Source organism: Podarcis raffonei, chromosome 18, assembly GCF_027172205.1.
Source record: "Podarcis raffonei isolate rPodRaf1 chromosome 18, rPodRaf1.pri, whole genome shotgun sequence".
In the NCBI taxonomy this organism is placed as follows: domain Eukaryota; kingdom Metazoa; phylum Chordata; class Lepidosauria; order Squamata; family Lacertidae; genus Podarcis; species Podarcis raffonei.
In genome coordinates this window covers 5639582-5763957 of record NC_070619.1, presented here as the reverse complement: position 1 = coordinate 5763957, position 124376 = coordinate 5639582, and the positions used below count along the sequence as shown (strand labels likewise).

Here is a 124376-nt window from a genome sequence, read left to right as displayed (position 1 = left end):
CAATTGGCTGTTGCAGTCCTTAAACACAGCACTGTGCCTATTGCATATTGCATATTTAAGGGCATATTGTAACTAGACCTTACGTTTTGCAGGCAGGAAGTTGCCCCGCACGGTCCGACTTTCTAAAAATTCCCCCCTCCCCTTTGTGCTGACCAGGTTCCAGCCTTGATCATAAATCACCCTTTGCGGGAAACCTGAGTTCCAGTAACGCAAGGATTTTGGCTCGGCCGTCGTGGGAAATGCTCTGTTTTGAGTGCAGAAAACCTGGAGCTATTGCACCTTGACTTAAAAGCTTCCCGGCTAAAAAGAACAGGACTCTTTTAAAAGGGTTGCGGGAGCTTGCGGTGCCTTTAGTCTCTCTGCAGGGATTGCATTTTCGACCTCCTTGAGCACCTCAGGCTGGGGGGGTGATTTTCAAGGAGCAGCCATGAAACTGAGTTGGGGATGATGCTATAGACCCGGGCTGCCTCGGTGTCCACAGTCCCCTTCCCATTTTTTTATCCGGTGGGGTGCAGTTCCCTGTGCCCCCTCCTACCCTCCACTCCCCAGTCCTTCTACCCCTTTTGGTACTATAGAAATATATATGCCTAGCACAAAAAAACCAAGCCAGGACCAGCCAACGCACTGAAATGAAATTGGGGGTTATTCAAATTGGGTCCCATTTTCCAGTTTACGCCCCCCGAGTTACTTAGATTTTACGGAGACTCATTTAAAAAAATTGGAAAAGGGGGTATTGGTTTGGACCAAGGCAAGGTTTGTGGTCCAAGCTGTTTTCTGCGGTGACCCACCGAATCCTGTTTCCCCGACCAACCATCTGATGTAGAAGAAAATAGCATTCTTGATAACGCAGTGGCTGTTCTATCAGGTTTATCAGAAAAAGCGTTAGGACCCTCTTAAGCTAAGAAACCAAGGACACCTTTTTATCCATTTCAGAATTTTCTAAATGCACAGTTTTAAAAAAAAAAAGATTCTAAAAGAGAGAAAGAGAGATTTAAGTCGTCTTTTTTTTTTTTTTTTTTTTGCAAGCACTTTTAAAGATTTTTCGTTTAATTTAAATATGAGAGAAAAGGTGAACCGTTTTGTCGAATGTAACCGAACAGGGGAGTGTGTGTGTTTGTTTGTTTGTGACGGGAAAGTGTGAGGGGGAGAAACAAAGAAAAATAAAATGGGTTGGGTGGGAAGACGTGGATGTTTTATTTAATATAGAAAAAAAAGCAATAAAAAAAACCCCACACACACACAAAAAAAGATTAGAAACTTAAGAAGTCTTAGCACTTTGAAATGGAACGGGTACTTTGAAATCACTTTATCTTAATTTAAAAGAAATATATATATCTATATATATATATAAAAGAAAGAAACGAATATGTTTACACGTCGAAACCATCTTCTACAGAAAGAAATTTATTGTTGTTTGTTGTTTTTATTAAAATAATTCCTAAAATTGAATTTATTTTTGTAAGAGAAAAAAAACAAAACAAATGTATATATCTATCTATCTTATCTATATATTTGAGAGAAAGAAAGAGAGAGAGAGAGAGTTAAAATGAAATCCACCGTTTTGGTTCGTGGATTGAGACCAGGAGCAAAGCGAAACGTAGAAAAATAAAATCGGGAGGACTGGAGTTAATTAGATTCTGTGACACAGCAAAATTTAGAGAAATAAAGTAGCCCTCGGAAGTGATTTGCACTTCGGAAAAAAATACAAAATACAAAAATGGAAGCTTGAATTTTTAGGCAGGAATCATTGGGTTATTTTGTGTATGGTTTCTCCACCGCAGCCCTCTTTTATTTTTTATTTTTTCCTTTTTATGTCTTACTGCCAGTGCTGGCCTGTCCGTTTTCTAATTGGTTTCCCCCTCATCCGGCCACAACCATCATTTCCAGGACCACCTCCCTTAGGAAAGGAGATTTCGAGACCTTAGTTCCCAACGACCTCCCGCCCCAAAATCTGTTTTCAATAGGGTTTCGAGGGCTCCATTCGATGGGGTACATCGCAGCTTGGCTCGTATTTGTGCTGGCTTTCCTTCCAAATTCTTTGCCCCCGTCTCTTGCACAAACACCCCAAAAAACACCCCTCCAAATTGAAAATATTCTGTATTGTTTTTAACACTCGATTGGGAGCCGCCTAGAGTGGCTGGGGAAACCCAGCCAGATGGGCAGGGTATAAATAATAATTTTTATTATTTTAACAACAACGAGCTTTTAAGGGCAGTTTGGATTCCAAATTCGATGTCCGGTTTCATTTGCCGTTCCTCAACTCTCGCCCCCCAAGTGATTTGGGTCAGCGTTGCTCATCCCTTCTTGGGAAAACAGGGTTCAGAGTTTAACGCTTCAAAGTTGATCAAGACCCAAGCGAATTGAGGGATGCAGAATGGGGAGGAAAAGCCCATTTTCCCACGCAATATGTGTGGAGGTGAGCCTGGTTTTCGGGACCCAGAGAACAGATCTCCACTTCCCCAGTCCAGGCGGGAAAAAGCCAATTTGGGAGCCGGCAGGAAAAGTCTGGTTGGGAAACCGTGGCGAAAGATACCCAAAAGCTGGTTATCGGAAGGCAATCTGTGCAGAACGGCTTCCATCTTGGTTTCATAGTTTGGGACCGGATTTTTATTTCATTTTTGCAAAGTCTCCAAAAAATAAAAAATTGAATTGGGAGCAGATTCGCCTTCCGTAACAACTCTTGCAAACGGGGAGGGAAAAAACTTCTCAAGGGTCTGTTTCTATTTTAAAACAAAAAACAAAACCCTGCAAATCAAATGGCTTTAAAATCAATCGGCAAATTTGGTGGACAAACGCCGGTTTGGGATCTTTCCATCGTTTTTATGGATCCGGCCCATTCGAAGCAAATTGGAGGAGGTCCTGGCACTTGGATGGTTGTGGCCCCCATCACCGACACACACCCCCAAAAAAATATTTCTCTTCCATAGAGAACCTCGGCTTAGCACTGACTTAAAAAACGATTGCATATGCAAAAATTAGCGTGGACTTTGTAAATAGATAGATACATGAGATTCTTTATTGTAATCAAAAGTTGTGGTATCTCTACCAGTTTGTTTTACACCTTCTTGTTTCCATGACTGTTTATGTTTTGTGTGTATTTCCCCCCCCAACCCGTCTCTCCCCCTCCCCGTCCAAAATCTCTCCCCGCACTTCAACCAAGCCACCTAACAACCAATCAATATCCAATATTCCAGAGCTCCATCAGTCAGTTTCTTTATTTTTTTCTCTCTCTCTCTTCAAAGTCAGGGTGTTTTCAAACCGTAGGAACAGGGTGGGTTTTGTTCTTTGGGGTTTAAATTTTTATTTTGGGACACCTAAGAGATAGCAGCCAAATCCCTCTCTCTCTCCCCCCCCCCGACGGGTCCTGTTCTGCCCAGAAAATGGCAGAAGACCAGGTGGAATTCCAAAATCTGTGTCCAGCCCCCGTGAGCATTTGAGGCTGAGGCTCCGTGCAGAACCGGGGGCCCCTTTGCTGTGCGCTCCCCCCAAGTTAGCCTTTGCACAAGCCGCTATTGCAAGCTTGGGCCCGAGGAGACGCCACAATATTTTATTTTTGCTTTCCCAGCATCCCTGTGCATGACCCTCTTCGTATCCCTCTCACCTCCTCCATCTCAAGAATTCCCTCCCCTAGTCCATTTCGGTCTCTGCAGAGCTTCGGCCAGGAGGGGGCCACCACACCTAAGGCCACGTCCTTGATGCTTGACCAGCGGCCGCCACCCCCTCTTTCCCAAGGAGTCCTGCAAACTGTACGTAGTTCTGCGTTAGGGGAAGGGCTAAGAAGGGGGAGGGTTGGGGATATCTCTCGAGGGAGAGTTCTCTGCGCCCTCGCCCAAACTACAGTTCCCAGGACCCTTTGGAAAGAAAGCGTGGCTGTCGCGGCTGGTTTCGCCGCGTATATACTTGTGTCCTGATCCCATTTATTTTATTTTTATTTTTCGTTTTCCTGAGCAGAGATACCGCACCTTGTTTGTTAGATGAACTTCCGCGCCGCGCGGCCCTCGGAAGGGTAAGGGGCGCGGGACGGGGTCCGATGTTCGTTGCTTGGTGTGGGGGCTAAGCTTCGAGCAGGAGTGCTGGCAACACTTTAACACAAGCCTTTGAAGCGTTTGCACTAAAAATAAAAATAAGAGAGAGAAAAAAAACGAGAGAAAATTATGTACCTTCTCTGTGTAGAGAGGCCTGGACCTCTGAATACATTTTGCCTTAACCTTCTTATTCCTTCTTTGTACAAGTGATCACAAACACACACACACACAAACACACACACAAAAAGGACATCTCTTCGCATGCAAGGTTCCTCTTCCTTGAATCACATACTGTATATAAGGTGTTCGATTTTTTTTTTAAAAGAAAGAAAATATTATTATTTTTATTATTATTATTTTATTTTTTAAAAATAAGATCCAGGTTGTGGTAAAGTGTTGCCAAAGAAACTATTGGTTATATTACCGTATTTCAGGAAAAAAAAGAAGGAAAAAATGCTTCTAAAATGACAAAAATAATAATAACGTTAATACACATAACAGACAATGTTTCCCTACTTGGCTGGGCTGTTTTCGTGTTTTTTCTTTCTTGAATTTCACGATCCAAAAAAAAAAAAAAAGCAAAAACTTAATTTATCAAATGTTAATTTCAAGTGGTTGAAGCTGTATTTTTTTCAGGGTACGTGTGTGTCTTCTACGTCGGCACCTTCCGATCTGTTTTCCCCCATTGCTGTGCTACTGACTTCCAGCCATTGGAGTTTTAGGAAAAGTTGAGTTGCTTGCAAAATGTCTGTGGGGGAGCCTGCATGCAAAGACATCTCTGAAAATGATTGGATTCCATTGCAAATAATAATAAAAAGGGGGGGATAGTTCTATTGAAAGTCTATTTGGCCCGATAACGACCGAAAGGGTTTCAGTCTAAGAAGCGAGAGCTTTTTGCAACTCTCTGCGGGGTGCAATGTGTGCAGGGCTTGGGGGCCACAGTTTTCCCACTGACCTGGAAGGGACACACAGACCCTCCCGTTGCCATTGATCCTGTGACAGCCGTCAATCTTCCTGTTTGCACCTTCCCGCCCTGCTGTATAAGCTGCTTTCTTGACAATTCTTCCGCTGGCCAGCTGGCATTGGCTGTTCCTGGCAAACCCGTGTCATTTGCGTGAATGTAAAGGGGTGAGTTCGTGGACGGTGGGGAAGGGGCAACTGATTTGCCAAGAGGCGTTGCAACCCCCCCAGCTAAGATCAGAAGGGGCAGATCTCTAGGGCTTTCTGATCTAATTTCCGAAATAAATTCTTGCCCTCTTTGGCTCAGGCCGTGAGGTTCTTCGTACAGGGACACACCTGGAAAGGAACCTCTACAACCGGGTTGACGTACTAAAATTTATTGCACCCCAGGGTCAGGAGTTGGTGGGAACCTACCATCGTGAAGTTGGAGGTTGTTGCTGTTCCCTGGGTGTTATGCTCTTGACCACGAACTCTTCCTCGCCAACGCTTGAGTTGCCCATGAGCTAGGTCCACCATCTAGCAAACGCCCTTGGTTCTTAAGTGTTCCTCGTCTCCAAAAAGGAGACCCTCAGTTGGCGAGACCTTTTGAGAACTTCCTGGTCCAGGTGGAGGAGATAGATGGAGAGAAGGACCTGGGCCCAGTTGACATTTTGCCCCTCTGCTTTGTGATTTTCTCCCATGTGGAGGGAAATCAGGTTCTCAAACTGCGGCAGAGACGGATCTGCCTGTGGTCCTGAATTTTAGGAGAGGACATTGGTTTGGCTAAGCTGTGCCCACCCCGCTTCCCGCTCGCCTCAGCCCAAACCCACAAAAAAATTAAGAAGCCTTAAGCAGAAAAGAAGGATACAGCGTCTTGAAAAATGTCTTAAGGACTTTCCTTCTTTTGCACTAGCCTGTTGGATTCAATGGGGGAATATTGTTCTGTTGCACTTTAAAAAAAGAGGATATGTTGGAGACTGTTTGCAAAAAAGAAAAGGGCAGGGACTTCAGATATGTGTGGTTTTTTTAATTGGGGGTGTGTGTGTGAGTTGATGTACGGAAAGGGATTATCCTCTGCTTTAAGGGGGGGGGCTTACTTCTTTATTCACTTTAGACCTGATTCTTCTTTCAAGTTTTTGCTTTCCACCCGAGACATTTCATAAAGAGCTGTATGGAATAGCTGCTTAGGTTTACTGAGGAAATGGAGGGTGGGTTTTTTTCACCTCGCCGTCAGTGGCTAAGTTTGGGGAGGTGGGTTAGAGAATCTTCCATTCTTCCAAAAATTTATTTGGCCTTAATTCATCTCTTCTTCTTCTCCCGTGGCTTCGGTCGAAGTCGTCAGGAAAGGCCCGTCGCGATTCTTCCGCGTCGGCGATGCGAGACTATATATCGGAAACCTCTTGCTTCCCCCCAAGTTCTAAGTGCTACCCTATAATCGCGCTGCTTTCCCTCCTCCTCTCCAGGTCAGGCTATTTAAAAATGAAATCTATAGATCTATTTATATTTAATGTCTATAATTTTTTAAGTTAAGAAGAGCGCCCCGGAATGTTCTTGTTGACGCTGGGTGTTTTTTTCGCGGGGGGCGGGAGAGAGATGCTGTTCATTTTTTAAAATGTTCTTTGCATTTTGCAAGCTTGTTCGCATTTAGTTCCATAACCCCCCCTTGAAAGCTCCCTTTTCTCATCCTTCGGAAAGCACCAGCGAGATTCTTCCCTGAAGCTTCTCAGAAGCGACGGCAACTGGAGTCATTCCGCAAGCGGGAACAGCTTCCGCTCGGTAAGCAGAACTTGCCCCCCCCTCTCTACTCCCCCCCAAATCCCACCACCAATCCGCTCCAGATAACTGGAGGAACCCCCAGAGCAAATCTGGGGGTATACCGGGTGGAGGGAAGGAGAGAGAGGGGGACCTTTAATTGCAGAAGCGGAAGCTGTTCCGCTTGTGGAATGACTTAAGAGTGACCCAACGAAGGGACAGTTCAGACGTCATTCTGGGAGCGGGTTCCTAAGTTTATTGTTCATTCTTCTAGACACCCAATTTTTCAGGTGCACCCAGAGATGGGGGGCCCAGCAGCTTCAGCAAATGTTCAGGGAAGAGATGGGGAGCTGCGTGGTCTAGCATCCTCCGAGAAGGGCTGCAAGGTTCTCCATCTCTTGGGATATGCAAAAGGTAAAAGCAGAGCTTAACGTCAGTCGTGTTGGGCCCCCACCTTGCTTAATAATTTCTTCCTGCTGCTGTTGCCGTCGCTGTTAGCTATACAGAGAACGATCTCGCCAGAGCACTCTCTCTCTATATATAAAATCCATATTTTAAAAACACCGCCACGAACCCTTAAATGACTAATTTACTGTTGTCGAATGAGGCAAAGCTAAGCACAGAATAAAAAAGACATTCCAGAGATTGTATGTTTGATAAGGGGGTTTGCTAGGTGGGGGTGGGGGAGACGGAAAATGAGTACGGAAAAAAATATCTATATATAGATATATAGATAGACATAAATATATATAATATATATAAAATGCACTTTTTTGCGGGGAGGGGGCTTAAAAATAAATATATAATTAGAACAACGCGACTGTTTTTCCCCCCTTCCATTCTTGTATATATATATATATTTTTTAAAAAAACACAACCCAGTTTGGAGGCGTGTAATAATAACCCCAATGTTGATTAAGGACATATATTTTTTCTTCTGTCGTTATTTTTTTAAGCTCTGGGAGTTTAAAGTGGTTCTGAAGGTGCAAAGAATTATGAGAAGCCAATTTGCTGGTAACAGAGAGCTACTGGCCATTCCCAGTGGGGCTTGGCTTGTCTGGATAGTTTTCTTTGAATGGCTAACCCTCAGCACTTTTTCAGTAACCTTGGAACTTGGGGGTTCGGCTTGCATATGTATTGCTCAGAGTAAGCCCATTGAAATGAATGGACTCAAGGTAGTCACGTCCATAAATTTCAGGGGGTTTCCTCTGAGGAGGGCTAACGTTTGATACAGCCCCGAGAGCCAATGGCGCAACCGTTGGATCTTGTCCGAAGGATAATAGACGCAGCTCGCCGGATTCTTTTGTGGAGACCCAACTTTTGACCCTGGCCTGACACCCAGGAAATGGTTGTCGTTCCAAACCGGTGATCGTCCTCCTGCCAAAACGTTTGCAACTGAGAAGCCTGCCTTGGAAACCAAAATCAGTTTGCAAGAATCCCAATTCTCGCCAGTCCCATGGTGGCAGATGGAAGTTTCGGCAACACCTGGAAAGGGAAGGTTGCATTCATTTCCCCCCAGGGCACCCTGCTTTGTCGCCAGCAAGCTCCTGCTCAGAGTAGACTCGTTGAAATGAATGGACCGAAAGCTATCCATGTTTATTAATTTCAGTGGTATCAAAGTAAGATACTTTTGAGTAGGACTAACATTGAACACAACCCCCGCATACAGCAGTACCTCGGAAGTCGAACGGAATCCGTTCCGGAAGTCTGTTCGACTTCCAAAACTTTCGGGAACCAAGGCGCGGCTTCCGATTGGCTGCAGGAAGCTCCTGCAGCCAATCAGAAGCCCCGCCAGACGTTTGGGTTCCAAAGAACGTTTGCAAACCGGAACACTCACTTCCGGGGTTTGCAGCCAAAGCGTTCGACTCGCAAGGTGTCCGGGAGCCAAGGTGCGACTGTATATGTCAGAGGTGAGGAATCTTTGGCCTCGCACATCTTGCCGAAATGCAACTCGTTTCATCTCCAATGGCCAGAGTTTCCCCACGCCTTCCCATGTTGCCAGAGTTGTGACACTTTTGCGGGGGAAGGGTTTAAACACACAAACCATTCTCAGGATCAGATCTGTGTGCATTGGGACTTTGGCTTTTTTTGGTACATGGTTGTGCTTGTAGGCAGGAGGTCTGGGTAGTTCAGAAGTAAAGATTAAAACTTTAGGCGTGACCCTTAAAGCACATTTCCAAATTATATGTTTAAGGCTTGTTTCTTTTTTTAAAAAGCCTTCTCCTCTGCACTGTTTTCTGGTCATATCCACACCCTGCGTTGAAAGCACAAGAATTCTGGGAACTGTAGTTCATCGCTCGCAGGGCTGTCATTCCTTAACGAACTGCAACTCCCAGGATTCCCAGGGAGAAGCCACATGCTATAAATGTCTACCCATGCGGACGCGATCAGAGTTTAAGGACAGCTGCGCACCGTACATCCTCCTTTTCAAAATCCGGACAAATATCAGCTGCTGGTGTGTCTCCTACCTGCTTTTTTGACCAGAAGAAAGACCTCACCAGTCTTGAGCATGCATGCTGTTTAAAAAAATCCCTAAGGCCAATAGCTGTATACTTCAATGATTTCCAAAACAATTTTTTAAAAGCATGGATTTTGGCAGGGTGATTGGTCTATGCAACGCCTGCGAAGCTAGTGGCTCACTGCGTCAAAGTCAACTTGTAATGACTCTGTGCCATCTGAAAAATCCGGCTATCTCAATCGGCTTGGCTTCCATTGATGTGGAGCAGAGTGAATGTTTGCGTAGACAGGTTTATTAAACTCTTCCAGTTGAGGTTACTACCGATGTTCCACAACTCCCATTGCCACCCAAGGCCCAATGGGTTGCGTCCCATGTTAGTCCGACTCAGAGCAGACTCGTTGATGAACTGGAGGCTCAATTTATTCCATTGGGTCTACTCTGAACTGGCTACAGCCCAATATCTCCAGGCGCGGCACCTGTGCTTCATGGATCGGATGAGAGAACAGGGCGTCTGTTTCTCCCGCGGTCGTCTTCCATGGGTGGGGTTGAGGAACGACTTCCCTTCCTTGACCCGATCCGAGCTAACTGCAAACCACCGCTGCTTGTCGAGTTGTCCTCCCGTTTCCCAGTGGGCAAGAATTCTTGCATCAGCAACAGCGGCCTGCTCTCAACCCAGCCCAAGCCACAACGGCCAGCCGACCCCCTAAATCAGGGAGGAGAGAGACAGAGGCCAGTTGTCGCTGGACTACAACCCCCATGGTCTCTGGCCATCGGCCAATTTCTTTTCGACTATCCTCGGCACCCCTCTCCTGGTCAAACTCCATAGGAGATAGGTTAGGAAGGAAAACTTGATGGGCGTGCAGAAGGAGGGATGGGTGATTGGGACTGAAGACATTTGATCAACCTGTACTTGACCCCTTTCGTCTCTGGGAAAAACAACTTCTGAGCTTGGGAAAAGTCTCTTTTCTTCTTCTAGCGCGTTACCAAGCCATTTGATTCTTCCTGATGTGCTCCGATGAGCTCAGGGAAGAAGAAAGCCATTTTTCTTCTTTGGTGCCTCCTGTCTTCGTTCCAACCAGTCCTCGCTGGTCTTGCACCAGTTTGCAGACCAAGCGGTCCTGACCCATCGTGGTAGTGCTATTGTCCCCCTCCGTTCCTTTTCCTGGTAAAACTCCGGGCGTTTTGGGGGCGACCGCGGCCTAACGAGCGCCATGTTCTTCACCAAAACTCCACCCGTGGCGAATTCCTGCGGAAGAAAGATGGAGCGAAATCTCCCGTCGCGGTTTGCAGTTAAGGAACTTAAGCCAAAGCGAGAAGGGGTGGGATAGGTGTATGTTTTCTTGGCTTCGCTGAGAAAAACAACGGATAAAAAGGTGCCTTCACGTATTAAAGGTTTTGGGGGGGGTTGATGGGAGGGCTCGCAAATGGACTGCAGCTCTATATTATAAAAAGGGTTTCTGTCATGCCAATATGGGGTGGCCCATTCTTCCTCATGGCTCCACCGCCTTGAAACGTTATTTTGGGGGGCTCTTAACCCCCATATTCACCTGTTGTGGAATCTCATCCTCCTCAGGATTTGTGGGAGTCACAAAACGGCTCGGGGAAAATCACCACATCCTCCATGTGAGATGAAGTCCAGTTGGCCTAACTCCTGGATTCTCCTTAAAAGAATGCAGAGGCGCAAAGATGCTGTCTAGGATTTTTGCTTCCTTTTTTGCAAAAAAAAAAAAAAATACTTAAAAAAGGCTGCTCTCAGGGTCTCTTGGTTTGTGAGCTGCTGAAACCAGCTTGAAACTGGTTTTGGATGCTGCCCCTCGCCCCGGCCCAAAGGACCCCTTCACCCCACCCCAAATCCCATGTGTATCTCAGTTATGCATCAATTCCCCCAGCAATGCATCTTGTTCATTAAGACACGCTTTTATAGTTGGCCTTTTCTTTCCAGAAATGCCTGAAACGAAAGATTTCTCTTCTTCCCTGCAAAAAAACGACATATAACACCTTTCCCATCTCTCAGAAACTTGTTCATATATTTGCGCGCTTGCTTCCTTTTCTACGGTCGTTTCGGAGATAAATTTACCCCTCTCAGTTCTTGAATTCGCTTTTCCCTGCAATGATTTCGCAGGCTTCCCCCAACCCCTCCTGCTCCAAATCATCTTTTTTTTCTAAGTTGGCATTGAGAATCCTGTGGATACAGGACCCTGGGTCAAATTCTGCTTCGCTGTGAAGTTTCTCCTCTTAATGCTCCTTTTCGTCTCTTCTGCTTTTTGCACTCTCTCTCTCTCTCTCCCCCATCGCTTTATTCTTCCTCCTCTTCCTCCTCCTCCTCCTCCTCTTCTTCTTCTTCACATCTTTCTCAGCTGCTGTTCGAGCCCTTGCTACGAGGGTAGATAAATTCAGGAAGGGTTGAGGATTACGTAGGGAGATTTTAGCATTTTCTCATATTAATATATATATTTTTAAAGAATTAATAGGCACCCAGGTTTCGTATCCGACACTAATTTTGGGGGAGGGGGAGAGAGAGAGAGAGAGATTCTCTTTCCCTGGATGTTTTCGTTTTTTTGTTTTAAATAGAATTTACACACACAGAAAACAACAAAAAAAGTTCCATTTGAATTTCTTCTATTCTTCAGGATTGGTTGTTGACTAAAAATTGAATCAATTGTATGTTCTTTTTCCATATATTGTACTGTAATAGAGAACTGTTAATTTTTTGCACTAATAGATTTCTTTTCTCTCGAATCCTGGCTTCCGTCTCCTTTTACTTGTCTGGGTTTCTTTTGCCTGAGCAGGGACGGGTATGGCGGTCTCTCTAACCATTGGGCCGTATTGCCCGCTGGCTGCACACTTGCAAACACCCACCCATAGCCTGGAACTGGAATGCACAATGAATTGCAGCAGCTGTTGAGAACAGAAGCCTCTTGGCTTACGTATTACAGAATTATAGAATCGGAGAGTTTGGAAGGGACCTGAGGGTCATCTAGTCCAACCCGCTTCAAACCCTCCATCTCATTCATTCATTCATTCATTCATACGTCTCCCATCTGGCTGGGTTTCCCCAGCCACTCTGGCCGGCTCCCAATGAAATATTAAAACACACTAAAACATCAAACATTAAACATTAAAAACTTCCCTAAACAGAGCTGCCTTCAGATGTCTTGTAAAAGTCAAGTACAGTGGTACCTCAGGTTACAGATGCTTCAGGTTACAGACGCTTCAGGTTACAGACTCCGCTAACCCAGAAATAGAACTTTGCTTTAGGATGAGAACACAAATCGTGCTCTCCTGGCGCAGCGGGAGGCCCCATTACCTAAAGTGGTACCTCAGGTTAAGAACAGTTTCAGGTTAAGAATGGACCTCCGGAACGAATTAAGTTCTTAACCCGAGGTACCACTGTAGTAGTTTTTATTCCCTTGACATTTGCTGGGAGGGCGTTCCACAGGGCGGGTGCCACTGCCGAGAAGGCCCTCTGCCAGGTTCCCTGTAACCTCACTTCTCACAGGGAGGGAACCGCCAGAAGGCCCTCAGAGCTGGACCTCAGTGTCCGGGCTGAACGATGGGGGTGGAGACGCTCCTTCAGGTATACTGGGCTGAGGCCATTTAGGGCTTGAAAGGTCAGCACCAACACTTTGAATTGTGCTCGGAAACGTCCTGGGAGCCAATGTAGGTCTTTCAGGACCAGTGTTATATGGACAGTCTGCAGGCAGGGAGGGTCTCATCCTGCGTACCAGATGGAGCTGATAGACAGCTGCCCTGGACACAGAATTGACCTGTGCCTCCATGGACAACTGAGAGTCCAAAATGACTCCTAGGCTACACACCTGGTCCTTCAGGGGCACAGTTGCCCAATTCAGGACCAGGGAGTCCTCCACACCTGCCCGCCCCTTGTCCCCCATAAACAGATTATTATTATTGCCAGTGGGAGATGACTGGAGGGCCAGATTTGGACATCTGAGTTGGAGGTCCAGTGGTTATCGAAGCTTTTTTTCTCTTGGCCACACTTTCAGAATGAAACTTTTCCTGCGCTTCACCAGTTAGGAATGTGCCTTTTTCCATCGGTTGGAGGGTTCCAGTTCATGGGCAATGCCAGGTCCCCCTTGGCAAATTGTGGAGGTGCTTCTAAGTGGGTCATTCTCCTGCCTGTCATGGTCTTTGTCATGAGCCATGCTGGGAATGAACTAGTTCAGTGTATTCACGGAATTAAAAAATAGTACTTCTTCACACGGAGGGACGCGGGTGGCGCTGTGGGTAAAACCTCAGTGCCTAGGACCTGCTGATCGTAAGGTCGGCGGTTCGAATCCCCGCGGCGGGGTGAGCTCCTGTTGCTCGGTCCCAGCTCCTGCCCACCTAGCAGTTCGAAAGCACCCCTAAGTGCAAGTAGATAAATAGGGACCGCTTTCTAGCGGGAAGGTAAACGGCGTTTCCGTGTGCTGCGCTGGTGCCGGCTTCCCAGAGCAGCTTTGTCACGCTGGCCACGTGACCCGGAAGTGTCTCCGGACAGCGCTGGCCCCCGGCCTCTTAAGTGAGAAGGGCGCACAACCCTAGAGTCGGACATGACTGGCCCGTACGGGCAGGGGTACCTTTACCTTTTACTTCTTCACACAGGGACGCGGGTGGCGCTGTGGGTTAAACCACAGAGCCTAGGACTTGCCAATCAGAAGGTTGGCGGTTCGAATCCCTGCGACAGGGTGAGCTCCCGTTGCTCGGTCCCTGCTCCTGCCCACCTAGCAGTTTGAAAACACGTCAAAGTGCAAGTAGATAAATAGGTACCGCTCCGGCGGGAAGGTAAACGGCGTTTCCGTGCGCTGCTCTCGTTCGCCAGAAGCGGCTTAGTCCTGCTGGCCACATGAGCCAGAAGCTGTACGCTGGCTCCCTCGGCCAATAAAGCGAGATGAGCGCCGCAACCCCAGAGTCGGCCACGACTGGACCTAATGGTCAGGGGTCCCTTTACCTTACTTCTTCACACAGCACATATGAGCCAGAAGTTTTACTTTTGGGAATTATAGGGACAGAAGTACCTAAATTGTACGGAAATTTATTTATGTATGCTACTACAGCAGCAAGAATGTCACTTGCCCCAAAATGGAAAGAAGCAGAAGTCGCAGCAAAGGAAGAATAGATACAAAAACTTACGGAATATGCAGAAATGGCAAAACTGACCGGAAGAATAAGAAATCCAGATAAGAAACTTTTTTTATAAAAGAATGGAAATGGTTTATTGAATATTTACAGATAAATTGCAAACATAAAAACATTGGCAGGATTAGTGTAATAACCTGCAGTTTTGTAAGAGTATTTAAAGTAGATAATTAAACAAGCAAATTAAATTAATTTGGATATGCAGAAGATATTTTTAAAATTTAAGGAACCGCAGAAAGAGGGGGAAGGAAACCAAACTTTGAAATGTTAAAATGATTGTAAAGCTAATGAAATGTATAAACCTGAAAAGTGTAAATAAAAACTTTATATTAAAAAAAATGTGGAGGACTCCCCCTTCACTGCAGGTTTCAAAGCAGAGGTTGGACGGCCATCTTTCAAAGAATGTTTCAGCTGAGATTCCTGCATTGCTGGGGTCAGGCCGGATGACCCCTGGGGGTCCCTGTCATTCTGCGAACTATGGAACTCGCTCCCACAGGAATGGCCACCAGTTTGAATGGTCTCCAAAGAGGGTTGGACAAATTAAATGCAGGAGAAGCCTATCTACGGCTACAAGCCACAACGGCTACGCTCTTCCCTTCGCAGAAACTTTCCTGAATATCCGTTGCTGTAATCCGCAGGAGGTAAACTGTAAAACTGCGTACAGTGGTACCTCAGGTTAAGTACTTAATTTGTTCTGGAGGTCCGTACTTAACCTGAAACTGTTCTTAACCTGAGGTGCCACTTTAGCTAATGAAGCCTCCTGCTGCTGCGCCGCCGGAGCACGATTTCTGTTCTCATCCTGAAGCAAAGTTCTTAACCTGAAGCACTATTTCTGGGTTAGCGGAGTCTGTAACCTGAAGCGTATGTAACCTGAAGCATATGTAACCTGAGGTAGCACTGTAATAAAAAAATAAATTAAAGAAAAGACCAGAAAAAAAAGAAAAAACCAGAAGCGTTTTTTATTGGGAATTTTAGGTGCAGAAATACCAAAGGAGCAGAAAATACTCTTTATGTACGAGACGACAGCAGCACAGATACTTTTGGCCCAGAAGTGGAAAGAAGATAAAGTCCTGACCCGAGAAGAATAGCTGATGAAGATGATGGACTGTGCTGAAATGGCAGAAATGACCGGGAAGATTAGAAACCAAGGAGACAGAAACTTTAATAAGGAACGGAGGGAAATTATAAGTTACCTTGGAGAAGACCGTAAGAAGAACTATGGTAAAAATGGAATTCTAAGAAGAAATGGAGACTGTTATAAGATGCAGTTGAAAATGACAGTGGAACCCGTGGAGGGAGGTCTGAGGATTCGTGGAATCCTATATGTTTATGATTACTGTTTGAATATAAATGTAAACTAAAACTGAGTAATTTAAAAAATAAAATAAAAAGGAAAGAAAAGATTGGGAGGGGACGTCAACAGAGCAGCATCGCTCAAGCCACCCTAACCTCAGCGTTGGAAATGAGGCACGTTTCTTTAAAATCTAAAATGTACAATCTGTTATTATATTGGGAAACAAAAGAGGAGCTTGTCGAAGCTTCTATGACACCTTGGGCAATAGATATAGGACATAATATAGATTTTGATCTCTGGGGAAACTTTGGAAGAGCCATCTGAAGTTTGCAGCACGTTATTCTCTGAAGGAGAAGGACTTGAAAATTATTCACAGATGGTATTTAACTCTCGAGTAGGCCTGCTAAGATGTATAAGACTGAATCAGGTAAGTGCCGGAGATGGGAACAATTTGTTTCATATGTGAACGTTGTTTCATATGTGGTGGGCCTGTAAAAGGGTAAAAGAGTATTGGGAAATGATATATAATGAATTGAAAAAAATGTTCAAAAGTGCTTTTTAAAAAAACACACCAGACTCCTTTTGGTTGGGGATAATTCAGATGGAAATTCCCAGGTGTCAAAAAGGGTTATTTATGTATGCCATTACTGCGGCCTGTGTTTTGTTAGTCCCAACCAAAGAAGAATGGCAACTTAAACTGACGGAATATGCGCAGCTTGCAGACTTAACATACAGAATAAGAGAACAAGAAGAACATACGTTTAGAGAAGGTTGGAAAACGTTTATTGAATATATTGGGGCGGGGGGGGGGACTGCGTACACCTGAAAAGGTGGGCAGCATTAAGATAAATTCAACAGTGTAAATAAGTTTTGATGGATGCAATGATGGAATACGGGATGGTTTATTTAGTTTTTGGAAAATACACAAGGATTCATGCAAAATGAATCGGAAAGAGAAGAAGGGAAGTCGTTGATATTCTAAGGATGTTTAAACAAGTACAGTGGTACCTCTGGTTGTGAACAGGATCCGTTCCGGAGGCCCGTTCGCAACATGAAAAGCCCGTAACCTGAAGCGCCGTATCTGCGTAGGTGCACGGCAAGACCTGGCGCTTATGCGCAAAGCGCGATTTAGCGCTTCTGTGCATGCACGAGCGGCGAAACCCGGAACTAACCTTTTCCAGTACTTCTGGGTCGCCGTGGTACGCAACCTGAAAAAACATAACACGAAGCAAACGTAACATGAGGTATGACTGTATTTTGAATTGTAAAATAGAAAATTTAATAAAAATTATATATATAAATAATGGGACGCGGGTGGCGCTGTGGATTAAACCACAGAGCCTAGAACTTGCCAATCAGAAGGTCGGCGGTTCGAATCCCTGCGATGGGGTGAGCTCCCGTTGCTCAGTCCCTGCTCCTGCCAACCTAGCAGTTCGAAAGCACGTCAAAGTGCAAGTAGATAAATAGGTACCACTCCAGTGGGAAGGTAAACGGCGTTTCCGTATGCTGCTCTGGTTCGCCAGAAGCAGCTTAGTCATGCTGGCCACATGACCCGGAAGCTGTACGCCGGCTCCCTCGGCCAGTAAAGCGAGATGAGCGCCGCAACCCCAGAGTCGGCCACGACTGGACCCAATGGTCAAGGGTCCCTTTACCTTTATGTATATAAATAAACCGGAGGAGGAGAGAATTGCTGGACTAGATGGGTCCTTCGCCTCATCCTGCAAGCATCTTCCTGCGTTTCCATATGCATCTTATATATAGATCAGAACTTGCAAAACCTGCGTTTTCCTTTTATTATTGGGCCGGGCGTCATGCCAGGGCCAATATCTTTGCGCTCGCGGGGGCGCACACCCACCCCAGGTCTTAAAGGAGCTTTCCTGGCGCTCGTCACCCTAAGCCGCTTGGCCACGGTGGCGCGAAGTTAGCGCAACTTGATGCTGGATTGGAGACACACGGGCTGGCTTCTAATCTGTCTTTTGCGCGGATTATAACCTGCGAGACTCTGCTAATGCCGGCGCTCGCAGCAGGCTAAGGAGCCCGGATAGGGACGCCTCCGGGAGGGAGATGCAAGCTGTCGCCCAGGAAGGCTTGCCAAAGCAGATGGTGACAAATTGGAGGAGGAGGGGGCGAGGGCCCTGGCCCCATTTGTGTGCGCAAAAGACGCCAAGGCAATTGGCACCGAAAGGACAGGCATCCCAGACAGTTCAAAGCGCTACTTGAAATAGCCTTCAAAATCCTGGGAATGGTAGGTTTCCTTAAGGGCGCAGAGAGTTGTTAGGGAATCGTGCCCGACCCCCCAATTCCTCTCCCGGAGCTACAATTCCCCAGTGTTTCCCTGGGAAAGATGGATTTGTTGTTAAACCACTCTGGGAAGGGAAGTTCTGTGTCTCTTAGAAACATTTTGTGGTTCCCCCCTCCCTCGCCCAGTTTTAATCTTTATTGGTTTTTAAAACGCATCACGGTTCTCTTTCTCCATCAGAAAGGTACGCAAAAGAAATACTGGATTGTTGGGAATAAAGTAATGTTGCATAATGAAGTATGGAGACTTCCCTCCTAAAAAAAAAAGGGCTCCTTTGGGAAGGGAGGGAGGGCAGGATATAAATTTAACAATCTTTATTTATTTTATTCTGGTAATTGTTTGTTTGTTTTTTGTAAATATATGCTTCTGTTCATAAAAACCCCCAGAGTGGTTTACAACAATTGTGCATTAAATCATACAATAAAAACTATAGATAGATATAGATAGATAGATGATAGATAGATAGATAGATAGATAGATAGATAGATGATAGATAGATAGATAGATAGATAGATAGATAGATAGATAGATGATAGATAGATATAGATCTATACATGCACACACACTTAAAATCATAAATCAGTTAACATTTGGGGAAGGGTGTGCAGTATTTTTCACTTGCCTGCATAGTTTTCAGCAGGCATATAAAAGTTGGCACAGAAGGCTAAATCTCTAGTGGCAGAGCATTCCACAGGCCTGTGCCAACGATTAAAAGGTTTCTTGTTGTCAGATCCTACCGCTGTTAACAGTGCCATAGTGTGATGCTGAGCTTAGGTTATGCCTTCTTGGTTTCATCTGCACGCAGAATAAATGAGTCAAGTCAGAAGATAAGGGGCTCTTTCCCCTCTTGGCTTGGTGTCCCCTCATCCTCGGTCAAAATGCACATTGCACCCAGGGACTGCAAGATGTTCCAGCGTTCCAGGCCACCCAAAATGTTTTGGTGGCAAGCGGTAGCGCTGTGGGTTAAACCACAGAGCCTAGGACTTGCCGATCAGAAGGTCGGCGGTTCGAATCCCAGCAACGGGGTGAGCTCCCGTTGCTCAGTCCCTGCTCCTGCCAACCTAGCAGTTCGAAAGCACATCAAGTGCAAGTAGATAAATAGGTACCACTCCGGTGGGAAGGTAAACGGTGTTTCCGTGCGCTGCTCTGGTTCGCCAGAAGCGGCTTAGTCCTGCTGGCCACATGACCCGGAAGCTGTACGCCGGCTCCCTCGGCCAATAAAGCGAGATGAGCGCCACAACCCCAGAGTCGGCCACGACTGGACCTAATGGTCAGGGGTCCCTTTACCTTTATTCCTAGCAAGGCTGCACAAGGCCAGGCTGTGCAAAATTTAGATTGCGCCCAATGCTGGGAGGCCTGCAGCCGATGCTTTTGTGCTTATAATGACAGCAGGGCTGAGCAATCTTTTTAAAGAGAATCATAGGGGCATCTGAGGTACACTGAGGTCCAGCTCCAAGGGCCTTCTGGCGGTTCCCTCACTGCAAGAAGCCAAGTTACAGGGAACCAGGCAGAGGGCCTTCTCGGTAGTGGCGCCCACCCTGTGGAACGCCCTCCCATCAGATGTCAAAGCGATCAACAATTACCTGACATTCAGAAGACATCTTAAGGCAGCCCTGTTCAGGGAAGTTTTTAATGTGTGATTTTAGTGTATTTTTGGTTTCTGTGGAAGCCGCCCAGAGTCAGAGTGGCTGGGGAAACCCAGCCAGATGGGCGGGGTACAAATAAATTATTATTATTATTATTATTATTATTATTATTATTATTATTATTATGGCAGGCTCTTTCTAGGACCTGAGTGTGCTTAACTGCTAAGGCAAACTGTCCAACCTGTGGGTTCTGTGGGTCCACAAGCAGCGCATCTGTGCATCCAGCTCCCTGACATTACAAGTAGCCATAACACTTTCACGCATGGAACAGATACTCGAGAGTGGCTTGGTCAGGCTTGAACTTCAGTACCCTGGAGAGCTCCAGCAGACCACTTTGCTCTGACTCCATCTAGCGCAGGTGTGTGGGGACCTTTAGCCCTTTGCAGGTTGAACTACAACTCCCATGATTCCTGGCCATTGGTTGTGCTTCCTGGAGCTGCTGAGCATTGTAGTTCAGCAGCCTATGGAGGGACAATGGCTCTCCACCCCTGGTCTACTCAGTGTTTCCCAAACTTGGGTCTCCAGTTGTTTTTGAACTCCAGTTCCCATCATCCCTAACCACTGGTCCTGCTAGCTAGGGACGATGGGAGTTGTAGTCCAGCAATAGCTGGAGACCCAAGTTTGGGAAGCACTGGTCTAAAGGAATTAGTTCAAGCTTGCTCCATCTTCCATGTGACAGCCTTTGAGATATTAGAAGATAGCTATTGCACCACCTCTGAGTCTCCTCTTTTCCAGGCTAAACATACCCAACTCCTTCGACCATTCCTCATCAGGCTTGGTTTCCAGACCCTTGATCATCTTGATCGCCCTCTTCTGCACACCTTCCAGCTTGTCAACATCCTTCTTGAATTGTGGTGTCCAGAATTGGACACAGGACTCCATGTGTGGTCCGGCCAAGGCAGAATAAAGTTGACCTGTTCCTTCCTCAAACTATATTTTGTTGGTGGGCGAATCTGTCATTTTTTTTATTTCTTTCTCTCTGACATTTTCAATATCAGTTTGTGAATTATTATTTTTCAAGTCTTCATGAACATTCATCAGCATTGTAGTCTGAATCCGCTTTTGTTTGTAGGCAGATGTGCCTAACAGGCACATTTTTTGGCACAGCAATTTCCCAGAATTACGATGCGTTTTTTAAAATGTTGTTTGCAGTGAAACTTGCACAGTTTTTTGCGCGCCCTTTTAGCACATGCTTTCCCCCCTGCTTGCCACTTGGCAGGTTTGCAAAACTCAGAGAAGTGTGAATTTTGAAGGGTGTCTGTTTTTCTGTTGCCGTCTTGTTCTGGAAGGTGAGTTTCCTGTACGTTCCCCTTTAAATGTGACCCGAATAAAATTTCTTCTCAGTCCCTGGTTCGGATCGCAGTTAAGAGATGGAAGTGAATTCTTGAAGTAAGAAATTTTATTAGTTTTCACAATTTCAAAACACACACATACATACATACATACATACATACATCCTATTTAGATCTTGGTAACATTATTAAGTGACTTCCTCAAATCCCCTTGGTGGAATTTCATTGTATCTCATTTTTAACAGTTTTCCAAAATCAATTTTCTCAAAAAATTAACTTGGTCACTTAACTTCTTTCATTCTTTCTAGTTTGACATTAAACATCTTAAATCTTATTCTTACATATTTAACTCCTAAGCCTATCTATTTATTTGCAAGCTCTTCCAGTTAAGTTATCTTAAAATATTTAACTAAGTAGTCTTTAAATTTCATCCATTCTTCCTGATACTCCTCCTCTTCCTGTTCGTAGACTCTTCCGGTCAGGTTGGCTAGCTCCGAAAAATCCATCATCTTCATCTGCCATTCTTCTATTGTTGGTAATTCTTGGGTTTTCCACTTTTTAGCTAATACGAGCAGCAGTTGTGGCATACAAAAATAATTTAACATCTTTCTTGTGCATTTCCAAACCTATTATTCCAAGAAGAAAGGCCTCTGGTTTCTTAGTAAATGTATATTTCAACATGTTTTTCAGTTCATTGTAAATCTTTTCCCAGAAGTCTTTCACCTTGGGACAAGTCCACCACATATGATAAAAGGTACCCTCTTTTTCTTTACATTTCCAGCATAGATTTTCACTGTTGTGGTAAATCTTTGCTAACTTTACAGGGGTCAAGTACCATCTATACATCATTTTCATTATATTTTCCTTTAACATTGTACATGCAGTAAACTTGATCCCTTTCCTCCACAACCTTTCCCAATCTTCAAACATTATACAGTGGTACCACGGGTTAAGTACTTAATTCGTTCCGGAGGTCCGTTCTTAACCTGAAACTGTTCTTAACCTGAAGCACCACTTTAGCTAATGGGGCCTCCTGCTGCCGCCGCACCACTGGAGCACGATTTCTGTTCTCATCCTGAAGCAAAGTTCTTAACCTGAAACACTATTTCTGGGTTAGCGGAGTCTGTAACCTGAAGCGTATGTAACCTGAAGCATCTGTAACCCGAGGTACCACTGTATTATGTCCCACATAAGAGATGGAAGTGAATTTTTGGGTCTGTCTGAACGCCTCTTGTGGGAGAATCCCATCCAGCGACTTCCTTTTCTGCCTTCTACCTGACATGTTTCTGCTTCAACCCTGACCCCCCCCAGCACCTTCGGCTGTGTTGTTATATTAGCTTTACACCTTTTTCGGTGCAAAGGGCAAATGACAACGTTAAAAGATTAGTTTGTGTCATAAGCTTCCTATTTTTCGAGGCCGCTACAAGATTTAGGGGGGCTTATCTGGTGGGATTAAAAGCCAATGTTATCTTCCTTAATGCCACTTAGTGGCCTAGATCCGAGATTTTCATTAAACAGCATCAGGAACAATTAGCAGGCAAGCAATTAAGGCCAGGCCTTGCGGGTGTATGTGTTTTTAAATAAAAACGAAGGCTTAGGCAATCAAGCAAATCGGTTTCTGCATTAGGTCTCCAACAACGTCGTCCCCCCTGCCGCCCCCCAACGTAAATTGGGAGACTGAAACTAAGTCCCATATGTATTTGCACCTTGTGGGTCCAATGCATGCAAAATGAAACTGAAGGTTCAGAAACACAGTTAAATGATATACAGTGGTACCTCTGGTTACGAAGGGGATCTGTTCCGGAGCCCCGTTCGCAGCCTGAGAGGAACGCAACCCGTGTCTGCGCATGCGCGGGTTGTGATTCACCGCTTCTGTGCATGCATGTGATGTCACTTTGCACGTCTGCGCATGCACGAGCAGCAAAACCCGGAAGTAACCCTTTTCGGTACTTCTGGGTTGCCGCAGGACGCAACCTGAAAAAAAGGTAACCTGAACCGAACGTTAGGTAAAGGTAAAGGGACACCTGACCATTAGGTCCAGTCGTGGCCGACTCTGGGGTTGCAGCGCTCATCTCGCTTTACTGGCCGAGAGAGCTGATGTACAGCTTCCAGGTCATGTGGCCAGCATGACTAAGCCGCTTCTGGCGAACCAGAGCAGCACATGGAAACGCCATTTACCTTCCCGCCGGAGCGGTACCTATTTATCTACTTGCACTCTGAAGTGCTTTCGAACTGCTAGGTTGATAGGAGCTGGGACCGAGCAACGGGAGCTCACCCCGTCGCGGGGATTCGAACCGCCGACCTGCTGATCGGGAAGTCCTAGGCTCTGTGGTTTAACCCACAGCGCCACCCGCGTCCCGTGAACCGAACGTTGCAAGACTGTATACAACAACAACCCAACAACTGTTACTTTGGACACGGTTTATTGTAACAGAATCACAGAATTAGAGCTGTAAGGGACTCCAAAGGTCATCCAGTCTAACCCCCTCCCCCTGCAATGTAGGAATCTGTTTGTCCAACATGGGGCTCAAACCAATGGCCCCAAGATTAAGAATCTCATGATGCTTTGAGGAAAGGTTGAAGGGACTGGATGTACTCTTTCTGGAGGTGAGAAGACTCCAAGGGTAAGGATGACAACACAATTCAGAACCCCCTTCCCATTTACCGTATTTTTCGCCCTATAGGACGCACTTTTCCCCCTCCAAAAATGAAGGGGAAATGTGTGTGCGTCCTATGGGGCGAATGCAGGCTTTCGCTGAAGCCTGGAGAGCGAGAGGGGTCGGTGCGCACTGACCCCTCTCGCTCTCCAGGCTTCAGGAAGCTATCCGCAAGCCTTGGGAGCCTGCGCGACTTCCCGCCGGGCTCCCAAGGCTTGCGGACAGCAGCCTGCATCCCGAAGCCTGGGGAGCGCTGAGCAGCCTGTTCTGGGGGCTGGGGCCGGGGGAAGCTCAGGCTTCCCCCGCCCCAGCCCCGCGCCTGGGGGAAAAATAATTTCCACCCCTTTATTCCCCCCCCAAAAAAACCTAGGTGCGCCCTATGGGCCAGTGCACCCTATAGGGCAAAAAATACGGTATTTATTTTTAATGCAATACTTGGGGTTGTACCTGACTTAAGCCATATTCAGAGCAGAGCAAATGAAATCAGTGGGTTTGATTGACGAGCATGAATTGAAAAATCAATGGATGCCAGTCACACCCATTGATTTGACTGGACCAGTTTGAGGAAGGTAGTGGACGGGGAGCTATGTTGTGGCTCATAATTAGAGGGAATGAATTCCTCCGGCAAGCAAATAACTTTTAATTCTCCCACCCCCACCCCAACTTTCATGGTATCTAGAAGCACAAAAGCCCCCAAACTTATTTATTTCTCTTCAGTTCCTTACCTCTCTCTCGTTTGCAATTCCCAAACCAATTGCTGAGAAAACATTGCCTTCGGAAGGGTTAACTTCGCCTGCAAATTTCATCCACTTCTGATCAAACGTTTAGGTGTTTTTGTTTTAAGGCTCTCAGCACAAAAGCCCCTGAGCCTTGTCTACCTGCAATTTGCTCTATCCATTCTGGAGGCTTGGGAATTGCTTCTGTCAAAATGTGGGGGGAGTTATAGCCTCTCCCACCCAAACATTGCCCAATAGTGATTTGTGGGAGAACAAAGCAGACCGGGATAGAGTCTGAATGAGTCTCGCACGGAAGCAGCCTGTTTTCTGAAGCGGTCAGGGCACACCACTAGTTTATGCATGCACACCTCACAAACCCCTTTCCATCCTTTCTCTAGGCAAGGAAGAAGCATAATCCTAGTTCAATGACATATTCCAGCCAGGTAAAGGGACCTGAGGGAGCTGGAGAGCACGGCCAGTGTGAGGTGTGGCCATGTCAGGGGTGTGTGGCCTGCAGCGGGGATGTGCATGTTGCAATTTACAGTTCCTGACTTGCATGTATGAAAGGGTTAACTGGAGCCCTGCGCTCAAGTTACCCAAGTGGGAGTGGCTTAGGCTCTCAGCAGCCTCTGGCTTCTCTTTCTCAGTCTTTTACAAGCAAAGTGAACTGAAACTCTCAACAAATGAGATTTTACAGCCTGCATCTTTGCTAACCAAAAGTTTGCGCGATCCTTTTTTGTAAGAAAACTATGTGCTTTTCCCATTTAATTCATTTGAAAACATTATTATTATTATTCATTTCACTGCCAGCAGATAGAGATATGTTTGGTGCTACATCTGGGGACTCTGTGAGTAAAACATCCCATTTTGTTGTTGTTGTTGCAAAGTTAAGTGTCTGTGATTTATTCTAGCCTAAGCCTTTTTTTGTGAGGATTTTTTGTTTAAAGATGGGCAAGGGCAGATGCAAATCTAACCAAGTTTCAATGTGCTGGGAGCAATTGCCATTATGCTTAACTCTGGAGAGTAGGAATATCTCCTCCAAACCTCTCTCTCCAACAGTGTGGCCTGAGGAGAATCCCGAGGGCTGAATAGATAGGAGAAGCTTTCAGCCCAGGCCTCTTCTAGAGAAGCAGCACCTAAAAAGATTGTCTTTTCCATGAACCATCTCTGATGCAGCGGCTACTGGTGGACCCAAGCTGGAGAAGGCGTCATGGATTAGCGTGGGCCAGGACGGGCCCAATCTGCAGCTGCGGTCTGCTCCAGGCCGCCCAGTTCAGCCTCTTTTCAGCCTGGGATTTCTCCTTCCCTCCTCCGGAGAAGAAAGGGTGAGGCCAGGAGACAGCCGAGGGCAGCAGGAGAGGAGGCAGCGCTGGCGGACAAGGTGGAGCCATGCCAGGGAGGCCGGCGTGGGCATATGGAGGGCAGCAGAGGCAGTAGCGGCCCGGGGAACAGCAGCTGAGTCCATAGAAAGCATATGGGTGGTAGTAGCCGAAGTTCACCGCCATCCTGGAAGGAAGAAGAGGACCAAATTTCACATTCACAGGAAACAGGCCATTGGTGGGACAGCTTTGTGTTTATATCTACAGTGGTCCCTTGGTTCTCAAACTCCTTGGTACTCAAACAACTTGGAACCCAAACACTGCAAACCCGGAATTGGGAGTTCCGGTTTGCGAACATTTTTCGGAAGCCGAACAAGCTCTGTTTTGAGTGTTACGCTTCCGATTTGAGTGCGACGCTGAGGTCTGTCTGCTTTTGCTATTTATTTTGAGTTTTTGCGGCTATTATTTTTTGCGTGGAACCCAGTTCAGCTACTGATTGATTTGACTGTGTGACTGCAGTACATTGTTTATTGCTTTCATTTGATGGATCAATGGTCTCGTCAGATAGTAAACTTAATGTCAAGTTGCTGTTTTAGGGGTTGTTTTTAAAAGTCTGAAGGCAGCCCTGTTTAGGGAAGCTTTTAGTGTTTAATAGGTTATTGTATTTTAGTGTTTTGTTGGAAGTCGCCCAGAGTGGCTGGGGAAACCCAGCCAGATGGGCGGGGTATAAATAATAAATTATTATTATTATTATTTAAATGTCCTGTAAATGCCGGGCAGTGGGCGGACACGACTCGGCCTCTGCTGGGCCACAAGCCCGTGTGATAACAGACCTTGGCGCCACGACTGAATGGCCCTCGCCTTTTCCTTACCCAACCCCGAAGGGAGAAAGCAGAGCAGGATAGCAGGTCTTTCCTTTGGTTCGGAAGAGGTCAAGCTGAGGTCAGCCGGAGGGCTAAAGGTCTTATCCTTTCCATGAGTATTGGAGGGTTAACAGAGCCCATTAAAGGATAGGATGAGTAGGGCTCATTCTGCATATGGCGCATGGAGAACCAAGGGAGGGGGAGGGATAAATGGGGGATTTGTTTGGCGCAAGAGCATAGCTGTCAACTTACAGATTTGAAAATAAAGGACCAGCAGCCTCAAAAATAAGGGATCAACAGCCAAAATAAGGGATTTTCAGAGCACAGGTATGTTCAGCTTCTGAGCCCCTCCGAGCCAAAGGCAGAAAGCCCAGCCAGCAGCCAAACGAAGCCTCAAGCGGTGGTTCCCACAGTGCGGCAACCCGGCAAAGGGGATGCAGCAAGGAAAACCACCGTCACCTCTCCGCTGGGAAGCGCTGAGCAAAGGCGAGTCCCCAGGCAACGCAGCCGATTTGATCGGCACAAGGCATGCAAGCTCCACCCCCCAGTCGTTCTTAGACTCCTTATTGGGTGAGCAACGCAGCCAAGCAACACAGTTGGAGCCTCCCTCCTCCCTGGCCGGCAGGGAGGGAGGGAGAGGAGCTGCTTCCTCTGAAACCCAGGAAATTTAAGGGACATCATCAATAAGGGACAGCAGGGGGGCACAGCGCTGGGATAAGGGACTTTCCTGCCAAATAAGGGACGCTTGACAGCTATGCGCAAGAGCAGCGTCAAAGCCGCGAGGATGCCTCTCACCTGCGGATCCTTCGTCGTGCTCTCCGCCGGTGGTAATCTCCCTTGGAGAAGTCTTCCAGGTTGGCCGGGTGGATGGCCCAGTAATGGCCTTTCCCATTGTCGCTGCGGCCCGCTTTGATGAAGCACTCGTTCAAGGACAGGTTGTGCCTCACGCTGTTGCGCCAACTCTTCTCCTGCACGTAAAAAAATGGGAAAAAGAGGGGTGTTGGGAGATCATTCAGTTTGCCACCAAAGGGTTAACTCCGCCGCCGGTAAAAACGGGGGTTGCTGGGGGGCGGAGGTTTTGCTTAGCAACCAGGCAAAATGGCAGGAGGCAGTTCCGAGGGAGTTTCGCCTCTGTATGTTTGGCTGGACGTCTGCCTGCTATGAACAAGGCTTGGAACATGTAAAGGTAAAGGGACCCTGACCGTTAGGTCCAGTCGCAAACGACTCTGGGGTTGCGGCGCTCATCTCGCTTTACTGGCCGAGGGAGCCGGTGTACAGCTTCCGGGTTATGTGGCCAGCAAGACTAAGCCGCTTCTGGCGAACCAGAGCAGCGCTGGAGCGGTACCTATTTACAGTCATACCTCGGGTTGAATACACTTCGAGTTGAGCGCGTTCGAGTTGCGCTCCGTGGCAACCCAGAAGTAACGGAGCTCGTTACTTCCAGGTTTCGCCACTTGCGCATGTGCAGACGCTCAAAATGATGTCACGCGTATGAAAAGCGACGCACACGTGCGCAGACGTGCTGTCGATAGTTACATTTACCTCTAGATGCGAACGGGGCTCCGGAACGGATCCCGTTCGTATCTAGAGGTACCACTGTATCTACTTGCACTGGTGTGCTTTCGAACTGCTAGGTTGGCAGGAGCTGGGACAGAGCAACGGGAGCTCACCCCATCGCGGGGATTCAAACCACCAACCTTCTGATCGGCAAGCCCTAGGCTCTGTGGTTTAACCCACAGCGCCACCCGCGTTCCTTTTAAGGCTTGGAATAAAAAGGACAAAAACCCCTTTGCTTATTTCTCCTCGGATGATGACACTGCTTTTGTTCAGCTGTCCTCAGTGAAGAGTTATAAGGATTTGTTTTTCTCTCTGGGTGCCATCGGTGTTATTTAAGTTACCGTATTTTTTGCACCATAACACTCACTTTTTTCCTCCTAGAAAGTAAGGGGAAATGTCTGTGCGTGTTATGGAGCGAATGCCTACGGATTGCGGGGGGATCTGCTGCAGTCGTGAGCAGAGGATCCATGGTTCCCCTTCCTTCCCTCCTCCGTGGTTCGCTTTGAAGCAGCAAAGCGGGAGAAGAGCCGCTGAGTGGGGAGGAGAGAGGGACAGAGAGCCTGCTTGCTTTAAAGGAGCAAAGCGGGAGAGGAGAGGAGCCTTCTCCCCTTATACCCCTCTTCTTCATTATTAGCAGCATCCTTCTCCACACACCCCACGCGTGCTCCTTGTCCCTTGAGTGCTTTTCCTTCCCTCCCCACTTAAAACGTGGTTACAAAGCACGGATCCACATGGATCCTCAGGATTTTTGCACTGGGTCACCCCAAATTCACCATCAGATCACATTACATGTCCATGGCTACAGCTTGCACCAAAAAAATCACGCACCCACTGTTGCCTGGGTGCAAAAACGTGGTTACAAAGCATGGATCCACATGGATCCTCAGGATTTTTGCATCGGGCTACCCCAAACTCACCGTCAGATCACATGTCTGTGGCCACAGCATGAACCACAAAAATCATACATCCGCTGTTTCGTTTAGAATATATATATTTTTTCCTCCTCTAAAAACTATGTGTGTGTTATGGTCGGGTGTGTGTTATAGGTACTTAGGCGGCTGGAGATGGCCGAGGAATAATTTCCGTTTGTGCAAGGCGTGACAGGGCCAAAGGCTTGCGGAAATGGCAGGATCGGGGCTATAGCTCTGGAACAGGTGCAGCAATATTTAAAATGAGCCTAACCTCTGAGTATGTGCAGAGTGCTTCCCCTTTAAATTCATTTTGGGGTAGGACCTTCAACAAATTCTAGTTCATCTTCAATCCCATTTTAGACCCTTTGGATCTTTGAGTTTAAAGATCGTAACTGTTTTTTGGGGGGGGATAAATTAAACCATTTGCATTCCGCGGTGTGCGTCTTCTGATTCCCCCCCATGCCTTTATAATAATATTTTTTTTTATTTATACCCCACCCTCCCCAGCCAAGGCCGGGCTCAGGGCGGCTTACAAACAATAATAATAACAAGTTGAATGATTACAACTTAAAAACAACATTAAAATAATGAAACATTAAAATGTAGCCTCATTGCAGGAGGAGAAGGAAAAGAAAAAAGAAAGAGAGGGAGGGAATCAAATTGGCTCCAAGCCAAAGGCCAGGCGGAACAACTCTGTCTTACAGGCCCTGCGGAAAGAAATCAGATCCTGCAGGGCCCTGGTCTCATGAGGCAGAGCGTTCCACCAGGCCGGGGCCAGTGCTGAAAAGGCCCTGCCTCTGGTTGAAGCTAATCTAACTTCCTTAGGGCCCGGGACCACTAGGGTGTTGCTATTTATGGACCTTGAGGCTCTCCGTAGGGCACACCGGGAGAGGCGGTCCTTTAGTCTTCTTTAGTATATTTTATTCTTTAGCACAACAGCTTATAACATTCTGAAAGCTGGGGGGGAACTCGGCTGAGGATCATTTGGATGAACTTGAATTGAACTGGCTGGGAATCGAACTAGTTAATTTTGTAAAGGGACCAGCATGAACTGGAATTAGTTCCTGTGGGGACCTGTTAAACCCAAACTTGAACTAGTTCCTTTGCGGATCTGTTAAACTTGAACTAGTGGTTCCTTTTTTATTTTTGAAAGTGAACTTTGTATGTCTTCAATGCACAAAACAATCATGCAATATCCAGGGCATTTTAGCAGATAAGACATATCTAATCTATTTTTTTATTATTAACATTTTTAATCTATGTATCATAATTGTTACAAAATATAAGCAAAATATTGCAAATATAGCGGTACCTCGGGTTAAGTACTTAATTCGTTCCGGAGGTCCGTTCTTAACCTGAAACTGTTCTTAACCTGAAGCACCACTTTAGCTAATGGGGCCTCCTGTTGCCGCCGCGCCGCCGGAGCACGATTTCTGTTCTCATCCTGAAGCAAAGTTCTTAACCCGAGGTACTATTTCTGGGTTAGCAGAGTATCTAAGCTGAAGCATATGTAACCTGAAGCGTATGTAACCTGAGGTACCACTGAACATACATATATATTTCAAATAAGCACATATATATGAAAAAAGGAGCAAGAGAGAAAAAAAGAAGAAAAGAAGAAAAAATAAAGAGAAAAGAAGAAGATATTCTACAAATATCTCAATACGAAAATAATAATATAGTATCTAATCTAAATGCTTTCTGGTCTTGGGTATCACGTCTTTATGAAATATTTATTGAAGTTTTACAAAAACATAAATACAAGAACACATACTAAAAGAAAAAAGAAAAGTAAAGATACAACATATAAAAGCACAAAAAAATAAGAAAAAATTAAAAACAATTCCATTTTTCATAACTTAAGACTCATTTGCTTGTTTCTTTGACCTCCTCACACCTCCCCTTCTTGTATTCCCATTTAAATAATCAAATCAGCAAATCCTTACCCTCTTTCATTTATCTTAACTCTATATCTTAACGTTTTATAACTCTGTATTTTCATCCATTATCAATTCATTTTTGCATATTCTTATTAACTTTGTTGCTAATGCCACTTATTTCCAATCCAACATCATTTTAACATTCATTAATTTTACAATGTTTCTGCAAATAATCTTTAAATTTCTTCCAATCTTCTTCCACCAACTCTTCTCCCAGGTCTCGGATTCTGCCAGTCATTTCTGCCAGTTCCATAAAGTCCATCACTTTCATCTGCCACTCTTCCAGGGTGGGTAGATCTTGGGGTATCACGTCTTTATGGTGTCTATTGAAGGCATCTGTGTTTCATTTGCATTTTGGGGACTGGTTGGCCACTTTGCTCTGACTTGGGTCACAAAGCTCACTGTGTGACCTTGTCAATCACTCTCAGGCTAACCTACCTCACAGGGTTGTTGTGGGCGGTAAATGAGGAGGGAGAGAATCATGATTCTCTTTTTTTGGAAAATAATATTTATTAAAGTTTCAAGGAAGTTACAAAAATGAAAAGAAGAAATGGAAAAAAAATACAAAATACAGAAAAATAAAAACAATTAAAAAACAAACCAGTCTTTCCATATCTTATCTTTCGTTTGCTTCTTTCCCTGACCTCCTCACACCTCCCTTTTTTGTATTCTAGTTCAATAGTTGTTTCAGCAAGTCCTTACCATTTTTTATTTTATCTTGATATTTTATCTTGATATATTGTAGCTTTACATTTTTACCTGTTAACAATCCATTTTTACATACCACTTTATAACATTATTGCTAAAACCACATAACTTCATTCCAGCATCCTTCTAACATTCCTTAATTTTACAATGTTTCTGTAGATAATCTTTAAATTTCTTCCAATCTTCTTCTACTGACTCTTCTCCCTGGTCTCGGATTCTGCCAGTCATTTCCGCCAGTTCCATATAGTCCATCACCTTCATCTGCCACTCTTCCAGGGTGGGTAAATCTTGTGTCTTCCAATACTTTGCAATAAGTATTCTTGCTGCTGTTGTAGCGTACATAAAGAAAGTTCTATCCTTCTTTGGCACCAATTGGCAGACCATGCCCAGGAGAAAGGCTTCTGGTTTCTTCAGGAAGGTATATTTAAATACCTTTTTCATTTCATTATAGATCATCTCCCAGAAAGCCTTAATCTTTGGGCACGTCCACCAAAGGTGAAGGAATGTACCTTCATTTTCTTTACATTTCCAACATTTATTATCGGGCAAATGATAGATTTTTGCAAGCTTGACTGGGGTCATGTACCACCTGTATATCATTTTCATAATATTTTCTCTTAAGGCATTACATGCCGTAAATTTCAGGAGGGGTGGGCGGTGGGAATGGAGAGTCCAGAATAGGGCACGGCTGGCTGGCTGGCACCCTAAACAGGAGAACTCCAGACTGCAACATTTTGTTGCAGATCCCACTATTCACTGTAATGATTTAACAGATTTAATAAATAAACCATTCAATAACAATGTAATAAATAAAATAAACAAACGTTTCTCTTCAGCCAGGCCTTCAGCTGATTAACATGCTACGGCTTTTTAAATGTTCTTTGTGGGATTGGTTTGTTTTTGTTTTATTATGTATTTAGTATTCTCGTTTTGTATTTTTGTCTGTTGTGAACCGTCCTGGGATATTCGGATGAAGGGCGGTATACAAATTTAATAAAACAAGCAAACAAACAACGAACAATAACAACCTAACTCCAAACCTTGCTTGCACAATCAGCCAATGTCTTTATTATCAATCAAAAACCTTGTTTATTTACTTTAATCTGATTTTTACTTATTGGAAGTAGCATGCATGTATTAGTCCCCTATTTACCCTCAAAACATCCCGCAGGCAACTGTCTGGGGGCAACTGAGATAAGCTTTTGGTTTACCGGCCACTTGAAGCTTCATTGCCAACTCTCAAAATATTACTAGTGATACCCTGCTCCCCAAGGTCAACTTGTTGCGGTCCTTGGTTCATTAGAGTGGCCCCAGAACTTGCCATGGTTAAAGCCATGGTTTTCCCAGTCGTGGTGTATGGAAGTGAGAGCTGGACCATCAAGAAGGCTGACTGCAGAAGAATGGATGCTTTTGAATTCTGGTGCTGCAGGAGACTCTTGAGAGTCCCATGGACTGCAAGAAGATCAAACCTCTTCATTCTGAAGGAAATCAGCCCTGAGTGCTCACTGGAAGGACAGATCCTGAAGCTGAGGCTCCAAGACTTTGGCCACCTCATGAGAAGAGAAGACTCCCTGGAAAAGACCCTGATGTTGGGAAAGATGGAGGGCACAAGGAGAAGGGGACGACAGAGGATGAGATGGCTGGACAGTGTTCTCGAAGCTACAAACATGAGTCTGACCAAACTGCAGGAGGCAGTGGAAGACAGGAGTGCCTGGCGTGCTCTGGTCCAGGGGGTCACGAAGAGTCGGACACGACTAAACGACTAAACAGTAACAACAGAACTTGCCGCGGTCTGGCGAGACTTAATGGAGGCAGACATATCTGTCAGTTTTTGTTTCTTTCAGCTTCTAATCCCCTCCTACTCTTGAATTCTGCAGCAATTTCCAAGAATAAAGTCCTCAGGAAAATCCGTTAACATTTCAGTGCAAATTTCTCCAAACGAACAACATTCTTGGATGCTGTTTAGCCTGCTGTACAAACATTTGCCAGCAGCTGCCCCTAATATAATGCATCTTTGAGTGTTATTTTCATGAATTTACGCACCCATTCCTCTAAGGCATGTCTCTTTGCACCACGGAATATGGAGAAACACGGATTTCGAAGGATAACCCTGTTTCGGCTCAAAAAGGTGGGAGTTTTGTAGTTGTTTGTTAAATTGCAGGCGGAATCTACTTTCTCCCCGCAAGCCTACCAAAGGAATGCTCTCTAGACTTAATGTTTGCAAGTCAGAAGCTCAAAAAAGTGAGTAGATAGGAAAGTAAATTCGTACCCTCTGCAGGAGCACTGCTTGAGAGTTACCACTGTTTGCCAGGAATCTCCTATAATGTTCTGAGCTTCTGTCCCGAGCCCTAGGGATTTCTGCTGAGATATCCCTGGACAGAGAAGAGAACTGGGTGTTAAAAAGGCCAAGAAACTGTATCACTGGCGTCCGATGTTCCAGTCTCGTGAAAAGGACGGCCACTTACGTATCGCCAAAAGGGAGGGGGAAAGAGGGTGCTGATTTGCATATATTTTGCATGCTATATGCATGGGGCACATTTGGAAATAAGAACTCGAAATGGAAAAGGGTGAATTGGGTGGAATCCAATGTTAGTAGGTCCGTTGAAATCAATGAACATGGCTAATCTAGATTAATTTCAGCAGGACTAGTGTTGCATACAGTGCTGGATTTAAGTGTAAGCTAAACAAGCTATAGTTTAGGACCCCACTCTCTTGCCCCCCCCAATATACTTCTTCTTAATTATAGTTCACTATTAATATACTTCTTAATTGTATTTTAGTTCAACAATTACTTTGATAAAATACATATTTCGTTACGTGCAAATGGCTTGAGATGCCTATGAGGTCCATAAATTACCATGTAGCATATATTCAACACAAAAAACCCAGCGGCAATTTGTTGTTGACAAAGGACAGCTGGACATATAAAGGGCCCCATTACCTTCAGTAGCTTAGGGCCTCATCAAACTGAAATCCAGCCCCGGTTGGATACAACACATTAAACCTCGTCATAATTCAGGAGATGGTGACTTGATCATTTGTATGCTTCCTCAGCCTTCTGTGGGGCTAACTGTCGATGGACCACTTCATGAACCTTAGACGTTTTTTATCTCTTAACTGGACCGGAACGGGACAGCCCTTCCTCTTCAGACAGAGGACTGTTCTCAGAGACCTGCCAACTAGCAGGACAGTAGAAGGCAAGGGCCGCAATTCAGTGGTAGAACATCTACTTTGTATGCAGAAGGTCCCACCTTCAGTCCTTAGCAGGTAGGGCTCTGGCCCGAAAACCTGGAGAGATGGACAATACTGAGCTTAGATGGACCGGGAAAAGGCAGCTTCTTCTGGGATCCTATGACTCTTGGCCACTGTACCCTGGAAGAAACCAGCCATGTCCTCGCCCACCAAGTTGGCTTGCTCAATGGACAAGGGCTCTAGGTTGGGCGACTCTAGAAGGTAGTTCAAGGCCCCAAGGTGACGACCCATGTTCTCCAGGGTACCTGTTGGCAGAACTCACCTTGTTTTTGAAGTATGGGTATTTATCCATAATCCACTGGTAGATGTCGGACAGCAAAAGCTTCTTCTCCGGCGAGGAGAGGATGGCGGTCGAAATGAGGGCGATGTAAGACTGGTTGGGTTTGTCCAGGAGATCTGGAGGTGCGTGAGGTCCAGGTTGCTCTGTCTCTGCGACGCCTCTCCCTTCTGCCCTCGCTTGTTCGCCCCTCGGTTCTGGATCCCTGCGGGGTGGTTTCGTGTTCTCAAAAAGGAGGTAATCAATGGTGAAAGAGACGCTAGGCTTCCTCTGGACCTCTGCCTCTGGTCTTTCCATGGCGGACGCAACTTGGGGTGCCCTTGATCTCAGCTCATCTTCGCCGGTCCTGGAAGTCCAGCAAGGTCCAGGAGCTGCGTTGGGGCAGCGGCGGAAACAGAAGCGTCTCCCGAGGGCTGGGCTTGTAATTAGTGCAGATTACAGGGTTTGCTAATTGTGTTTTCACAAACGGGCTGCCTCCGCAAAGCAGCCTGTTTATCTGGCAAAGACTTAGCTTTAGCAGGATTTGGCATCTAAGCCTAATAAATACATTGATTAATCCGCTCGGGATACAGGAATTCTGAGCTGGGTTTACCAACAGGTTGGCGGCAGCTGGAGGAGACGGGGGGGGTCAGGGAGGGGGTCACAGGAGGGTCTAGGAAAACAAAAGAGGAACCGTTTTTATTTCATTTCATTAGGATTTTTGCTTTCGCTTTAATCCTGCCCTTGTGCGTCCGGCCCAGTATACCTGAAGGAGCGTCTCCACCCACATCGTTCTGCCCGGACGCTGAGGTCCAGTGCCAGCGCCTTCTGGGTGTTCCCTCATTGCGAGAAGCTAAGCTACAGGGAACCAGGCAGAGGGCCTTCTCGGTAGTGGCCCTGTGGAACGCCGTCCCATCAGATGTCAAGGAAATAAGCAGCTATCCTATTTTTAAAAGACATCTGAAGGCAGCCCTGTTCAAGGAAGTTTTTAATGTGTGACATTTTGGTGTATTTTTGGTCTTTGTTGGACGCTGCCCAGAGTGGCTGGGGAAACCCAGCCAGATGGGCGGGGTACAAATAATAAATTATTAGTATAGCTAAGGAATAATTCCTAAAAATTCCAAATTCAGGAAAATAAGAGGCTGCCGCAGAAACTGAAGCTGCACAGAACAGGAATGCAGAAAGCTGTCCTCCATCACGTTCCTCTAGCTCGGCTACGCCTTGTCTCCAGTTGTTTTTGAACTACAGTTCCCATCATCCCTGACCACTGGTCCTGCTCGCTAGGGATGATGGGAGTTGTAGTCCAATAACAGCTGGAGGGCCTAGTTTGGGAGTGGCTGGTCCAAAGGCTATTCATCAGGAAATAAGGATTTGTTTTAAGTTTTTCATGTGGGCTAAAACTCAGTTAACAAAGACGGATACATATGCTATAATGTTGTGTTGTTTTTTTAGTTAAATAAATAGTTTAAATTGTTATTAAGGAAAAAACTTTCTCCTTCCAATAAAGTACAGCAGAAAAGTTGCCCAAATATTAACAGTCAAGTTTGGGGAACCCTGCCCTAGGGTCTCAGGCTTGGGGATTTCCCCAGGCCCAGGGGTGTTCCGAGGTGGGGGCGAGGGGGCGGTCCGACCTAGGTGCCATTCCAAAGGGGGGTGACAAAATGCCGACCCCCCGATCAGCGGCGCACCCCCTGGGACACACGCCACACCTCCTGCGATGAGTGCCACGCCCCTGGGACGAGTGCCACGCCCTTGGGATGCACGCCACGCCACCTGCGATGAGCGCCATGTCCCCTGGGACAAGCGGCGGTCCAGGTTGCTTCGCCTCTGCCCAGGTCTACCTGGAGATGCTGGGAATTTTACTGGGGGGGGTCTCCTGTATGTAGAACAGATGTTCCGCCACTGCTTTCTGCTCCCTCCCCGAACAAAAAGGTAAGTTTCCAGTCCTCTTAGACCTGAATAAAGGTCTCGGTTAGAAAAAAGGAACTTGGGAAGCTGCCTTATACCAAAACTGACCCCTGTGCCCTTGGGATCACGTCCTACTTGTGGGTTTTCCATAAGGGGCATTTGTTTGGTCACGGTAAGAACAGCTTGCTGGACTAGATGGGCTCTTGTGTTCTTTATTTTAACATGGGTAACCCGGTCTTTTGGGATGCAGGTGGCGCTGTGGGTTAAACCACAGAGCCTAGGGCTTGCCGATCAGAAGGTCGACGGTTCGAATCTCCGCGATGGGGTGAGCTCCTGTTGCTCGGTCCCTGCTCCTGCCAACCTAGCAGGAGGCACAAAGTGCAAGTAGATAAATAGGTACCACTCTGGCGGGAAGGTAAATGGTGTTTCCGTGCACTGCTCTGGTTCGCCAGAAGCGGCTTAGTCATGCTGGCCACATGTTCTGGAAAAACTGTCTGCAGACAAATGCCGGCTCCCTCGGCCAATAAAGTGAGATGAGCACCGCAACCCCAGAGTCGTCCACGACTGGACCTAATGGTCAGCGGTCCCTTTACCTTTACTAACCCCATCTTTTGGCCTCAAAGTCTCCCAGAGCTGTGTGTGGCGACATCAGTAAAAACTGCTACAACCCCACAAAAACAGGACGCCCAAATAATCCCTCGATAAAAACAATATCTAAAGAATTGTTGTTAAGTTGAGGTCCCACCTTGTCTGCGTGGGGCACGAATTCAGTTCGCATTTAAAGGCAAATCTACATAATTCACACTTTCTGAAACTATATGCGAACTGAAACCCAGCCGTATAATAATAATAATAATAATAATAATAATAATAATAATAATAATAATAATATTTTTAAAAGACATCTGAAGGCAACCTTGTTTAGGGAAGTTTTTAAGGTTTAATGCTGTATTTTTGTGTTTTTAATATTCAATTGGGAGCTGCCCAGAGTGGCTGGGGAAACCGAGCCAGATGGGCGGGGTATAAATACCGTATTTTTTGCTCTATAAGACTCACTTTTCCCCTCCTAAAAAGTAAGGGGAAATGTGTGTGCGTCTTATGGAGCGAATGCAGGCTGCGCAGCTATCCCAGAAGCCAGAACAGCAAGAGGGATTGCTGCTTTCACTGCGCAGCGATCCCTCTTGCTGTTCTGGCTTCTGAGATTCAGAATATCTTTTTTCTTGTTTTCCTCCTCCAAAAACTAGGTGCGTCTTGTGGTCTGGTGCGTCTTATAGAGCGGAAAATACAGTAAATTATTATTATTATTATTATTATTATTATTATTATTATTATTATCAATAATAATTTGGGGCTTTCCAAATACTGTAATGCAGTTCTCCAGTCACAAAAATGCCCATATTAAAGAGTGCTTTTTATGCATATATTACTAAAGGAATTAAATGCATTATTTTAGGGGGAAAGTTGGCTTTGCAAATAGGTGTACATTAGGTAACTTAGAATTATTTCTAGAACTTCTATAACAATTTCTACTTCATCTTCAAGTTCATTCTTTTATGTGTGGAGGTTTTCTTTCTTTACCTTGGTTCTCAATCTGTTCTGGAAGTCCATTCCAAAACCAAAGCGTTCCAAAACCAAAGCAAGCTTTCCCATAGAAAGTAATGCATAATGGATTAATCTGTTCTGGACTTTTAAAAACGACCCCTAAAACAGCAGTTTAACATGAATTTTACCATCTAACAAGACCATTGGTCCATAAAAAGAAAGCAATAAACAATGTACTGAAGTCACACAATCAGTCCATCAGTAGCTGGACTGGGTTCCACACAGTCACAAAAACAAAATGAAAAAGAGCCACAAAAACAGAAACGCAAAATAAATAGCAAAAACAGACAAACCTCAGCGTAACACTCAAAACAGAGCATGTTCAGCTTCTGGAAAAAATTGGCAAACCAGAACACTTACTTGTGGGTTTGCAGTTTTTGTCAGTCTCAGTCTCAGTCAGTTTTATTGCACATAGCCAAAGGCTGCCGCAATGTACACAGAATTATTTGACAATTAAAAGAAAATATACTGAATTGGTAAAAAAAGACTTAAAACATTTATATTATTAAAACATTACGTACTCTAAACAAAGCTATAAAAGTACCCCAATGTACAAATAAAAAACTTGGGTTCCAAGTTGTTTGAGTATCAAGGCATTTGAGAACCAAGGTACCACTGTATAGACTCTTTTAAGCTTAAATCACAATTGTTGGGGGAAGTAAATCAAACAATGTGTGAGTGTGTTTTGGTGTTTTCTAAACCTATGTAAGTACCGTATTTTTCGCCCTATAGGACACACTTTTCCCCCTCCAAAAATGAAGGGGAAATCTGTGTGCGTCCTATGGGGCGAATACAGGCTTTCACTGAAGCTTGGAGAGCGAGAGGGGTCGGTGCGCACCGACCCCTCTCACTCTCCAGGCTTCAGGAAGCTATCCGCAAGCCTGGGGAGCCCGCGGGAGGTTCCCGCAGGGCTCCCTAGGCTGCGGATAGCAGCCTGCCGCCCGGCGCGCGGGGCAGACATCGGCCAGCCCCACAAGCTCGGGGAACAGCGGGGAGGCGCAGCACCGCCATTCCTCGACCTGGTTTTGGGGGGAAAATAAAGGAATTTTTTCCCCTTTATTTCCCCCCAAAAAACTAGGTGCGTCCTATGGGACGGAGCGTCCTATGGGACGAAAAATACGGTATATTTTATAATTCAGCACAGCGGCTGATAATCGTTTGGATGAACTAGTTCATTTGTAAAGGGATGAACGTGACCGACACTTAGTTCTTTATTGGAAACTTTGAATGTGCAGCTAGGGTTGCCATACGTCTGGGGAAATCCGGACATATCGGCATATCGGCATAAGTGGCAATTTTGGCGATTTATATGAATAAAAAGCTCTAAAAGCTCAACAACTTTTTGGTCTGGATTTTCACTTTCTGATATATGGCAACCCTATGTCCAACTCATTTCCTTTTTTCGAACGAGCTTCCCAGGCTCTGGGCTTCCAATAAGCTCAAGGCAGCGTCCTTCAAGCCAAAATCTGAAATATTTGCATCCATCAATTACTGCTGATTTATTCAGCATGGCAGCAGAAGAAAAGCTATGCTAGATTGTTATGAGGGGCAGGCAAACTGTCTATGCAGTGTGGCATATATTTTTAAAAATACAGAAATACAACGCCCACCGCTGTAGCAAATATCTGAAATCTATAGAAAACTGAAATGCTGTCTTTATAGTAAACACGTGGGGTTATCTGTTAATTCTTTCCTGTTATTTCTTTCCAGCTATGATATATATTTTTTGCCTCTTTTGCCACTTCTTCCGATTTTCCAGAATTCTGAAAACTGTGGCATTATTAGACCCCTTGACCCTGGTAATGTAAGGCAGGGGGGAAATGTGGCAAATAAATAAATTGACAAAACATTGATGCATTGTACAGTTTTCCCTTCCCATAGCGTATGATGTGTGTATAAAATATATATTGCTGTAAGTTGCTTGGATACCTTTGGGTCACAAGCGACGGGCAAATTTAATATATGATTATGGTGATGATAATGATCAGTCCACGTGGGATTTTGGACAGAGCGGAATGAAGGTGAATGACAGAATCGTAGAGTTGGAAGAGACCCCGTGGGGTCATCCAGCCCAACCCCATGCAATGAAGGAATCTGGAACCCACAACCCTGAGATTAAGACTCTCATGTTCTATCGATTCAGCTTATCCCCCCCAAAAAAGTGGGGTGTGTGGTGTTGCTTTATCCATTAGATTCACATCCTGCCTTTCCTCTCAAATTATTTTTAAATTGTGGCTACTTGGTGGGCCTCTTAAATACACTCTGTGCATGCCCAGAGGGCCTCCCTGACCATATTGCTGTTCGTCCACTGAAACCGAGCCTAGCCACTACAAAACCCTCTCCTAAGGCTAGTAGTTGTTTAGTCGTTTAGTCATTTTGACTCTTCGTGACCCCCTGGACCAGAGCACGCCAGGCACTTCTCTAGGTGATGGTCAACAATTTGGCTGCAAAAGGCAAGTCAAATGACACACAAAAAATTGTTGTTATTTAGTCGTTTAGTCGTGTCTGACTCTTGGTGATCCCATGGACCAGAGCACGCCAGGCACTTCTGTCTTCCACTGCCTCCCGTGGTTTGGTCAAACTCATGCTGGTAGCTTCGAGAACACTGTCCCACCATCTCGTCCTCTGTCGTCCCCTTCTCCTTGTGCCCTCCATCTTTCCCAACATCAGGGTCTTTTCCAGGGAGTCTTCTCTTCTCATGAGGTGGCCAAAGTCTAGGAGCCTCAGCTTCAGGATCTGTCCTTCCAGTGAGCACTCAGGGCTGATTTCCTTCAGAATGGAGAGGTTTGATCTTCTTGCAGTCCATGGGACTCTCCAGAGTCTCCTCCAGCACCAGAATTCAAAAGCATCCATTCTTCTGCAGTCAGCCTTCTTGATGGTCCAGCTCTCACTTCCATACACCACGACTGGGAAAACCATAGCTTTAACTATACGGACCTTTGTTGGCAAGGTGATGTCTCTGCTTTTTAAGATGCTGTCTAGGTTTGTCATAGCTTTTCTCCCAAGGAGCAGGCGTCTTTTAATTTCGTAACTGCTGTCACCATCTGCAATGATCATAGAGCCCAAGAAAGTAAAATCTCTCACTGCCTCCATTTCTTCCCCTTCTATTTTCCAGGAGGTGATGGGACCAGTGGCCATGATCTTCGTTTTTTTGATGTTGAGCTTCAGACCATATTTTGAGCTCTCCTCTTTCACCCTCATTAAAAGGTTCTTTAATTCCTCCTCCTTTTCTGCCATCCAGGTTGTGTCATCTGCATATCTGAGGTTGTTGATATTTCTTCCGGCAATCTTAATTCCGGCTAGGGATTCATCCAGCCCAGCCTTTCGCATGTATGTATAAAATACATATTGCTGTTAGTTGCTTGGATCCCTTCGGGTCACAAGCGACCGGTAAATTTAATAAATGATTATGGTGACGATAATGATCAGTCCACATGGGATTTTCGACAGAGCGGAACGAAGATTAATGACAGAATGATAGAGTTGGAAGAGACCCCGTGGGGTCATCCAGTCCAACCCCATGCAATGAAGGAATCTTTTGCACACCGTGGGGCCGGAACCCACGACCCTGAGATTAAGACTCTCATGTTCTACCGATTCAGCTTATCCCCCTTCCCAAAGTGGGGTGTGTGGTGTTGCTTTATCCATTAGGTTCACATCCTGCCTTTCCTCTCAAATTATTTTTAAATTGTGGCTACTTGGTGGGCCTCTTAAATGCACTCTGCACATGCCCAGAGGACCTCCCTGACCATATTGCTGTTCGTCCACTAAACCCGAGCCTGGCCACTACAAAACCCTCTCCTAAGGTTAAATCGAACCTAAATATGACCACAGATTAAATCCTGCCCGCAAATTATTTCCCCTTTTTTGGGGGGTGAGTGTCTCTTTAAGAGCCGGCTGGGCGTGGCCACGCCTCGTCCTCGCTCTTTCTCGGGAAGAGGAAGCGGGCAAGGCGGGTTGGCTTGCCGCCGCTGCGCGCATGCGCCGCCTCTCCCCTCTTCTGGCGGAGGAGAAGCGAGAGGCCGGCCCGAGAAAGCTTCGCCGGGTCGCTTGGCGCGCATGCGCTCCTCGTCTCCGGCGTCGCACGTCAGGAGAGGTTTTTTTCGTACGGAGCGTCGACGCTGATTGGAGAAAAGAGGGCGGGGGCGGGGAAAGAAACCACAAGACGCGCGCTCCGGATTGGCCGAGCCGGGGCGCTTAGCCGTTGACGTCCCCCCCGTCACGTGACGCGGGCGGCTCTTCTCTTTCTTCTTCCCTCCCCCCGCCCCTCCCTCCACCTGTTCCCGGCGCGTTGGATGCTGGAAGCCAAGATGGCGGCGGAGCTGGTGGAGGCGAAAGTGAGTGAGTGAAAGAGGAGAGGGAGGGAGGGGAGGGAGGGAGAGGAGAAGCGGGGGTCCGAAGGGGCGCCCCGTCCCCCCCCACTGAGGTATGTTTTTTTGGGGGGGGGAACCCTATGAATCTGTGCCACAGGGAGGGGCACCTGAGGAGGAAGGGGCGTGGCTAAAGGGGAGGGGCGGCCAGAAGCCCCGCCCCCGTCCCGAGGGACGACCCCCTCCAGGGACGACCCCCCCTCACCAATCCCCCCCACTCTCACATCTCCCCTCTCCCTACCTCCTGCTGCTTTCCCACCCCCCTTCAAGACAGCCCTCCCCTCCCCCCATGCCAGAGAAGACCCTCCCCATTTCCTCTCACCCCCCCAGGAGGGTTTGTTTGCCTGTCTGTTTGTTTACATGCCTTTTATCTCGCCCTCATGCCAGCCCTCCCTTTGGGGCACCTTTTGACAGCCAGGAGGAGTTGCCACCAACCCTGCAAGGTGGATTTTTCTTGGGGGGGGGACACGGTTTGTTTGGAGCTGATTTAATCCTGATTGATATGTGTGTGCGTGTGTTGAAAGCGAAAACAAAACAAAAACACAACAGCAGCAAAGTGCGATCTTACGCAGGTCTTACTCAGAAAGTAAGCACCCCTTGGGTTCACCAGGGTGGTGTGAAAGGTAAGGTAAAGGGACCCCTGACCATTAGGTCCAGTCGTGGCCGACTCTGGGGTTGCAGCGCTCATCTCGCTTTACTGGCCGAGGGAGCCGGCGTTCAGCTTCTGGGTCATGTGGCCAGCAGGACTAAGCCGCTTCTGGCAAACCAGAGCAGCGCACGGAAATGCCGCTTACCTTCCTGCCGGAGCGGTACCTATTTATCTACTTGCACTTTTGGGTGTGCTTTCAAACTGCTAGGTTGGCAGGAGCAGGGACCGAGCAACGGGAGCTCACCCCGTCATTGCGGGGATTCGAACCGCTGACCTTCTGATCGGCAAGTCCTAGGCTCTGTGGTTTAACCCACAGCACCACCCATGTCCCATTGAGGGTGGTGTTACTCGCTGGTTAAGTCGCCTGGAATAGCAGCTTGGCAATCATATACAGTGGTACCTCGGGTTAAGTACTTAATTCGTTCCGGAGGTCCGTTCTTAACCTGAAACTGTTCTTAACCTGAAGCACCACTTTAGCTAACGGGGCCTCCTGCTGCTGCTGTGCCGCCGGAGCACGATTTCTGTTCTCATCCTGAAGCAAAGTTCTTAACCCGAGGTACTATTTCTGGGTTAGCGGAGTCTGTAACCTGAAGCATATGTAACCTGAGGTACCACTGTACATGCCTAATTGGAAATCGCTAGGTAAATTCTAGGTAAGGGTTGCAGCCTTCGCCTGCTGCACAGCCAACACGGGCACCCACCAAGCGTGGCGGTACCTTTTTGAAAGTGAAACAGGTTTATTCTGCTTGAAGCACGTTTGTGAACTGGATTTGTCAGGTGTTGGCTCTCTCCTGCCAGATATTTATTGTGCATACATGTGTGTGTGTTTATTTGTTAATTTGAAACCTTAGCTGTTTTAATGGAGGAGGGTGAATCTGAAACATTTAACAGATCAACACATCTCTTAGTCGTTCCCTTGTTTACCTTGTATATGCACCCATGTGGATAATAACAGAAAAAGCTATAAATGCATTTCTGTGGCACATAAGGACCTATGAAGGGCCCTGCTGGATCATGCCAGGGGCCCATCTAGTCCAGAATCCTATTCTCACAGTGACCAACCAGATGCCACGATGGGAGGCCTGAGTGCAACTGCGACTCTCCTCTACCTGAACTGGCATTCAGAGGCATAGGGTTTGTGGTCACGGAGGTAGGGCATAGCTGTCATGGCTAGTAGATGCTGATAGCCTTATCTTCTATGTAATTAGACTCTTAAGTCACAAAACCACCTGCCAAAATGGAATATCTGTGAGATACTTTAAGGCTCCTTCTCTGTGTGTTCTGTATTAAGTTGAACCATGCAGAGCCAGTTGTGAAACCAATGGACACCTCAGATAGCATGCAAAGTCATGTATAGGAAGCCACAATTATAAGTGCTGCCATTTGTATTAATGATTGCACTTTTACTTTACAAGAGTAGATTTGGCTTGTTTCGTGAATATTCAGAAACAAAGACTTTAGGGTAGTTAACTTCTTTGAGTGAATTTGGAATGGTTGGCTTCCAGTTTTTTTCAGTAAGCTGTGGACACAAACTGGGAAGTCTTCAGTTGAAACCGTGAATTTCTACGCACTTACGTATTTGTTACTTATTTAGAGCACTTTTATCTCTCCTGAAGACATCTGGCTTACTAGAAGTACATGTAAAAAGGATCTAGGGGTCTTGGTGGACCACAAGCTTAACATGAGTCCGCAGTGTGTTGCAGCAACAAAAAAAGCTAATGCCGTTCTAGGCTGCATCAACAGAAGTATAGTGTCTAGATCAAGGAAAGTCATAGTACCACTCTATTCTGCCTTGGTCAGGCTACACTTGGAGTACTGTGTCTAATTCTGGGCACCACAATTTAAGAAGGATGTTGACAAGCTGGAATGTGTGCAGAGGAGGGCAACCAAGGTGACCAACTAAGCCTTATGAGGAGCACTTGAAGGAGTATGTTTAGCGTGGAAAAGAGGAAACTGAGAGGAGATATGATAGCCATCTTCAAATATTTCAAGGGCTGTCACACGGAGGAGGAAGCATGCTTGTTTTCTCCTGCTTTGGGGGTAGGACTTGAACCAATGCCTTCAAGTTGCAAGGAAGGAGATTCCGACTAAACATTCGGGAAAAAACTTTCTGACAGTAAGAGCTGTTCAGCAGTGGAACAGACTCCCACGAGAAGTGGTGGGCTCTCCTTCCTTGGAGGTTTTTAAGCAGAGGTTGGATGGCTGTCTGTCATGGATGCTTTAGCCGAGATTCCTGCGTTACAGGGGGTTGGACTAGATGATCCGTGGGTCCCTTTCAACTGGTAAGATTCTACGAGTCTATGAACCATACGACGCTCCCAGAGCAGCGTATAAATTTCAATAATAAGACAACCCCGGGCCTCAGACTCAGAATCTGATAGATAAAACACAAATGGGAAAGGAGTGTGCAAGGGGCCCTTTATCTCAGCTACAGTTAGTGTGAAGGCTGCAAGGAAAGTCTTGCTGCTGTCAGACCCAGCTCTAACAGGGGGGAAATGAGGCTAGCCCATCTCACAGGGCTGTTGTAAGGAGTACAGCATCTTTTAGTGCTATGGAGGCTTGGCGCTCTATAAATGTCAATTATTATTGTAGCAAATGAATATCTGCAGTAGACTTGTCCAGTCTGATACGGACAGCAGCAGATTTTCTCAAACTGGTGTGCATGAGGTGCGACAGGCATCGCTGTCTCCTCGCTCCCTTTTCCAACCCGAGGGCCTTCTGGGAAACCTTCCAAGAGCCACGTGCCAGTCGTGGGCAGAAGTGGGTGGAGCAATGAATGCAGATTACAGCTTTGTGAAGCAGGGTGCTTCCAGCACACTCTGCTCCATCCCGTCATCCAGACAAAGCAAGAGGACACATTCCAGCCAGGCAAAGTCACTCCAGGAGGGTGCAAAGCAAAGGCTGGTGAGAGTATGTGGCCGGTGGAACACTCCAAGGCCCAGCTAGAGAGCCCTGGGATGGTTGGATTTGGCACTGAGGAATCCCATTCTGCCTCCACTGCCAAGTCCTTGCTTGCTTGCCTGCCTGCCTGCCTGCCTATCTATTGCTCTTGTCGTTTTTGCATGGGCTTCCCTTTGCTTGCGCTGTCCTGAGCGGCTGGAGCTTCGGTGGTGCAGCTGTGAAATGGTGAGGTTTGAAGGTTTGAGATTTTAAGGCAGTGGCTGTGAATCGTAATAAGCGGAGACCTACTTTTTAAATTAGGGACGCGGGTGGCGCTGTGGGTAAAAGCCTCAGCGCCTAGGGCTTGCCGATCGAAAGGTCGGCGGTTTGAATCCCCGCGGCGGTGTGCGCTCCCGTTGCTCGGTCCCAGCGCCTGCCAACCTAGCAGTTCGAAAGCACCCCCAGGTGCAAGTAGATAAATAGGGACCGCTTACTAGCGGGAAGGTAAACGGCGTTTCCGTGTGCTGCGCTGGCTCGCCAGATGTAGCTTTGTCACGCTGGCCACGTGACCTGGAAGTGTCTCCGGACAGCGCTGGCCCCTGGCCTCTTAAGTGAGATGGGCGCACAACCCCAGAGTCTGTCAAGACTGACCCGTACGGGCAGGGGTACCTTTACCTTTTACTACTTTTTAAATTAGTTGGAGCAGATAGGAGGCTTTGCTGCTGCTGCTGCTTCCTCTGTTGTTACCGTTAACCAATTTATATACCGCTTTTTAGACACAGATGACGTTCCACTATTTCAGTGCCTTAACGAGATCTGCGCAGCATTGTCAAAACATAGTGTTTAGCCAAGCCTCCTGTTCAGCACAGGATCTGCAGAAACCTCCAGTGCCTCTCAAGTCAGCCTGTTCCTCACTTAACAACCCTTACTCTAAGAAGGTCCCCCTCATGTTCAGCCAAATCTGTTTCTTTCGTCTTCTGTAAAAGTCTATCAGTATTTTGGTTTTTTTAATCTCCGTATTAAAAGGGCAAAGCAAGTTGCTGGATCTCATTATTTTTAGCATATGGAGGGCACAACATGACTGCTGCGGATTACTTCACGCATCTGATAGAGCCAACAAAAATCCAGGCCACAATACCTCTTACGCCCCAAAGTCCTGCAATAATCATGGGATCATAGAATTGTAAATTTGGGGGCATCCTGAGAGTCATTTAGTGTAAGAATCCTGCCCACAACCATCCCTGGAACATTAGTATTGCAGTGAAGGGTTAGGTGGGTCAGTATCCTGAGACAGAAAGCGTTTTTATTTGTTTATTTGCTGTGGGGGGAGCTGAGCTTAAATACAGTCGTACCTCGGAAGTCAAACACCTTGCGACTCGAACGTTTTGGCTCCCGAACCCTGCAAAGTGAGTGTTCCGGTCTGCGAACGTTCTTTGGAACCCAAACGTCCGACGTGGGTTCCGCGGCTTCCGATTGGCCGCAGGAGCTTCCTGCGGCCAGCCAGAAAACGTGCCTTGGTTCCCGAACATTTTGGAAGCCGAACGGACTTCCGGAACTGATTCCGTTCAACTTCCGAGGTGCCACTTATTATGTTGCAGAGCTATAGCTTGTTGGCGGAACACCTGCTTTGCATGCAGAAGGTTCTTGTCTGAAATCACGGAGGGCTGCTGTGTAGAGGGTCCTGAGCTACGTGGGACCATTGGCTTGACCAGTAGAATGGACTCCCTGAGAAGGCGGTGGGCTATCCTTTGTTGGAGGTTTGTAAACAGAGGTTGGATGGCCATCTGTCAGGGATTCTTTAGCTGTGATTCCTTCCTTTCAGGTGACCCTTTAAAAGGTGCCTTCCAATCTGATTCTATCACTTTCTACCTCATGCACTTTTCAGGGGTCAGCAAACTTTTTCAGCAGGGGGCCGGTCCACTGTCCCTCAGACCTTGTGGGGGGCCAGACTATATTTTGGAAAAAAAATACGAATGAATTCCTATGCCCCACAAATCACCCAGAGATGCATTTTAAATACCGTATTTTTTGCCCCATAGGACGCACCGCCCTATAGGACGCACCTAGTTTTTTGGGGGAGGAAATAAAGGGAAAAAAATTATTTCCCCCCCAGGCACAGGGCTGGCGCGGGGGAAGCCCAAGCTTCCCCTGACCCCAGCCCCCAGAACAGCCTGCTATCCGCAAGCCTAGGGAGTCGCGCCGGTCTCCCCAGGCTTGCGGAGAGCTGCGTGAAGCCCGGTCGCGCTCTTTAGCGCGCCCGAGGCTTCGGAATGCAGGCAGCTCTGCGCAACCTTTGGGAGCCCGGCGCGGCTTCCCGCCGGGCTCCCTAGGGTTGTGCAGAGCTGCACGAAGCCCGGGAGCGCAGGCAGCTCTGCGGAACCCTCCGGAGCCCGGCGCGGCTCCCGAGGGTTGCGCAGAGCTTCCGGCCCCTCTCGCTCTCCTGTATTCGCCCCATAGGACGCACACACGTTTCCCCTTCATTTCTGGAGGGGAAAAAGTGCGTCCTACAGGGTGAAAAATACGGTAAAAGGACACATTCTACTCATGTAAAAAAACACTGATTCCCGGACCGTCAGCGGGCCGGATTGAGAAGGCGATTGGGCCGGATCCGGCCCCCGGGCCTTAGTTTGCCTACCCATGTCTTAGCTGCTGTGCTGCACCAGCTTTCAGCTTTCATTTTTGATGCTTTAAGAGTGAGGGTGCAGGTAACAACCCCTGTATAAATGGGCATTTTCTGCTGCTAGTATCATGGAATGGCCTTCCCTCTGCCATATGTGAAGGAACATACGCAGCTGACTTATTCTTGAGCCAGTCCTTGGTTAGTCTGGCTCAGTATTGTCTACACTGACTGGCAGCAGCTCTGTAGGGTTGCAGACAGGAGGCAGAGGCAGCAGCCCTCAGTTGCTTTACACAGCTCGTGAAGTTTTTGCTCAGGCTTTCCCTGTTTTAGGTGCATGGCTCCCTTGAATAATTTGCTTTCATATGTTTTAAATGCTGCTTTGCTGCTTTTAGACTCTGTTTTTAAAATATAATATTTGGAGTGTTTTGGACTAGAGATTTTCGAAACCTTAAGAGGTTTAAGGTAAAGGTACCCCTGCCCGTACGGGCCAGTCGTGTCCGACTCTAGGGTTGTGCGCCCATCTCACTTAAGAGGCCGGGGGCCAGCGCTGTCCACAGACACTTCCGGGTCATGTGGCCAGCGTGACAAGCTGCATCTGGCGAGCCAGCACAGCACACGGAAACGCCGTTTACCTTCCTGCTAGTAAGCGGTTCCTATTTATCTACTTGTACCCGGGGGTGCTTTCGAACTGCTAGGTTGGCAGGCGCTGGGACCGAGCAGCGGGAGCGCATCCCGCCGCGGGGATTCGAACCACCGACCTGGCAAGTCCTAGGCGCTGAGGTTTTACCCACAGCGCCACCCGCATCCCTTAAGAGGTTTATAAACTCTTTAAAACAAACCAACCAGTTTCAGAGATCACTCTTGCGTCCTTTCCCATTCAGCGTTTCGGGCTGCAGAAATAGTCCCAAGTTCTGAGTTGCATTCTTTAAGTTGGTTTCACGTCTTTGGTCTTTCATGGGCCGCCAAGGTGGCATCTTCAGGATCTGCAGAGAGAGTTGTTTTCGTGACTCTCAAGTGATCAGTCGCACCCCCACCCTGGCATGCCACTGTGTTTGTGGTTGGCATGTGCAAGTTGTGACTCAGCCGCCTGCCATCCATGTATGGCAAGCAGCCCCCCCCCCCGCCGCCCCCCAGTGCTTGATAAACCTGGTTTGGCTCCCAGGCTGCAAAACAAGAAGGACCGTTGAGTCCTTGGCAGGTCTGCTTGCTGGAGGTGGGCTGCAATTTGGCTTCCTGGTCCACATGCTGTGTTGTTTTAACCAGCGAAATATCTTCCCGTTTGTAAGTGCTGGAGCACCGCCTGTATGCCTTCACTTGCCCTCCTCGCTGCTTTGGTAACTCGGTTGTGCAGGTCCGTTTGCACTGGAGGGTGTAGGGTACGGTTGGCAGATACCCCTGGTGTTGCTCTTGTGAAAGAACAAAACCAGCAGACGTCTGAAGCAGCAACAAAGGAGGATTTGCTGCACCAGCCCTACTCCGAGTAGTAATAATAATAATAATAATAATAATTTTTTATTTATACCCCGCCCTCCCCAGCCAAGGCCGGCCTCAGAGCGGCTTAAAAGCAATAATAAAAACAAGTTGAATGATTACAACTTAAAAACAAAATTAAAATACAACATTAAAATATTGAAACATTAAAATATTAAAATGTAGCCTCATCGCGGGAGGAGAAGGAAAGGAAAAAAGAAAGAGAGGGAGGGAATCAAATTGGCGCCAAGCCAAAGGCCAGGCGGAACAACTCTGTCTTACAGGCCCTGCGGAAAGAAATCAGATCCTGCAGGGCCCTGGTCTCATGAGGCAGAGCGTTCCACCAGGCCGGAGCCAGTGTTGAAAAGGCCCTGGCTCTGGTTGAAGCCAATCTAACTTCCTTAGGGCCTGGGACCGCTAGGGTGTTGCTATTTATGGACCTTGAGGCTCTCTGTGGGGCATACCAGGAGAGGCGGTCCCGTAAGTATGAGGGTCCTAGGCCGTGAAGGGCTTTAAAGGTCAAAAGCAGCACCTTAAATCTGACCCTGTACTCCACCGGGAGCCAGTGCAGCTTGAAAAGCACTGGGTGAATATGCTCCCATGGCAGAGACCCCGTGAGGAGCCTCGCTGCAGCATTCTGCACCCGCTGGAGTTTCTGGGACAGCTTCAAGGGCAGCCCCGCGTAGAGCGAATTACAGTAGTCAAGCCCGGAGATGACCGTCGCATGGATCACTGTGGCCAGGTCGGGGTGGGAAAGGTAAGGGACCAACTGCTTGATGCGGTGAAGGTGGAGTAGAGCCATTGGCATGGATGAACTTTGGCCTGTTAACTTCAGTGGGTCTAGCAACCCATAACTTGGTGGTAGGGACCCTACTTTGCATGCGGTGTGGTCCAGGTTTCAGCCCCCACTCTCTCCAGTTAAAAGTAGCAGTGAGCTGGTGATGCAAATGATGCTTAAATGTCTGATATCGAAGTACAGTGGTACCTTGGGTTACAGACGCTTCAGGTTACGTATGCTTCAGGTTACAGATTCCGCTAACCCAGAAATAGTACCTCAGGTTAAGAGCTTTGCTTCAGGGTGAGAACAGAAATCGTGCTCCGGCGGCTCAGCGGCAGCAGGAGGCCCCATTAGCTAAAGTGGTACTTCAGGTTAACAACGGACCTCCAGAATGAATTAAGTTCTTAACACGAGGTACCACTGTAGAATGTTAGATTACTGCAACACATCGTACGTAGGGCTGCATCTGAAGACGGTTCGGAAACTTCTGCTGGTGTAGAATTCAGCGGGGCTCACCGGGGCAAGATGGTTTCAGCATATTACACCTGTCCTGGCTTCACTGCATTGGCTGCTGATTACGGTATTTTTCGCTCTATAGGACGCACTTTTCCCCCTCCAAAAATGAAGGGGAAATGTGTGTGCGTCCTATGGAGCGAATGCAGGCTTTCACTGAAGCCTGGAGAGCGAGAGGGGTCGGTGCGCACTGACCCCTCTCGCTCTCCAGGCTTTAGGCAGCTATCCGCAAGCCTTGGGAGCCCGGCGGGAGTTCCCGCCGGGCTCCCAAGGCTTGCAGATAGCGGTCTGCTGTCCCCGAAGCCAAAACAGAGAGACGGGGCGCTGCGCAGCCCTCCGTCTCGCTGTTCCAGCTTCGGGATGGCTGCGCAAAGCCTCCGCAGGGCGGCGGGGTGAAGGCACCCCGCCGCCCTGCGGAGGCTTGAAAGGCTGTCCCCGAAGCCTCAAGCCTTTGGAGTGAGATCTTTGAGGCTGGCGGTAGGGGAAAGCAGCGCTTCCCCCCACTGCCAGCCCCACAAGCTCAGGGGGCAGTGGCACAGCCTTTGTGCTGTTCCCCGACCTGCTCTTGAACGCACTTTGAACGCACCTTGTTTTTGAGGGGGAGAACAAGAATTTTTTTTTCCTTTCCTATTCTCCCCCTCCTATGGTCCGGTGCGTTCTATGGTCCGGTGCGTCCAATAGAGTGAAAAATACGGTAGTTTCTGGACCCAATTCAAAGTGCTGACCTATAAAGCCTTAAGTGGAGCAGGACCACAATACCTCTTACCATATGAACCCACCCGGATCCTGAGATCATTTTGTGAGGCCCTTCTTCGTGTGCCTCCTTCACAAGAGGTGCAGAGGGTGGCAACATGAGAACGGGGTCTTTTCTGCAGTGGCTCCCTGTCTGTGGAATGCTCTCCCCAGGGCCTTCATTATGCACCTTTAGGTGCCAGGCGAAAACATTCCCCTGCAACCAGGCCTTTAGCAATCCAGTGCCCTTTTAAAATGTTCTGTGGAGGCGGGGATTATTGGTTCGTCGTTATTCTTATTTTTACTATGCATTTTGTGGTTTCGATGCTGTAATTTTATATTACGAGCGCTGCCCTTAGATCCACGAATGAAGGGCTGCGTACAAATTGAATAAATAAGAATTTCCTTGCTGGCTCAGGCCAAAGACCCATCGAGCCCAACGTCCTGTCCTCACAATGACCAATCAGATGCCACCCCTAGGATGCCAACAAACAGAACTTGAGGGTGGCAGCGGCAGCAATTCTCCCTCTTGAGATTTCCTGCGACTGGCATTCATATGCATACATACGTGCACACAAGTCATCACGGCTGGTAGAGGAAAGAGAGAGGTAATAGAATCAGAGTTGGAAGGGATCATCTAGCTAAACCCACTGCAATGCAGGAATCTTTCACCCAATGTGGGGCTCAGACCCCACAATCTTCACATTAAGAGTCCCGTGCTCTCTGCATGCCAGATGGAGCTCCATCCTCCTTCACGAATTTGTTGTTGGCCATTGTGGGAAACAAGGAGCTTTGGCCCAGAGCGGCTGTTTTCCCTTGTGGTTTCCAGTGGCATTCATTGGATCATAGACTTGTAGACCTGGAAGGGACACTGAGGATCACATTTCATATTGAAATACAGTGGTAACCTTGGGTCAAGTACTTAATTCGTTCCGGAGGTCCGTTCTTAACCTGAAACTGTTCTTAACCTGAAGCACCACTTTAGCTAATGGGGCCTCCTGCTGCCGCTGCGCCGCTGCTGTGCAATTTCTGTTCTCATCCTGAAGCAAAGTTCTTAACCCGAGGTACTATTTCTGGGTTAGCGGTGTCTGTAACCTGAAGTGCCTGAAGCATCTGTAACCTGAGGTACCACTGTACTGCTCCTCAATGAGGCCAAACTTAGATTCACAAAATGCAATGCAGCAATATGCGGCTGTCCCATACGGGGATTGAACCTGCGGCCTTGGTGTTATCAGCACCACGTTCTCACCAACCAGAGGCTTGGAGCGACTGGAATGGCAAAGGGTCCAGGGTGCCATTGGCTCCCGGGGCTGTTTTTCAAGCTGCGGTTGCCTGGGAAACCGTAGCACACCCAAGCTTTAACTTGGGTAGGCAATGTGAACGCATGAAGGTGTTGACGATGGTTGACCAACCGGCAATTCCGCCCTCTGTTTTTCCTTGGTTTCCTCAACCCAAGAGCTTGCCACTTACCGTGTGTAAGGCTCGTTCCCAGTTTGGTTTGGCAGGTGCAGGGTCTGGGCAGGTCCGGCCCACCCATGAGGCAAAGTGCAGCAAGCGCCTCAGGTGGCAGGATCCACAGGGACAGCAGATCCCAAAGTGCATCTGTATCCCCCCCTTGTTCCTGATCTTCACTCACCCCTCCTCCCACACCCATTTTGTGGTTTGCCTCGGGTGCCAAAATGCCTTGGGCTGGGTCTGGAGTGAGGTCGTCACCCTATGCCAGCTGTTCTACCACAGAGGCTGGATTTTTGGCCACAAGGGCGTGAGCGTCAAGGGGGCAGTAAGCCCCTGGAATGCAGATGCACCACCCACTGACCTTTGGGACCTGCGGCTAACGCTTAAAAGCAGGGAAAAGTTCTGGAATTCCACCGTGTGCTTTTCGAACTCGTTTCCATGAGGGCAAGCGACTTGGTTTCGTTGAAATAGAGGTAGGGGTAAACATGCAGTCCACCACCAGACACGCACGTGTTTGCTTGTGGGTAGCAAGATGTAACTGGTGTGGGGTGAAAGGAAGGGTGGCAGTTGGCTCCTTACCTCTCTCGCCCTGACCTAGCCACTGTGATCCACGCGACGGTCACCTCCAGACTGGATTATTGTAAGTCGCTCTACGTGGGGCTGCCCTTAAGACTGACCCAGAAACTCCAGCGGGTGCAGAATGCTGCAGCGAGACTCCTTATGGGGTCCTCGCTGCGAGATCACATTCACCCGGTGCTATACCAGCTGCACTGGCTCCCGGTGGAGTACAGGATCAGGTTTAAGGTGCTGGTTTTAACCTTTAAAGCCCTATACGGCCTAGGACCCTCGTACCTACGGGACCGCCTCTCCTGGTATGCCCCACAGAGAAACTTACGGTCTTCAAATAAAAACATCTTGAAGGTCCCAGGCCACAGAGAAGTTAGGCTGGCCTCAACTAGAGCCAGGGCTTTTTCGGCTGTGGCTCCGACCTGGTGGAACGCTCTGTCACAAGAGACTAGGGCCCTGCGGGACTTGACATCTTTCCGCAGGGCCTGCAAGACAGAGCTGTTCCACCAGGCCTTTGGCCAAGGCGCAGCCTGACTCCCTCCCTCGGCAATCTTCGCAGAGCTCTGGCCCAATGGTGGCCAGTGGCTTGAATTTAATTAATTTTATAATGAATGATTTTAGAGTGTTGTTTGTGTTGTACTTTTGTACTGTTTTATTGTTGTTAGCCGCCCTGAGCCCGGCTTCGGCTGGGGAGGGCGGGATATAAATAAAATTTATTATTATATTATTATTATTCTTACCCGCCTTGCGCGGATCGGCTTCCAATAGCCCCGCCTCCATTGCCTTGTGATGGTGGGGCATCTCTGTGGAGTGGGGGGGTCCCAGGGGTTGTGGGTGCCTTCCCCAAACCTGATTGGCCCCTGCGAGAAGGAGTTTGCTAGAGCGAATGCATGCTCACCTTGATCCAACCCGCTCTGTCCTTTGTAACATTGTGCATGGCACAGAGCAGAGAGGCAGAGGGCGACTGGGTGTAAGGTAGCTTCTGATGTTCCTGCTTAAATCAGCCTTTCGTTCGGAACCATGAGGACTGGAATCTTAGTTCATTTCAGAGAGAAGGATCGGAGCACCGTGTAGAGCGTGTGTTGCATTGTGTACACATTCAGAAAGCCACTGCCAATCATTGTTGACAATGCTGGTCTAGGTGGACAAATGGTTTGACCTCCTAAGCAGTGCTTTTTTTCTAAAAAAAAATGTTTAGGGGTACTCTCAATTTCCTACTCATATTGCCCCTCAATGAGGCCAAACTTAGATTCACAAAATGTTTAGGGGTATGCATACCCCTGCTTCCCCCCAGAAAAAAAATACTTCTCTTAAGTACTGACGCACAATCGTTCCTAATACAGTGGTACCTCGGGTTACATACGCTTCAGGTTACATACGCTTCAGGTTACATACGCTTCAGGTTACAGACTCCGCTAACCCAGAAATAGTGCTTCAGGTTAAGAACTTTGCTTCAGGATGAGAATAGAAATTGTGCTGTGGCGGCGCGGCAGCAGCAGGAGGCCCCATGAGCTAAAGTGGTGCTTCAGGTTAAGAACAGTTTCAGGTTAAGTACGGACCTCCGGAACGAATTAAGTACTTAACCCGAGGTACCACTGTATTTTGAATGTGGGCACCTCTGTATTTCCAGAAAACACAGAAGAATAAAGAGAACGTACGACCTTTTTGTTACAACCATGATACTTGACCCTAAACGCTTTTCCCATATGGTCTGTTCTGTGGCATAAAATTGGTGTGTGTGTGTGTGTAAATAAATGTATAATGGTCTTTGCAAATGTATAATAATGCTATAACCACAAAACATTTTTAATGGTATTCAGAATAAATACAGCCACAGGCAAAGCAGCATGGCAAGAGGAAGGCTGGTTAATAATTCCTTCCTTAAGTTGGGGTTACCTAAGCCAGATCTTGGGGAATGTTTGCTGCCAGCCCCATAAACGGTGCTTTGATTTATTCGCTATCTTTGACTTCAAATGTCTCTCTGTCTGTCTGTCTGCCCTCCCTCTCCGCCCGCAGAACATGGTGATGAGTTTCCGAGTCTCGGACCTCCAGATGTTGCTCGGGTTCGTCGGCCGGAGCAAGAGCGGCTTGAAACACGAACTGGTGACCCGGGCCTTGCAGCTGGTCCAGTTTGACTGCAGCCCCGAACTGTTCAAGAAGATCAAGGAGATTTACGAGACGCGCTACGCCAAGCTCTCCGATGCAGGGCAGATTCCGCAGCAACAACAGCAGCAGCAGGCGCCCCAGCACAGACCTCCCCAGGAAACCCTCTCCATCCATTCCTCCTACGACCGCAGCAGCAACGCGGTGGCCAGGACTGCTCTCTCCACCGCCAACATTGACTACCCCTCCCTCTACGGGAAGTACTTAAACGGACTGGGGCGGTTACCCGTCAAACCGGCGAAGCCCGAGGTTCAGCTGGTGAAGCTCCCCTTCTACAGCATTTTGGACGAACTCCTGAAGCCCACCGAACTCGGTGAGTTGGGGGGGCGGGATCGGGATGGCCCTGGACGGCTGGGACGTTGCCTCGTCCCACATTTGCAGGTGGCCGGTTTGCTCATGGCAGCTGGCGCTGCTTCTTCTGCTTGCATGCACAGGCCCTAACCCAGGGGTCAGCAAACTTTTTCAGCAGGGGGCTGGTCCACTGTCCCTCAGACCTTGTGGGGGGGGGCTGGACTGTATTTTGAAAAAAAAATAAATGAACGAATTCCTATGCTTCACAAATAACCCAGAGATGCATTTTAAGTAAAAGCACACATTCTACTCATGTAAAAACACCAGGCAGGCCCCACAATAACCCAGAGATGCATTTTAAGTAAAAGCACACATTCTACTCATGTAAAAACACCAGGCAGGCCCCACAAATAACCCAGAGATGCATTTTAAATAAAAGGGCACATTCTACTCATGTAAAAACACCAGGCAGGCCCCACAATAACCCAGAGATGCATTTTAAGTAAAAGCACACATTCTACTCATGTAAAAACACTAGGCAGGCCCCACAAATAACCCAGAGATGCATTTTAAATAAAAGGGCACATTCTACTCATGTATAAACACTCTGATTCCTGGACCGTCCATGAGTTGGATTTAGAAGGCGGTTGGGCCAGATCCGGCCCCCGGGCCTTAGTTTCCCTACCCATGCCCTAACCCTTACTGTCTGAAATCTTACAGCGTTAGAAACTCAGATATATAACCTAGGCTCCAACTGGCTCCTTCAACCAAGGTTACGGTTGCCAGAACGGAATGTCTAGTTGCCGTTTTGGGGCAAGATGGCTCTGAAGTTTTATTTTTCAAGTGATGGACTGGACTGCGATTGATTATCAGTTAAAATACCTGGCTCGTTCAGATTGCAGCCTCGTTGAAGAGCTTTGAGAACTGAAAGAAGAAAAGTCACTCGATCCAGGGACATTCCGCTTATATATTGGCCTATTCCGACCTCTTTTTCTTAATGGTGACATGGACCATTTGTAACGTAGGAATATTCTTCACAACATTGAGCAGGGCAGTGGGGTGGGGTAAGCGAAAACCAGCGAAAACAATTAATTATAACGTCGTTCCATGCTCCTGCTAGGGCTGCACAGGCAAAGCATTTTGGTTCCTGAAACTCGTTTCAGTTGTACAGATAAAATAGAACGGATAGAATTCTACAGGGTGGGGTGTTAGTGTGTGAAAGCAGTGCAAATCCAATGATCCCCAGATAGTGGAGATGTCAGACGCCATCCTGGCACCCAGGTATCTTCACTCTGTTGCAAGCGGTCGAAAGCCAGGTGCAAAATGGCTAATTTCGAATGCTGCTTGGGGAGCAGTGGTTTGGCGCCGAGGGCCATCTGGTGGTTCCCTCACTGCGAGAAGCCAAGTTACAGGGAACCAGGCAGAGGGCCTTCTCGGTGGTGGCACCCGCCCTGTGGTTTGGACCCAGTGGTTTGGCTCGGTGTTAGGCAGCGTCCTGTGTCCCTAAACACCAGTGGTTAAGCACCTTTGTTCTTGAGCACTAATCGCAATACCCTTGGAAGACAGAAAGACATGGTAGACTTCCGTAGAACCACAGAATTGTATGGTTGGAAGGAACCCCAAGAGCATATCAATTACCTGTTCTGCATATCAAAGGTAAACTGGTCATGTAGACAATCTACATGTGGGGCAGAACCCAGCACTGAAACCTTAACCCTGATCGGCTATTTTTCTACATGCGAGGAAGCTACTTGCCTGCCCTCCCCCTGTGGAAGTTATTCAAAACTCAAGCTGCGGAGTTAAGAAGGGACTCCGTTTTATTTCTGAACCGCCACTTTTCAGGTACGCAACCTTACCAACGCAGTTTACAATATTTCAGAAATGATACAGGGTCCATTGTCCATTCCAGTGCTCAGAGGTGAGTGCCTCTGTGTATATGTACAAAATGGCAACACACACACACGAGGGAGGGATCAGCAGGTTTGTGCAAAAAACGTTTTTGCAAAAGTGCAAAAAGTCCGAAGGAGGAGCCCAAGAGCTATTTAATGTAGCCTGTCCTTCATTGGAGGTTTATATATGAGACAAGCTAGAGATTGATTTGCCTCATGTGCTAGGCACACTGTCCCTAAAACCATATTGGGTGGTGCAACATAGTGGTTGCAGGGCCCGGCTATTAATCTGCTGCCCCTGGTTCTTGGTCTTGACATGATTTGAATCGTAGAATCATAGCATCATAGAGTTGGAAGGGACCACAAGGATCATCTAGCCCAACCCTCTGCAACGCAGGAATTTTTCGGCCTAAACGGCCTTGGTCCAGTGTATCTGAAGGAGCGTCTCCACTCCCATCATTCTACCTGGACACTGAGGTCCAGCGCCGAGGGCCTTCTGGTGGTTCCCTCACTGCGAGAAGCCAAGTTACAGTGAACCAGGCAGAGGGCCTTCTCGGTGGTGGCACCCGCCCTGTGGAACACCCTCCCACCAGATGTCAAAGAGAACAACAGCTACCAGACTTTTAGAAGACATCTGAAGGCAGCCCTGTTTAGGGAAGCTTTTAATGTTTGATGCATTACTGTATTTTAATATTTTGTTGAAAGCTGCCCGGAGTGGCTGGGAAAGCCCAGCCAGATGAGCGGGGTATAAATCATAAATTATTATTATTATTGTTATTATTGTTATTATTGTTATTATTGTTATTATTATTATTATTATTATTATTATTATTATTATCCATACAGAAAACACTGGCCTGCGTAAGTGTCTAAGTGTTCCTTATAAGCTAAACCCTGAGCTAAAACAGCTGTTCTCCCAGCACCTGTCCTCCAGTTAAGATATATGGCTTTTAACTCCACATAAAAGTAAAACAGAAATGCTCTTTGCCTGTCTGCTGCAATTACCATTAACTGCTGACTCAACTGACTTTGAACCTATTAAACATTAAAACAAATGAAAACCAGGGAGGAGCATGGAGCTCAAGGGCCTTACTTGCTGCCATCTTCAGCCCATATAGCTTTAATTCTATCAATGTATAAATTTTTTTAAACAGTTATTTTTCTATGCTTTTAGCTGTTTTTATTCTTGTCTGTGGGGACGCGGGTGGCGCTGTGGGTAAAACCTCAGTGCCTAGGACCTGCCGATCGCATGGTCGGCGGTTCGAATCCCCGCGGCGGGGTGAGCTCCCGTCGTTCGGTCCCAGCTCCTGCCCACCTAGCAGTTCGAAAGCACTCTTAAGTGCAAGTAGATAAATAGGTACCGCTTTATAGCGGGAAGGTAAACGGCGTTTCCGTGTGCTGCGCTGGTGCCGGCTTGCCAGAGCAGCTTTGTCACGCTGGCCACGTGACCCGGAAGTGTCTCCGGACAGCGCTGGCCCCCGGCCTCTTAAGTGAGAAGGGCGCACAACCCTAGAGTCGGACACGACTGGCCCGTACGGGCAGGGGTACCTTTACCTTTACCTTTACCTATTCTTGTCTGTAAGCGGCCTTGAGTCCCGTTAGGGAGAAAGGCAGGGTAGAAAGAAAGAAAGAAAGAAAGAAAGAAAGAAAGAAAGAAAGAAAGAAAGAAAGAATTTACATGCCACCTTTCATTTCAAGGAGAAAAATACAGTGGTGCCCCGCAAGACGAATGCCTCGCAAGACAAAAAACCCGCTAGACGAAAGGGTTTTCCGTTTTTCGATGCGCTTCGCAAGACGAAAACGTCTTGCGAGTCTTGCGATTTTTTCCGCTTCCCCCCCTTTTTCTAAGCCGCTAAGCCGTTAATAGCCTTTTAGCCGCTAAGCCTTTAATAGCCGCTAAACCGCTAATAGCGCTAAGCCGCTAAGCCGCTAATAGGGTTGCTTTGCAAGACGAAGAAACCGCTAGACGAAGAGACTCGCGGAACGGATTATTTTCGTCTTGCGAGGCACCACTGTACCAAGGCAGTTCACAAGCAGGTTAAAAGCCAATGGGAAAATAACACCACCAGTTATTAAATAAAAATTCCCATAAGGTCAGTTGGAACTGCAATCAAAGCAGGAGAGTCGAGTCGGGAGGTCAGGAAAATGCTTGTCTAAACAGGGAGCGGTCAAGAGCCAAGGGTCAGGCGTTCAGCAGGGAGGACATTCCACAACACTGGCGCCACCACTGTAAAAGCCTGGCTCCGTGTTACCACAGTAGTCTTGCCTAGTGCCCTGCTGTTGCTGTTGGATTTACATTGCCCTGACCACTCTCTCAATGTGAGTTGCCGTCCAGAACCACTTGGGGGGCACCAGGTTGGAGGAGACTGAAATGCACCGGCGGTCGGATTCTGCATAAGGCAGTTGATTGGTCTGCAGATAACTTTCTGAATCGCCCCTTAAGGCTAAGAGGTTGGATGTCTCAGAAGGCTTCTTAGCTGTTTATTGTTTCTTCCCACCCCTTAAGAATTGCTGTTGTAGCGTCACGCTGAATTGGGTGCCGTATGGAAGCTACTTGTGGTTTTGTGATATTTACTTGAGCTCAATTAAAGGTATCATGTCCCTCTCCCTGTTCTTGGTTGTCTCCTCTCCCACGCTGAATTAATATGACTGTCTGCATTTTTCTGCCTGCGGGTTTGTTTTACATGCAGTGGTACCTTGGTTCTCGAACTTAATCCGTTCCGGGAGTCCATTCGACTCCCAAAACAGTTCGAAAACAAACCCGTGGCTTCTGATTGGCTGCAGGAGCTTCCTGCACTCAATCGGAAGCTGCGCCGGATGTTCGGCTTCCAAAAAACGTTTGGAAACTGGAACACTCATTTCCGGGTTTGCAGCGTTCGGGAGCCGATTCGTTCGGGGGCCAAGCCGTTCAAGTACCAACGTACCCCTGTATTTATATCCCACTTTTCGGGCAGAAGAAACCCGCCCCCCCCAATGTGGCTCTCAGCAGTTGCCATTCAGTCGTGTTAACGGAGAGGTATCTCTTGTCGAAGGCAGAGGGCCCGGTGGGTGTTGGAACTGGGGTTTCAAGGGATGATTGCGGGAGGGGGCACATCTCCCAATTCGTTTCCCCCTGTGGTGAAAAATTCATGTGCGTAAAGGTTTGCAGCAAAGTGGCTGAGGCAACGCCAGTGTTTTGATTGCAGGAGGAGCCGAGAGCCTTCATATCCTCTGAGAAATTATTTGTTGCTCTGACTCCAAAAACCTGCTGGGCTCTCTGAGACGGGTTCTGCCAGGGATTCCATGTGAACACATGAGAGCCCTGTTGCGTTCAGCTGAGTGGAGTGCATAAATCATATGCACGCCCTCCCGGTGCAGCTGCAGATATGATTTTAGGCTGCTGTCGATAGAACCACAAAACCCCAAGTTACGGGGATTACTGGCTTGTCTTGAGCTAAGTTCCATTCCCCTATCAAATATCTTACGGGCTGTCACATAGAGGAAGGTGCAAGCTTGTTTTTTCCTGCTCTGGAGGGTAGGATTCGAACCAATGGCTTCAAGTTACAAGACAGGAGATACTGTTTGACAGCAGAGCGAACTCCATCGGAAAGTGGTGGACTCTCCTTCTTTGGAGGTTTTCAAACAGAGGTTAGATGGCCATCTGTCACGGATGCTTTAGTTGTGGCATGCACCCTTCGTTAAATAGAACACTTGCAGGAAGGCTGTTCACCTTCCATAGAAAGCATTGTTGCTTACAATCCCTGCAGCTTACAGTGGAAAAGTCCTTGCAACATTTGGATAAATCTTGCTGTATGAATTCCCCCCCAGTTTTTGAAGTCCTTCTGAAAGGCAGGAGGCGACCCAAAAGCTTGCAAAGAAGCGCATGGTTTCTCTTTCTCCCCCCCTGCCACTGCGCCCCCCCCATGAGGCTGCAGTTCAGGGATTTGACAAGCCTTGAGCAGATTTTGTTTTTTTAAAAAAAATATATTAAGATTTTCAATTTTTATACAAACAAAAAACAAACAAACAAAATTAAAAAGACATATAGTTCGCAATACTTAATTTTCAATAACCTATTTCTCTGACCTCCTCATACCTCCCCTTCTTGTAGTCCAATTTAAATTATTTGTTCAGCAAATCCTTATCTCAAAGCATTACAGCTTATAAAAACACCTTATTTTCTATCCAACATCTTAAGTTATTATAACCTTAAATTTTTACTTATAAAGAACCATTTTTTTCGTATTCCTTTATACCATTACAGCTAGAAACCACTTAATTTCAATCCAGCATCATTCAACATTCCTTAATTTTACAATATTTCTGTAAGTAGTCCTTAAATTTTTTCCAATCTTCTTCTGCCGACTCTTCTCCCTGGTCACGGATTCTGCCAGTCATTCCTGCCAATCCCATACAGTCAATCAGCTTCATCTGCCATTCTTCCAGAGTGGGTAGATCTTGCGTCTTCCAATACTTTGCGATGAGTATTCTTGCTGCTGTTGTGGCATACATAAAAAACGTTCTATCCTTCTTTGACACCAATTGGCCGACCATGCCCAGGAGAAAGGCCTCTGGTTTCTTCAAGAAGGTATATTTAAATACCTTTTTCAATTCATTATAGATCATCTCCCAGAAAGCCTTAACCCTTGGGCACGTCCACCAAAGGTGAAAGAATGTACCTTCATTTTCTTTACATTTCCAACATTTATTATCGGGCAAATGATAGATTTTTGCAAGCTTGACTGGGGTCATGTACCACCTGTATATCATTTTCATAATATTCTCTCTTAAGGCATTGCCTTGAGCAGATTTTGGTTCTGTTGCATAAGACTGCTTCGGAGAGAGGGCCAGCTTTCTGCTCCGTTTGTCTCCCTCTTCGAGGCTGCCTGCTTGCTTGACCTCCTTCTCTGTTCCCTGTGTGCAGTCCCGCAGAACAACGAGAAGCTACAGGAGAGCCCGTGTGTCTTTGCCCTGACGCCGAGGCAAGTGGAGCTCATCAGAAATTCCAGGTATTCTGCTGGGTTCCGGGCCTCCCCTTCCGGTTTCCCCTTTGACCGGAGACTTCCTGTTTCCCTGCTGGGGTTTTTCCCTGGGTTAGGCCTTTCTCCAGGTCTTGTGAGCTGGCATCTGGAGCCGGTCGGCAGGCAACACCCCGCAACTGACCCTCGGGCATTGTCCTGAGAATGGGACCCCTTTGTTGTGGATGCTATGGTGGCAATAGAGTGCATTTGAGTTCATTGTACCACATTCAAGTGACAAACCCTCCAGCAGAGCTTTTGGCCTCTAGTCTGCAAATTGGGAATGAACAACGTCAGAGAACAGAATCTAAGCTGACAAACCAAAATTCCTCTTTGTGTGTGTGTGTCCCCGTATCCCCGCTGAAAAATCCTGGGGTCGGTCTTGGGTTTATTACTCTTGCGATAAACGTTTCCCTTCTCTGTGAACACAGGTGCTTAACCTGGAGGGGATGTTTGTCTTGTTTTCATTTGGCAGGGAGCTGCAACCAGGTGTGAGATCGGTCCAGGTAGTCCTCAGGTAAGTCTGAACGCTGAGGCTGCTAATTAAAACCCCTGAGATGGGGGCAGCGGGGTGGGGGTGGGTGGGGAGGAGTATTACAAAAGCCAGGCGTCATCGGAAGAGATCCTTGGTTGACAAACCTGCAAGCGGCTTCCCGGCATAGCGGTTCCCTGGGCCCCAGTCTCCCTCTCCTAACGCAAAGTTTCTGCTGATTCACAAGGTCGCAGCTTGCCTGTGCATCTGCTTGTTTTCCATGGCCACTCCTGATCACGAGGAAGAGCCTTGAGCTTTTGAAGGTGACAGCTAGGTTTCCAAGAGACCGGGGCTGCTTCCGTACAGTGCATTTAAGTCACATGGCTTTCCCCCCAGAGAATCCTACAAGCCGCAGTTTGTCAAGGTTTCTGGGAGGTGTAGCTGTGTGGTGGGCAAACTACAGTTCGAGGGGTTATTTTTTGCAGTGTACGCAGCATGGGGCACAGGCCTATCATTTGCAGAGGCTAATTCAGTGTTTCATGCCACTCTGCATTGGGTGAGGTAGAATCCACAGAGCACATTTTACTGAGCTGTCCCATTTACAACGATTTAAGACAGTACCTTATAACTCCACACTTACCCCAACTCAGTTCCCAACAAAGAGGAAAGCAGACAGCATATCTGCTAAATAAGTCTTCTGGGAAAACAACTTTGTCAGTGGCTAAATTCCTTTTCCTGGCACTCAAGTGTCAGAAATGTATAACTGAATGCTTTGATGTGGGTTACCTGTGAGAGGTCTAGTACTGTGGCCCTACCTTATTTATGTACCCTTATGATGTTATAGTTTATAATTATTGTGTAATGTTTTATTTCTGACTATCGGTCGAATAAAGTTACAGATAGGTAGCCGTGTTGGTCTGCCATAGTCAAAACAAAAAATTTTTTTTCTTCCAGTAGCACCTTAAAGACCAACTAAGTTAGTTCTTGGTATGAGCTTTTGTGTGCATGCACACTTCTTCCTTTATTCAGGTCAAATAAAGGAAATTGATTGATTGATAATTCAGTGTTTCCAAAAAAAATGTTTAGGGGTACAGTGGTACCATGGGTTACAGATGCTTCAGGTTACAGACGCTTCAGGTTACAGACTCCTCTAACTCAGAAATAGAACCTCGGGTTAAGAACTTTGCTTCAAGATGAGAATAGAAATCGCGTGGCAGCAGCGGGAGGCCACATTAGCTAAAGTGGTACCTCAGGTTAAGAACAGTTTCAGGTTAAGAATGGACCTCCAGAACGAATTAAGTTCTTAACATGAGGTACCACTGTATTCTCATTTTCCTACACATATAGAAATAAAGGTAAAGGTACCCCTGACCGTTAGGTCGAGTCGAGGATGACTCTGGGGTCATGTGGCCAGCATGACTAAGCCGCTTCTGGCGAACCAGAGCAGCGCATGGAAACGCTGTTTACCTTCCCGCCAGACCTATTTGTCTACTTGCACTTTGACGTGCTTTCAAACTACTAGGTTGGCAGGAGCTGGGACCGAGCAACGGGATCTCATCCCGTCGTGGGGATTCAAACCGCCGACCAATCGGTTGCTACTCTGTAGAATTTTATTTTGTTACCATCTTCCTTGGTTGGTCTGTACAAACTGCACACAGGAATGCGGGGGACGCTGTGGTCTAAGCCACTGAGCCTCTTGGGCTTGCTGATCGGAAGGTTGGCGGTTCGAATCACTGTAACGGAGTGAGCTCCCGTTGCTCTGTCCCTGCTCCTGCCAACCTAGCAGTTTGAAAGCACGCCAGTGCAAGTAGATAAATAGATACTGCTGTGGCAGGAAGGTAAACAGCATTTCCATGCGTTTTGGTTTCTGTCACGGTGTTCCATTGTGCAAGAAGTGGTTTAGTCCTGCTGGCCACATGACCTGGGAAGCTGGCTCCCTCGGCCTGAAAGCGAGATGAGCGCCGCAACCCCATAGTTGCCTTTGACTGGACTTAACCGTCCAGGGGTCGGTCCTTTACCTTTACAAACCGCTATTCTGAATAACGCTTTTTAGGGGGAACTGGGGATGGGTTTGTGGAACTGAGCAAAGAAGCATGGAAACGACTGGTCTAGAGCCTTTGCTTTCTTTCCCCCGCAGAATCTGCTACACAGATACCAGATGCCCTCAGGAAGACCAGTATCCCCCAAACATCGCTGTGAAAGTGAACCATAGTTACTGTTCTGTCCCGGTAAGTCAACCCAAATCCTCTGAAACACGTACAGAAGAGGACAGGGGTGTCCACTGCCCATTTTTTGTGAGATGGGCTGCCTCCCGTTGCTGTTACCATCCGTCAGCAGCGTGGAGGGTGGGCTGTCTCATCATTTGCAGAGGTGAAAGCTGCCACCGCTTTCTCCAGGCCAAGACTTTGTCCTCAACCATAGCCAGCCTCCCCGGATGGGGCAGAGTTTTGCACAATTCAAAGTGTTGGTGGATGTTACGAAAAAGGAGCAATGCAGAAGCGAGCTCCAGGTGGCTGGGATGCAAAACAGGATGTTGATGTTATGGGACTGTACCGTGGGAACCAGGGACGGTCTATTCAGTGCACTGAGCACCGGATGTTAGCTCAGAGTGGCACATGACCCTGTACTGGAAGTACATGGGTGGAGTTATTCTCTCTCTGCAGCTGGTGATGAGAGGGTACAGACATGATTTCTCTGTACTGCTGGAAAGACAGGAATAAAAGCATGTAAATATATTTCTGTCTGTCTCTTTCCCCTCCCTGGCTATGGGAGGGGGAGGAATGGTGTGTTCTTCTTCACGTTGGGAAGAATCGCCGATTGGAGACCTCCCCTGGTCTTGCCGGGAGTCGCTGGCAGGGAGGTCAACAAGAATTCAAGCTGGCTTTATTGGCTTGAATTCGACAGTGCTGACCTTCAAAGCCCTAAACCAGGCTTCCTCAACCTTGGCCCTCCAGATGTTTTTGGCCTACAACTCCCATGATCCCTAGCTAGCAGGACCAGTGGTCAGGGATGATGGGAATTGTAGTCCCAAACATCTGGAGGGCTGAAGGTTGAGGAAGCCTGCAGCCTAAATGGCCTCGGCCCAATATCCCTGAAGGAGCGTCTCCACCCCCATCGTCCAGCCCGGACACCGAGGTCCAGCTCCGAAGCCTTCTGGCGGTTCCCTCCCTGCAAGAAGTGAGGTTACAGGGAACCAGGCAGAGGGCCTTCTTGGTAGTGGCGCCCTCCCCATGGAATGCCCTCCCATCAGATGTCAAGGAAATAAACAACTATCTGACTTTTAGAAGACATCTGAAGGCAGTCCTGTTTAGGGAAGTTTTTAATGTTTGATGTTTGATCGTGTTTTTAATGTTCTGTTGGGAGCCGCCCAGAGTGGCTAGGGAGGCCCGGCCAGATGGGCAGGGTATAAGTAATAAATTATTACTATTACATGATTATATCCAGCTGCATCCAGTTTGGGGTGGCTTTTCCTGAGTGTCCTTGCTGGGAATCTTGTGCTCTGCAGGATCTTTGAAACGGACGGTTTGTGAGCAGATTGCAGAGAAACAAATAAGCCTTGAAGGTTCTTGAGCAGAAATTTAGCAAAAGACAGGCATCTTGGAGATGCGTTCTTCTTCTTCTTTGTTTACATCATTGGCTGCTTCCTGCTTTTCGGGTGTGTGCGTGATTTGTGTCTTTTGCTGGCAATGAAACAAGCACCTCTCCCTCTCCCTCTCTTTCTTTCTAGGGCTATTATCCCTCCAACAAACCAGGTGTGGAGCCCAAGCGGCCTTGTCGTCCTATCAACCTCACTCACCTCATGTACCTGTCTTCCGCAACCAACCGCATCACCGTCATCTGGGGCAATTACGGAAAGGTGCGGGGCAAGTTGGGCGGGCAGTCGCAAAATTGCCGCTGCCCCTCTTCTCCTCCTCCCTTAAATGTTTGTCCTGCTTTGCGTGTGCAGACGTGTTTTCAGCTGTGCCCGGGTGTGGTTATGCACGCCCACTCGCTCTTTCGGTAGGTGTGCCAATGTCAAAATTGAGTTGAGCCGCTGACTCTCCCTGTTCCTTTAAGAAGCCGGCTGCGCAAAGTGCTGACTGGCCACCCCTTGTGTGACTGTCACAACCTTGGCTCAGAGCAGAGTGGATTTGATTTAAATCATGGGTAGGCAAACGTATGTCCCGGGGGCCGGATCCGGCCCAATCGCCTTCTCAATCTGGCCCTCCGGTGGTGCGGGAATCAGTGTGTTTTTATATGAGTAGAATGTGTCCTTTTATTTAAAATGCATCTCCGGATGATTTGTGGGGCCTGCCTGGGGTTTCTACATGAGCAGAATGTTTGCTTTTATTTAAAATGCATCTCTGGGTTATTTGTGGGGCATAGGAATTACCGTAGTTCTTTTTTTTTTCTTTCCAAAATATAGTCTGGCCCCCCATAAGGTCTGAGGGACAGTGGACCGGCCCCCTGCTGAAAAAGTTTGCTGAACCCTGATTTAAATCAAATCGATTTAAATCGCGATTTAAATCTCTAGTCAGTAAGGCTTGATTTAAATCTTTTCTTTTTTTTTTACAGAAAGACTCGTTCTTGCTAGTATAAGCTTAACATTTACAACCAGAGGAAGGTTTCATTTTTGGAATGATGAATTTCCAGAGAAGTTTTTTACAGTTATATCAAAAATTACTAATTTGGTTATACTGTTAGAAATACATAGACCGATAATTATGAAATTGTTGTGAGGTTTAATTAGGACAGTCCACATATACATTGGTACTCCGGGTTACACACACTTCATGTTACATACGCTTCAGGTTACAGACTCCACTAACCCAGAAATAGTACCTTGGGTTAAGAACTTTGCTTCAGGATGAGAACAGAAATTGCGTGGTGGTGGCATGCAGCAGCGGGAGGCCTCCTTAGCTAAAGTGGTGCTTCAGGTTAAGACCAGTTTCAGGTTAAGAACAGACCTCCAGAACGAATTAAGTTCTTAACCCGAGGTACCACTGTATATTGGCTTCCTCCGGCCTCTTTTTTTCAATGGTGAAACAGACCACTGGTAATGTAAGAATATTCTTCACAGCTGAGCAGGGCAGTGGGGTGGGCTAAGCGAATTCACTGTGACGTTGTTCCCTGCTCCTTCTTAGGCCGCACAGAAAAAGCATTTTGATTCCTGAAATTCATTCCAATTGTGCAGATAAAATACAGCGGTACCTTGGTTTAAGAACAACTTAGTTTATGAACAACTTGGATTAAGAACGCTGCAAACCCAGAAGTAGGTGTTTTTGTTAAAGTTTGTGGGTCATAAATCCTTTGACCCACTGAGTCTGCTGCAACGGCCCTCTAATAAATTTGATTTATTGCTACTCCGACAAACTTCCAATGGCGCCCACACGCTTCCACTCGCGTGCTGCCTCTCTTCTCAGTTGCCGGATGATAGCAGAGTTCACACCCAGCGTAAAATGGCTTGTCTCTGCCATAGCTGTCAAGCGTCCCTTATTTAGCGGGACAGTCCCTTATCCCAGCGCCATGTCCCGCTGCTGTCCCTTATTGATGATGTCCCTTAAATAAGCTACTGAAGGTAATGGGGCCCTTTCTATGTCCAGCTGTCCTTTGCCAACAACAAATTGTTGCTTTTGTGTGTGTTGAATATATGCTATATGGTAATTTATGGACCCAATAGGTATCTAAAGCCATTTGCACGCAACAAAAGATGTATTTTATCAAAGTAATTGTTGTTCCCTTATTTTGGCTGCTGATCCCTTATTTTCGAGGCTGCTGGCCCCTTATTTTCAAATCTGTAAGTTGGCAGCTATGGTCTCTGTCGACGTGGTGTCTCCGATAATTCAGCTCGACACCAGTGCTTCTATTCTAACGCTCTTTATTTAGAAGCATTCAAAAACAGAAAAGAAAAACCTACAGAATCTAGCTGCATGCTTGCAGCTTTTGGTCTAACAAAAACGAAACTATCTTGCTCACGTTCTCAGACAGACTGCTCTCCAGAGAGAGCTCAGCCCCCACAGAGCACAGATCAAAGGGAAATGCCCGGGTCATGTGGGCAATGCACCCAGCGAATAAGAACGCTTCCTGGAGTGTTAACTCTTAACTGTCCAGAACCACAACAGTTTTGGTTTGTGAACTTTGCCTTGGAAGCAGAACATGTTGAGTGTGTTCCATTTGTAAATTGTCAATCTGCTATGGGAAAGCTCGCCTTGGTTTAAGAACAGACTTCCGGAACGGATTAAGTTCGTAAACCAAGGTACCATTGTATAGCTGATAGAATTCTACAGGATGTGATATAATACTGTCAAAACATTGAAGATCCAGTGATCTCCAGGCGTTCTCCTCCAGATGGTGGAGAGGTCAGGCACCCAGGCATCTTCACTTGATCGCATGCCCTGAGAGGGTCAATAATGAGCAGAGCAGGAGATGCGAATTTTGCCTTTGCACAGTCAGCTAGTTCCGTCGCTCTCACGTTTCTCCACCCAGGAAAGCAGGAAGCATTCAGGAAACACATTCTAGCCTGGCGCGCATACGCAAGAAGCGGATGGGCAAAGCAAGGCCAATGACAAGTGTGGCTCCGGAGGGTATATGGCCTAGAGGGCTGCATTTGCCGCCAAGTCTGGAGGTTCCCCTCCCCTGGTTCATATAATACCCTGTTTCCCCGAAAATAAGACAGTGGCTTCTATTAATTTTTGCTCCCAAAGGTGCGCCAGGTCTTATTTTCAGGTGGTGTCTTATTTTTCCACGAAGAATACGGTACACATTTATTGTCTAATTGTGAGTCAGCCAGACTCCGTCAGGGCAGAGCGAGCAGCAGGGATCTCTGATTTAAAGAGACCTTGCCCTGCCTGAACAGCTCTGGCTGCGCTGCGGCCAATCAGTGGGCTGCGTGGCGGCGCCCACCGCTACGGTCCAGAGGAGCCAGGCGCCTTATGGTAGCTTCGGGGGCCTTATATTCCGGGGAGGCCTTATGTTCGGAGGAGGCCTTATTATCGGGGGATGCCTTATATTACAGCCAGAGGCAAAACTGGAAGTACCGTATTTTTCTCTCCGTAAGGCGCACCTGACCATAAGGCGCACCTACTTTTTGGGGGGGGGGCAGTTCAAGAAAAAAAATATTATTCAAAGGGAGCGCTGAGCAGAGCCTGTATGCATCCCAGGCTCTGCTCAGCGCTCCCTTTCATGAGCCGCGTGGGCGCGCTTGCAGGCTTTTCCCCAAGGAGGGAGAAGGGCGGCCGATCACTGACTGCTTCCAGTCTTCCCACTGCTCCTTAAACTTGTGGGGCTGGCGGGGGAAGCCCAGGTCCCCCCCCAGCCCCAGGGACCACACATTCGCTCCATAAGACGCTCAGACATTTCCCCTTAGATTTTAAGAGGAAAAAAGTGCGTCTTATGGAGCGAAAAACACGGTAGGTCTTATTTTTGGGGGATGTCTTACTTTCGGGGAGAGACGGTAAGCACAGGAACTGAAACACAGGAAGGATCCTTTGCAAGGTGATAGGAGGGATGCTTTGAAGACCAAGGAAGCTTGCCTCGCCCTGCGGTTTCTCACAAACCCTCTGTTCTCTTCCCACTCTTCAGAGTTATTCTGTGGGCCTCTTCCTCGTGAGACAGATGACGTCGGCAGAGCTGCTCCAGAGGTTGAGAGTAATCGGCATTAAGCACCCAGAGCTGTGCAAGGCACTTGGTGAGTTGGCACGCTTCTCTGTAGAATCGTAGAGTCTCAAGGGACCCCTGAAGGCCATGCAATGCGGAAATATTTTCCCCAACGTGGGACTCGAACCCACAGCCCTAAAATTAAGGGTATCGTGCTCCTGTGGAGGGGGGGCGGTACATGAAGAAGGGAGTTTTGCAGATCGGGAGTTGCAATCTGGCAGTCTCCAGAAGGCTGCCGGTTCGCCACCCCTGAGCCAGTGTTAGAAACTCAGGTATGTAAACGAGGTGCAAAATGGCCCCTTAAACCAGTGTTGCAGTTGCCAAAACAGATTGTCCTAGTTGCCATTTGGGAAGGCCAGACAACTAGGAAGTTGTATTTTTCAGTGCAACTCTCTGGTTCCTGAAATCTGTCCTGATTGTGCGGATAAAATAGCACAGATAGAATTCTACAGGGTGTGTTGTTAAGTACAGTGGTACCTCGGGTTACATACACTTCAGGTTACATACGCTTCAGGTTACAGACTCCGCTAACCCAGAAATAGTGCTTCAGGTTGAGAACTTTACTTCAGGATGAGAACAGAAATCGTGCAGTGGCAGCACAGTGGCAGCGGGAGGCCCCATTAGCTAAAGTGGTGCTTCAGGTTAAGAACAGTTTCACGTTAAGAACGGACCTCCAGAACGAATTAAGTACTTAACCCGAGGTACCACTGTATTTGTGTTTTTAATATTCTGTTGGGAGCAGCCCAGAGAGGCTGGGGAAACCCAGCCAGATGGGCAGGGTATGAATAATAATAATAATAATAATAATAGTAATAGTTATTATTATTATTATTATTATTATTATTATTATTATTATTATTATTATTATTATAATGCTGTAGCCCCTCTGAACAGCACGCTATCGGGGAAGAGCCTCAGCACAACCAATAAATCATAACAAGCCCAACCCCTAGCTCACAATGGTTGTGCCAAAAAACACGTTGCGGAGTACCCCTGCTGTAAAACACTGGTCTAGAGGAGCCCTTTTTCTTGGGCAGAAGCAGGTCAAGGGGCGAACGAGACAGATTCTTCCACTGCCTGATTTCTCCGTTCGCTGGGGAGTGGTGAAAGTCGCTAACAAAGGACCACCGCTTTGTTCCCTCTCTTCTTCCACATATTCTCCTCCCGACTCAACAACTGTAGTTAAAGAGAAGCTTCGCCTGGACCCAGAAAGCGAAATCGCCACCACTGGTGTCCGAGTGTCTCTCATATGCCCGGTAAGTGATCCATGTTGTGTTGTAAAGCGCTCGCTGTGTGTGTGTGTGTTTAGAGGTGGCAGCCACAGCACAGCTCACATGCCTTGGGAACAGCTGATTGGTGAGAAGGACAGCTCAGCTCACATGCCTTGGGAACAGCTGACTGGCCATTGCAGGAGATGCTTTGACACTTTCAAGATTTCCTAAAGTCCAGTAGCCTTGGAACGTTTATTATTTGTTTACCCCATTTATATCAAGGTGGCATCCTGGTTTCCCCCACTCCTCATTTAATCTCCGCAACAACCCTGTTGGGAATCTCCCCGAGATCTTCGGAGGAAGGGTGGTATATAAATTTAATAAATAGATCTCTGCTGTTTTCAAGCTCCTTGAGGCTACTGAGTCTTCCATCCTCCCTTTGGAAGCTGGGTTTTGCTCAGCAAAGGCATATCCCTGTCCTTAAAGGGACCCCTGAACGTTAGGTCCAGTCGTGGACGACTCTGGGTTTGCAGCGCTCATCTCGCTTTACTGGTGGAGGGAGCCGGCGTCCAGCTTCTGGGTCATGTGCCCAGCATGACTAAGCCACTTCTGGCGAACCAGAGCAGCGCACGGAAACACCGTTTACCTTCCCGCCAGAGTGGTACCTCTTTATCTACTTGCACTTTGACGTGCTTTCGAACTGCTAGGTGGGCAGGAGCAGGGACCGAGCAACGGGAGCTCACCCCGTCGCGGGGATTCAAACTGCCGACCATTCGATTGGCAAGCCCAAGCAGCACAGTGGTTTAACCCGCAGCGCCACCCGCGTGCCTGTCTTACAATTTCCCTTTGAGATCCTGCATCGGCAAAGACTTAGGCAGGCATACAATCTACCCTGGCCTTAGGGCTAGATAGGTAAAGGTAAAGGGGCCCCTGACCATTAGGTCCAGTTGTGGCCGACTCTGGGGTTGCGGCACTCATCTCACTGTATTGGCCGAGGGAGCCGGCGTACAGCTTCCGGGTCATGTGGCCAGCATGACTAAGCCGCTTCTGGCAAACAGAGCAGCGCACGGAAACGCCGTTTACCTTCCCGCCAGAGTGGTACCTGTTTATCTACTTGCACTTTGACGTGCTTTCGAACTGCTAGGTGGGCAGGAGCAGGGACTGAGCAACGGGAGCTCACCCCGTGGCGGGGATTCGAACCACCGACCTTCTGATCGGCAAGTCCTAGGCTCTGTGGTTTAACCCACAGCGCCACCCAATTTTAAAAGGGGGTAGCCCTGCACACACACTGCTCTGCACTCTCCTTGAGTGCCTCTACATGGCTAGAATGTGCCATTGAACTCTGAAAAGGCGTCTTCCTTGCCTGGATGGAGTTTGGAGGGGGTTGTGTGTGTGTAGGAATTCACCTTCTATAGAAAGGCAAACATTTGCATCTGTTGCTCCGCCCACCTTTGCTCAGGCCCCGCCTACCACCACCAGGTGGCCCTCGGGAGGCTGCCTAGAAGTAAGTGTGGCCCTCAGGCTGACAGTGGTTCCTAGAGCGCCAAAAGAGCTGCCCCAGGCCTTCCTCCTTTCGGTCCGTTCTGGGGCTTTCATAACACTTCCTCACCTTTCTCTCCAAAGCTTGTGAAGATGCGTCTGTCGGTGCCGTGTCGGGCCGAGACCTGCGCTCATCTCCAGTGTTTCGACGCCGTTTTCTACCTGCAGATGAATGAGAAGAAGCCCACCTGGATGTGCCCAGTTTGCGACAAACCGGCCACTTACGACCAACTGATGATTGATGGGTGAGTTGAGCTGATTGCCTCATTGGAAGCAGTTCTCTCTTTTTACCTCTGTGTGTGTGTGTGTGTGTGTGTGTGTGTGTGTGTGTGTGTGTCAACTGTCAACTTACAGATTTGAAAATAAGGGACCAGCAGCCTCAAAAATAAGGGATCGGCAGCCAAAATAAGGGATTTTCCAAGCACAGGTATGTTCAACTTCCGAGCCCCTCCGAGCCAAAGGCAGAAAGCCCAGCCAGCAGCCAAACGAAGCCTCAAGCGGTGGTTCCCACAGCGCAGCAACCCGGCAAAGGGGACGCAGCAAGGAAAACCACTGTCACTCTCCGCTGGGAAGCGCTGAGCAAAGGCGAGTCCCCAGGCAACGTGGCTGATGTAACTGGCACAAGGCATGCAAGCTCCACCCCCCCAGTCGTTCTTAGACTCCTTATTGGGTGAGCAACGCAGCCAAGCAACACAGTTGGAGCCTCCCTCCTCCCTGGCCGGCAGGGAGGGAGGGAGGAAGAGGAGCTGCTTTCTTTGAAACCCGGGAAATTTAAGGGACATCATCAATAAGGGACAGCAGCGGGACACAGCGCTGGAATAAGGGACTTTCCTGCCAAATAAAGGATGGTTGACAGCTATGGTCTTGAGGCCTGCCTTAGAATAACAGAACCGCAGAGTTGGGTCACCTGGTCCAACCCCCTGCAATTCAGGGAACATAATGGAAGAATTGCCTGATGGACGGCCATCTGTTCGAAAACCTCCAAGGAAGGAGAGGCCACCGCCTTCTGAGGGACTCCACCGTCAGACAGCTCTTCCTCTTCGAAAGTTCTTTCTGGTGTTTTGTCTGAATCTCATCTCTCGTCCTTTGAATCCGTTGGTCTGGTTCCTGGCCCCTGGAACAGCAGCAGACAAGCAAGCAAGCCAGCTTGCTCCATCTTCCATGCAGCCACCATGCAGATCTTTGAAGATGGATCTCACTTCAACTCTCGGTCTTCTCTCCTCCTGGCTAAACGAAGTATAATAATACTTATTATTATTATTATTTATACCCCGCCCATCTGGCTGGGTTTCTCCAGCCACTCTGGGCAGCTTCCAACGGAATATTAAAAGGTAAAGGTACCCCTGCCCGTACGGGCCAGTCTTGCCAGACTCTAGGGTTGTGCGCCCATCTCACTCTATAGGCCGGGGGGTCAGCGCTGTCCAAAGACACTTCCGGGTCACGTGGCCAGCGTGACAAAGCTGCATCTGGCGAGCCAGCGCAGCACACGGAACGCCGTTTACCTTCCCGCTAGTAAGCGGTCCCTATTTATCTACTTGCACCCGGGGGTGCTTTCGAACTGCTAGGTTGGCAGGCGCTGGGACCGAGCAACGGGAGCGCACCCCGCCGCGGGGATTCGAACCGCCGACCTTTTGATCGGCAAGTCCTAGGCGCTGAGGCTTTAACCCACAGCGCCACCCGCGTCCCTTATTAAAATATTATTAAAATATAGTAACCTATTAAACATTAAAAGCTTCCCTAAACAGGGCTGCCTTCGGATGTCTTCTAAAAATCTGGTAGTTGTTTTTCTCTTTGACATCTGGTGGGAGGGTGTTCCACAGGGCGGGCGCCACCACCGAGAAGGCCCTCTGCCTGTTTCCCTGTAACTTGGCTTCTCGCTGCGATGGAACTGCCAGAAGGCCCTCGGCACTGGACCTCAGTGTCCGGGCAGAACGATGGGGTTGGAGACGCTCCTTCAGGGTTACAACTTCAGAGTTATAACAATACAAAATATATATCCGTATTTGGAGACTTCTCCGAATCTCTAGACTTCCCACCTTTCCCCTCCATGGGTCCTATTATAAACCTTTTCAACTGTGTATTATTTCACCATCCAAATTTTATGTCTCTCCAGTTGATCCATAATATCTTCTACATTGCAAGTGCAAGCCTGCTAATGTTTTAATTTGCTTACAGTGGTCTCTCAAGTAAATTATAATTTCCCCCCATTCTTTATTGAAGTTTTGGTCTTCTTGGTTCCTGAGCTTCCTCGTCAAGTTTTGCCATTTCGGCATAGACCAACAGCTTAGTTTGCCATTCTTCCCTGGTAGGGACTTTTGTCTTCTTTCCATCTCTGGGCTTTAAAGAGAGGCAAAGCCTTGTGTGAGGAATTAGGATACTGATATGTCACTTTCTAACAAGATCTCCAAGTGACTTTCATTTAAAAACATCATGATAAAGCTAATCATCCTCATATGTGTGTGCGTATATTTATATTACATTAGAGATATTTCACATCTGGCATATATTTCACATTCGGCAACCAATGTGCCCCTTTGGTTTCACATAGTACATGGGTAAAATGGTAAAGGGACCCCTGACCATTAGGTCCAGTCGTGACCGACTCTGGGGTTGCGGCGCTCATCTCGCTTTATTGGCCGAGGGAGCCAGCGTACAGCTTCCGGGTCATGTGGCCAGCAGGACTAAGCCGCTTCTGGCGAACCAGAGCAGCGCACGGAAATGCCGTTTACCTTCCCGCCAGAGCGGTACCTATTTATCTGCTTGTACTTCGATGTGCTTTCGAACTGCTAGGTTGGCAGGAGCAGGGACCGAGCAACGGGAGCTCACCCCGTCGCAGGGATTCGAACCGCCGAGCTGCTGATCGGCAAGTCCTAGGCTCTGTGGTTTAACCCACAGCGCCACCCACGTCCCTAGTACATGGGTAGGCAAGGCAAATTTTCATGGCTTCATTTACCTGAAGTATTGTATTTAGCGTTAACTCTGAAAGTGCATGCTTGACACATCTCAGAATTAAATCGGCAGCTGTGCTGGCTCTTCCCCCACAGGCTCTTATCGAAGATCTTGACGGAATGCGAAGATGCCGACGAGATTGAATACTTGGTGGATGGCTCTTGGTGCCCTATCAAAGCAGAGAAGGAGAGGAGCTACAGCCCCCAGTGTCCAATTTTAGTTGTGGGCGGGTCCACAGGTGAGTCTAAAAATATTTGCTGGTCACTGCTGTGTTTCCTTCCTAAACGGGGACCAAAGGGCCAGTAACCCTGGTGCCGCAGAGCTTTGAAAGTTTCAGCTGCACCCAACGTTACTCCTGCCTGATCAGAGTAGACCCACTGAAGGACTTGACCATGGGTAGGCAAGCTAAGGCCCGGGGGCCAGATCCGGCCCAGTCGCCTTCTAAATCCGGCCCACAAATGGTCCAGGAATCAGTGTGTTTTTACATGAGTAAAATGTCTCCATTTATTTAAAATGCATCTCTGGGTTATTTGTGGGGCCTGCCTGGTGTTTTTACATGAGTAGATGTGTGCTTTTATTTAAAATGCATCTCTGGGTTAGTTGTGGGGTATAGGAATTCGTTCATTTCCCCCCCTCCCTCAAAATATAGTCTGGCCCCCCACAAGCGCTAAATCGCGCTTTGCACATGCGCACAAGCTCCAAATTGCGCCGTGCACCTGTGCAGATACAACGCTTCAGTTTGCACTCTTTTCATGTTGCGAACGGGCCTATGTAACAGATCCCGTTCCGCAACCAGAGGTAAGGTAAAGGTAAAGGTACCCCTGCCCGTACGGGCCAGTCTTGACAGACTCTGGGGTTGTGCGCCCATCTCACTTAAGAGGCCAGGGGCCAGCGCTGTCCGGAGACACTTCCGGGTCACGTGGCCAGCGTGACATCGCTGCATCTGGCGAGGCAGTGCCGCACACGGAAACGCCGTTTACCTTCCCGCCAGTAAGCGGTCCCTATTTATCTACTTGCACCTGGGGGTGCTTTCGAACTGCTAGGTTGGCAGGCGCTGGGACCGAGCAACGGGAGCGCACCCCGCCGCGGGGATTCGAACCGCCGACCTTTCGATCGGCAAGCCCTAGGCGCTGAGGCTTTTACCCACAGCGCCACCTGCGTCCCAGAGGTACCACTGTACATAATAGATGTACCTATTTTAGAAAGATGATGATGATGATAATTCTTAACATAATACTACTACTACTAATAATGCATGTTATTTCCCCCTGGCTCTCCTTCCCCCTGCTTCCAGGTGGCACTTCGGAGGCCAACGGTGTGCCGCCTCCCGCCCCCAGCGTGGAGAACGGCAAGGTCCCCGCCGATGTGGTGGACTTGACGCTGGACAGCTCGTCCTCCGAGGAAGAGGACGACGACGACGAAGAGGAGGACGACGACGGCGGACCCAAAAGGAAACTGCCCCGCCTATACAAGAACGGCTTGGCATCCGCCTGCTGACTGCAGGGGGCGCTCCGAGTCCTCCGCGTGGGAAAAGCTTGAATACCTTGGTGCTTATTCAGACGTGGGAAGAGGGGCTTTCTCTCCCTTCCCCCTCTCCATCTCGCCCTCTTGCAAAGCTGCCCCTTGTGACTTCCCAGTTCCAAGTTAATTTTTTAAAAAAAAAAAGAAAGAAAGAAAAGAAAAAAATTAAGAAGGCCTGCCAGGGGCGAGGGTGTGGCGGCGACGTTGGCGGAGCTCCTGCGTGGCTGGAAGACGCCGCCCGGCGAGCCATCCTCTTTCTGGGGTCTTTTGCCAGCTCATCTTGCACCGCCGCGAGAAGCAGGGCCGGGACGGCACACACCTCTCTTGCATGGAGGAGTCGTGTCGGGAATTGGCCACTGGCTCTCCTCTCCTTCCTCGCGCCCCCGACCCCCGGCTCTCCTCTCTGCCCCCGTTGCTTCTTGGATGACCTGGTGCCAGCTGCTCGGAGCATGTCTGAGCGCCGGCGGGCAACCTGAACTCTTCTGGGCCTCCCAAAAGCGGCATGTGTCTCTTTGGTCTTGCCTTGTTCGACAGCCATTCCTGACTCCTCCTCAATCTCTCTCTCTCTCTTTCCCTTTCTCTGACACGTGCGAGACCCCTCGCTGGACGTTTTAAGGGAGTGCTGTGTGTTGCCCTTCGATGCCCGGAGGCTCCTAGAACCAGCAGGTTTCCCTGGTCCCCCCCTCCACTGCCCCCCGTCCCATGGGCATGTCAGGAAAGGGCTTTGGGAGGGGAGCCGGTGCAAGATGGACCTCGACTTTGAAACCAAGATGGTTTAGAGTTCCTTGGAGCATTCTTGGGAGAGAACCTCATGTAAAGAACTCTTTTTAGCTTCTCCCGAAAATAATGTAGAATTCTTACATACTGATTCCCTGTTACTCCCCACGCCCCCTTTTTTTAAGTTGAACAAAGCCATTGGGGAGGTGGGAGGTGGGGAGGGGTCGGAATGCGGAATGGGCTTGAACCACAAACCTGTCGTCTTTTCTTCCCTTTCTTTTGAAGTGCAATAACTTGGTGTGTTTTGGAAGGCGAAAAGGGCTGTGTGTCTCCCCGTCCCACCCTCTTTAATCTCACCAGGGCTTTAGCTTGAGTCGGGTGTTTTGGGGAACAAAACAGCTTTTTTTGCCAGGGGGCGGGGGTGGGCTAGGAGTGGACGGGCCGGCGGGTTTGGGGGGGGCACAATGGCCCTTTCCAAAACAGAAATACCAGGTGGAGGAACTTTTTATTATTATTATTTTTATTATTGTTTCTACCCAACTACCTCGGTTTTAAGACAAACAAACAGAAATTCAGGTGTAGCTCAGTCATGGTGGTGGACAGCATGCAGGTGACTGTTGTCTTTTTAAAAATTGCCTATGGACTTCCAGCTGCTTTGATACGTCTCCCCCTCTGTTCCCCCAAAGCGCACGCCCTCGTGTATCTGTGAACTCCTTTTTAAATATTGCCCCCTTCTGCTCTGCCTGGCCTCGGATCGCTTGCCTACGTCTGCTCTTGACTTTCATTGCTGGCAAGCGAGGAAATGCTCGCCCCTCATATCACACACACACACACACACACACACACACACACACACACACACACCCTCTGCCCAGGAGCTGGTGCACGACTAGTAACCCCATGCAGATGACCAAGGAAAAGTGTGTCTGTTGGTTTCATGTGTTTACACTAGGCCAAGACTGTGCAAGGTGGGCTTTTATTGCACACACTGAAAACTGAATTGGCCTCGCATTTTATTTTGGTGGGTCGGGGGAGTTGTCCTGTTTCCTTTGCCCCCCCTTCCCCCCCTTCCTGCCATTCCCACCTGTTGTCCGTCCGCCAGTCCAGCAAACCTGGAACGCGGGGTGCTTTTGCTGTCCCCCCCCCCCAGAAAAACAAAACCAAACCATGATGTGTGCTCAAGGCACCTCCACCTTCTGCTCTCTCCCATGAAGCTGGAGGGAACAGCACCGTCATCCTTTTTTTAAAAAAACCAGACCAGTGGTGCTTTTCTTGAGCGTTGCGTTTTCAAAAAAAAGAGCAATACCTCTTCCAAAGGACTGTGCTCCCGGGAGGTGTTGCCAAACAGAGAAATGGCAACTCCTTGACTCCAGGCTGAGAGTGCATCTCTTGTCCCCCTTTTCCAGGCTGCGCGTGGCGTGGGGGAAAGAAAGCCCTCTCCAGGGTGTTTTAAAGAAAAGCCAGTTCAAGTGTATTTTATAGAAGCCCCCAGACCTAAACGGTTGCTGTGTAGGACCTCACTCAAGGAGAAGCAAAGCGCTTAGGAGTTCAGCTGGGTCGTGGCAAGTAGTTCTTGTCGGCGGCTTTTCTCCCCCCCTGAACATCCCACCCCACTGATGGCCTCCATGCCTGGTGAAGGGCTCTTGAAGAACCCCTGGGATAAACAGCACTCGGCGGGGGCGAAGCCCTGCCCCAGTCCCTTGGAAGCCGATGTGGAGAAAAGATGGCTGCAGGAAGGGAGGTGTGGCAAGTCATCCAAACTTCCTGGCTCTTACACTCCCCCCCCCGCTCCCCGCCCATATTACCATATATATATATATATATATATATATATATATATATCCCCCGCACCCGGTCAAACATCTCAAACTGAAGCAATACGTTTGCAGTTTTTAAAACGCGCACACACGAGACCTCCAGATCCACTGAGGGTTTGCAAAGGTCTTTCCTTGTCCAGATGATGGTCGCTTGCCTCCTCAGCCACTCAGTAGTTCGTCCCACTCCTCTCCCTCAGGATTATAATTTGTGTGCTTAAACTTTTTTGGCTCCCCATCCCCATCCCAGACACTGTCCATTGAGACTTCGCATCCTTCCTTCCTTCCTTCCTGATTTCCATTCTGTACATATGTTTTTGCTTAACATCCCTGTCCTGGTCCCCCCTCCCCTCCTTTTTCTGTTTGTTTGTGTGTGTGTGTGTGTGTGTGTGTGTGTGTAAAGAAAAGAAATTATTATTTTTTCTTTCCTTCAATACACATTCTTCAGAATTCAAAAGTATAGTGTTTGTTAAATAAAATGAATTGAAAGATTTCACTTTAACCTGCTTTCACTTATGCCTGACGTTGTTGCGATGGGTCGGCTCAAAGCTCCGTCTTAGCCCAGTGTCCTGTTTCCAGCAGTGGACAACCCAATGGTTTGGAAGGCCTCGCAGCAGGATGAGTCTTTGGTTGCCTGAACCCCACCTTCTGGTATCCTCCTCCTGAACATGTGTGTTCTGTTTAGCATTGATTTAGATTTACCGTATTTTTTGCTCTATAAGACTCACTTTTCCCTCCTAAAAAGTAAGGGGAAATGTGTGTGCGTCTTATGGAACGAATGCAGGCTCCGCAGCTATCCCAGAAGCCAGAACAGCAAGAGGGATCGCTGCTTTCACTGCGCAGCGATCCCTCTTGCTGTTCTGGCTTCTGAGATTCAGAATATTTTTATTCTTCTTGTTTTCCTCCTCCAAAAACTAGGTGCGTCTTGTGGTCTGGTGCGTCTTATAGAACGAAAAATACGGTGGTTGATTTAGAGCTGTTGGTTTATTTCTGAAGAACATGGGTAAGAATTGTCTTGCAGGAACAAAACTAGTTCTAGAGCAGGGGTCCCCAAACTAAGGTCCGCGGGCTGGATAAGGCCCGAGGGACTCGTTTATCCGGTCCGTGGCGACGCCCGCTGCCGCCATCCACTCTTACTGGCGCTGCACTGCGCAGCTGCCCACTTCCAGGTCGGAGGAGCACTGAAATAGCTTGTGCGCATGCACAAGCGTTACTTCCGCATGCAGAAGCGTTATTTCCAGTGCACATCCTGGTCGGAGGAGGCCCATGCACATGCCCACAAGCTATTTCTTGTGCTGCTCCGACCCGGAAGTGCTCTGAAAATAGCGTATGGGCACGCACTCCTCTGGCCCACCGCGCGATTGGCGCTGGAGACACCGGCCTGAGGCGCGGTAAGTTTGCTGACCCCTGTTCTAGAGTACTGTTGTGAACAAAAAGCCAAACAGCTGCCTCAGAACGATAAATGGGGTGTATGTGTGTGTCTCCTAACCTGCCCCTTCCCCTTTGATTCTTTGATCTGGCGGTACTTTGAGATAGATACAGCCCCTGTCCCTAGTTTATTGACTCCATGTTCAGATAATGCTGAACTATACAACTTCTGTCAACCCTAGGAAACATGGCCCAGCGGTCAGGAATGATGGAGGCTGTGGTACGGCCACATCTGGCAGACTTAGTATAAGCTGGTTTTCTCCTGCCCCAGACACTAGGACCCGAACCACTGGCTTCAAGTTATAAGAAAGGAGATTCCGACTCAACATCAGGAAGAACTTTCTGACAGTAAGAGCTGTTTGACAGTGGAACTGTCTCCATCGAGAGCTGGTGATTCTCCTTCTTTGGAGGTTTTTAAGTAGAGGTTGGATGGGCATCTGTCATGGATGCTTTAGCTGAGATCCCTGCATTTGCAGGGGGTTGGATTAGATGACCCTCAGAGTCCCCTCCAACTCTACAATTCTATGATCTTAAGACAGCTTCCTATGTCTCAAGCTGGTCTGAGGAACCTTTGATTCTCCAGATGCTGATGAACTACAAGCCCCACCATCCATGGCAGTTGGCCATGCTTGCTGTGGCTGATAGGGAGTTGTAGTTCAGTAACATTTAGAGGGCCAAAGGGTCCCCACATCTGATCTACTCATGGTGGCTGGAGCATCAGATTTCCTTTGATCTGAGAGTCTCTGTTTGCCTTTGGGATGAGTTCAGCTTGAATTTTGAAATTGTTCCATTTGCCTTTTCCCTGTTTCTGCAACCTCTTGCAATCCCCAGTCATGCTCGTACTTTCATGTGTGCCGGGGAGGGTTCTCCTGTGTGGAGTTTGGCTGAACAGGTTTCTCTATCCTTGCTTAAATAAATGGCGCAGCAGCTATGGAGAGGTGGTTGGTCCAGCTCCAGCAGCCCCTCTCGGAGAGCTCACCTTAGCTGTAAAGGCCCTTAGTCATAATTATAGATGACGACATGCAGACAAAAGGCACACACAAAAATAAAACTCTTGAGATGTTTGTTTATCATAGCTGTCCATGGAGGCACAGGTCAATTCTGTGTCCAGGGCAGCTGTCTACCAACTCCATCTGGTACGCAGGATGAGACCTTACCTGCCCGCAAACTGTCTCCCCAGAGTGGTGCATGCTCTGGTTATCCCGCTTGGACTACTGCAATGCGCTTACGTGGGGCTACCTTTGAAGGTGACCTGGAAACGACAAGTAATCCAGAATGCGGCAGCTAAACTGGTGACTGGGAGTGGCCGCCAAGACCATATAACACCGGTTGTAAAAGACTTTCATTGGCTCCCAGTACATTTCCAAGCACAATTCAAAGTGTTGGTGTTGACCTTTAAAGCCCTAAACGGCCTCAGCCCAGTATACCTGAAGGAGCGTCTCCACCCCCATTGTTCAGCCTGGACACGGAGGTCTAGCTCTGAGGGCCTTTTGGCGGTTCCCTCCCTGCGAGAAGTGAGGTTACAGGTAACCAGGCAGAGGGCCTTCTCAGTAGTGGCGCCCACCCTGTGGAACACCCATCAGATGTCAAGTAAATAAACAACTATTTGACTTTTAGAAGACATCTGAAGGCAGCCCTGTTTAGGGAAGTTTTTAATGTTTGGTGTTTTATTGTGTTTTTAATAATCTGTTGGGAGCTAATCAGGGTGGCTGGGGAAACCCAGCCAGATGGGCTGGATATAAATAATAAATTATTATTATCAACTGGCTTGAGATGACACGCTAATAAAACTCTAACCTTGTGCCATCGTAACCCATGTATTTTTAGGAACATTTAAAACTTGTTTGATATGACAAGGTCTATATCCGTTAACAAAATAATTGCGTCTTTCGCCAAATCTGAAAAGCAATCTGCAAAACCGATCAAATGCCAAAAAGTAATGTTAAAGCGTGTCTTAAGTTTGAGGCCCCTTTGGAGCTGGGGGGCCCAGGTGAATTGGCCCCTTAATTGCCCCCCCCCACAAGCCATAAGGCAGGAATTGGGAGTCCAGTACCCAGCACACATCAGCCCCAAACAGCATGATCAGTAGTTGGGGGTTGTTGGCGTTACAGTGCAGTGATTTCCCCAAGGAACAGCCGTGTGAAAAAATGTCTTGTGGTCAGCTAACAAATTTTATTGCCGCGTAAGCTTTTAACGTGGTCTAGAGCTAGTCCTCTCTAGGTGATGGTCAACAATTTGGCTGCAAAAGGCAAGTCAAATGACACGCAAAAAATTGTTGTTGTTATTTAGTCGTTTAGTCGTGTCTGACTCTTGGTGATCCCATGGACCAGAGCACGCCAGGCACTCCTGTCTTCCACTGCCTCCCGCAGTTGGGTCAAACTCATGCTGGTAGCTTCGAGAACACTGTCCAACCATCTGACAAACTGACAAACTGGAACGTGTCCAGAGGAGGGCAACCAAAATGGTCAAGGCCTGGAAACGATGCCTTATGAGGAACGGCTAAGGGAGCTGGACATGTTTAGCCTGGAGAAGAGGAGGCTAAGGGGTGATATGATAGCCATGTTCAAATATATAAAAGGATGTCACATAGAGGAGGGAGAAAGGTTGTTTTCTGCTGCTCCAGAGAAGCGGACACGGAGCAATGGATCCAAACTGCAGGAAAGAAGATTCCACCTAAACATTAGGAAGAACTTCCTGAGAGTAAGAGCTGTTCGACAGTGGAATTTGCTGCCAAGGAGTGTGGTGGAGTCTCCTTCTCTGGAGGTCTTTAAGCAGAGGCTTGACAACCATATGTCAGGAGTGCTCTGATGGTGTTTCCTGCTTGGCAGGGGGTTGGACTCGATGGCCCTTGTGGTCTCTTCCAACTCTATGATTCTAAGATCTCATCCTCTGTCGTCCTCTTCTCCTTGTGCCCTCCATCTTTCCCAACAGCTGGGTTTTTTTGCAGGGAGTCTTCTCTTCTCATGAGGTGGCCAAAGTCTTGGAGCCTCAGCTTCAGGATCTGTCCTTCCAGTGAGCGCTCAGGGCTGATTTCCTTCAGAATGGAGAGGTTTGATCTTCTTGCAGTCCATGGGACTCTCCAGAGTCTCCTCCAGCACCAGAATTCAAAAGCATCAATTCTTTGGCGATCAGCCTTCTTTATGGTCCAGCTCTCACTTCCATACATGACTACTGGGAAAACCATAGCTTTAATTATACGAACCTTTGTTGGCAAGGTGATGTCTCTGCTTTTTAAGACGCTGTCTAGGTTAAATAGAGGTTTTAAAAAAATAATGAAAATAGGTACAAATGAGCATTATTATTTTTAAAATATAAAATGCCTGCGAATGGGATACAATAACCACACAGAAATCAAAATAAAAATCAGTGCTAATATGATTCCTTTATTACCATAAATAAAAAATATAGCAGTTTCTTCATCGCCTCCCCTTTGCAATCAGGCACCGTACCCACGTGCCCGCTCACTTCCGCACTGATCAAAAAGTTCTCACTGCGCAAGCGCGAGAACCATCCAAACATTCCTTCCGTCCTCTTTTTTTCCCGCCTCTAGGATCAAAGAGCTGCGTCGAAGGGGCTAGAGCGGCCGTGTTCCGGATTCCTTCCCCAGGCCCCTCCTCCTTTCCTTACGAGCCACGGCCCGCCCCTTGCCGGCTCCTATAAAAAGCAGCTTGTTGACGTCAGCGTCCTCTTCCGCCCGCTCGGCCCCTGCCAACGAGACAGGGCTACCCGAGCCGCCGCCATTGTTGCCGGCCTTTCTTTTTCCCCCCTGCCCCTTCTGAAGCGCCTGCGGAGAATCCGGCGCCATCCGCCAACATGGTGAGGCATCGGAGGCTGGGGTTGGGCTGAGGGGAAGCGGGGGGCCTGGGGCGAAATGCGGGGCCGGGTAAGGCCGCGGGGGAAGCGGGGCTGAGGCTCCGGGGCCTGCTGTGGGCTTGGAGGCCTACGGAGAGGGAGCGGGGCCGGTGGCGAGAAGAGGCCCAGGCCTGGGAGAGGCCTGGAAAGGAAGCAGATAAGCTAAAAGGGCGAATCAGAACCAAAGCAGCTCTGTTATAGCGACGGGAAAAGCTGCTTGCTAATGTTGTGGCCGGGGAATTGGGGGTGAAAAGAGGGGCACTAATAATAAAATAATTAAAATTAAAAATATGGGGCTCCGAAGGGTGTGGCTGGACCTTAATAATGTGGGTGGGAGAGGACTCGCCCCCAAAACCCCATGTTAGTCCTACTCGAGAGTAGGCTCATTGCACTGATAGGTAACTCGGGGCCCTTCAATTTCATTTTTTTATAAAAAAGATATTTATTGAAGTTTTCGAAAAATAGAGAAAAAGCAAAATTTAAAAACACATAGAATTTACATTCCTTACTTTCAATAACATATTTCCCTTCAATTTCAGAGAGGTTCCACTTAGGTGGATACAAACCTCTTTTTTAAAGTAACCGTTTAAGGTAGCATTTATTTCTCTCTATGCTCAACGTTTTGTTTTTTTTAAGGGTTCCCCTTTATTTTTCCTTCCCCTTGTTTCTGCGGCAGAATAAGCCTACCCCCCTTTTTCAAATACAAAAAGGATTTTGGATTGGAGGATATGCTAGGGCAAATAGGTGAATTTCATTTTTACATGAAATGCGTGCTTAATGTATGTAGTATGTACACATGCATGTTAAGGGTCCTTGAGCCTCAGCCTAACCTCACAGGGTTTTTAGGGTAAAAAATGGAAAAGGAGAGGTCTAACCTCACGGGGCTTTTAGGATAAAAAGTGGAAAAGCAGAGGGTCACATACACAACCTTCAGTTCCCGGGAGGAAAGGTGGGGTTTAAATGTAATAGCAAGAAATGAATTGATGGAAGGGGGTCACTGGATGACATATTCAAGCCGTGGCGAGTTCTGTGTACGTTTGAAGATAGGGGAGGCTTCCCTTTGGGGAGCTACGAAATAGGGGGAGAATAGGTCTTGGAATCACAGTGAAAACTAAAAGAATCCCAAAGCTCTGTATGCATCAGAATATATTTGGTTGGCAGGTAAAAATATCTGTTGCGGGGGGAGATAACTTGGGGAAGTGAAGTGATGTGGCATAGTATGAGGAAGCTGGGAGAATGCCAGGATGTTATCTCGGCCAAAGGGAGGTACTGCAGCGTGCAGAGTGGAAATTGTATTTTCACACACTCTTTCTCTTCCCTGCGTTAAAGCAGCCGTCTTATGTAAGCCCTGCGGTCTTTGGCGGGGAGGAGACGCCTAGAGACTTCGGAATTAGATTTTCTCCCGTCCCTAAAGCCCAGTGAACCTGGGTGATTCGTGCCGAAACGATCTGTTCATCCAAACTAGAGTTCTGCGGGTGCTGTTTTAGGAACTGCGACGGGTGGTTTTGTTTCAACCAGACTCCATAGTTCAGAGGGTGTGGAGGCGATCCCCAGTACAACTTGAAAGATTTTGTATGCCCTTTTTTTTTAAGCACATTGAGAACGTGTGTGTCTTTTTTAATGTATCTATAGGCCTTCATGTTTGCCTTGCGATGCCCTTGGAAAAAATTGTGTTTGTTCTGTAATAGCAGAATTGGCACACAGAGGGGCCGGCGTGACTCAGTGAAGTTACGTACTTTATTATACCAGGTCAAACTGCTGATTCATCTAGTCCAGTATTGTCTACTCTGACTGAGGATAATAAAAGGGCAGTTCTTTCTAGTTTGTGATAGGCTGGGCTTTCTGGAATGGAAGGCAGATTAGTGCTTTGCCCACCCTGATGCTTAGCAACAAAACGGTTCATATCTAGGCTCCATTCAGAGCTGGCGACAGCTTGGCAACGAGAAACACGTGCGCAGTGCCTTCCCTCTCGCCTTATGAGAGAAACAGTCATGCTTGCAACTGCAGCAAGCAGAAGGTTCATTGGTAACAGGAGTTTGGGCAGATCCACACCATATTAGACTTCTCCCAAAGAATCCTAAGAGCTGTAGGTCGCTAATGGTTCTGAGAATTGTAGCTCTGCTGGAAGTTGTAGCTGTGTGAGCGGGGTGGATTGCAGTTCACAAGATTATTTGAGGGAAGTCACGTGTGTTGGATGCACTTTAAATGTATGGTGTGGGCCTGCCCTAAGCAGGATCTGAAACCACATGTTTCCAAGTTTGGAGGCAAATTCCGTAGAGCAGTTATAGCCAGCTTCCTGATACAGAATGACACCTCAGTGCTTCCTCTCCACCCCCCCCCTTCAATAAAGCAGTCCAGGAACGGCCTGTTGTCTGAAGCAGCCACATTAACCTCCCTTCTGTTGCCCCAGGTGAACTTCACCGTAGACCAGATCCGGGCCATCATGGACAAGAAGGCCAACATCCGGAACATGTCAGTGATCGCTCATGTGGATCATGGGAAATCTACCCTCACAGACTCGCTGGTTTGCAAAGCTGGGATTATTGCCTCTGCCCGCGCTGGAGAAACCCGTTTCACCGACACGAGAAAAGATGAGCAGGAGAGGTGTATCACTATCAAGTCCACGTAAGTCCTTTCCAGAGTCGTCTTCCCCCCTTCTCTATTCCTAAAACTTCCAGAAAAGGAATCCCAAGCAGAAGGCTCATCCAGGCAGGTTTCTTTCGGCTGGGGAAGATTCAAATAGGGGTTTAACTCTCCCATTAAAATCACATAGGAGGTTGGTGGTTTGCACCACCCAAGGGTGGCTGTTGAGCAGAATTCCTGCATTGCAGCTCTGTGTAAGGGGGGCGGGTTACATCAGTCAGCAAAGCCTGAGACTCTTAATCTCTGGGTCATGGTTTCAATCCCCACATTGGGTGAAGGATTCCTTCATTGCAGGAGGTTGGTCTAGATGACCCTTGGGATCCCTTCCAATTCTAGAATTCTGTGATTCGAAAAGGTCTGAAATATTGCTGATTTATGCTGTCAGCATCTCAAGTTGGTAGTGGAAAGGTAGAACTTGTCACTCTTGATGTAATTCAAGTATGTATGCATTAATTCAGTGCTTTTGAAGACAAGCCATAGGCCCTCGATACGTGTATATTGTATTTTATTTGTCTTCTTTTAATGTCTGTAAGCAACCTTGAGTCCCAGTTCAAGGAAAAGGCAGGATTATTGTTATAATTTTATTAAATTTGCATTCTGCTCTGTAACCATAGATTTCAGGGCAGTTCGCAACAGTAAAAAACACAAAATACATAATTAAAATAATGGCAATTCAGTAATTCCCTTCCCTCTCCAACGCACTTTAAAAGGGCATTGGGTGTCAATTAGCCAAAGACCTGGTTAAAGAGGAACATTTTTGCCTGGCGCCTAAAGCCAAACCTCCCTGAGGAGAGCCTGTTCCACAAATGGGGAGCCACTGCAGAAAAGGCCCCGTTCTTGTATGTTCACCCTCCCGACCTCTCATGGAGGAGGAGGCACGTGAAGAAGGGCCTTAGAGGGTTCTTGTGGTGGAACGGTAGTTTAACTGTTAGGAATTTATGCATCTTCTTCCTCCAGGGCAATTTCTCTCTTCTACGAGCTTGCGGAGAATGATTTGGCATTTATCAAGCAAAGCAAAGATGGCTGTGGCTTCCTGATCAATTTGATTGACTCCCCGGGCCATGTGGACTTCTCGTCGGAGGTCACTGCTGCCCTGCGTGTCACCGATGGTGCCTTGGTCGTCGTGGATTGTGTTTCTGGTGAGATGTCCCCCTTTGCCTTGAGATCTAGAGCTATGGCCCCTTGCTGTGGCCTGTCTCCCAAGGACCATATGCCCCATAGGCTGGAGAGGGAAGCAAGGGTGTCCATAGGCTGAAAGAAGCCCCACCTTCTGCATTAGGAAGTTTCGGAGGATGCGGCCCTAACCCCAAGTGCTCGTAGCCCCATAGCGATGACTTGAGCCTTTGTTTCCTCTTCCTCCCAGGGGTGTGCGTCCAAACAGAGACCGTTCTGCGCCAGGCCATTGCTGAGAGGATCAAGCCTGTCCTGATGATGAATAAAATGGACCGGGCTCTGCTGGAGCTGCAGCTTCAGCCAGAGGAACTGTACCAGACCTTCCAGCGCATTGTGGAGAACGTGAACGTCATCATCTCCACTTACGGGGAAGGCGAGGGCGGCCCCATGGGCAACATTATGGTAAGGCAGGCCGTGTTGATGTGCAGTCTTGACCTTTCACCTCTGTGAGCAGCTGTATCATGTTGACCTGTTGAAATTGGGCCTGCTCCAACTGGCTTAAATTATTATTCGTAATCAAGTCACATTTTTGTGTTCTGGTTCCTCAGAACAGCTTGTGCGGTGAGAATAGAAATGAAGTCCATTAAAACCGGGCATATAATGAGTGCTAAACACAAATTAAATACTCAAAATGTATTTTGAAGGTACAAATCCTGCCCGATCCTATTAATGGATCATCGCATCAAAGTCCAGTGACATGTTTTAGGTACCCCTAAAAGCCAGTTGCCCGTGAAAATAATTGATTTTGCCTGGCACCCATAGACGAGACAAATGGTGTGCTTCCCTTGTGGAGAGTGGTCCACAAACTGATCCACCGCTGAGAAGGTTGTCAACCTCTTTATCTCCCTTGAAAAAGGGCCTCAGTGGTTGTACTCAGGAGTGTGAATTGGATGTAACCCCTATTGCATGCCACAAATGGTCGCTAGAACACAGTTACATTGACACTTGAGCACCTCGGTCTGTTCCAAAGCGCGACAGAGAAATCAGTATTGATGTTTAAGCATTAGAATGCTTAGAATCCTAGAATTGTAGAGTGGGAAGAGATCGCCTAGTTTAACTTCCTGCAACACAGGAATCTTTCGCCCACATGGGGCTCAAACCTTGAAATAAAGAGGTCTTATGCTCTACCAACTGAACATGTTTTATTTCTTCAAAATGCATGCCTCACAGGCATTTATTTTCATTGCCTCTGTGGAAAGGTCATATGAAGTTAGCCCAAATTTCTTAGAATAGCCTCACTTTTAGGGAGTGCTGAAGTGAGCTTTCATTCTGTAACTTGAATATGTAATGGAACATTTTCAAAGTCTGTACCCTTCATGGTTTGTTTTTTCCTCTTTGAGAACAGCTAAAATGATAAATGACATATTAAAAGGCGAGCTTCCAGCCCGTCAGGAAGTTGACTCCCTAACTCCATACCTTGATGTGTTCTTCTCCTTGCCTTCCAGATTGATCCGGTTCTGGGCACCGTCGGCTTTGGCTCCGGCTTGCACGGCTGGGCTTTCACGCTGAAGCAGTTTGCCGAGATGTACGTGGCGAAATTCGCAGCCAAGGGCGAAGGGCAGCTGAGCACAGCTGACCGTGCCAAGAAAGTAGAAGACATGATGAAGAAGCTGTGGGGAGACAGGTGAGGGCGGCTTAGGCTTCTGGAGCTACGGCTCTCCTTTAGAATCCACTCTGCAGGTCGGAATGCAGTGGGGAGAACACTTAGAGCTGACCTCCCTTGCAGACAGGCAGGATCAGAGCAAGCACTTAATCCTGAGACTAGTCCTGAAAATTGTCCCCTATCTGTTGACTTGGCTTGGCCACCAAGGGTCAGATCCAGGCCATACATGTGAGGCATGTAGCTTTCTCTAGAGAATGGGGATACAGTGGTGCCTCGCTAGACGAAAAACTCACTAGACGAAAAGGGTTTTCCGTTTTTTGAGTCGTTCCGCAAGACGAATTTCCCTATGGGCTTGCTTCGCAAGACGAAACGTCTTGCGAGTTTGTTTCCTTTTTCTTAAAGCCGCTAATAGCCGTGCTTCGCAAGACAAAAAAACGGCAAGACGAAGAGACTCGCGGAACGGATTAATTTCGTCTTGCGAGGCACCACTGTACATAGCCCTCGAGACCCCACGGATTTCAAGGCGGTGTCAATTTGCAGCACGCCAACTAGGCTCAGAGGACTGCAAAAGGCACAGAGGAGGCTGACTGCTTTCGAGGGGGGCAAGTGAGGAAACGGCAGCCTGTCAAAGGAGTTGGGCGCCTCGGAGCGTAGAAATTTGGCTCTTCCAAAAGATGGTCTTGCGGGCAGCTTCCAGGAGGCCACCCACTTAGGTGGGTACTCTGAGAAGGTGGTAGGCTGGGTGGAAGAAGATTGGAAAAAAATTAAAGTATATTTACAGAAACATTGCAAAATTAATGAATGTTAGAAGGATGCTGGAATGAAGTTGCATGGTTTTAGTAGGAAGGCTTATAAAGAACTAAGTAAAAATGGACTGTTAACGGGTCAAAGTGTAGAATTTAAGGCCAAATTGTGTTAAGATAAACTATAGAACAAAAATTGAGAAAGATGGAAAGGATTTGCTGAAATAGCTATTTGAATTAGAATACAAAAAAGGGAGGTGTGAGGAGGTCGATGAAACAAGTAAATGAAAGATAAAGATATGGAAATACTGGATATGTTTTTAAATGTTTTTGTTTTCAAATGTTTTTGTTTTTCTTATTGTTTTTTTATTGTGCTTTTTATTTTTGAAGTATTGTAATTTTTTATTTTCTTTTTTCTGTAACTTAAACTTTTAATAAATATCATTTAAAGGGAAAAAAAGACACTGCAGAGCTGAAGCTCACATGCCTTTTCGTCCCTAGGTACTTTGACCCAGCCACTGGCAAATTCAGCAAGGCGGCCACCAGCCCAGATGGGAAGAAGCTGCCAAGAACTTTCTGCCAGCTGATCCTGGACCCGATTTTCAAGGTGATGTACTCCGCTCCCAGTTTTCCCTATAGAGTTTCTCGGTGCTCTTTGTGGTTTGGCGCAATCTGACCATGATGATGGAAAAAAATTCTTCACTTTGACCTGACTTGTTAAGTTTGAAGAAGTTTTTGTAGGTCTGACCCAGAGTTTGCCAATCCACACTACAGAACCTCCCGATAAAATGTCTGAGAACCTCCCGGTCGTGCCTTAGTTTCTTTTGGCACCAATAGAAGGGTTCCACTTCCCTCTCTGTGTGAAGGTCCAGGCTTGAGAGGGGCTTCCAACTTTAAAGCACTTGGAATAAGAACGTAAAAATGGTGGTTCTGGCTAATTTTATTTATAGAAGTACAGTCGTACCTCGGGAGGTGAACGGAATCTGTTCCGGAAGTCCATTTGACTTCCAAAACCAAAGTGCAGCTTCTGATTGGCTGCAAGAAGCTCCTGCAGCCAATCAGATGTTCGGCTTCCAAAAATAGTTCACAAACTGGAACACTTCCGGGGTTGCGGCATTCGGGAGCCAAAACGAGCGCTAAGCTGTTCGAAAACCAAAGTACGACTGTACTGATTCTGTTATCCCACCATATAAGAAAATATCAAGGTAGTCTTAATGAGTTAAATTTTAAAAATCGAGATGGTTATTAAGCTGATAAGCCAATGAAAATTAAGTAGCTGCATAGGCCTGGTGTCATAATGTCTTGAAGAGACGCCTGAGAAAAAAACGAGGGTACTCGCTGGAAGAGTGTTAACCAGAATGGGGCTGGATGCCTGACTTCTGTTTGTGGTCATTTGAGCCTCTGTAAACGAGGGGGAACACTGAGCAGCTTTCCTCCGGATGATCTCAATGATCAAGTCTGGGGTATGAAGGCTCTGGTGCTCGTTAAGGTATCCCAGGACCCAGTTGTTCAAGTCTTTGTTATATGAACAAAAAAACCTTGAATCTGCCGTGGCAGCCTATGCACAGACAGTGTAGATATTTTAGTTGCGGCTTTTTTCAAGCCAAAAGTCAGGGCAGCCAGCACGGTGTGAAATACAAATGGACTTGTGCATTAGCTGTATTGCCTTTGCCTGTTGCAGTTAGTGGGAAGGAAGCCTGATGAGTGTTTTTCCTTGCTTTGGGAATATTGCTAGAGGAGACATAACCCGCTGCTTCTGTGGGAGCTGCACCCAGCCTAGCCTAACGTCCGTGCAATTATTTCTCCTTTGAAAGGTGTTCGATGCGATCATGAACTTCAAGAAGGAGGAAACCGCCAAACTGATAGAGAAGCTGGACATAAAGCTGGACAGCGAGGATAAAGACAAGGAGGGCAAACCCTTGCTGAAGGTGAGAGGGCGCGTGGCTCATGCCCTAGGAAGGGTAGGGGGGTAGAAGTTAAAACCCCTGCTGGGGTAGGAAAGCCTTCAGTAGGCGCCAGAGGATGAAGCTCAGAGTTTTAGCACACATGGAACACTTAAAACAAATCCTTATTTCCTGATGAATAGCCTTTGGACCAGGCACCCCCAAACTCGGCCCTCCAGCTGTTTTGGGACTACAGCTCCCATCATCCTTAGCTAACGGGACCAGTGGTCAGGGACGATGGGAATTGTAGTCCCAAAGCCGCGGTAGGGGGTAGAGTTTGGGGGTGCCTGCGTAGGGCTATAATGCAACTTAAATAGAAAACTATCTTTGGAAAGGTTTTCCTCCAAAAGCATTTTGTTTTAAAAATCCAATTTAAAAAAAAATCGATTCAAATCAACAAAATTGATTTATATAAAAAAACCAATTTATATTTAAAAAAACCCCAGTTTAAATTAAAAGAAGTTTTTTTTTAAAAAAAAAGATTTTTACCCACCCTGGTGGGATTTACTTCCCCAAAAACATGCATACATGTTTTAATTTAAAAATCCAATTTAAATTAAAAAGATGCAATCCCCTCCCCCCAATTTTTTAAAATAAAAAACCAATTGGTTTTTATCCACCCTGATTCGTGGTGACCTCGCTATGTGACTGGGATAGATGGCTCTCCTCTCTGAACTCAAAACAAAAAATTTTTTTCCTTCCAGTAGCACCTTAAAGACCAACTAAGTTAGTTCTTGGTATGAGCTTTCGTGTGCATGCACACTTCTTCAGATACAGAAGAAGATATGGTATCTGAAGAAGTGTGCATGCACACGAAAGCTCATACCAGGAACTAACTTAGTTGGTCTTTAAGGTGCTACTGGAAGGAAAAAAAATTTTTGTTTTGACTATGGCAGACCAACACGGCTACCTTTCTGTAACTCTCGTGGTTCCTCCCTCTCCTTCCCAGGCTGTGATGAGACGCTGGCTGCCGGCCGGGGATGCACTGCTGCAGATGATCACCATCCACCTGCCCTCTCCTGTCACCGCTCAGAAGTACCGCTGCGAGTTGCTGTACGAAGGGCCCCCTGACGACGAAGCTGCCATGGGTAGGTAGCAGCCCCCCTGAAGAGGAGCAGGGTGCCCCATCCCCAGAAAGAGGTTGACTCTCTAGCGAAGAGAGTGGCCGAACAGAAACGGTTGCAGTTTTTTCTGGTCCCCTAGAGCCTTTAAATGGGACGCTGGTGGTGCTGTGGGTTAAACCACAGAGCCTAGGACTTGCCGATCAGAAGATCAGCGGTTCGAATCCCTGCGGCGGGGTGAGCTCCCGTTGCTCGGTCCCTGTTCCTGCCAACCTAGCAGTTCAAAAGCACGTCAAAGTGCAAGTAGATAAATAGGTACCGCTCCGGCGGGAAGGTAAACGGCGTTTCCGTGCGCTGCTCTGGTTCGCCAAAAGCGGCTTAGTCAGGCTAGCCACATGACCTGGAAGCTGCACACCGGCTCCCTCGGCCAGTAAAGCAAGATGAGCGCCGCAACCCCAGAGTCGGCCACGACTGGACCTAATGGTCAGGGGTCCCTTTACCTTTATTGTCCTCAATAAAAGGCTGATCGCCAAAGAAAAACAAAAACCCCTACATTTGTATAACCTTTCCCCCCTTAATTCAGGCACAATTTTAATTGTTCAATGGAAAAGCACAATAACTTCTGTGTGGCATTTGTTATCCGATATACTTCCTCTACCAGCATTTCCGTGTGCTGCTCTGATTTGCCAGAAGCGGCTTAGTCATGCTGGCCACATGACCCGGAAGCTGTACGCCGGCTCCCTCAGCCAGTAAAGCGAGATGAGCGCCGCAACCCCAGAATCAGTCACGAGTGGACCTAATGTTCAGGGGTCCCTTTACCTTTAGAGCCTTTAAATAGTCTTTTTTTCCCTTTCCTCCCCCAGGAATTAAGAACTGCGACCCCAAGGGCCCCCTGATGATGTACATCTCCAAAATGGTGCCGACCACCGACAAAGGCCGCTTCTATGCCTTTGGGCGCGTCTTCTCGGGCATAGTGTCCACCGGCCTGAAGTGCAGAATTATGGGACCAAACTACACCCCAGGCAAGAAGGAAGATCTCTACCTGAAGCCAATCCAGAGGTCCGTTTTTCAAAAACCGCCGGGCTTTGCTTCGCGCTTCCCGTCCCTGTCCGCAGGCTCGCGTGGGCTTTGGGGTGGCAGGAAGTAGCAGCTGAAAAGAATATAAGAGTCCAAGAGCAAAATCCCACCTTATCCAGCAATTCTGTTCTGCAGAGCCCAGCTACATGTAGCTCTAGAAAACATAACCAGGCTGGGTGTGAGTGGGTTTAACACACTTGCGATTCCAAGGCCACCGCCTTAAGTGAGTGGAGAAGCGGAGAACTGAGTGAGTCTTAGTTTGCCAGCCCATGCTTTAGATCAGGGGTCAGCAACCTTCTTCAGCCGTGGGCTGATTCTTTTGAGGGGCCAGACTATATTTTTTTGGGGGGGGAAACGAATGAATTCCTGTGCCCCACAAATAAACCAGAGATGCATTTTAAATAAAAGCACACATTCTACTCATGTAAAAACACGCTGATTCCCGGACCGTCCGTGGGCCAGATTGAGAAGGCGATTGGGCTGCATCCAGCTTGCGGGCTTTAGGTTGCCTACTCCTGCTTTAGATGTTCATAACCTGTCCCTGGGGAGAGGGGGGATGTGTCAATAGTTTCCCCCTGGCAGTGGCTCATTCCAAAAGACCGCCAGTCCGCCCCCAGAGCAGACTTTCCAGCTCCCATCCCCCCCAAGCTGCTTTTGCTGTCCTGCACCTTCCCAGCGGACGTGGGTGGTGCTGTGGGTAAAACCTCAGCGCCTAGGACCTGCCGATCGTATGGTCGGCGGTTCGAATCCCCGCGGCTGGGTGAGCTCCCGTCGTTCGGTCCCAGCTCCTGCCCACCTACCAGTTCGAAAGCACAACTAAGTGCAAGTAGATAAATAAAGGTAAAGGTACCCCTGCCCGTAGGGGCCAGTCTTGCCAGATTCTAGGGTTGTGCGCTCATCTCACTCTATAGGCCGGGAGCCAGCGCTGTCCGCAGACACTTCCGGGTCACGTGGCCAGCGTGACAAAGCTGCATCTGGCGAGCCAGCGCAGCACACGGAACGCCGTTTACCTTCTCACTGGTAAGCGGTCCCTATTTATCTACTTGCACCCGAAGGTGCTTTCGAACTGCTAGGTTGGCAGGCGCTGGGACCGAACGACGGGAGCGCACCCCGCCGCGGGGATTCGAACCGCCGACCTTTCGATCGGCAAGTCCTAGGTGCTGAGGCTTTAACCCACAGCGCCACCCGTGTCCTAAGGAGATAAATAGGTACCGCTTTATAGCGGGAAGGTAAACGGTGTTTCCGTGTGTTGCGCTGGTGCTGGCTCGCCAGAGTAGCTTTGTCACGCTGGCCACGTGACCCCGAAGTGTCTTCGGACAGCGCTGGCTCCCAGCCTCTTAAGTGAGATGAGCGCACAACCCTAGAGTCGGACACGACTGGCCCGTACGGGCAGGGGTACCTGTACCTTTACCTTCCCACCACTTCTCCACAATTCCCCCCCCCCCCCATTCCGCACGCTTTCCCCTCCTTCCGAATGTCTCAACAAATGAAACTGATCTGTAAAAAAATGTTACTTGGAGAGGAAAAAAGGGAGACATTGCACGTACTTTTGTAAACTAAGAAAATCTTCAATAAAAATACATTTTTTAAAAAAAATCTCTCCCCCTCTAGAACCATTCTCATGATGGGCCGCTACGTGGAGCCCATCGAGGACGTGCCTTGCGGCAACATCGTGGGGCTGGTTGGCGTGGACCAGTTCCTGGTCAAGACGGGCACCATCACCACCTTTGAGCACGCCCACAACCTGCGCGTCATGAAGTTCAGCGTCAGCCCCGTGGTGCGCGTCGCCGTGGAAGCCAAGAACCCCGCCGACCTGCCTAAGCTGGTGGAGGGGCTGAAGAGGCTGGCCAAGTCTGACCCCATGGTGCAGGTGAGCCGGGGTGAATAGCCTGCGTACAAAAACCCATTGAACCCCTTCAAAGGGTTTTTAGGTGTGGGAGATGACGGGGGGCAGCACATTGTGGGTTGGGGGTGGGGGACGCTTCTCGGTTTGGGCTGGGCCTCATTTCTGCTTCATTCCTTTCACTCTCCCCCATCTTCCAGTGTATCATTGAGGAGTCTGGGGAGCACATCATAGCTGGCGCTGGGGAGCTGCATCTGGAGATCTGCCTGAAGGATCTCGAGGAGGACCATGCCTGCATTCCAATTAAGGTAATTGCACCACGTGACGAGTCTCTAGCCCGGTCTTGGGGCTGCAGCTGTCCGGGAGTTGAGAGAAGGTGTGGCTCTAAGACACCAGCGAGCAGGACCCGACCATAAGGGCATCCTCATGGTGCCAGTGTGGTGTAGTGGTTAAGAGAGGTAGATTCGTAATCTGGTGAACCGGGTTCGCGTCTCCGCTCCTCCACATGCAGCTGCTGGGTGACCTTGGGCTAGTCACACTTCTCTGAAGTCTCTCAGCCCCACTCACCTCACAGAGTGTTTGTTGTGGGGGAGGAAGGGAAAGGAGATTGTTAGCCGCTTTGAGACTCCTTCGGGTAGTGATAAAGCGGGATATCAAATCCAAACTCCTCCTCCTCTTCTTCTCACCCCCCTCCCTTGGTTTCCAGCAAGTGGTATTCAGGAGTATTACTAGAATGAATAATAATAATTTATTATTTATTTTTTTTTATTAAATATTTATTAGCATTTTCCAATAACACACTACAAACAAAAACAAAAAATAAACGAAACAAAAAACACAAAAATACATAACATTCAAAACTAAACAAAAATAAAAATAAAAAAACACATAAAGTTTCTAATACTTATTATTCTTAACCTTATTTCTCAGACTTCCTCACACCTCCCCTTCTTGTATTCCAATTTAAATTGTCAGTTCAGCAAGTCCTTAACTTATTTCTTTACCTTAGCTTAAACATTTGTTCCAACATACTATTGCTTTACTTTACTTCTTTTTTCCATTTCTTCAATTTATTTTTAACAGCCTTATTTTCAATTAATTTAAAAAGAAAAGAAACCAATTTTACCTTATTAAAATTACACATCAATACTTATACCTCATTGATTATTTCTAAACCTTTTTCCTAAAGTCGACCAAAATTTCCCTTCCACGATTTACCCAATTTCCTTACCACTAACAAAAAATATAAAAAGCAAATTATCCTTATGTACCCTTTGGATTCCCAACCTCCACCCACCCTTTTCCCGGTTCCAGTCCCCAACCAATATCCATCAGTCTTTATATTATTATTTTTTTTTAGCCTGGAGATCTCACATCCGAGGCCCTTATATCTCTCTCAGTTCCTTTCTGCCGGTCTCTTTGATAGTCCTTGATGTTAAACCCCAAGTCTCGGAGGGGCTCCGGCCCAACAGAATCCATGTCGCTTCCAGCCAGTCCTCCATACTTAAAGGCAAAGCCTATGGGGTGCTCCAACTCTTGTTTCAAATTTCTTTCAAATCCAGATGTCCCCAAAGCTCCAGCTTTCACCAACAAATTTGTAATCCTCAGGTCTTCAGATCTCCTCCAAAAGGGATCTCTCCATTTTCCAGACTCCCATTCAGACCAGGCTTTCCACATCCACTTTTTATTATCCTTTTTTATCATCATGTCAGGCCTCATATTGTAACTCTCCTTTGACTCCTGCAAATCTCCTGCTCCTCCTTCATTTTCTTCAAAAACAACATATTGCTCCATCATATCTACACTTTCAGTTTCATTTATTTGTTCAGTTGAATGGGCTTCCTGTTTCAAGTCCTTATCAGGCTCAAAACTGTTGTTTACTGTCCAGTGTAGTAGTGATACCTTTGTAGACAAAGCATTGTACTCATCTTGCAAGTTTCCCAAGAGAACGAGTGCTCTGTCCAATTCTGCTTGGATTTTACATACTCCAGCCATTTTTGTGATGTAATGTCCCTATTACCCCTCTAGGGGGATTTTAGTTCCTTGTTGTTCCTTTCAGCTCAAAACCAAAAGTCCAGTTATTTTGTATCAGCCCTCCTTATTTTCAACAAGTTATACCAAGTAAACCAGCAAAAACAGCAGAAACAATGTTCTCTTTTTCCAGCTGACAGCTAGCTGACTAGCAGCTCACTTGACAGCTGTCAAAATCTTCAATGCAACAGGCTTTCTCATAGGACGTTCCCGGGTCTCGGGGGGGGGGTGAAATTTCAGCTCCCAAAATTCTTTTTATCCTCCAGTAAATCTTCTTATAGTATCAAAACCGTGAAGTCAGGATCTTTCATTAAAAAAACAAAAAACAGATTCTCTCGACCTTAGCTGCCCAGTCCTTTGCTTTAAATTGTTTACAAAGAGGGGGGGTGAACTTCCTTTTTAGCCCCTTCCCGCTCGTTCCAAATCCAAAATTACAAATTTTTAAAGTTCCAATCTCCGTATTACTCACGGGTTTATATTTTAGAGTCCAATCGGTCTTGGAAGAAGTTGGCGCTCTCTGTCAATGGCTTGCGGCTTCACTCCGTAGGCGAGGGAGTACTCTCAGCACCACGCCTCACCCTGCCTCCGTTCCGAAGCCTTTAAAAAGGCTCCGTCGCGGATTGGGGGGGCGCAAATGGTGCCCGCCGAGTCTCTGTGTTCACAGGCATCCGCGCCTGTGATTTTAAGGGTCCCCGCTTCGCCGCAGCGGCCAGACCCAGACGCTACGGAGCCGATTCCCTCCGGAGCTCGGAGGGAATCCGCCATTAAACAATGGCGCCAACCCGGAAGTTGTAATAATAATTTATTATTTATACCCTGCCCATCTGGCTGGGTTTCCCCAGCCACTCTGGGTGGCTTCCAACAAAATAATAAAATACAATAGTCCGTCAAACGTTGAAAGCTTCCCTAAGCAGGGCTACCTTCAGATGTCTTCTATATAGAATAAGAGGCCAAGGAGAGCATATGTTTAGAGAAGATTGGAAAACATTTTTTGAATATACGGGGTCAGAATTGTGTACACTTTGAAAACCCTGTCAGCATTAAGATAAATTCAACAGTGTCAAAAAGTTTTGATGGATGCAATAATGGAATACTGAATGGCATAGCTTTTGTAAAATATGCAGGGATTTATAAACCGCCAAAAGAGAGGAAGGGATGTCATTGATCTCTTAAGAATGTAAAAAATGAGAAAATTAATAAAAAAATTATAATAAATAAAAACAAAGCCATTGCTACAGACTATCTCAAGGCAATGTACAAGATGCAATAAACAGTCCGCATTGGCTTTGAAGCGGCTAGGGACTTAAATTTTTTTTAAAAAAATCTTTCTGGCAGAAATCCGACCCAGTGGTCTCTTACCGTGAGACGGTCAGCGAGGAGTCGAGTGTTCTGTGCCTTTCCAAGTCTCCCAACAAGCACAACCGCCTGTACATGAAAGCCCGCCCCTTCCCCGACGGCCTGGCCGAGGACATCGACAAAGGAGACGTCTCCGCCCGCCAGGAGCTGAAGACACGGGCCCGTTACCTGGCCGAGAAGTACGAGTGGGACGTCGCCGAGGCCCGCAAGATCTGGTGCTTCGGCCCGGACGGCACTGGCCCCAACATCCTGACGGACATCACCAAGGGGGTGCAGTACCTCAACGAGATCAAGGACAGCGTTGTGGCAGGCTTCCAGTGGGCCACGAAGGAGGTAAGCAAGAGTGGGCGCCCCTCATCGCAGGGCGGCGGGCTGTCTGCGCCCTGCCTTCTTGGAATGGAGCAGAGACTTGCTGCAGTTTCCAAATAATAATTTATTACTTGCACCCCGCTCATCTGGCTGGGTTTCCCCAGCTGCTTTGGGCGGCTTCCAACAAAATATTAAAATACAATAGTCCGTCAAACATTAAAAGCTTCCCTAAACAGGGCTGCCTTCAGATGTATTCTAAAAGTCTGGTGGTTGTTTTCCTCTTTGACATCTGGTGGGAGGGCGTTCCACAGGCCCTCTGCCTGGTTCCCTGTAACTTTTGAGTGCTTTGTCACATCAGCCCCTCAAGGCTGTGTTCCAGCTTTAGGAAGTTGAATCAGCCTCGTATGTGATTTCCTCTTGCCCCTCCCCCTGAGTTGCGATGGGGCGTCCTTTTCAGGTGTTCACTTTTCCTTGCTGGTTGTTGCTTGGCGTGCGTTTCTCCTCCTTGATCGAGGGGGGTGGGGGTGTCGTCTCCAAATTCCTCTACCTCCTGCTAGGTGCTCTGTCCATTCCCCCTCTGAGGGCATGGGTACTGCCCAGCACACACACACTACCTCTTCCTCAGGAGGAGCTGCCATGGGCAGTGGTAGAGGATGAGGCTTTCAACCTCAGGGTCATAAGTTCTGGTCCCACATAGGGGAAAAGATTCCTGCATTGCAAGAGGACAAGACCTCTGGGATCCCTTCCGAGTCCATGGGACGACTGTACTGCGGGGCAGGGATGGAAAGGGAATCAACGGATATTTGCACCTCCCCTGTTTCTAGTCTCCAATTCTCTTTTCATATATAATAATCATCATTAGTTTTCAATTACAATAACTCAGTAACAGCCTCATTATAACAATGGCGAATTATATACAATTGCTAATTCCAATTATTCAGATGCCAGATTAAATAATTTAGGTGGCCTCCCATGTGCTAGAATTGATGGTTTGATTATTTGCTTTATTTCTGTGTTCCAAAATCTTACCCATCTCAATTACACTCCAGTTAAAATAACAGTCCCTCTTGCAACAACTGCAGTACTAACGACATCTATTCGTATTGACATGTTACCTTAAACCTCCTGTGTGTGACAGTTATTCTGTCCATGATGTTCCTTCCCACCCTTGTAAAATATTACGCCTATCCTTTCTCAGTTGTTGCTGCTCTCCATCATATCTAGACTCCGATTCTCTGCCCCTTAGTAGATCACGCTCTTCCCATCCTCTGCTCCCCCTGGGCGACTCCTCCTCCTCCTGGCTCTGACAGTTTGCAGGAAGAAGGCTGACCATGAGCTGAAGGAGGCATTGGCTATACCTTTGCTTCTTGGCTGCTATGGCAGAGTGCTTAATTGCTTTTTTTAAAAACAACTACGTTGCCTGCTTCAGAGAGGAAGGACAGAAAAGTTGGGTTGAATGCAAACTAGAAAATGATTTTCTCTCCCACCCCCAACCTCTCTCTTTTCTCCAGGGTGCCCTTTGCGAGGAAAACATGCGCGCCGTCCGCTTTGACGTGCACGACGTGACCCTGCACGCGGACGCCATCCACCGCGGAGGTGGCCAAATCATTCCCACGGCCAGAAGGTGCCTCTACGCCTGCGTGTTGACAGCTCAGCCCCGCCTCATGGAGCCCATCTACCTTGTGGAGATCCAGGTGGGAGACTAGAGCCAGGCTGTGTTCTTAAGAGGCGGCGGCGGCCCGCTGGCTTGACTCTGTGCAGTCCTGTAACGTATGCCCACTTTCTTCCCCTTTCAGTGCCCAGAACAGGTTGTGGGTGGCATCTATGGCGTGCTGAACAGGAAGCGGGGGCACGTCTTTGAGGAGTCCCAGGTGGCCGGCACCCCCATGTTTGTGGTCAAGGCCTATCTCCCTGTCAACGAGTCCTTTGGTAAGTCAGCACTTATCAGCCTCCCTTGGCACTTGCATCTTCCAGGTAACCTTTGTCAGCAGCTGGAGGTGTGAAGGATCGATCAGAGGTTCTCTCCCAGGCTAATCTGAGATGGCTGCTACAAAGTTGAGCAGGTCTTGCCTTGGTAGCAGACTTCTCTTCCTCTTAAGTACCGCATTTTTCACTCTATAAGACGCACCAGACCACAAGACGCACCTAGTTTTTGGAGGAGGAAAACAAGAAAAAAAATATTCTGAATCTCAGAAGCCAGAACAGCAAGAGGGATTGCTGCGCAGTGAAAGCAGCAATCCCTCTTGCTGTTCTGGCTTCTGTGATAGCTGCGCAGCCTGCATTCGCTCCATAAGACGCACACACATTTCCCCTTACTTTTTAGGAGGGAAAAAGTGAGTCTTATAGAGCAAAAAATACAGTACGTTTCTGAGCACAGTTCAAAGTTTGGGAATGACCTTTAAAGCCCTAAATGGCCCATTATACCTGAAGGAACATCTCTACCCCCATCGTTCAGCTTGGACACTGAGGCCCAGCTCTGAGGGCCTTCTCGGTAGTGGCGCCGTCCCCGTGGAACGCCTTCCTATCAGATGTCAAGGAAATAAACAACTATCTGACTTTTTAGAAGACATCTGAAGGCAACCCTGTTTAGGGAAGTTTTCAGTGTTTGATGTTTTCTTGTGCTTTTAATATTTTGTTGAGAGCCCCCTACAGTGGCTGGGGAAACTCAGCCAGATGGGTTGGGTATAAATTAATAAATTATTACTAATATTATTTATTAAGGTAGATGCCTCCAGCATGCTGCTTTTAGCTAAGACAATGTGGGGTGTGTGGGTAAACTTGAACACCTGTATTTCTGTCTTACGGTTTTGTTTGCTTATAGTATAAACTCTTCTCTCTCCTTCTCTCTTCACAGGCTTCACTGCTGACTTGAGATCCAACACAGGTGGCCAGGCTTTCCCCCAGTGTGTGTTTGACCACTGGCAGATTCTGCCCGGAGACCCGTTCGACAACACCAGCCGCCCCTGCCAGGTGGTCGCCGAGACCCGCAAGCGCAAAGGGCTGAAGGAGGGCATTCCCGCACTAGATAACTTCCTGGACAAATTGTAAAAACCAATCAACCAAGCAGAATTAAAAATGCCACGCCAGATGTAAAAGAATAAATTTAAAAATGTATGTTGTGGGACTCCAAATTTAACTTGCACAATAACATCAGTGCCGCAGGTGTCTTGCAAAAGGCATTGGGCCACTTCCTTACTTGATCTTCCGTCTCGGGGCAGATTTTAAAAAGAGCCGTGTCTGCATTCAGCCTTAGAGGTTCCAGGCCGTCTGCACACGAACTAGCGGGGCCGCTCACCCAGTGCCATTATAACTTCCAAAAATACATTTCCATTTGATGCAACTGAAACGTTGCCCGTCTCCATATTTATTTGACGCTCGGAGCCAAGTGAAGGGGGGGAAACCTGGTTTTTCCTCCCTTGGTTTGCAGGTTGGGGGAGGACAGGCAAACTTCTGAAAAGAAAAGGGTGCGTGAAATTTCATTCCATACTCAAATACTGGATTCGATGGGGAAGGGGGGGCAGTCTGGAGGAATTAGGATTGGGAGAGAAAAGGGGGGGGAGGCTTTTCTAGTTGGGCAAAAGCTAGAAGGCCCGCAGCCTCTCTGCTAAATGGGTGTCATTGTGCAAATCAATGTATTAGTACCACTGGAATAATAAATTTAATAAGACGAGGCTGCCTGTTGTGTTGGATGTCTTTAACAGCTGTTGAGACCTGAGCCCACACACTTGGAAGCAAGGGTGGAGCTCATCTGTGCCGTACGAAAGCAGTTTTATTTAGAAAACGGTGCGCTTAGTGCAGGGGTTGTATGTGTGCGCACAGTCCTTTGCTGGCGCCTGCAGGACTGTTGCAATGAGGCCTGCGGCAAGCATTCAGCTGTAGCTGCAGTGTGTGGTGCCCAAAACAGTTTATCTGGTTCGGCAGATAATGCCCACAGGCCTCAAAAAGATGAGTGGTCCTTGACTTGAAGCTTCACAGCTCCCTGATTTTGGCGTAGGTTACTGTCATACGACCCAGGGTTGGTCTTTCCAAAAGACAATAGAATTGAAGCCTGTAGAGCATTAGCGGCTGAAGGCCTCTGGGTTTAATTTTTGTGAATAGCTGGTCAAAAACACACACGATGGTTTTCGAAAACTCCCAGCAATCACATCAGGATGAGTGCTCATTAACTTGTAACCACCCCCTCTTCCCTTGCAAACGACAGGCTCCATGAGGAATAGATATAATCTAACCTGTTCGCAAGCAATCGAAATAGGTTGCCTGGGGACTCTCACAGGCAATGAACAAAGGCCAGTAGCAATTGAGTGAATGATATATTTGCGATAATTAAGAGGTATACACACTTCACTGAATTAAGTGGACTTGTTTCAAGTTTCCTGAAACAATAGGCCAACCAAAACAATGGCTATCCTTTGAAAGTCACACTTCTCTGAATTAGCAAATCCAGCCCAACATATGCCATAATGTCTAAATTAGGCTGAAGTGGACATTGAAACGAGTGGCAGAAAACTGCATTGCTGTATATTACAGGAAATTGCTTGCATAATGTGTGTATGAGCAAAATTGCATATGAAAATCTGGATGTTGGGAGAAACTTTCATTAGAACTTTTAACAAGCAAGCAAACGCCCCACCCCGAAAAACAAATGTGCAACTGAATGTGTGATTGGGGAAAATGGGAATCAAATTGCCATTTTTTATTGGTTTCCACATATCACAGAAAAAAAGAAAATACTACAAAACACACAACAGGAAAAGAAAAACACAAAAGAGAATTCTTACTTCAAATCTCTAATTCTCGTTACATTGATACCTGACTTCCTCAAATCCCCTCTAACTGAATTTCATTATAACCCCTGTATAATAGTACTCCAAATTCATATTTCTAATAATATTCACTCCTTTCATTTACTATCCTCATCTCTTTTATTAATATTCAAATCCTTAATATTTACTACCACCTATTCTTATTCTGCCCCTAAGCCTATTTGTTCCAATAATTCCCTTATATCACAATATTTAGTTAAATATTCTTTAAATTTTTCCCATCAAATTGTCATTTGTCTTAATCACTAATCATGGTATGGCCAGATGGGGCTTATTAACCTGGGAAGGAAAAGGGAAACTCATCCTAAACCTCCCATGCCTTGCAAAGATACTTTGGGGAAAAGAAAGGGTTAAGGAGTAAACTGCACAAATCCTCAATGGATTCCCTAAAATGGTTGGGTGGTGCTTGTACACTGGCAACACCTGCATCCAGGTGTCTTGCTCTGCTTTCCTTTGGACCCCATCAGCGAGTCTTGTCATAGAATCATAGAATCATAGAGTTGGAAGAGACCACAAGGGCCATCGAGTCCAACCCCCTGCCAAGCAGGAAACACCATCAGAGCACTCCTGACATATGGTTGTCAAGCCTCTGCTTAAAGACCTCCAAAGAAGGAGAGTCCACCACACTCCTTGGCAGCAAATTCCACTGTCAAATAGCTCTTACTGTCAGGAAGTTCTTCCTAATGTTTAGGTGGAATCTTCCTTCTTGTAGTTTGGATCCATTGCTCCGTGTCTACTTCTCTGGAGCAGCAGAAAACAACCTTTCTCCCTCCTCTATGTGACATCCTTTTATATATTTGAACATGGCTATCATATCACCCCTTAACCTCCTCTTCTCCAGGCTAAACATGCCCAGCTCCCTTAGCCGTTCCTCATAAGGCATCGTTTCCAGGCCTTTGACCATTTTTGTTGCCCTTCTCTGGACACGTTCCAGTTTGTCAGTGTCCTTCCTGAACTGTGGTGCCCAGAACTGGACACAGTACTCCAGGTGAGGTCTGACCAGAGCAGAATACAGTGGCACTATTCCTTCCCTTGATCTAGATGCTATACTCCTATTGATGCAGCCCAGAATTGCATTGGCTTTTTTAGCTGCCGCGTCACACTGTTGGCTCATGTCAAGTTTGTGGTCAACCAAGACTCCTAGATCCTTTTCACATGTAGTGCTCTCAAGCCAGGTGTCACCCATCTTGTATTTGTGCCTCTCATTTTTTTTGTCATCTGGGCAGGCTTACGTCCTGGGGTTGTTACTTGGGTGTTGCTAACACAATGGTTTGATTTCACCCCTGGAGGTGCACTCCATTGTCTTTTGAGACAGCCTGATATCTACAAGCATTGAGGTCACACAGTCTGGCCTGCTGGTAAAAAGTAAAGGTAAAGGGACCCCTGACCATTAGGTCCAGTCGTGGCCGACTCTGGGCTTGCGGCGCTCATCTCGCTTTATCGGCCAAGGGAGCCGGCGTACAGCTTCCGGGTCATGTGGCCAGCAGGACTAAGCCGCTTCTGGTGAACCAGAGCAGTGCACGGAAACGCCGTTTCCCTTCCTGCCGGAGCGGTACCTATTTATCTACTTGCACATTGACATGCTTTTGAACTACTAGGTGGGCAGGAGCAGGGACCGAGCAACGGGAGCTCACCCCATTGCGGGGATTTGAACTGCTGACCTTCTGATCCACACGTCCTAGGCTCTGTGGTTTAACCCACAGCGCCACCCGCATCTGGCCTGCTGGTACCTGCCAGCCTAATGGCTCTTAGGGTAGACTCAGAGGCCTGAAGTTTGTGTTTGGGGAGGCTCATGTTAGATATATTCAGGTGTGGAATCTTTTGGGCTTTGGGGTCCGGACCTTTACTATCTGGCCCCACCGAGTGGGTGGACTGGCTGTGTGGGGCAACCCACAGGTCAATCGCATGGCATCATGTACACGTGAGTTGTCTCCACCTGTCAAAATTCCTTATGGAGGGCTCTCAACAGCTGGCTGCACAAAGGGCATTGTGTATTGCCAGTCCCAATCCTGCATTTTGCCCAGCTGATGGACACTGGGAACACAGTGTTACATGCAAGAAGGAACAACACGTCCCTTGTGATCTGTGTTTGCTATCTAGCGTGGGACGATGTGGTTTGTGGGAAACAGCCTCGCGAGCAGAATTATTATTATTTAATAAATGCATATAACTGCCCTTTATCCATAGATCTCGGGGCAGTTCCCACTCCTGATTTAGGAAGTGTAAGGAGCAGCTGGAATTGGTCCAGGAAACAAAAGCAACCGATAACTGAGCGTGGTATGGTGCAAGAACCAGGTATCCACAAGAATTCTTGCTGCCATTCCTGGTTTGTGAAGCATCTACAAGCCTCCACGCCGAGAGCTCTGCATTCTAAACTAGATTTGCCCAACGCTTGGCACGATGGCGGCCAGTTTAGCTGGAGGCATCCTGGAGAAACATTAGCTGCCTTGAGGTTTCCAGAGGATGTTGGATTCATGCCCAAGGATTAGGAGCTGTTGGAGTTTGTTGTTTAGTCGTGTCCGCCTCTTCGTGACCCCCTGGACCAGAGCACGCCAGGCCCTCCTGTCTTCCACTGCCTCCCACAGTTTGGTCAAACTCATGCTGGTCGCTTCGAGAACACTGTCCCACCATCTCGTCCTCTGTCGTCCCCTTCTCCTTGTGCCCTCCATCTTTCCCAACATCAGGGTCTTTTCCAGGGAGTCTTCTCTTCTCATGAGGTGGCCAAAGTCTTGGAGCCTCAGCCTTAGGATCTGTCCTTCCAGTGAGCACTCAGGTCTGATTTCCTTCAGAATGGAGAGGTTTGATCTTCTTGCAGTCCATGGGACTCTCAAGAGTCTCCTCCAGCACCAGAATTCAAAAGCATCCATACTTTGGCGATCAGCCTTCTTTATGGTCCAGCTCTCACTTCCATACATCACTACTGGGATAACCATAGCTTGAACTATACGGACCTTTGTTGGCAAGGGTGATGGAGTTTATTGTCCCATAAAGTCACCATTAAAGAACCTCTAAATGAGGGTGAAAGAGGAGAGTACAAAATATGGTCTGAAGCTCAACATCAAAAAAACGAAGATCATGGCCACTGGTCCCATCACCTCCTGGCAAATAGAAAGGGAAGAAATGGAGGAAGTGAGAGATTTTACTTTCTTGGGCTCCATGATCACTGCAGATGGTGAAATTAAAATACCTTTACCCATGTACTGTCTGAAACCCAAGGGATGCCAGTGAATCATCCCCCCCCCCGCTTTCCTCCCCCTCTACATTAAGTGTAAACTGTAAGCAGAAATGCGGACGTCGGTCCCATGTTGCAGCTTGGGTGTAAGGTCTGGACAAGCTGATCCCCACCGCTTTAGGGAACATGGTGACTTGTTTTTGTTTAGTCATGTCCGACTCTTCGTGACCCCCTGGACCAGAGCACGCCAGGCACTCCTGTCTTCCACTGCCTCCCGCAGCTTGGTCAGACTCATGCTGGTAGCTTCGAGAACACTGTCCCACCATCTCGTCCTCTGTCGTCCCCTTCTCCTTGCGCCCTCCATCTTTCCCAACATCAGGGTCTTTTTCAGGGAGGAAAAAAAAATATTTAAAAGAACATACAGTTATAGCTTGGATCTCAAACGCCTTGCATTCCGGTCCCCCAATACTTCAACCCCGGAATGAGTGTTCTGGTTTGCAAACGTTCTTTGTAAGCCAAACATCTGACGCAGGGCCGGATTTAGGATTGATGAGGCCCGAAGCTACTGAAGGTAATGGGGCCCTTTATACGTCCAGCTGTCCTTTGTCAAAAACAAATTGCAGCTGTTTTTTGTGTTGAATATATGCTACAGTACAGTGGTACCTCGGGATGCGAACGGGATCCGTTCCGGAGCCCCGTTCGCATCCAGAAGCGAACGTAACTAGCGACGGCACATCTGCGCACGCACATGCGCGTCGCTTTTCGCCTTCCTGCGCATGCGTGTGACATCATTTTGAGAGTCGGCGCATGCACAAGCCTCGAAACCTGGAAGTAACACGCTCTAGTCCAACCCCCTGCAATGCAGGAATCTCAGCTCAAGAACCCATGGCAGGGGCTGTCCAAGCTCTGCTGAAAAACCTCCAAGGAAGGGGGGGTCTACCGCCTCCCGAGGGATTTCCTCCCGCTGTCAAACAGCTCTTGTTGTCAGAAAGTTCTTCCTGGAGTCGGAAACTCCTTTCTGGTCGCTTGAAGTCATGGTTTCAGGTCCTGAGGGCCTCTGGAGCAGGAGAATATAAGCTTCCTCCCTGGGACGCCCTTGAGATATTGACAGGGCTCTCATATCCATGTCCGGAGGGACAGGGAGCAAAACATCTCTCTCCCCTTTCTCCACCCCATGCAGAATGGCAAGGGGTCTGTGCATCCGGGTGGTAAGAAGGTGGTGGGAGTGTGGAGCCCAGCCAGGGCTGGCTGTGGGCAGGATCCTTGCACTGTCGGGGGTTGAACTAGATGCCCTTTGGCACCCCTTCCAACTCTGCCATGCTCTGATTCTTTCGAGCACCAGAAGGAACGGGCAGGGGAGCAAGATGCAGAAGAAGGAGAGGCACCAAACTGCGGATGATGTCAGGGAGAAAACCTTTGCTGCTGAATGTAAAAAGGTAAAGGTACCCCTGCCCGTACGGGCCAGTCTTGCCAGACTCTGGGGTTGTGCGCCCATCTCACTCTATAGGCCGGGGGCCAGCGCTGTCCGGAGACACTTCCGGGTCACGTGGCCAGCGTGACATCGCTGCTCTGGCGAGCCAGAGCCGCACACGGAAACACCGTTTACCTTCCCGCTAGTAAGCGGTCTCTATTTATCTACTTGCACCCGGGGGTGCTTTTGAACTGCTAGGTTGGCAGGCGCTGGGACCGAGCAGCAGGAGCGCACCTTGCCGCGGGGATTCGAACCGCCGACCTTTTGATCGGCAAGCCCTAGGCGCTGAGGCTTTTACCCACAGCGCCACCCGCGTCCCGCTGCTGAATGTAAAACATTCAGTGTGAGAGAGCCCCACACATTCAAAAGCAACTTGACGAATATAAGCTGACATCTGCTATGATGGAGCTTAAAGAAAAACAGGTGAATTTGAGGATCAGAACCCCACCAGAACCGGGAAAGGAATGTTTGACAGAGCTTCAGGAGGAGACAGGATCAACATCGGCTGAGAAAGAGAGGCTTTTGGGGGTCAGTAGGACCGCCAAAAATGTGAATTTACTTAAGGGTAACTGTGAAGGACGTTGGATTGAAGAGAAGGGGGATTGGGAAATATGGACAAATCTGAAGTTGTTATGGTCGGGCCGAGCTGTTGTGGTGGGGATGAGGGTTGCTGTGTTGCTGGGGATGTTGCTTTTGTATCAAAAAGTGCAAGTTTTGGATGGGAGGGATTGTTTCAGGAGGTGGCAGAGGGATGTTCCTGGATTTGTTTGGCAGGGCAGGAAGCCTCGAGTAAAACTTAAGATATTGACGGATGTTAAAGAAGGAGGTGGACCTGCCCTGCCAGACACCTAAACTTTGTTGTAAACCATCTGCTTTTTGCTGGCTGAGAGAATGGCTGTCTCTTAAAAGCATTGAAGTGTTGGATAATAATAATAATAATAATAATAATAATAATAATAATAATAATAATAATTTATTATTTATACCCCGCCCATCTGGCTGGGCCTCCCCAGCCACTCTGGGCGGCTTCCATAAAAACCAAAAATACAGTAAAATATCACACGTTAAAAACTTCCCTGAACAGGGCTGCCTTAAGATGTCTTCTGAATGTCAGGTAGTTGTTTATCGCTTTGACATCTGCTGGAAGGGCGTTCCACAGGGCGGGTGCCACCACCGAGAAGGCCCTCTGCCTGGTTCCCTGTAGCTTTGCTTCTCGCAATGAGGGAACCGCCAGAAGGCCCTCGGTGCTGGACCTCAGTGTCCGGGCAGAACGATGGGGGTGGAGACGCTCCTTCAGGTATACGGGGCCGAGGCCGTTTAGGGCTTTCAAGGTCAGCACCAACACTTTGAATTGTGCTCGGAAACGTACTGGGAGCCAATGTAGGTCTTTCAAGACTGGTGTTATGTGGTCCCAGCGGCCACTCCCAGTCACCAGTCTAGCTGCCGCATTCTGGATTAGCTGTAGTTTCCGAGTCACCTTCAAAGGTAGCCCCACGGATAATGGCAGATGAAGTTGATGGACTAGATTGAATTGGCGGAAACGACTGGCAAGATCCGAGACCAGAGAGAAGAGTCGGGGGAAGAAGACTGGGAAAAGTTTAAAGACTATTTATAGAAATATTGTAAAATTAATGAACGTTAGAAGAATGTTGGAATGAAATTATATGGCTTTAGTAGAAATGTTATAAGCAATTAAGTATAAAGAGATTAATAGAGTATTAAAGGAGAATAAGGTTAAAAGGTGTTAAGATAATTATAGGATAGAAAACAGAGGAAGATGGTAAGGAATTGCTGAAATAATTAATAGAAGTGGAATACAAAAAGGGAGGTGTGAGGAGGCCGTGGAAATATGGGAAAGAAAGATAAGATATTGGAAGTTTTTTCTTTTTTTTCCCTTCTATCTTTTGATGTGTTTTTAAATTGTTTTTGTTTTGTTTTGTTAATTTTTATGTAGTGTTTGTGTATTATAATGTATTGTTTTTTCTTTTGTAAGTGTTTAAATTGTTGTAAAAGCAATAAATATTATTTTTTTAAAAAAAACAGAAGAAGGAGAGGCACAACCACACCCCCACAAGCCCCCTCTGGCCTGACCCACAGTGGCCTCATCCCAGCACACTTTGACACACACACACCCCGGTTTTAAAGGGGATGCCTGTCAGATGACAGTGAGAGTTGGTAGAGAAAGATGGATTCTCAAGGTAGGACGCTTAGAGGAGATGAGTGGCAATATTATTATTGTGAAGTGATGCTATTACAATTCCAAAGTAGGGAGGGAGGGGGAAAAGAGAGAGAGAGTGGAATTCTGTTGGAGACGGAAGATGGAAGGAGGCTTGGAAAGGGAGTTTGAAGGGCGGGCAGGTGAGAGTCGGTTGAGAGCGGTGGGTTCTAGAAGGCGGCACGAGGGGGGGGCTGTAGCTGAGCTGGACACAGCCCCCATTGCTTCGAGAATGTGGCCGTTTAATGCAGCAAGAAGCGGGTCTCTACAAACTTGGAAGCAAGATGATTCTCTTGGTTCAGGTGAGCCATGGAGCCAGGGCTTGGCTTGTACAGAAACTGTACCTCAGGTTAAGAACTTTGCTTCAGGATGAGGACAGAAATCGTGCAGCAGTGGGAGGCCCCGTTAGCAAAAGTGGTACCTCAGGTTAAGAACAGTTTCAGGTTAAGAACGGACCTCCAGAACGAATTAAGTTCTTAACCCGAGCCACCACTGTGCTGCTAAAGCCCAGGTGCCTCACACACCCCTCCAAGCTTCACAGAACTGGCCTATGCCTGATTATTGTCTCCCAAAGCAACTTGTTGTCGTTTAGTCGTGTCCGCCTCTTCGTGACCCCCTGGACCAGAGCACGCCAGGCACTCCTGTCTTCCACTGCCTCCCGCAGTTTGGTCAAACTCATGTTCATAGCTTCAAGAACAGTGTCCCACCATCTCGTCCTTCGTCGTCCCCTTCTCCTTGTGCCCTCCATCTTTCCCAACATCAGGGTCTTTTCCAGGGAGTCTTCTCTTCTCATGAGGTGGCCAAAGTCTTGGAGCCTCAGCTTCACGATCTGTCCTTCCAGTGAGCACTCAGGGCTGATTTCCTTCAGAATGGATAGGTTTGATCTTCTTGCAGTCCATGGGACTCTCAAGAGTCTCCTCCAGCACCAGAATTCAAAAGCATCCATTCTTTGGCGATCAGCCTTCTTTATGGTCCAGCTCTCACTTTCATACATCACTACTGGGAAAACCATAGCTTTAACTATACCGACCTTTGTTGGCACGGTGACGTCTCTGCTTTTGAAGATGCTGTCCAGGTTTGTCATTGCTTTTCTCCCAAGAAGCAGGCGTCTCTTAATTTCGTGGCTGCTGTCACCATCTGCAGTGATCATGGAGCCCAAGAAAGTAAAATACCTCACTGCCTCCATTTCTCCCCCTTCTTGCATTTGCTTTTGATTGGGATGGTTTTCGTTCTCGGTCCACATACTGCTTGAGCCTTCCTTGTAGAATTTTAAGCATAACCTTGCTAGCGTGTGAAATGAGTGCAATTGTGCGGTAGTTGGAGCATTCTTTGGCACTCCCCTTCTTTGGGACTGGGGTGTAGACTGATCTTCTCCAATCCTCTGGCCACTGCTGAGTTTTCCAAAAGAAAAGAAGAAAGAAGAAAGAAAAATTCCACTTTTTAAATTTCAAAAATCCATATCCCTCTTTCCTGACCTCCTCACATCCCCCTTTTTTGTATTCCTCTTTATTCCGTCCAATTCAGCAAATTCTAACCCTTTTCCCAAACTCGTTTAAAATTATATATTTCCAGTTATTATGTCTCTAACTTCCCATATCTTGAACCTTTACACCACCTTATATACTTTGACATAATATTATTCTAGTCATACCCCCTCCTTGTTAAAATTCCTCTTTTCAGAACTCTTTTAACCATATCACCAATGCCGTGTTGCCTTCACCTCCCACATCATTTTAACACTCAAACATTTTACAATATTTTTGTAGATAGTTCTTAAACTTTTTCCAATCCTCTTCCATCAATTCTTCCCCCTGGTCACGGATTCTGCCAGTCATTTCTGCCATCTCCATATAGTTAATCACTTGCATCTGCCACTCTTCCACGGTGGGTAGATCTTGTGTCTTCCAATACTTGGCGAGAAGTATTCTTGCTGCTGTTGTTGCGTACATAAAAAATGTTCTATCTTTCTTTGACACCAATTGGCCGACTATGCCCAAAAGGAAGGCCTCTGGTTTCTTAGGAAAGGTAAATTTAAATACCTTCTTCAGTTCATTATATATCATTTCCCAGTAAGCCTTAACCTTTGGGCACGTCCACCAAAGGTGAAAGAATGTTCCCTCAGCTTCTTTACATTTCCAGCACTTGTTATCAGGCAGGTGATAAATTTTTGCAAGCTTAACTGGGGTCATGTACCACCTGTAAATCATTTTCATAATATTCTCCTTTAAGGCATTACATGCCGTAAACTTCATACCGGTGGTCCACAACTGCTCCCAGTCAGCAAACATAATGTCATGACCTATGTCCTGCGCCCATTTAATCATCACTGATTTGACCGTTTCATCCTGTGTATTCCATTCAACAGCAAGTTATACATCTTTGACAAAATCTTAGTTTTTGGTTCTAGCAGTTCTGTTTCCAATTTTGATTTCTCCACCTGGAAGCCAATTTTTTTATCCAAATTATAGGCCTCTCTTATTTGGTAATAATGAAGCCAATCTCGCACTTTATCTTTTAATTTCTCAAAACTCTGCAGTTTCAATTTTTCACCTTCTTGCTCCAAAATTTCCCAATATTTTGGCCATTTGGCCTCCATATTGAGCTTTTTCTGAGACTTAGCTTCCATTGGCGACAGCCACCTTGGGGTTTTACTCTCCAACAAATCTTTATATCTTATCCAGACATTAAACAATGCTTTCCTGACAATATGGTTTTTAAATGCCTTATGTGCTTTAACCTTGTCGTACCACAAATATGCATGCCACCCAAAAACATTATTAAAACCTTCTAAATCCAAAATGTCCGTGTTCTCAAGAAGCAGCCAGTCTTTCAACCAGCAAAAAGATGCTGATTCATAATACAATTTAAGGTCTGGCAGGGCAAATCCACCTCTTTCTTTTACATCAGTTAGAATTTTAAACTTTATTCTAGGCTTCTTGCCCTGCCAGACAAATCTAGAGATATCTCTCTGCCACTTCTTGAAACAATCCATCTTGTCCAAGATTTGCAATGATTGAAACAAAAATAACATTTTTGGCAAAACATTCATCTTAATAGCTGCAATTCGACCCAACAAGGAAAGCTTCAGATTAGACCAAATTTCTAAATCTTTTTTAACTTCTGTCCAACATTTCTCATAGTTATCTTTAAATAAATTCAGATTCTTCGCAGTCATATTAACCCCTAGGTATTTCACTTTCTTAACCACAGTTAAACCTGTTTCATTCTGAAACCTTTCCTTTTCCACTGGTGTTAAATTCTTCTCTAAAACCTTAGTTTTTGACTTATTTAATCTAAATCCTGCCACATGACCAAATTCTTTAATCAATTCCAAAGCTCTTTTCATACTAGATTCTGGCTCCTGTACTGTCAAGACCAAATCATCTGCAAAAGCTTTCAATTTATATTGTTTAGCTCCGACCATTAGCAGGTGAGAGTCGGTTGAGAGCGGTGGGTTCTAGAAGGCGGCATGAGGGGGGGGGCTGAAGCTGAGCTGGACACAGCCGCCATTGCTTCGAGAATGTGGCCGTTTAATGCAGCAAGAAGCGGGTCTCTACAAACTTGGAAGCAAGATGATTCTCTTGGTTCAGGTGAGCCATGGAGCCAGGGCTTGGCTTGTACAGAAACTGTACCTCAGGTTAAGAACTTTGCTTCAGGATGAGGACAGAAATCGTGCAGCAGTGGGAGGCCCCGTTAGCAAAAGTGGTACCTCAGGTTAAGAACAGTTTCAGGTTAAGAACGGACCTCCAGAACGAATTAAGTTCTTAACCCGAGCCACCACTGTGCTGCTAAAGCCCAGGTGCCTCACACACCCCTCCAACCTTCACAGAACTGGCCTATGCCTGATTATCATCTCCCAAAGCAACTTGTTGTTGTTTAGTCGTGTCCGCCTCTTTGTGACCCCCTGGACCAGAGCACGCCAGGCCCTCTTGTCTTCCACTGCCTCCCGCAGTTTGGTCAAACTCATGTTCATAGCTTCAAGAACAGTGTCCAACCATCTCATCCTCTGTCGTCCCCTTCTCCTTGTGCCCTCCATCTTTCCCAACATCAGGGTCTTTTCCAGGGAGTCTTTTCTTCTCATGAGGTGGCCAAAGTATTGGAGCCTCAGCTTCAGGATCTGTCCTTCCAGTGAGCACTCAGGGCTGATTTCCTTCCGAATGGAGAGGTTTGATCTTCTTGCAGTCCATGGGACTCTCAAGAGTCTCCTCCAGCACCAGAATTCAAAAGCATCCATTCTTCAACGATCAGCCTTCTTTATGGTCCAGCTCTCACTTCCATACATCACTACTGGGAAAACCATGGCTTTAACTATACTGACCTTTGTTGGCATGGTGACGTCTCTGCTTTTGAAGATGCTGTCCAGGTTTGTCATTGCTTTTCTCCCAAGAAGCAGGCGTCTCTTAATTTTGTGGCTGCTGTCACCATCTGCAGTGATCATGGAGCCCAAGAAAGTAAAATACCTCACTGCCTCCATTTCTCCCCCTTCTTGCATTTCCTTTTGATTGGGATGGTTTTCGTTCTCGGTCCACATACTGCTTGAGCCTTCCTTGTAGAATTTTAAGCATAACCTTGCTAGCGTGTGAAATGAGTGCAATTGTGTGGTAGTTGGAGCATTCTTTGGCACTCCCCTTCTTTGGGACTGGGATGTAGACTGATCTTCTCCAATCCTCTGGCCACTGCTGAGTTTTCCAAACTTGCTGGCATATTGAGCGTAGCAACTTAACAGCATCATCTTTAAAAAATTTAAATAGTTCAGCTGGAATATCATCACTTCCACTGGCCTTGTTATTAGCAGTGCTTTCTAAGGCCCATTTGACTTCACTCTCCAGGATGTCTGGCTCAAGGTCAGCAGCCACACTACCTGGGGTGTACGAGACATCCATATCTTTCTGGTATAATTCCTCTGTGTATTCTTGCCACCTCTTCTTGATGTCTTCTGCTTCTGTTTGGTCCTTACCACTTTTGTCCTTGGTAATCTTTGAACGAAATGTTCCTTTCATATCTCCAATTTTCTTGAACAGATCTCTGGCTTTTTCCATTCTATTGTTTTCCTCTATTTCTTTGTATTGCTTGTTTAAGAAGGCCCTCTTGTCTCTCCTTACTATTCTTTGGAAATCTGCATTCAATTTCCTGTATCTTTCACTATCTCCCTCGCATTTTGCTTGCCTTCTCTCCCCCGCTATTTGTAAGGCCTCGTTGGACAGCCACTTTGCTTTCTTGCATTTCCTTTTCATTGGGATGGTTTTTGTTGCTGCCTCCTGTATAATGTTACAAGCCTCCATCCATAGTTCTTCAGGCACTCTGTCCACCAAATCTAAATCCTTAAACCTGTTCCTCACTTCCACTGTGTATTCATAAGGGATTTGACTTAGATTGTATCTTACCGGCCCAGTGGTTTTTCCTACTTTCTTCAGTTTAAGCTTGAATTTTGCTATAAGAAGCTGATGATCTGAGCCACAGTCAGCTCCAGGTCTTGTTTTTGCTGACTGCATAGAGCTTCTCCATCTTTGGCTGCAGAGAATATAATCAATCTGATTTCGATGCTGCCCACCTGGTGATGTCCATGTGTAGAGTCGTCTCTTGTGTTGTTGGAAAAGAGTGTTTGTGATGACCAGCTTGTTCTCTCGGCAGAACTCTATTAGCCTTTGCCCTGCTTCGTTTTGATCTCCAAGGCCAAACTTGCCAGTTGTTCCTTTTATCTCTTGACTCCCTACTTTAGCATTCCAATCCCCTATAATGAGAAGAACATCCTTCTTTGGTGTCACTTCTAGAAGGTGTTATAAGTCTTCCCACCTGTAACCTCTTCCTCTGTTTTTTATTTTCCTTTCTGTCTCCTAGGACATAAAAGGCTCCTGAGACGACCGAACATGAAGGAGGCTGGAGGGGCACAACCTCTGGAGATTGTGGTAGGTTAATTCCATGGGGAATCCATTCCCCACATGTGCAGGGAGGTCATGGCGCTGACCTGAGTGAAACAGGGCTGGGTTGGGGGGTTGCAGTCCCATCTCGCACCAGCCCCTCGCCCCCCTCCTTCCAAGCAAGGGGTCAGGCGCCCAGGCAGGAGCAGGTTGGCAGCCTGTGGTGACGTGGGCATGGGCAGCCTGGCAGGGGTGCTTGTTCTGCCCCCGTAGAGAGTACAGCTCCGAGGGCCTTCTGGCAGTTCCCTCACTGCGAGAGGCCAAGTTACAGGGAACCAGGCAGAGGGCCTTCTCGGTGGTGGCACCCACCCTGTGGAACGCCCTCCCATCAGATGTCAAAGCGATAAACATCTACCTGACATTCAGAAGACATCTTTAAGGCAGCCCTGTTCAGGGAAGTTTTTAATATGTGACATTTTAGTGTATCTTTCATCTTTGTTGGAAGCCGCCCAGAGTGGCTGGGGAAACCCAGCCAGATGGGCGGGGTACAAATAATAAATTATTATTATTATTATTATTATTATTATTATTATTATTATTACAGTGTCCTTCTCCCTTTGCAGGGCTGTGGTTTGGGGAAGCAGCAGCAGCCCAGCGGTGCAGGAAAGCCCAGAAAAATCCGGAGGTATGTTGTGACCTTGTGTGGCAGGGGAAGTGTTTCCCAGGGATCATGGGGGTGGAGGAGGAAACCTGATTTAGAGATCCCTATAGTTTTATGGAGAGGGTTTCTCTGTGGCCCAGGCAGAGCCCTAGCGAGGGGGTGGCGAGGTGGGCCACCACCAGGGGCGCAGGTGGGGCACAAAATTGGCTCATAAATATGTCTAAATACAGTGGTGCCTGGCAAGACGAAATTAATTCGTTCCGCAAGTTTTTTCTTCTTGCGAGTTTTTCGTCTTGCGAAGCACGGTTTCCCATAGGAATGCATTGAAAATCAATCAATGCGTTCCTATGGAAACCGCCTTCAGACCAGGTCCGGGGACAGTCTGTCCCCCGACCTCTTCTGAAGGCTGGGGGGGGGGGACAAGGGCTTTTCTTCCCACCACCAGCCTTCAGAAGGCTGTTCTGAAGGCTGGCGGTGGGAAGAAAAGCCCTTCTCCCCACCTCCTACCCCGCAAGCTCCGGGGACAGGAGGGCTTTCCTCCCGACCGCCAGCATTTTAAAAGCCCCCAGGACAGCGGAGACTTCTCCGCTGTCCCGGGGAGATTTAAAAATGCTGGCGGGCGGCAGCGAAGCTTTCGCTGCCGCCTGCCAGCATTTTAAGATCGCCCGGGACAGCGGAGAAGTCTCCGCTGTCCCGGGAAGGCAGGCGGGGGGGGGGAGCAAAGACTTTTGCCCCCCGCCGGCCTTCAGAAGAGGGACCTCTTCTGAAGGCCGGCGGTGGGCGAAAGTCTTTGCTCCCGATGGCCAGCATTTTAAAAGCGGTCCGGGATAGTGGGAAAGCGCAGCACGCTTCCCTGCTATCCCGGACCGCTTTTAAAATGCTGGCGGTGGGGAGCAAAGCCTTTCGGCCCCCGCCGGCCTTCCTGGACCTCTTCTGAAGGCTGGAGGGGGGCGAAAGGCTTTGCTCCCCACCGCCAGCATTTAAAAGAGGTCCCTGGAGATTTCCCTATGGGCTTTCTTCTTGCGAAGCAAGCCCATAGGGAAATTCGTCTTGCGGAACGACTCAAAAACGGAAAACTCTTTCGTCTTGCGAGTTTTTCGTTTTGCGAGGCGTTCGTCTTGCGAGGCACCACTGTATGTAGATGATAATAAGAAATATTAGCATCTATATATTTATCTGGAACTCTTCCAAGGAAGCAGAATAACAGAGCTTGTTTCTTTCTTAGGCGAGAGGACCGCAAGAACGAGGCTCCAGCGCCTGCTCCCGGGACGAAGATCGACAGAGCACCGTGGCGGTTCCCGGCGGTTCCTGATCCTTGTCTGCCTCACCCTCCCTCCGTTCCCCGTGCGGGCATGGCTCCTTCCTGGCCGTACGTGGCGCAGAAGCAGCAGCCAAGGTTTCCCCCCATTAAGAACACCACCCGAGTCATTCCGGAGCCAGGGGAGACTTTGGCTGCTGCCTCTGTGCCACACCGGTCAGGATGGAGCCCAGACGCCCGCACGGAGGAGTTCAGGGTGGGGCAGTTAATAAGATCAGGTAGGATGAAATGCCCCCTTCCCAGGTCCCCACCCTCCTGCCCCAGACTGGGGCTCGCGTGGCTGGGAGGCAGGTGCCGGCTGATGTCTCCCTTTCTTTTGTAGCAAGGAGAAGGTTCAGCCTGGGAGCCGCCGCATCCCGGGAGGGCCTGGAGCCGAAACAACGGCCTCTCGCCTCACAGGTAAGGGGACAGGGGGGTTTCATTGCTTTGCCGCTCTATGCTTTGCCGCTCGCGATTTGCGGGTTTGGGAGGCGCGTCGGAATGTCACCCCCCTTCAGGATAGCACCTGGGGCAGCCCGCCCTCCTGCCCTCCATCGGTACGCCCCTCGCCAGAAACAGGATTCGAACCCAAGAGCCCTCTGCTCACCTGGGACTCGACTTCCTGCAACGGCTTCTTGAAGCCCCGTCCCTGGTCGTTTGGTCAGTGACAGACCATTCACACATTCAGGGATTCCTTCTTTTTTGCAGGGTAGGGCTGCTGCACCGCTGTGGCTGCTGCTGAAGCCCCCTCCCCGCAAATAATACAGGTAAGAGGAAGAAGGGAGAATTTGCACAGAGCGGGGAGAACACCTTGCTCCAGACTTCCAGACGGACTCTCCTACTTAAAACCAAGGCGTTCCCAAGAGAGCCGGTATCAAAACCACATGGAAGCAGTACAGAAATGGATAAGGCGGAGCTATAGCTGATAAGGAATGCAGTGCTCAAGGTTTGGGCAAGGAGGACAGACCTGGGCTAAAGCGAGTCTTCTTCTCCCACAGGCCACGTCGTGTATGCAACCGCCTGTACATGAAAGCCCGCCCCTTCCCCGACGGCCTGGCCGAGGACATTGACAAAGGAGACGTCTCCGCCCGCCAGGAGCTGAAGACACGGGCCCGTTACCTGGCCGAGAAGTACGAGTGGGACGTCGCCGAGGCCCGCAAGATCTGGTGCTTCGGCCCGGACGGCACTGGCCCCAACATCCTGACGGACATCACCAAGGGGGTGCAGTACCTCAACGAGATCAAGGACAGCGTTGTGGCAGGCTTCCAGTGGGCCACGAAGGAGGTAAGCAAGAGTGGGCGCCCCTCATCGCAGGGCGGCGGGCTGTCTGCGTCCTGCCTTCTTGGAATGGAGCAGAGACTTGCTGCAGTTTCCAAATAATAATTTATTATTTGCACCCCGCCCATCTGGCTGGTTTTCCCCAGCCACTCTTTGCGATAATTAAGAGGTATATACACTTCACTGACGCAGGTGGCGCTGTGGGTTAAACCACAGAGCCTAGGACTTGCCGATCAGAAGGTCGGCGGTTCAAATCCCTGCAACGGGGTGAGCTCCCGTTGCTCGGTCCCTGCTCCTGCCAACCTAGCAGTTCGAAAGCACTAAGTGCAAGTAGATAAATAGGTACCGCTCTGGCGGGAAGGTAAACGGTGTTTCCGTGCGCTGCTCTGGTTTGCCAGAAGCGGCTTAGTCCTGCTGGCCACATGACCCGGAAGCTGTACACCGGCTCCCTCAGCCAATAAAGCGAGATGAGCGCCGCAACCCCAGAGTCGGTCACGACTGGACCTAATGGTCAGGGGTCCCTTTACCTTTTTACACTTCACTGAATAAATAAGTGGACTTGTTTCATGTTTCCTGAAACAATAGGCAAACCAAAACAATGGCTATCCTTTGAAAGTCACACTTCTCTGAATTTAGGAAATCCAGCCCAGCGTATGCCGAAATGTCTAAAGTGGACATTGAAACTAATGGCAGAAAACTGCATTGCTGTGTATTACAGGAAATTGCTTGCAAAACGTGTGTATGAGCAAAATTGCATACCAAAATGCGGGTATTGGG

At 47.8% G+C, this 124376-nt stretch overlaps 4 protein-coding genes and 1 long non-coding RNA gene across 7 annotated transcripts; 4 read left to right on the top strand and 1 right to left on the bottom strand.

Annotated features, from left to right (window-relative positions):
* Positions 1–25422: 25422 nt before the first annotated feature.
* Positions 25423–35627, bottom strand: LOC128405853 (forkhead box protein D3-like). The gene is made up of 3 exons (XM_053372851.1): positions 35027–35627; positions 27192–27361; positions 25423–25720 (listed from the first exon to the last, which is right to left on the bottom strand). The coding sequence occupies exons 1-3, from the start codon at positions 35336–35338 to the stop codon at positions 25423–25425; spliced, it is 780 nt and encodes a 259-aa protein (XP_053228826.1). The 5' UTR covers positions 35339–35627.
* A 7141-nt stretch (positions 35628–42768) lies between these two features.
* On the top strand, positions 42769–81108 carry PIAS4 (protein inhibitor of activated STAT 4). 3 transcript variants are annotated; one of them, XM_053372837.1, is made up of 11 exons: positions 42769–42867; positions 56581–57040; positions 63811–63895; positions 64380–64421; positions 66514–66604; positions 68104–68232; positions 71937–72042; positions 73194–73267; positions 74846–75006; positions 77806–77948; positions 79005–81108. In XM_053372837.1, exons 1-11 carry the CDS (start codon positions 42826–42828, stop codon positions 79205–79207), a joined length of 1536 nt encoding a protein of 511 aa, XP_053228812.1. In that variant the 5' UTR covers positions 42769–42825; the 3' UTR covers positions 79208–81108. The 3 variants fall into 3 exon arrangements, with proteins under 3 accessions (XP_053228812.1, XP_053228813.1, XP_053228814.1); XM_053372838.1 differs by having other exon boundaries at positions 42774–42871; XM_053372839.1 differs by lacking the exon at positions 42769–42867 and adding an exon at positions 52918–53150.
* On the top strand, positions 60000–61792 carry LOC128405840 (uncharacterized). Its single transcript, XR_008328362.1, has 2 exons — positions 60000–60620; positions 60930–61792. It is a non-coding gene; the product is annotated as an uncharacterized LOC128405840 (long non-coding RNA).
* A 5757-nt stretch (positions 81109–86865) lies between the features above and the next one.
* On the top strand, positions 86866–105938 carry LOC128405838 (elongation factor 2). Its single transcript, XM_053372835.1, has 15 exons — positions 86866–87006; positions 89453–89667; positions 90643–90824; positions 91049–91260; positions 92304–92482; positions 93706–93811; positions 95019–95132; positions 96097–96235; positions 97072–97267; positions 98897–99155; positions 99329–99436; positions 102495–102848; positions 104336–104518; positions 104621–104753; positions 105679–105938. Exons 1-15 carry the CDS (start codon positions 87004–87006, stop codon positions 105870–105872), a joined length of 2577 nt encoding a protein of 858 aa, XP_053228810.1. The 5' UTR covers positions 86866–87003; the 3' UTR covers positions 105873–105938.
* Positions 105939–123230: 17292 nt separating this feature from the next.
* On the top strand, positions 123231–123739 carry LOC128405852 (elongation factor 2-like; the record flags this gene model as incomplete). The annotated part of the gene is made up of 1 exon (XM_053372850.1): positions 123231–123739. A coding segment is annotated over one exon (471 nt), but the record flags the coding sequence as incomplete, so codon positions are not given.
* Positions 123740–124376: the final 637 nt, after the last annotated feature.

Excerpts from the sequence above, each read along its gene's own strand:
- PIAS4 (XM_053372837.1), top strand. The coding sequence starts at position 42,826 with ATGCTGGAAGCCAAGATGGCGGCGGAGCTGGTGGAGGCGAAA. Across the intron at positions 57,041-63,810 it reads CCTGAAGCCCACCGAACTCG|TCCCGCAGAACAACGAGAAG; the intron begins GTGAGTTGGGGG and ends CCCTGTGTGCAG. Across the intron at positions 64,422-66,513 it reads TCGGTCCAGGTAGTCCTCAG|AATCTGCTACACAGATACCA; the intron begins GTAAGTCTGAAC and ends TTTCCCCCGCAG.
- LOC128405853 (XM_053372851.1), bottom strand. The coding sequence starts at position 35,338 with ATGGAAAGACCAGAGGCAGAGGTCCAGAGGAAGCCTAGCGTCTCTTTC. Across the intron at positions 27,362-35,026 it reads ACCCATACTTCAAAAACAAG|AAGAGTTGGCGCAACAGCGT; the intron begins GTGAGTTCTGCC and ends TACGTGCAGGAG. Across the intron at positions 25,721-27,191 it reads GCACGACGAAGGATCCGCAG|GATGGCGGTGAACTTCGGCT; the intron begins GTGAGAGGCATC and ends TCTTCCTTCCAG.
- LOC128405838 (XM_053372835.1), top strand. Across the intron at positions 97,268-98,896 it reads TACCTGAAGCCAATCCAGAG|AACCATTCTCATGATGGGCC; the intron begins GTCCGTTTTTCA and ends CTCCCCCTCTAG. Across the intron at positions 102,849-104,335 it reads TCCAGTGGGCCACGAAGGAG|GGTGCCCTTTGCGAGGAAAA; the intron begins GTAAGCAAGAGT and ends TCTTTTCTCCAG.